Source organism: Dromiciops gliroides, chromosome 4, assembly GCF_019393635.1.
Source record: "Dromiciops gliroides isolate mDroGli1 chromosome 4, mDroGli1.pri, whole genome shotgun sequence".
Taxonomy (NCBI): domain Eukaryota; kingdom Metazoa; phylum Chordata; class Mammalia; order Microbiotheria; family Microbiotheriidae; genus Dromiciops; species Dromiciops gliroides.
In genome coordinates this window covers 417,976,094-418,120,272 of record NC_057864.1, presented here as the reverse complement: position 1 = coordinate 418,120,272, position 144,179 = coordinate 417,976,094, and the positions used below count along the sequence as shown (strand labels likewise).

The following is a 144,179-nucleotide window of genomic DNA, read 5'->3' as shown; positions in this document are numbered from 1 at the left end:
TTAACATCTGTCTGACTCAGTTATCTCCTCTATAAAATGGGGATAATAATAGCACGGATCTTCCAGGGTTACTGTGAGGATCCAATGAGATAATAATTCTAAAGAGCTTAGTACGTTGCCTGGCACATAGTAGGTGCTTTATAAGTGTTAGTTATGATTATTATTTTTTTAAAGGTAAAACAGGAAAACGGTGAAGGGTTTCCTATCTCAGATTCATGGACTAAAAGGGAAATCAGGTCCTTCAGCCTACTAGCCCATTGATATTCCCAAGAGCCAGCACTTTTTTTGTTTGTTTGTTTTGTTTTTAGTGAGGCAATTGGGATAAAGTGACTTGCCCAGGGTCACACAGCTAGTAAGTGTTAAGTGTTTGAGGCGGGATTTGAACTCAGGTACTCCTGACACCAGGGCCAGTGCTCTATCCACTGTGCCACCTAGCTGCCCCTCTGTTCTCCTTTTTAAGGTCTTGGCCCCTCTCTCTATTCTTGAACTAGCTTTCCAGCAGGATTGTGTTGGTAAATGTTTAACAGTCGGCCCCAGAGGTGGGTGGGGGGACTTATATTCACAACATACTTCTAAATTTAATCTGAACTATTAACATTTGCTCCATCACTTTCTTAAGTCTAGACAATCAACAAGACAATCAATCTAGTCCTGATTCATAGAGTGGGTCAATTTCCAAGGTGTCCATGCTCACACTATAAATTTCATAATCCAATTTCTCAGGCATCTTGCTCATGGCTGTGCTGTGGCAATCATGTGTAGCAGAAGCACTGGATCAGGAATTGGGAGAGCCAGGTTTTAATGCCAATTATATGACTAATTCCCTGTATAACTTTGGGGTTAAAAAGACAGGATGGCATAGTGAATTGGGTGCTGGCCTCACAGTCAGGAAGACCCAAGGTTCAAAACCTACTTGCTAAAGTCTTACCTTCTATAAGATCCCTTCCCTGGTCCTCCTTAGTTTCAATGCCTCTGCACTAAGATTTTCCCAATTTATCTTGTCAATAGCTTGTTTGTACCTAGCTGTTTGAATGTTGTCTCCCTGAGAGCTCTGAGAGCAGGGACTGTTTTTTGCCTTCCTTTGTATCCTTACCTCTTAATACCATGACCAGCACATAGTAGGAGCTTAATAAATGACCTCACTGACAAATACTAGAGGTGTGACCTTATCACAGATGACTTAATCTCTCAGTGACCCAGTAACTCTCTAAAACTATACATCACAGACCTCCATTGCTGGAGGGTATTTTCATAAGAGGATTTCTGCACACTGATGAAATCACAGATTCAGAATAAGTCACAACCTTCTCTGGACTTTAGTTTTTTCATCCATAAAATGATGGAATTTGATTAATAATAATAATAACTATATAGTACTTTATGGTTTACAAAGCACTTTACATTTAGTGTCTTGTGTGTGTGTGATGCAGTTGGGGTTAAGTGACTTGCCCAAGGTCAGACAGCTAGTAAGTGTCAAGTGCCTGAGGCTGGATTTGAACTCAGGTCCTCTTGAATCCAGGGCCAGTGCTTTATCCACTGTGCCACCTAGCTGCCCCTAGTGTCTTATTTTGATACTTACAACAATCCTGTGAGGTAGGTGCTATTAGTATCCTCCTTTTACATATCAGGAAACTGAGGCCAAGAAAGATTAAAAAGCTTGCCCAGGTTCACAGTTAGTGACTGATGCAGGATTTGAATTCAGAGCTTACCTGGATCTACCTTGACCTCTAAGGTTCTACCTAGATCTTCCTAGGTACCTAGATCTCTAAGGTTCCATCCAGCTCTATGAATCTCAGGTCAAGCCTTTCTCATAGTATGCACTTAATAAATATTTATTGAATTAAAGTTGAGTACTGTCATCTGCCTCCAAGAAAAAAAATGTTAGGCATCCTTCTTCCAACCACTCTAGTACATTTCTACTCCACTTCCTTATCCCAGCCCCCCAAGAAAAAACAAAAAGAGAATTTAGAACCAAAGCAGAAAAGGGCCGAGAACATTAAATTTATAATTTTTAGCCACTTTTTGAGAAAGGACTGCTTTCAGATCTTGTTAAAGAGGAATCCCTGACAAATATTATGATAAGTGGGCATTGTGGGATAAAAATTACCCTGAAGTTATTAAAATCTCAGCAGAGAAAAAATTGAAATGTTTCCTACTCTGTACAATTACTTTGGCTTCCCATGGAACCATCTGCAAAACACATTTTGGATGGGTCTGGTGTGTGTGTGGGGGGAGAGGGTGTGTGGGTGTGATTTTAGATTTCTATAACAGAGAAAATGGAATTTGACAATGAGCCCAATCCTTCTACTAAAAGGAAAATTCAGGAACAGACTGAAAACTGATGAACTAATGAGATTTAGCAGATACTCAAAGACCCACCTGGAGATTAATCTAGACTGATTGAATCAAGCGAGAGTGATTAACTGCTGATTAGCCTACTTCAAGTTAACTGGATTGTAATCACACCTTGAGAACACCTTCAGAACCAATGGATTTGGATGTTGCCAACCAATCAGCTTGAAGTAGTGTGTAAGGACCCCCCCCCCCCCCCACCTTCCAGACCTATAAAAAGCTTCCACAATCAGTTTGCTGGAGAGAGTTCATGATTGAAGCAGAGGACTTGAGGAAGAACCAGACCAGGCTAGAACTCTAGGCTAAATAGACTTTTTTCTTAACTTTCTGAACTCCATGGGAATATCTGCATTCTCTAATAAATGTTTAATGCCCAAGGACTGGTGCTAAAGCTTCTAATTTAAGGTGACCACAATTTAGATTTAAGCTGTCAACACGCATTTCTTAAGCACCTGTTACATTGCAGGCACTGTGCTAAGCACTGGGGATACACAGAAAGGCAAAAATAATCCTTGCCCTCAAGGAATTCACAATCAAATTGGGGAGAGGACACACAAATAACTATGGATAAGCAAATTATCTAAAGAATAAATTGGAGATATTCTCAAAGGATCAAGGAGACCCAAGAAAGTTCAAATCTGGCCTTAGACACTTACTAGCTGTGTGACCCTGGGCAAGTCACTTCACCCTGTTTGCCTGTTTCCTCATCTCTAAAATGAGTTGGAGGAAAAAAATGGCAAACCCCTCCAGTATCTCTGCCAAGAAAACACTAAACAGGGTCATGAGGACTCGGACTTGACTGAAACTACTGAACAGCAACAACAAACAACAAGGAAAAGCAGCTTGCAGGAGGGAGGCTCTGGGCTGAGACTTGAAGAATGCCAGGAGGAAGAGGTGAAGAAGGAAAGCATTTCAGTCATGGAGGACAGCCAGTGAAAATGCCTGGAGCTGGGAGAATGAATATCCAGTACGAGGACTTGCAAGGAAGCTAATGTCATTGGATCACAGAATACTTGGAGGGGAATAAGTTGGGACAAGTCAGGAAAGGCAGGAAGGGGCCAGTTGTGATGAAGGGCTTTCAGAGTCAAACAGTATAGATTTTATCTTGAAGGGAACAGGGAACTCCTGGAGATTCTTGAGTTGGAGGTTTGGGGGTTGGGGGGATTCCATGGTCAGACCTGGACTTCAAGATCAGTTAGTATCAAGGAGAAAAGGGTGATCAGAAGTGTCAAAGCTCACAGAGAGGTAAAGAAGGATGAGGACTGAGAAAAAGCCATTAGATTTGGCAATTTAGGAAATTGTTGGTAACTTTGGAGAGCAATGTCTTTTTTTTTTTTTAGTGAGGCAATTGGGGTTAAGTGACTTGCCCAGGGTCACACAGCTAGTAAGTGTTAAGTGTCTGAGGCCGGATTTGAACTCAGGTACTCCTGACTCCAGGGCTGGTGCTTTATCCACTGCTACCCCAGAGCAATTTCAGTAGAATGATGAGGTAGGAAGCCAAACTGCAGAGAGTTAAGAGAATGAGAAGTGTGAGATTATTACCAGCCCCCGCCCCCTCCTGCTGAGAGAGCATGGGTTGACCTTTCTAAGGTCAATCCAGCATCTGGAAGTTACCTCACAATTCATCGACCACCTTCAAGTCATGTCAATCAATGGACTTGAATGCTACCCACCAATTAGCTTGGAGCTGTGTGTGGGGACCACCTCTCTTCCTGTCCTGCAGGGAGCTTCCCCTCCAAGAGACACTGGATCTCTCTCTTGGTATCTTCGGTCTGCTAGGTGGAGGCAGCACTTTCTCTCTCTCTCCCGTGTAGATCTTACCTAGGCTTTGACGCGTGTTCTCTCTTTGCGAACCTCTAATATACTTTGATAAATGCTTAAGGTTGGGGGCAGCTAGGTGGCGCAGTGGATAGAGCACTGGCCCTGGATTCAGGAAGACCTGAGTTCAAATCCGAGATCAGACACTTGACACTTACTAGCTGTGTGACCCTGGGCAAGTCACAACCCTCATTGCCCTGCAAAAAAACCAAAAAACCAAAACCAAAAAATAAATACTTAATGCCTAAACTGTTGCTGAAGCTTCTAATTTATAAGTAAATCCTAGGCTGTTTGGGTTAAGGCAAAATGAATGTGTCATAAAAACAAAAGTCAACAATAAAACTTTGAAACACACACACACACACACACACACACACACACACACACAAATAAGTAAATCCTAGCTAGCTTTCCCCACATTGGGGACAGATAAGGTGACCACACATATTTAGTTTTACCCGTCACAAAAGGAAGCAGAGACACCTACCGTAAATGAATTTCTCACAAAAGAAGGGGAGACATGGGATGATATTTAATGTAAGATGGATGGATCAAATAAGGGTTTGGGGTTTGGGTTTTTTTTTGAGGAGGGGAGAAGATATGGATGTGTTTGTAGGCAGCAAAGAAGTAGCTTAAAGTAGAGATTGAAGACCAGTTTTGAAAGAAGAGGGTCTTACAGGGAGAAATTTATTGGATAAGATGGGAGGGAACTGAAACCCCAAATGATCACCCTTTGCTAATGCAGAGTATAAAGTCAGAACTAACTCAGTATCAGCAGACAAAGCAAAGCATGTTTAACAATAAGTATCCTTCCCCAAAAGATAAGTGCTCGAAGGTTAGGGATAAATGTTTTTGAATGATTAACAGTTTTCCGAAGACAAAACACTTTCAACAGTCATATGAAAGACTGTGTCAAATCTCCAATAATAGAGAAATTCATATTAAGACATTTGTACATTATGCCTATCAAAGTGGCAAAGACAGAAGCAGTTGATTTTAAAGGGTCTGTGGGAAGGCAGGCATATTATCACTATCAGAAAAACTAGGAATTGAACCAACTGCTGCAAAACAATTTGGAATTAGGTGGAAAAAAAATCACCAAATTGTTCATGTCCTTGAACTCAATGATCTCACTACTGGATATACACTCCAAAGTCAAATACAGAAAGAAAGGTACCACATATGTCTGAATATTCAAAATGGTATTTTTGTGGTAGCAAAAAACAAATTTTTTTAAAAGTAGGTGAATGAATGAATCTTTTTTTTTTTTTTTGGTGAGGCAATTGGGGTTAAGTGACTTGCCCAAGGTCACACAGCTAGTATGTGTCAAGTGTCTGAGGCTGGATTTGAACTCAGGCCCTTCTGACTCCAGAGCCGGTTCTCTATCCACTGTGCCACCTAGCTGCCCCACGAATATCTATTAAGCATTTATCATGTGCCTAGCACTATGCTAAGGGCTAGGAATAAAAATGCAAAAGCAAAGACAGTCCTTGCCCCCAGGAGCTTCCATTGTAATAGGGGAGACATCTCATAAAGAGGAGTTGTGACCAGGGAGGGGTATTTTTGCAGTTATTAGTTTGGTGAATAGAGCCTTAGAGCAATAGATGATTTGAATATTTTCAAAACTAAAAGCAGAGAGTATTCAAGCATTAGCAAGGCAATGGCCAGAAAGTAAACTGAAGCATAGCTGGAGTCAGCTTGGCCTCATAGAGCGTGAGCCGCGTGAGGTGCTCACCAACCAGGACAGCAAAGCCCAGGTCCAGAATTTCAGTGATAAAAAAGCCTAATTCTCTAGAGCATGATCTCTGGTCTAAGCATCTAAATGGCTGGAGAGGGGATGGTCTGGGAATAAAGTGAAGGAGGCCATTGATTAGAAAATGGATGAACTAATTATGATGTATTAAATCATAACACTATATATTTAGAGGCCTTCGAATGCAAACCCTTTATGTATGGGATTATTATTCTACCACCAGAACAACAAATACAAAGAATCCATAGAACCATGGGAAAGTATACACCTTGATGCAGAATGAAATGGCAGGGGGCAGCTAGGTGGCAGCTAGGTGGCAGCTAGGTGGCAGCTAGGTGGCAGCTAGGTGGCGCAGTGGATAAAGCACCGGCCTTGAATTCAGGAGGGCCTGAGTTCAAATTTGACCTCAGACACTTAACACTTACTAGCTGTGTGACCCTGGGCAAGTCACTTAATCCTCCTTGCTCTGCAAAAACAAAACAAAACAACCAACCAACAACAACAACAAAAATAGAAAAAAAAAAACCCACCTGAATGAAATGGCTAACATTTATGTATTGAGCTAGGGGTTACAAAGTGCTTTGCAAATATCTCATTTGACCCTAACAACAACCCTAAGAGGTAAGTGCTAATATCATCCCTAGTTTACAGATGAGGAAACTGTGGCTGACACTGTAACTTACCAGGTTAACAGTGAATATCTGAGACCAGATTTTAACTCAGGTCTTCCTGACTCCAAGTCCAACATTCTATCCATTCTATCACCTAGCTGCCTAAGTCTTTCACCCAATTCACTTCTTCATCCCCAAATGTATGTAATGACTACAATGATTTAAATAAAACAATACTAGGAAACTAAACAATAAAAGGATCAAATTCAATACAATGACTAATCTGGGGAACAGATGATGAAGCAAACTTCCCTCTCCTTGCTAGACAGGTGGGGGCACTAAGAGAGCAGAATGTTGCATAGATTATCACAGTCACAAAATTGTTTGATTTTGTTTAAATTTGTCTTTGTTACAGGGGAAGATTCAATAGGGGTATGGTATATTGGGGAAAACTGTTGTTTTTTAAAAAGGCATCATAAATAGCAAGCTGGGTTGATTGAAAATAGTAATAAAGAGAGACTGCCCGATGAATTGCAAAGTCAATGTCCATGGGGCAAACATCTGGAAACTCCCAAGTGGATCCAGAACCAGATTACAAACAAAACAAATATTAACAAAATAAATGACAATACAACATCACATAGATAATGCTAACTTGTGGTTTTCTAAGTCAGGAGGTGGCCCACAGGGATTGGTTTCTAAGTTTGACAACACTAGGTGGGCAGTAGGGCTTTCAGGAAAAGAAACAGGTCTGCTGAACTCTGTTTACCTTCGTGGTAAAATCTGCTGACCACCTTTTCAAAGACAAACTAATATAATCCTGTGAGGTTACATTGGGATACTGTAATACAGGTTCGATTCGGTCTTGAATAAGTATTAAACGTTTACCAAAGCATTTTAATATGTTTTTTGAGAGATAGAAAGAAAAATGAATAATATTTACATTAATGACTCTTCCTTATGTCTTCATAGGAACAAAAGCTAGAAAGAATTATTTAGCTCATCTACTCCAAGTGCCTCATTTGATAGATGAGAAAAACTGGGCTTTGAGAGTATACACGCCAGTAACCAAGCAGTACTAGCCAGTAAGTGGCAGAGCTGAATTTGAACTCAGGTCCTCTGAATCTAGATACAATGTTCTTTGCACTGGCATCATACTGCTTCTCAAATGTAGCCTTGGCTTACTAGTATGATTATTTTACTAAAAGCATGCAGACATGTTAAGGAAAAAAAAAAACATCTTCTACCTAGCAAATAAAATCTACTAGGCAACTAACCTTTCACCAGCTTTCCCCACATTATCATAGTGTTCTCTAATGAGGCAATTAACTAGCATAGAGATGTGAGTAGGATCATAAATGTATATCTAAAAGGGTCCTTAGAATTCAATCAGTCCAACCAAACCCAGGACACAGGTGAGGAAACTGAGATTCAAGTTAAGTGACTTGCCCAAGGTAAAGCAGGTAATGGGTAGCAGGACTACCAGGTCCTTTGATTCCGCATTCAGCATGCTTCCATTAAGAAAGGTAGCTAGGAGGGGCAGCTAGGTGGCGCAGTGGATAGAGCACCTGCCCTGGAGTCAGGAGTATCTGAGTTCAAATCCGACCTCAGACACTTAACACTTACTAGCTGTGTGACCCTGGGCAAGTCACTTAACCCCAATTGCCTCACTAAAATAAAAAAAAGAAAAAAAAAAGAAAGGTAGCTAGGTATTGCAGTGGCTAAGACACTTGGCCTGAGTTCATATGTGGCCTCAGAGACTGAATACTTAGGCAAGTCACTTTCCCTCAATTTGCCTCAATTTCCTCTACTATAAAATGGGAATAATAATAGCATCTACCACTGAAGGTTGTTGTAAGGATCAAATGAAATAATATTTGTAAAGTACTTAGCACAATGTCTGGAACACAACTGTTGTTCCTCCTTTCTTTTTTTCTTTTTTTTTTTTTTTAGTGAGGCAATTGGGGTTAAGTGACTTGCCCAGGGTCACACAGCTAGTAAGTGTTAGGTGTCTGAGGCTGGATTTGAACTCGAGTCCTTCTGAATCCAGGGCCAGTGCTCTATCCACTGCACCACCTAGCTGCCCCCCTCCTCCTTCTTTCTTGAAGAGGACCAATGACATCAGGAGGGTGATGTCTTGACTTGTGAGTGAATTGGATTTAAGTGAGGCAGAGCTATGCCTAGTCTCAGCCTCACTCACACTTCCAGAGTCGGTGACAAGACATAGGTCAAGACGACTGGCAATGGGCCCCCCCGGCACACAATAGGGGCTTAATAAATGCTTGTTTCCTTCCTTCATATACCATTTACAATCCTAAGGTCATAGGCCATTTTCATATTTATTAAAATTTCTACTTGTTGGGCTTTGTGTTGTAGAAAGAGCAGGTAACCAGAGTTCTAATCTCAGTTCTGACACTAACTAGGTATTAGACTTTGGACAAACCATTGGACCCCTCTATTTTTCAGATACCTCCTTTTTTAAATGAGGGGATTAGAAAAGATGACCTCTGAGCTTCCTTTGATTTCAACATTCTGTAATACTAAGTAGTGTGGTAGTGTGATACTAGTCACCCCCTTTATGAAAGAGGATTCGACCCCATTTAACAAAAACAAAAACAGAGAAACGGGGCAAGTGATTTGCCTTAAACATTAGCTGCTGAGAGGAGCTGTTGGAGAACAAGCAGCTGTCGCTGTTATCTCCAGGGACCTCTCTCCCTGCCGGTTCCTCATTCTCCTTATCTTTCCATTTCTGTGCCGGGGATTGGGTCACTTGTTCTCAGGGCTCCTCTCCTGCAAGGCTTACTGCAAACCAGGAAGAAGATTCTTTCCTTCTTGTCCCTGAGCATTCTTTTCTTGAATGAATGAGCAAGAACACAGCACTCCTTTATAATTTTTCTAGGGGAAGTAGGTGGGAGGTACAAATAACTAACAGCCAGGAAGTTACTAAGTAATGAAAGAATTTTTAAAACTTATGCTACCTTACTGGTCTTTTGGAATCTAACTTGTGTGCCTTGGATCTTTGGATTCCAACTACCGGCAATAATAATAAAAATATTAATATCAACACAAGAACAATAATAACTAGCATGTATACACCACATGCTATGTGCCAGACACTTTACAGATATTATCTCATTTGATCCTCACAACAACCTGGGGAGGTAGGTGCTATTATTACTCCCATTTTACATATGAAATTGAGCTAGTAAATGTCTAAAGTGAGATTTGAACCCAAGTCTTCCTGACTTCAGGCCTAGCCTTTTATCTATTTCACCACCTAACTACCTAGGGGTGTATAAGGGGGCATTTTGCGGAAAAGCCTTCTCTCTAGCTTAGGCTTATACCCCTGAATAGTCTAAAATCCTGTGTTATTTCCAGTTTTATTGATTTTTGCCTTTAATTTTTAATTTTTCCCCTCCTGGGCTTATTTTGGGATTATTAATTTATAGTTTTGCTCATTTTTAAATAGGATGCTTAGTTCTTTAGTCCTCTGTTTTTCTCTTTTATTAATAAAGATACTTAGTGATTTAAATTTGTCTCTAAAACTAGTTTAGCAATATCCTATAAATTTTGATATATGATATCACTGTTATGATTTTATTTTTTTATGACTTCTCTGATTTGTTCTTTGACCCATTCATGATTTAGTGTAATGTTTTTCATTTCCGTTTAGGTCAGTCATTGGACATTGATTAAGTCCTTCCTATGTATCGGACACTAGGGTGGGTACTGACAGTACAGAGAAAGGAAAAACAGCCCTTGCCTCCAAGGAGCTACACAATTGAATCTGATGAGATGACATGCAAACACTCTGTACAAACAAATTGCATAGAGGATAAATTGGAGATAACCTCAGAGGGAAGGAAGTAACTAGCATGGAGGGGGATTGGAAAAATCTCCTTGAAGAAGGTGGGATTTTAGCTAAGACTTAATGGAGGCCAGGGTAACTAGGAGTTGGAGAGTAAGAGGAGGAACATTCTAGGGCCTTCAATACAGTCAGTAGACCTGCACAGGAATTGGGAGATGGAGTATCTTTTACCAGGAATAGCAAGGAGGCCATTCTCACAGAGAATGTGGAGTAAAGTATAATGAGACAAAAAGGTAGGAAGGGGCCAAATTGTGAAGGGCTTTAAAAGCCAAACAGAATTTTATATTTGATCCTGGACATAATAGGGAGCCACTGGAGTTTACTCAATGTGTGTGTCTGGGGGAAGGGTTGGAGAATGGAGAGTGGGGGCTGTGCTTTAGGAAGATCACTTTGGGAGCTAACTCACCTTAGCAGCTGAGCAGAGGATGGACGGGACAGCAAGGAGACTAACCATCGGGTTACTGCAATCATCCAGGAACGAGATGCACCAGGCTCTGCACTGGGGTGGTGGCAGTGTCAGAGGAGAGACAGTCGAGAAGAGATGAGAGAAGAGTAGAGAGATGTTGAGAAGAGAGAATCAACAGGACTTGGAAACAGATTGATTATGGGTGCTGAGAGGTAGACGGAGTCACAGATGACACTGCGATTATGACCACGGATGCCCCGAAAGATGGTGGTGCCTTGGACAGTAATAGGGAAGTTTGGGAAAAGGGAGGCTTTGAGGAAAAGATAATGAATTCTGTTTGGGGGCATGCCCAGTGTCTATGGGACATCCAGTTCTAGACACCCAATAGGCAGTTGGATATGCAAGACTGGGAAGAGTTCAGGAGACAAGTTAGAACCAGATGAACAGATCTGAGAATCATTTGCATCATTTCTTAACATTTCTTTTTTTTAAAAAATTACAATCTTTATTGTATTGCAGTCTGCTAAAGAAGTGTTTAGGGTTTTGCATTTCTGCCTATTCTCTAAGATAAGGTTCTTAACCTTTTTTATGTCTGGTGACCTCTTGGAGGAAAGAACCACCAGCAAGAAGCAGAGTGCAAACCATCACCTTTGAATGGTAACTCCTTTCCAGAATGATGCTTTTAAATACATAAAATAAAATGTTTACCATTGGAAACCTATTATATTGAAATACATTCTTTTTTGGGTGGGGCAATGAGGGTTAAGTGACTTGCCCAGGGTCACACAGCTAGTAAGTGTCAGGGGTCTGAGGCCGGATTTAAACTCAGGTCCTCCTGAATCCAGGGCCAGTGTTCTATCCACTGTGCCAACTAGCTGCCCCACTGAAATACATTTATTAATTTTGTTGATTCCCAAATCTCTGGTTAAGAAGCCTTTAATGTGACCAATTTTTATAACAGTCCTGTGTTCGACACCCAAATAAGTAAGCTCTCTGAGATTTACTTCTGTTCCAATAGCTAACAAATCCAGCTTTACTTTGCCTTGCTGTGAAAATTTAGTTGCTGTGGCACTAGGTACATATATTTTCCTCTTTTTTCAGATTCTTTAGCATTTTATTTTCCCCCAATTACATAGTACATATATTTTTCATACTGTTATTGTTTCATTAATTTTGGTGCCTTAAGTTCCCTGTTTGTCTCTCTTGGTATATGTATTTTAACTTCTGCCTCACCCCAAATCATGACCAAAACTTTTGCATTTTTGGATTCAACTGAAAGACAATAAATTGTATTTTAGATTCTCACTTTTAAAATGTAAGTGTGTTTCCTATGGTAACATTTTTGGGTAGTGTTTTCTAATCCATTCTGTACCCTTAAAAAGCCTATTTGTCTCCCTTATTTAAGGTGATCATTTAAAAGCAAGCAGTTTACCAGGGAGCCATTTGCCAAGTTCTCTTGTATATTTTTAAAATCCAAAACACAAACATTTACTGTGTGATATAACATCCTGGTTGACAGTAAGATTAGTTTCCCTCTTAAAGTAGCCTTCTTATAGGTTATTAGTTTGTAGAGATTCCTATAAAATTATCTAAGCACAACTAATAAAAATGAATATTAGTGGTACTGGAGTTCAGATTTAGTTTTGCCCCAGACATTACTAAAGTTTATTTCAACCGAGCCATGATAGTGAACTAGAGAAGTAAGGCAATTCATTATAATCAGGGCCAATCCCCCAGAAACAGCAGCTTTTTTGGAGGGGAGGGGAGAGAAGAATAAAGGGAGGTCTACACAACAGTTTTTAATCTTCTACTACATTTTGCAATCATAGATCTAGCCTCAGTTTAAAAAAATAAGTTTTGTTTTTGTTTCATGTAGGGCAGTTTTCCTAATGACCACCATGTATTGTTAAACACTTTTGCTTTCAGTCTCATGAGGAAAAGGAAAAGTTAGTAGTTACCAGTATAATGGGAGATGAACAGCAGGCCCACCTGCTCTGCTCTGGCTAGAGTACGTCATGGAATCTTGAGCCTATTTGCTGATCACTTCCAGGGAAATGTGCTCAGCTTTGAAAAACTTGGCACTTTAAAATGATGAAGCAAACTCTGAGTGATCTTGCAGTCCTCTCCCCATGGCAGGGGTGGGGAGGGGAAAGAGGGGAATGGCTGCACCAATGCGCATATGAAAGGTGTGAAAAATCATCCGTTTGGTAGAATTTAAAAGGAGTAACTCTAGCTCTCTTTCCTCTCTCTCTTTCTCTTTCTTTTCCATAAGATGTGAAGAAGGGTTCCCAACCCTAGCAGAAAGAGTCACTGCTCTCACAGGGCAATTAGAGCAGAGGACAGGATGAAGTAAGCTTGAGTCTGGGCCTCTGGTCGAATGTTTTGCTTTTGGGTTTTACTCCCAAAGATAGGACACCAAATGCCAATCTTGATATATATATATATATATATATATATTTCTCGCCTTGGAGGCAACCTTGTGGGTTTAAGAGGTAAAGAGGTCCTGGGTCTCTTAGTTCATGACACTTCTCAGCCACTACCACATTTTTTGGAGAAGAGAATCACTAGCAGGAGATAGAATGCAACCCTGGGGCCTCATGTATTAGAACACATGAACCTAGAGGAAATTGTTTTGGACAGTGCAAAGCCCAGGTAAAGAAAAAATGTCAATCAGCAAAATCACAAAATATCTCATATTTTAATGTTTTAATTACTAACCTCTCAGGAAAGTACAATGGTATTTCTATTACTACTTCCAGAAGTGATCTGCCTGGGCTCAAGTACAGACATCTAACAACTCCCCTTGTTATAGACATTCAACCTCTCAAGGCATATGAAGACAGGATTAGCTTTTTTGGCTGCTGTGTCATACCTATGACTCATTCTGAGCTTGAAATTCACTGATCACCACATCTACCCCTCACTCCATTTTTTCACATGAATTTTACATTTATCCTATCAAATTTTTGTCTTATTAGATTTGATCCATTGGCCTTTCCCATTGAGAACTACTTGTGAATAGACTCTCAGTGGTCCAGTGGAAAGAACACTAGATTTCAAGAGTGCCACATTTGGAGTCATGGGACTTGTGTCCAAATCCTGCCTCAGATACTTGCTACCTCTATGACCTGAGGCAAGAAACTCAGCCTCTATGGGCCTCAGTGTACCAATCTGCAAAATGGAGGGGAGCTAGACCAGATGGGTTAAGGTGTCTTACACTTATAAATATATTATCCTATGGAATACCACGGAATGTATTCCCACCTTGACTTCCTTTTGACTGGAAATTTGATAAGCTAACTATATATGCCTTCATTCACGTCTTTGAGAAAAATTATAAACAGCTCAAGACTAAGCACAAGCTCTGGGAATATCCCACTAGAGATCTTCTGAAGGTTAACATCAGTCTATTAATTACTACTGTCTGGGTCCATTTCCAAGGAGATTTTCATAGAATCTTGAAGGCTAGGCTATGGAGTAATGTATTAATCTGAGTTTCCCAGGTTTCTGCAGCTTTTTACCTTGAGGGGAACTTCTCCCCAAGTTTGTTGTGCCATAGGGCAGACATTAAGAAGGAGAAAGAAGGAAGTGATTATTTCTGTTTTATACTTTTCCTTCTGTGCCCTGTTGTGACTAAAAGCAGGGTATCATAAATGTGAGCTGAGACCTTATTGCAGATTATCCTTGGAAACAGGTAAAGAAGAATGGTATGTAAGTGGACATATGTGACCCAGCTGGAGGAAGAGGAGAGTAAGAAAAAACAATAGTTGGCAGGATTGGACTAGAGACAAGAGTGGGTCAGAGTTGTGGTGGCAGGTGAGAATGAAGTCTAATGCATATCTCCTTTCTCCCTCAATATATATGAAGAGCATTATGCTGGAGAAAATTCCAATCCAGTGTTCACATATAAATCCTTTTCTTCATTCTCTCCTCTTACTGGATGGGAAAAGAGGGAAAAGCAGAAAAAGAGCCAATCCCAACTGAGTCCCTATTTCAGTCTTCTATGTCTTTTAAAAATACCTTTCTTTATTCTCTATCGCTATACTATTTTATACTCCTAATAAAGCAAGACAATTAACAGTTGTTTTTTAATAATCTCATAAGTTTGAGATTCAAGATTGAGGCAGAAGAAGTAATCCATAGGAGAAAAAAAATGGGAGCCCAGGGACAATTAGAGAGGAAATTGAGTACCTTGAGGTGATTTTTAAAATCTATTCTGTAGCATATCCTTGCTCACTGGATTGCCTTTGAACCCAGAGAGAAAGTTAATAAGGAAACAATCCTATGAGAATTATGGAAGAATTCAAGTGGTCCCTGAGTACATCTTTTGGCACTCTGTCTTGACAGTCATTTGGCAATCCCCTTCATCTTTGACCACACCCTTGTTTAACTTGTTTGAAAAAACACTCATCCTTTTCAGTTTTATAGCTCCTCTCCTCTTCTCCATGATCTTTCAAAAGAGCACTGGCAAAGGCTCAGAAATCACAACTGCCCATTCTTTTAGTATAATAAAGATGTAGTTTGGTCGGCTCTGTTGCTCTGAACTCATTGAGATCAGGTAGTTGCCCTTTTATTATTTCCTCACTTGATTGAAATTCAACATCAGGACAGACTTTTTTATTCTTCCCTCTCAATCCAAAAATAACTTTCCTTGGAAAAAAGAAATAAAAATGAAAAAAAAAATTAGTAGTTATTTCCACCTTCTCTCTGTTGTCCTATGTACATGAGCAACAGTTTTATCACTTCTTTGATTTCCTTTTGATCCCAGCAAAACAAACAAACCAACAAACAAACCAATGGCAACAAAAAAAGTCCAAGCCCTTTGTTTTAATCTCAGAATCCATCCCCAGCTCAGATCATAAGAATAGCCTGACATTCTTCTTTGAGGTTCATGCTGTTCATCATTTCACCCTCTGTTCTCTACTCTTTCTTCCTTCTACAAATACAGTCAAGAAATAAGTTGGCCAATTAGTTTCCTGTACAGCCGCCTCAGTTCTTAGAGTCAATCAACAATCATCTATTAAGCACCTATTATGTGCCAATCACTGTGCTGAGTGCTGGGGTTGCAAAGAAAAGCAGAGGGCAGCCCTTACTCTCAAAGAGCTTACAGTCTAATGGAGGAGACACTAACAAGAAATAGACAGGATCAGTTGGGGATAATCAGCAGAGGGAAGGCACTAGCAACAAAGAGATAGAGGAAAGGACTTCTTGAAAAAAATAGGGTTTTAGCTGAGACTCGATGAACCCGGGGAGGTGGAGATAATGAAGGAGACCTGTCCAGGCATGGGGGACAGCCAGTGAAAGTGCCCAGAGTCAGGAGATGGCGTATCACAGTGAAGCAACAGCCAGGATAACAGAGTACTTGAGTTAGGTGGGTTGGGAGTTGAGGAGTAAAATTGTAAGAAGAGTAGAAAGGTAGGAGGGGTCATGTTATGACAGTTCACCTTTTACCTCCTTAACAGAACCATCCCAATCTTCAGATTTTCATTCTTTTTTGGGGGGGGCGGGGGTGAGGCAATTGGGGTTAAGTGACTTGCCCAGGGTCACACAGCTAGTGTTAAGTGTCTGAGGTCGGATTTGAACTCAGGTCCTCCCGACTCCAGGGCCGGTGCTCTATCCACTGCGCCACCTAGCTGCCCCTAGATTTTCATTCTTAAGGGCTTCGTGGGCCCTTTCTTGGCTTCTCATCATTTCATCATTTCACTCATTCAGGAGGCAATTCCTTCTTGCCGATAAGCATCAGGTCCAGAGGAGGAGTTCCCTTCAATGCTTCCTCCACTTTTTGAAGAATTGTGAGAGCCTCCCACCTGACACATTTGGGAAATTCTCACTAAGTGGATAAGAGTGCCTGCCTGAAGTCCATCTTTCTGAGTTGATATCTGGTCTCAGACATTTACCATGTGACCCTGGGACAAGTCACTTAACTGTTTGCCTCAGTTTCCTCATCTGTAAAATGATCTGGAGAAAGAAGTGGCACAGTACTGTATTATCTTTGCCAAGAAAACCCCATTGAGGTCACAAAGAGTCAGACATGACTGAAAAATGACTGAACACACATTAATTTGGCTCACTGCCCCTACCCAAGTGAAACCTGGGAATTCTAAAATCTAGTAGCTCCTCACCTCACTTCCCACAGTGGTGATCAATTCCCCTTACCAACACTCAGAACTACAAGACTTCAAAAGCTAGAACAGTTGTATTTATATAGTTTTTAAAAATCGCAGAAAGCCCTATGATGTCCAAAATGTCCCTCTTTCCCCTCTTAGACCTACAGAGTCCTAGTGACTTTAAGGCATACCCTGAGGAGGTGGGGGGTGAGGCTATCCAACTCCTCTACCTGCCCCTCTGATCCTTTTCATCCATTCCTTCAATGGGGCCTCCTCTATCCTGGTGCTTAATCGATGTTCCGTTTGGTTCTTGATTGCCCAGTTGGTACAATTCTAATCTCTGAAGCCAAAGACCTGTGGAGTGCTGCCCCTGACTTCTCCTGGACTATTTATACCTTCTGTGGCTCAACATTGGGATCTATCCTGACTCTCTTCCCCATAAAGGACCTCCTCTGGGGATCAGGGGGAATACATCTTTCTTGTATTGTTCATTTCATCTCTATTTTCTACCCAAGTCAATTCATGCCTCCTCTTTTTGTCTTGCAGGGTCTTGTCTACCTCTTCCCTTAAGAATTTTCTAGGTTTCCCCTCACCCCAGTGGAGTCATGTGTCCTCAAATGAATCACCAAGAATATTCATCTGGCTTGGCACACCTTGGAAGATGCTTCATCACAGCCTGGATACATGCCCCGGGCAGACAGCAGGTCAATGAATACTACTCAGCCAGGAGTCACCAACCACCAGGCCTCCTCTCTTCTTCCGAAGCCATTACTGGGTGACCTCTCTCCTGATGGTTGGTGTTTGCACATTCACATCCACCTTCCTTGGAGGAAAAGCAGCTGCTTCCTCCTCAGAGTGTCCAGCTCTCCCCTGGACAGGAAGAGCGTCATTCCCCTGTCTTAGTTCCAAACATCTTTGTTCCTTCTTCCCTTCTTTCTGGGAACCACTTTCTTCTACCAGCTTGGGGCTGCCTCCCTCTGCATCTTCAGATCCATTCTTTTCCGTTTACTTCCATTTTTTTAAAGGAACCTTTTCTTGCCCCCCCCCCCCTTAACTGAGGAAGGAGGGAAGTATTCCTTTAGCCCTTTCTCTTTCTTCTCTAGGAGGGAGACTCATATGTACATGTTGTTGTTGAGTCACTTCAGCTGTCTGACTCTTCACGACCCCATTTCAAAATGGACTTTTTAAAGTTGATCTATATACAGCTGTGAAAGGGGTGGGGGTGGGCAGAGGGAAGGAACTAGGACCAGAGTTTCCAGGAGTATCTTTATTCACAGACTCTCTCTGGTCATAGCTTGGTGCACACCTGGCCGGTTCTGCTCTCGACTACTGCTTGCTCTGTCTCCTATCACTCACAAAATCCTCTCAGGCTGAATTCTTGCTCATGCTGTTATTCTCTTTTCATCACAGACTTCTAAAGGCTCAATACAAATGATCACTCAGAACGTTTAAGCTTGTTCTTCCAGAGTGCTCCATCCTTAGTCCTTTTGTCTCCTTTAGAGGCAACTAGGTGACAAAGCAGATGGAATGCCAGGCCTGGAATGAGAAGACTGGAGTTTAAATCCTTGCTCAGATGTTTACTAGCTGTGTGACCCTGGGCAAGTCACTTAACCCCAGTTTGCCTCAGTTTCTTTCTTTCTTTTTTTTTTTCAGGGCAATGAGGGTTAAGTGACTTGCCCAGGGTCACACAGCTAGTAAGTGTCAAGTGTCTGAGGCTGGATTTGAACTCAGGTCCTCCTGAATCCACAGCCAGTGCTTTATCCACTGCGCCACCTAGCTGCCCCCATTGCCTCAGTTTCAATAGTACTTCCCTCCCAGGGTTGTTGTGAGGATCAAATAAGTTAATATTTGTGAAGTATTGATCACAGTACCTGACACTTAGGCACTTAATAAATGCTTATTTCTTTTCTTGCTTCCTTCCTCTCATCTCCCACTCGTTAGGAAAGCTGGAACTTCTCTGACCTCCCAGTAACCAACCTATGGGTCTCTTTTTCCCCTTTAGCCATGTGACTATACCTTATTTCCAGATGCAAAATTTTAGTTTTGTAATTATAATTATTACATTTCTGTCTCCATGCACCTTTCTGTACTACAAACTAGCTCTCCATCCACTCCGTGACCACCAACCAACGCCAGTTCTGAGGTTATTTTTCTAAGCTGGAGCCAGCTCAGCCCAGCATCTCTCAGAACCAATTGTTAAACCTGAAAAATCAACAAACACATATATTAAGGTTTAATTAATTGTTTTGTTGATTGCCTAGACTGAAGAAAGCAATGGAGCAAATGGTAATAAAGCAGATTAAATTTTTTTGTTTTGGTTTGGTTTTTGGTTTTTTGGTGAGACAATTGGGGCCAAGTGACTTGCCCAGGCTCACACAGCTAGCAAGTGTTAAGTGTCTGAGGTCAGACCTGAACTCAGGTCCTCCTGAATTCAGGGCCAGCGCTCCATCCACTGCACCACCCAACTGTCCCAATGCAGATTCAATTTAAAAGCATCATCTGTATGCCCTCCCAGCCTTCAGTGCACAGCCACACCTTCCTTCCTACCATTCTCAACACCTGAGTATGTTACCACCTCTCTGAATTTCTTCATCTGTAAATGAAAGAATTGAAATCAATTACCTCTAAGGTGGGCAGCTAGGTGGCACAACAGAGAGAACACTGGACTTAGAATCAAGAAGACCCATCTTCCTGGGTTCAAATCTGGCCTCAGATACTTACTAGCTGTGTGACCCTGGGCAAGTCACTTAATCCTGTTTGCCTCCATTTCCTCATCTGTAAAATGACCTAGAGCAGGAAATGGCAAGCTACTGCCAAAAACAAACAAACAAAACAAAAAACCAAATGGGATCATGAAGAGTCAGACAAGACCAAATAAAAAAAAAAAGTGTATGTCTTAATGATCCTGCCTTCCTTAAGATCAGGGGCTCCAATTTTAGGTTTGTATCTCCCCAGATCAATGAATGAATCAATCAGCATTTATTATGTACCTACTGTGTTCCAGATATGATGGGGATACAAAAACAAACATGAAACAGTCTCGAATGTATACTGTTACAGAGTGTGTGACTAACCTTCCAAGTAGTGAGCTATTAGTAAACATTTCCAAGCAAATGACACTATTTGTCAACTTACTATAATTTAAGAAAGTTGGCGGTGTCTATTATGCCATGTTTCCCCCAAAAAATAATTTTAAGGCCAATTCTCCTAAATTAAATCACATATTTCCCCTTTATTTAAAAACTAACTAAACATACAATACAAAGGTTCATGGGCATTATGGACCAATAGAAACATCCAAGAGTCAATGTGGTATGGTGGAAAAGGAACTAGATTGGAAATTGAGAAATTGAGAAAGATTTGCATTTAAAACCCACCTCTCACGATTTCTGTGTGGCAAGTCATTTAACCCCTCTAAGCCTCAGTTTCTTCAGATATAAAAAGGGGGCCATCTACCCCACAGTGTTGGGATCATCAAATGAGCTATTGTCTGAAAAGTATTGTGCATATTAAAAAGAACTAAGTCAATGTCAGCTATTATTAGTGCCAATTCTGCTAAAGACTTAGATTTTTGAAAGGCAAAATGAAAAAGAGTCCTGGGTTTGGAGTCAAAAGGTGTAGGTTTGAATCTTGGCTTAGTGACTCACTAGCTATTTGATCTTGGACAAGTCACTTACCTCTCAAGGTTTTCATTTCCTCACCTATAAAAAATGAGGGCTTGAATATATAATTATAACAGACAAATCACATGAGTTCTCTATGCTTTAGTTTTCTCATTTATAGAAAAAGAATATGGTTCACTTTATACCTCCCATGAATTTTGGAGCTGGAAGGAACCTTAGAGATCATCTAATATAACTTCAGTTCATTTTACAGTTAAGGAAACTGAGGACCACAAAAGTTAAGTGCCTTCCTGTAGTAACCAACAGGTAACAGTGATAACATTAGTAACAAGCCATATTGGCATGGTATTTTAAGACTATGAAGTACTTTCCTTATAAGAGCCTTCTTTGATAGATAGTACAAGTGTAATCATCCCCATTTTACAGATGAGGAAACTGAGGGCCAGAGATATTGATGGAGAGACTTACCTTTTGCCACACAGCCATCTCATAGGAGGTAGGATGGAAGTTTAGTTCACTCCTGACTCTAGGTAGGTTCTACCATTCTCCTCTGTCAGCCCTCAAATTCAGAAAATGTGAGAACAAATGCGATACCTTAAGTAAGAACTGATTTTACTTATTTTTAAAGTCACTGTGTTTGTTGAAGGTTTTGTCATAGGAATAGGGGCTGGCCTTGTGATTTCATCAGTAGCAGGAACTCTAAGGTAAAGAAATTCTCTGGGCCAATGCATGTCTACATCTTGTAATAAAAGAGAGTCAACTAGAGCCAAGAGAGGGGTTAGGCAATTTACATAGGGGCACCCCATCCAGGCCACCCCAGGACTTGAGTCCAGCTCTTCCTGCCTTCCAGCCTAGCTCTCCATCTACTACATCATCCTTCCTCTCATGGGTGAAAAAAATAGAAACTATTATCCAGGAGCAGCTAGGTGGTGCAGTGGATAAAGTACTGGCCCTGGATTCAGGAGTACCTGAGTTCAAATCCGGCCTCAGACACTTGACCCTTACTAGCCATGTGACCCTGGGCAAGTCACTTAACCCCCATTGCCCCACCAAAAAAAAAAAAAAGGACTCTGAGATGAGTCCAAATAAGAAACCATTATCCTTTATGAATGTAGCCTTTATTTACATTGCAGTAATTACTCTGGTTGTGTCCAAGAAGGCCATAATTATAATATTTGTATTATAAGTCTCTGTTTTCTAATGTTTATGATTTTTAGCCCAAAGTTTTTTGTTTGTTTGTTTGTTTGTTTTCTGTTTGGGTCTTAACAGTCTCATGAATGTTCTCTGGGGATTTTGGAAATGTTGGTACGTATCCATTTGGCTATTTAGTGATTTGTTAAAGTGTGGGAAAAATGTGTGGTTATTTCAGGTTATGACTTTGTTATTTTCTTTCCATGTTCGGCAACACACACAGTAGTGATTTTAAAATATAGGCCAAATCCTGGGACGTGGGTCCATTGATTTAGGGATGGAAGGCGCCTCAGAAATCATCTAGTGCAACCCCTTACAGATAAGGAATCTGAGGACCCAAGAAATTAGACTTGTCCCAAGTCCCCAAAACAAGTTCATAGCATTATAGATTTAGATCTGGAAGAGATTGTAGAGACCAATTAATCTAAACCCATAATTTTCTAGATGAGGAAATTAGGACTAGAGAGGTCAAGTCTTTTGATCAAGGGGACAAAGGCGGTACAAGGTAAAAACCCAGGACCCACTCCAAATATGAAGCCTTCCTCCACCACACAATACTATGTTTGTTATCTTAGAAGTGTGGTAAAATATGAAAGTTTTTAACAGTCGGTTAGGATAACTGAAAGACGCCAGTTTTTCAAGGACCACCCTTTTGGGGAGGAGATGAACAGTCCGCCTGCTGCGCATGTCAGACTGCCTGCCGGGTTTTTGACTTCCGGGGTGGAGAGAACGAGAGTAGGCCTTTTTGCCTGCTTGGCGGGACTCCTGAGGGCGTGGCACAGACGGTCTCTCTCTCTCTCCAAAGGTGGCCTTTTCGGTTTGGTGAGTTTTTATAAGGAATATAGACTAAGCCTAGACTTAAGACAATTTGTATTGTATTTCTATTTTCCTATCCTTCTAATCAACATCACCTTGTGACTATATACAATAAAGGCTCTATCTAGAAAACCAGAAGCTTCTTCCATTTACTAGTCTGGGAGATAAATTAAGGGAAAAGTTAAGTAGGGGAGATTTATGATCTAATATCCAATTTTAAATCTCACAGAAGGAATGTAATTGAAAACAAAATCATAATGGTTTAAAAATAGGAATAGGAACAGAAGTTGTGATTTCACTGATATAAATCCTTCATGATAAATAAACTTACTCTAAGAATGCAAAAGGCTAAACGATGGCGATGGAATATTATTGTGATATAAGAAATGACAAGCAGGATGATTTCAGAAAGACCTGGAAAGACTTGTATGAACTCTTATCGTGTTATAGTGAAGTGAGTAGAACCAAGAGAACGTTGTACACAATGACAGCAATATTGTTTGATGAAGAACTGTGAATGACTTAACTATTCTCAGCAATACAAAGATCTAAGAAAATCCCAAAGGACTAATGATGAAGTATACTATCCACATCCAAAGAAAGAACTGATATTGATAGAACACAGACTGAATCATGCTATTTTTCACTTTCATTCATTTTAAAAATTTCATTCAAGTTTTCTTGTACAAAATGATAATGTTTTATATAATTGCACATGTATAACCCATATCTGATTGCTTACCACCTCAGGGAGGGGGGAAGGGGAGAAGGAAGGAGGGATACAATTTGAAATTCAAAACTATAAATAAAAATGTTTATTATTTTTAAAAAACAAAAATTGCCTAGAAAACACAGAGATTAAGTGACTTGCCCAGGGCCATTCTAGAGGTTAAAAATCTTTTAAACCAACAAAGAAATCTTCTGAGGATTCTCTTAAAATACATCTTAGTTACTTCTTACAGAGTGGTTATATTTCATTACAATCACATAAAAAAAATGTGTTTAGCTATTCCTCAATTAGTAGATGCCCTTTGGGATTTTAATCCCTCCTTCAGGATCTACCCTCCAAAGCTGAAGTTTGTTTTGCTTTCAACTATTTCCTCTCTGCTATTATCCTCCCTCTAAACAACCCCCTCCCCATCTTCATCTCTTTTCCTGTTGAGTTTGATGTATCTCTTCAGCAAACTCTCCCTCACCCTTGAATTTAGACTAACTTGGGCATCCTTTAATTCTCCATAACAGAATAGCCCTCTCCCAGTGAGGTTATGTAGCCATGGTGAATGCTCTTTATTCCCACCACTGACAGGCTACATTGGACCATTCTATTGTTCTCCATTCTCTGTTTTCTTTCTTTTTTTTTTTAATCTGAGCTGTAGAATATTCTGGCTGCCTGGTGCATGGACAGAGGCCCAGAGAAACTCGAATGATCCCAATAAGAGATGAGCAGAGCTTAATTGTTGAAAAATAAGGATTGTCATTAAAATATGGGCAGTGGTCTATCCCCCCCCAAAACCTAGCTTCTGTGCTTCCTTTTTCATAATAAGTCTTGGTAATATCATAGATTTAGAGCTAGGTCATCTAACAAGGACATCAGAAATCAGACATGACAGCTCCTCCCTTCTTTGCAGAGGTGGAAGGCTTTGGCTATGGAATGCTGCATAGACTACCAGACTCAGTTATTGAGTTAGTTAATTTTGCTGAATTGCCTGTTCTCACTTTTGTATTTTTTGTTACGGAAAATAGCTCAATGAGAAAGGAAGAGGAGGAGGATATATTTTGAAATTAAGATAAAAAATAAAATATATCAATAAAACTTTAAAAAAAAAAAGAAGTACATTGGGGCAGTAAGTCATTCTGAAAAGAATTGAGAGATATTCAGATGTTTAAAAAAGGAAAATCAGAAAGCATATTTCTTATTACATAAACTAAGATTTATTTCTATCCTTTAATCTAAAAGTGATACTTACTAAAGATGATTAAAATCTTTGTATGGGGGAGGCATAGCTTTAAAAGAAAATCTGCAAACAACCATTCCTTCTAAATTGCAGACTTCTGTTTGTACATGTAGCTGTTCTTTGGACGAAGCCTCTTAGACTCACTAGAAGTTTGTCCTGAGTTAGTAAAGTGTATTGAGACATGCTCTTGCATCTATCCTCAGGATAAAATGCAGCAGAAGAATCCATTGTATTGAGCTTCCCCTTTATCTTCCTCTTCTAGATCCTTCCTCAGAGAAACCCTTGATTATAATAGAAGCTCACATGTCCATAGCACCTTCAAGTTTACAAAGTACTTGTTATCATCTTAATTTTGCAGGTGAAGAAACTGAGGGTCACAGACACTGAACTGTAACTAGCAATCCTGGTGCCTTGGGCAATTAAATTGAGGGTAGAGGAGAATCCTGTGCATTGCCCTCTGGTGGGAGTGGAGAGTCAGAGACCACTAGGCCTGGAGTCTGCTGCAGGGGAAGTCTGGTGTGGGGAGCAGGGTAGGGTGGAGCTCACTTAGAGTGCTGTCACTAGGAAGGAAATGCTCCATTTGGCGATTTCTTATTTTAACTAATTGTTCTTGCTAACTAGGCACTGAGCCTGATTATTTCTACAACTGTTCGAGTTGTCAGCACCTTCTCCATTTTGCTAACCTTAGGCAAAGTCTGGGTCACTCCACCTTAGTTATATCTCTGTAAAAAGGCTAAGTCACTTGTCCAAGGTCACATAACCTCTAAGTGTTGGCAAGATTCAAATCTAGGTGGCTGCTGACTGCGTGCTCTTTCCACTACGCCCTACTGCCTCAATATAGTAGTTTTGTGGTTTTTGTTTTTGTTTTTTAAGCAGCTAATTTAAAAAAAATTAAAGCAGCTGATTTAAAATGGAAGTTTTAGAAATGTAATGGTTCCTGGTACTACAATCACTACCGGGATTGAAACTGAGCCCCTCCGGGAGAGTTGATGACCCTTGCAGTGAACAAATAACACGCAACATAGCAGCTAACTCCAAGCTCTGTTCTGCTACTGATTTAACAACAACACGTTTGATATTCACTTAAACGTAAGCAAAGGTCAGGCAAACACAGGAAGACAACCAGCCCCATCCCTTTTCCATTTCCCCCCTCCCCTTCCTCTCTTAGTTCCCCTATCCCCAGAGGGTGGACCCAGCCTTTCCCAAAGGTTTATTCTCAGAACTTTGGTCTCCCACAGTGGAGCGTGCCACAGATATAGGAATAAAGCTTTCTGGTCAATAGGGAAAACCAAAAATACAGGCTCAGATCTTTAATAAATTCCTATTCTCTCTTCCTGACCCAGTTCTTTCTGTCTTTCTGCCAGGCTAAAGTCTGCTGTTACTGCAATTACTGTTCCAAATAAAAGTCAATCCTTCCTGGGAGGAGCCTGAAGGAAGCGAATTAGATTTGTCAGCAGACTCTGCACCCAAAATCTCTGAACATTTTTCGAAATTCTCTACATTTTCTGCCATCAATTTGCTCCTGAATGAGCCTTCCCAACCCCACCCCCCAAATTGTGGAAAACAGCTTCACATATATTTCAAAAGCCCCAACACGGGGAAAATCCCAAACACTGATAATGGGATTGGCTAATAGGTCAATTGAAACATATAGACATGAATTGGCAAGAAAGAAATATAAATGTCAAATCCCTGCTAAGAAAGTTATTGGTATTTCATTTCATTCCAGGAAGCCCCCAGAGCCTATAAATAGAAAGGAAATACTCATACCCTCCACCATCATTCTTACCATAATAGTGGTAAGAGCCCAAGTAAGCTTTCTGCTCTCCATTGTGGGGGAGGGGGAAAGTGGAAGGGGATGAATGTTTTTGCAACGCAGTTATTGGCTAACCTGAATGACTGGTTCTGAACCAAGGATCACAAAAGAAAGGTTCAAAACTCATTTCAAAACAGGCAATGTGTTTGGGAGAAAAGCATAATAATGACCTTTCTCATTAGCTATAGCTCCAACAGAGATGTGTTCCAGCAGTATCCGATGCTTCCTTCCTGTCAGGGCCTCCACCCAAGGCAATTTTAAACACTCAGACTGTATTATATCCAAACCATTGCTAAGGATATGGCTGAGTTAAACTCTGAGGACATTGTATTTACTGTTTATTAATATCCTTTAAGTTTAATCTTTGTGTGGGTGAGAATGTCAGTGTGTGCAATAATAGCATTCATTTTTACCAAGTCGGGTATATGGAAATCAATAAATAGATAATGTGCCTTATGACATCAGAGTAGCTTAGTGACTACCAAGGTGCTTAACTAACCATCCATTTCAAAAACAATATTCATGATAATTTCATACCTTATTAACACTTTAGAAAGGTAAACTAGAGAACACCAGCATCTACCAATCTCTAAGATTCTTTCCATGTCTATAAAAAATTTTTGAGAGTAATTTAGACACCATTAAGGACATGATTGATGATAAGCATATCACAGGGATCAGAAAGGCAAGTGGTATTTCACAGTGGGTGACATCTTTATCATCACACAACTGAAAGATCTGGGGAACACAGGATCTCATCATTGCCAGTTGATTATAAAAAGCATTGGATTTGGTAAAATAGAATGTCGTATTAAAATGCATACATTAGGGGCAGCTAGGTGGCCCAGTGGATAAAGCACCAGCCCTGGATTCAGAAGTACCTGAGTTCAAATCCGGTCTCAGACACTAGACACTTACTAGCTGTGTGACCCTGGGCAAGTCACTTAACCCCCATTGCCCCACAAAACAAAAACAAAAAAACAAAAACAAAAAAATGCATACATTAAAATTGTGTAAGATTCCATGAAAAACAGAACAATAGTGATAACTTTATTATATGACACTGATCTCTTATATGCTTACCAATTTTCCTTGCCACAGTCATGGAGGTGATCCAGAATAGACTACAAATGCAAGAAGGATTCTCTGTAGATGGTGAGGTCCTCCATATGTTGCTGCTTTGAGATGCCGTTGTGAAGGTCATATCAAGTCCTAGGACATTTCAGTCTCCTAGACAAGATCCATATTAGTTCAAAAGAATTTGTCGGGGCAGCTAGGTGGCGCAGTGGATAGAGCACTGGCCCTGGAGTCAGGAGGACCTGAGTTCAAATCCGGCCTCAGACACTTAACACTTACTAGCTGTGTGACCCTGGGCAAGTCACTTAACCCCAATTGCCTCACTAAAAAAAAAAAAATCCTCAAAAGAATTTGCCATAATCATCCACAAAGAAAAAACAAAGTGGATAAAGAATGTCCATTGTCAAGATTATGACATGAAGATACTAGATGGACAACCTATAGAGTTCATACATATGTGTCTATATATGAATGTGTCTATATATATATACATACATACATATGCATATACATATATGGGTCTAAGTATACATATATGTATATGTATAATCTCTCAAACAGACATTGGAGTTGGAAAATAAATTGGGTCCATCATTAAACAGGAAGAAAAAGGTTGGGATTGACTTCAAGAAATTATAAAATTCTTTAATGACCTCAAACTTTTTCCATAAACAAAAGACCCATATATTTTTAATATACATATATTAAATTTTTCCCCAATTACATGTTAAAACAATTTTTAATATTTTTAAGTTTTGCATTTCACATTCTATTCCTCTTTTCCTCTCTCTTCTCCCCCTCCCTCTGATGGTAAGCAATTAGATATAGATTATACATGTGCAATCATGTAAATTATTTCCTTATTAGTCATTTTGTACAAGAAGACAAGAATGAAAGAAAATGAAAAATAGCATGCTTCAGTCTGTATTCAAATAATATCAGTTTTTTTCTCTGGAGGTCGATAGTTTGTTTCATCATTAGTCCTTTGGGATTGTATTGGATCATTTATTGCTGAGAATAGCTTAGTCATTCACAGTTGATCATCATAGAATATTGCTGTTACTGTGTGCAATATTGTTCTGTTCTCCTAGTTCTGTTCTCCTCACTTTGTGTCAGTTCATATAAGTCTGTCCATGTTTTTCTGAAATCATCCTGCTTATCATTTCTTATAACACAATAGTATTTCATCACAATCATATACCATGGGTTCTTTAGCCATTTCCTAACTGATGGGCATCCTTTTGATTTCCAATTCTTAGCCACTACAAAAAGAGCTGCTATATATTTTTTGTACAAATAGGTCCTTTTCTCCTTTTTTGAATGTTTGGGGATATAGACCTACCAGTGGTATTGATGGATTAAAGGATATGCACATTTTTATAGCCCTTTGGACAAAGTTCCAAATTGCTCTCCAGAATGGTTAGATCAGTTCACAACTCTACCAATAATGCATCAGTGTCCCAGTTTTCCCACATCCCTCCCAACATCCATCATTTTCCTTTTTTTTTGTCATATAACCTAATCCTACATGTGAGATGGCACCTCAGAATTGTTTTAATTTGCATTTCTCTACTCAATAGTGATTTAGAACATTTTTTCATATGACTATAGATAGTTTTGATTTCTTTGTCTGAAAACTGCCTGTTAATATCCTTTGACAATTTATCAATTGGGGAATGACTTGTAATCTTATAAATTTGATTCAGTTCTCTATATATTTGAGAAATTAGGATTTTATGAGAGAACTCCCCATTTTAATGCTTTCCTTATCATTTTAATTGTATTGGTTTTGTTTATGCAAAAACCTTTTAATTTTATATAGTCAGAATACTCTATTTTACATTTTATAAGGCTTTCTATATTTTATTTGGTCCTAAATTCTTTCCTTACCCATAAATCTGACAGATAAACTATTCTGTACTCTCCTAATTTGTGTATGGTATACCCTTTATGTGTAAATCATGTACCCATTTTGACCATATCTTGGTATACAGTGGGAGATGTTGGTCTATGCCTAGTATCTGCCATACTGTTTTCCAGTTTTCCCAGTAGTTTTTGTTGAATAATTTTTTTTTTATCTTTGGGTTTATCATATACTAGACACTATGATCATTTACTATAATGTAATTTGTTTGTAATCTATCCCACTGATCCACCACTCTATTTCTTTGCTAGTCCCAAATTATTTTGATAATTACTGCTTTACAGTACAATTTAATATCTGGTACAGCTAGATCACTTTCCTTCACAGTTTATACTTTCTCCATTTTTGCTTTTCAGAATCTTCTTCCTTCAAGGCCCGGCTCAGGAGCTACTTTTCTACCAAGTCTTCCCAGGTCATTCCTCATCTACCCACCAACCCAGCTAAAAACATGTTCTCCCTCCTCAACTTTCCTAAGTGCTTTGTCTGGATCTCACCTTTACCCCTACCACAATCAACCTGGCATTAACTTACTTATGTCTATGTCACCATCCCCTAGTAGAAATATAAGCTCCTTGAGGGCAGGAACCATTTCCATTTTTTCCCATCTCTCTACCTCATCCTAATACCTAATATGATGCCTTATGCAAAAGAGGCACTTTATTTATTTTTTTACAGGGCAATGAGGGTTAAGTGACTTGCCCAGGGTCACACAGCTAGTAAGTGTCAAGTGTCTGAGGCCGAATTTGAACTCAGGTCCTCCTGAATCCAGGGCCAGTGCTTTACCACTGCGCCATCTAGCTGCCCCCAAAAGAGGCACTTTAGAAATGCTTATTGGATTGAATTGACTTCAAGCTGGGAGGTGTGCCCATCACTTGGGAGATTAAGTTCAGAATTCAAAGTGATCTTGGTAAATATGAGAGTAAGACCAAGACAAATCTATCATGCCAAGGAAGCAAAATCAGAGAAGGAATGCCCAGCCATGTGTGAGTATGCCAGAGAAAAAGAATTAGAGCCCATGGATGAGTAAGGAAACATGCATGAAATAAGGTTTAGGCATGTCTAGGATCGCATACATAATCCACGGGCATATAAAAGCGCACATTCTTTGTGGGCCTCAGTTTCTTCATCTGCAAAACTGGAGGGTTAGGTGTCTTCTAAGATCTCTTCCAGCACTGTCATTTAGGATCCTATGCCTCCCTCTGTGAATTGTCATTCTGATGCATTGGAATGACCAATGGATTTAGAAGCTGATGACCAAGATTTGGATCGTACAGCTGCCGCTTATTACCCCTATGACTTGGGCAAGTCACTTAAACTCGCTTCCTTATCTGTAAAATGAAGGGTTAGATTAAGGTATCTTTCAGATCTAAATCAGTGATTTTACCCCAGAAACCTCTCGAGTTTTCATGTTCCCCCTCTTTGCCTTTAGAAGAATGGACTGAATCTTCAAACTTCAAAATCGATTTTGTTTTTAAAAGGATGCATAAGACAAGTTTTCAGAGAAAAGTTTATTACTGGACTCAGTTCACCAAAGAGATAGTAAGCACCTACTACATACAGAGTGCTGGACCAGGCCTTGGGAGATCTATTTTTAAGTATTCCTCACTCTCTTTCCTTTCATTCTGTTCCCATCAATCCATCCCATTCCCAAGTTGTAAAAGCAATTTAAGTGCAGATCTTATTCATGGGAACCAGAAAGAAAAAAAACAGATTCTTTGACATACAAACTAAACTAAAATTTAAACAACCATAACAGCAAAACAAAACAAAACAAAAATAAAAACTATATTGAGAGCATTAATGCTCTAAAATAAAATTTTGAAAAACTCTGCATGGATGCAAGGGTTAATGTTTGCCAAGTTCAGAAGAGTCCTACTTTCTTTGTAAATGAAGCAACATCTCTAGCATCTGACTTTGCTGGTGCCCCTTGATCTGCCTGACCTATAGTTTCTAACAAGGGTCTGATTTTCTCTTTATCTTTTAGCAGGACAGGAAGATTTGCAATCAGTTTGAAGAAATGTACTGGCTCAAATCTTGGGATTAAAGGATTGCAGAATTAGAACTAGAAGAGACCTCAGAGGTCATCTTGTCCAATCCCTTCATTTCTACGGAGAAGGAAACTGAGGCCAACAGAGCTGTAAAGCGATTTGCCCAACGTTCCTCAGAAAATGAGGAGCAGAGATGGGATTTGAACCCAAGTCCAATTCCAGGACTAACTGGAACAAACGCTGTGTGATACAAAGGAGTGCATGGTACAAATGAGACAGCATGGTGGGCAGGTTGGAATGGAACTCAGGAAGGGCTGGGTTCATTCAACACAGATTTATTATATGCCATGCACTGTGCTCAGTATTGGAGATAAACAAGGAACAGTTAAAAACAAAACCAAAAAACCCCATGGTTCCTGCCACAGAGGAATGTCCATCTGAATGGAGGAGATAATATGTTTATATCTAGGTCCACACAAGCTATATATAGTGTAGGAAAGTAATCTGAAGGGGCAGGCATTAAGAACTCTGGGCACCAGGAAAAGCCTCCCGCAGAAAGTGGAATTTAAACTGAGGCCTGAGGGAAGCCAGACTAACTAAGAGGCCAGGGGTAGGGGCCTGCCCACTCCAGTCCTGGTGGTGGCCATGGGGGTGGGGAGAGAGATTAAGAAAGGACGCTAGGAGGTAGGAATGTGTATTGAAGGACAAAAGTTTAAATCTCACCTTGAACACTTGCTTGTTCTTGTGACCAAGAACAAGTCACTTGACCTGTCTAGGCCTCAGTTTTGATCTTCCTAAAACACAAGTATGATCATGTCACCCTCCCTTCAGTCAACCTTAGTGACCTCCTATCACCTCCAGGATCAAATATAATATCCTCTGTTTGGAGTTCAAAAGTCCTAAATAACCCCTCCTGCCTTTTCAGTCTTTGTAAACTTTAAACTTTGTAAACAGGGCAGCCGTATCTGGCTGGACTCAGGAAGACTTTGAGTTCAGATGTGGCCTCAGACACTAGCTGTGTGACCCTAGGCAAGTCACTTTACCCTGTTTGCCTCAGTTTCCTCATCTGTAAAATGAGCTGGAGAAGGAAATGGCAAACCACTCCAGTATCTCTGCCAAGAAAACCCCCAATGGGTTCATGAAGAATCGGACATGACTGAACAACAAAAACTTTACTGCCCTCTACAAACTCTACTAATCAGGGGTACTGGCCTTTTTACTATTTCTCACACAGAACACTCCATGCCTTTTCACCGGCTGCCCCCCCTGCCTGGAATGCTCTTCCCCCTCACTTTGACCTCCTAGATTCGGTCAAATTCCAGCAAAATCCCATTTTCTACAAAAAAGCCTTTCCCAATCTCCCCTTAATGATAGTTCCCTCCCTCTGAGATTCCCTCCAATTCATCCTGTATATGTTTTGTTTGTATAGAGTTGTTCGAATGCTATCTCTTCCATTAAATTATGGATTCATTAAGAGTAGGGACTGTCTTTTGTCTTTATTTGTAACCCCAGTGCTTAGCACAGTGCCAGGCATATAGTGGCCTAATAAATGCTTATTGACTGATCAAAAAAAAAAATCTGTTTATTAACCTCTAATTGAAATTTAACTTCCCCTTCAATTATAAAACTTTAAAAATCCTACATTATTATAGATAATAGGCTTCACCGATTGCCAAAGGGGTCCATTGTACAGGAAAAGGTTAAGAATCTCTGGGAATACTAGTACAAAGTCTGGGATATCTTTGTTAGCCTTCATTTCTTCCTCATGACCCATCCACTTTCTTTCCCAGAAATTCACAGGATCATAAAATAATAGAATCACAGAATTTAAGTCTTGAAGTGATTTTAAAGGTCCTCTAGTGATGTTACTGATAGATTTAATACCATTTCTCATGCACAACAGGTCATCATTACTACTGAATGGGAGAGTCAAAGGAACTGACTTCCTATCTGGGTGTTGCTACTTACTCAAAATGAGACCTTTGAGCAAATCCCTTCATTTCTCCTAACCTCAGTTTTCTCATCAGTAAAATGAGATTTGGACTAGATAACCTCTAGTCTCCCTTCTAGCTCCATCTATGATTCTCTGTGAGACTCATCATATGTCTTTCCATTGTCTTCTTGCAATTTTTATTTTTCTGAGATAGTGGTGTTGAATGATTTGCAGTTGTATAGAATTGCTGGGAAAATATTGATGCCAAAAACATGAGCTTTCATGAGGGAGGGAAAGGGAGAAGAGTTTAGGATGACTGAAAGAACCACTGTCAAACTGACCAGATTTGATCTAGCTCGATCTCCTGTTCCCATTTTTGTGAGTCTAATTCGAGCATCTGACCAAGGTACAGATTTCAATTAATACTGGTCAACTAACTCAATGGACTATCTATCCAAATGCATGTCAGAATCAAAACAGTGTTGTTCATCCAGTTTGATTTTTCTAGTGTGGATAGTAAGACAGTTCTACACACATCTTATTCATTCTGCATTTTTAGGGCATCCAATTCCTACATCAAAAGTTAAGTAGAATGATAACATACTATATTTTTGTATAATTAAATCATTTCTCTTTTGGGGGAGAGTTGGATATTCACCTTATGTGGCTATAGATTCATTCTTATAAATATTTGGTATCCAAGTAAGTCATCCAAAGTTTGAGGATTTAAAAAAATTAACTTTACTGTCAAGACCATGCAGTAACAAGGCTTTAAAATATACTGTGTATCATCCCATTTTAAGGTCTTTACTCAAGAAACCTCCTTTGAAGTGAGAGGCAGGAGGAGTTGCAGGAAGTCACGTGGTCTGCACCTCAATCTTAGAGATTTCTTTGAACTCCTCAACCTTGTTAACTATGTCCTCAGTGCATCTCCTTTATCACTCAGCAATGTAATCTTGTCCAGAGACCCTGGACCGATTGGAAAATGCTTTGAAGATAGGAAGAAATGATACCCAGGTCTCCTGATAGGGTCCCTGGGCTGCTCCTGAAATGAGAATGAAATTCTCCTTCTGATGAATGCGATGAGGCTGACATGCTTGCAATCTCCCTAAAATATGGTCAGCAATAAGAAAAAAACAAACAAACAAATCTCAGATTTCACGTCCAGTGCCCAGGATCTAACATCTCTACTTTTTCTTCTGAAACATTTTTTAAAAAAGAAGGTTGCTGCAAAAAAAAAAACTTAAAAAAAGGCTGCCAACCTCTGTTCTATATCTTTGATAAAGTGTATGGACTAGGGCTTGGGGAAATAAAGTATGAGAGGTAAAATCCAAGACCTGGTAAGGTGAAGGGAACACCCTTGCTATCCATGGAGAGGGAGAAATGTTTATCCTGGATACATGACTTAGGATATTCAGTAAACATCAATTTACTCTGATGTTTCATCCTAATTGTGGCCTTAGGTTCAACTACCCACAGAAGGAATGAGGGCCCTAAGTCCTCCTCTCCAGCATGAAATTTCTCTTTTCTTACAGTACTATTTGGATTCTATACCTCAGAGTGGAAAGAGCTGGATGAGAAGGCAGATGGAGAGGATCTGGGTCTGATTATACTTTTATTTATTTTTTTGTGGGGAAATTGGGGTTAAGTGACTTGCCCAGGGTCACACAGCTAGTAAGTATTAAGTGTCTGAGGCCGGATTTGAACTCAGGTCCTCCTGAATCCAGGGCCGGTGCTCTATCCACTGCACCACCTAGCTGCCCCGGGTCTGATTATTAACTGTCCTCTTTCCTACCTGTGTGATATGATACTTTTGGGACTCAGTTTCCTCAATGATAAAATGAAGGTGGTTGTCTTAGATCAGATGTTAAAGAGCCCTTCTAGCTATAAATCAATGATCTGTCTGCCACATGTAGTTAACCTGACTACCCCAAGACTCCCAGGCTATAAAGAAATGGAAGTCATACCTGTCTCTGTAGTGGTGATGGGCTCTCACAGCTACCTTTTCTTTCTTTATATCTTCCCCAATTATGGGCTAGCTGCTTAGATAAATGTTAGTTTAGGGGCAGCTAGGTGGTGCCGTGGATAAAGCAAGGGCCCTGGAGTCAGGAGGACCTGAGTTCAAATCTGACCTCAGACACTTGACCCTTACTAGGTGTGTGATCCTGGGCAAGTCACAACCCTCATTGCCCTCCCCCCCCCCTCCCAAAAGATAAATGTTAGTTTAAAGTCTTCCTTTCTTTTCAAATATGATTAGGGCACAATTCTAGAGGTTTGGGTATTTTTGCAGGCCAGATGGATTTTGGACCTGAACAGAGCAGGAAATCAATGAGTAGGAGATACTCCAAGGCAGCTGAGGCGATGCTGGTAAATGTTTAATAACCAGATTTGCAAATCTGGTTTTTGCTAAAAATCTGGTTTTTTAGTATTTACTAATTTCCAAGGTATAAACGTTCACATTGAAAAATTAACAATAAGCTCTTGGGAGGCAGGTTCAGGGGGCTCCAATAGACAGGTAGCAGGGATCTACTGACTGGTTATGCTGCCCAGTAACCTCCATGGGCCATCACACCCTTAGTCATGAAGGAATGCTCCTCTGAGCTGCAAATCTAAGCACTCATTCTCAGATATTCTCACCCCATCATAGTGTTTATTCCATGTTACATTAGACAGATGGTGTGGAAAATGGCTGGTTCCCGGTTGATTTTATCCAGAAACCTCTTTCTTTTGACTAGTCATCAGCAGTACCTGCCGGGGAGTCCATTTTCATTGACCAGATCTTTTGCACATCATTTTAATCCTGCAGTTCCTCTGATAACATTATTATGTGTTAGTATAATTCTCCAAATTCTTTCATGCATTTCCTGCCATCTCAGTGACTCATGCCTGGATATTTCCCTGAATTTCTGTGATGTGCTCCCAGGTCCTGTAAGTTGTCACATTGATGGTGTTGATCCCAGGGCTGGCTTGAAGCATCACAATGTATCCAGAAAGGAAGACCTTTTGTACATGTGTTGGCCTTGGGCTCACCCAGTGTGATACAATAATAAAGGAGTGCTATCATGAATTATCATACTGTTGGAGTGGACAAACAATACAGTGTTAGGTTTAAAGAAAAACACTCTGAAGATTAGTCTTTGGGAAGTGAATTTGAACAGACACAAACTTACACATGCATGTAGATTTTCTGTTTTCTGAATATATGTACATGTAATATATACCTATAGAAATATTATTAAGGGAAATTTATATGCATTTATATGTGCTTAAAATGGTATTGCTTGTTCTGATAATATACACAAATAATGGGGCAGTCGGGTGGCATAGTGGATAGCTCAAGCACTGGCCCTGAAGCTGGAAGGACGTGTGTTCAAACCTCACTTCAGACACTTACTAGCTGTGTGACCCTGGGCCAGTCACTTAACCTCAACAGCCTTAAATATCCAGGGCCATCTCTAGTCATCTTGATATATAGCATGCTACTGGACCCAGATGGATCTGGAGGAGAAAGTGAGGCTGGTGACTTTGCACAGCCCTACTTTACTTAAATCCAATTCAGTGCAAGTCATGACATCTGTCATGATCCTCTTTGAGAACAAAGGACAAACAGCAACAACAACAGACATGTAATAGGAAAGAAACAAGCATGTATTAAGCACCTACTATGTGCCAGGCACTGGATTAAATGCTTTATAAATATTATTTCATTTCATCTTCATTACAACCCTGGGAAGTAGGTGCTATTATTGCCCCCATTTTATAGATGACAAAACTGAGACTGAAAGAGATTCAGTGATTAGCCCATAATCACCCAGCTGTTAAGTGTCTGAGACTGACTTTGAATTCAGGCTTTCCTGACACCCGGCTCAGTAGTATCTACTGAACCTCAGAGCTGGCTCCAGGGAATGGTCTGGCATAATAGGAAGAACACTGGGGTGGGAGCCTTCATCTTGAATTTATTTATTTATTTAGAATTTTCCTTCACCTTACGTGTAAAAACAAATTGTAACCTTGATTTTTAAAACTTCATTTTCCAAATTCTCATCCTTCCTCCCTATCCCCCCCTAAGAACTCAAGTAATTCTATATAAGTTACATATGTGCAGTCGTGCAAAACATAGCAGACAAAAAAACTTTAGAAAAAGGAACTAACAACAACAGCATCAAAATATACTTCAATCTGTATTCCAGCTGTATAATACCATCAATTCTTTCTCTGTAGATGGATTGCATTTTTCATAGGTCCTTCAGAGTTGTCCTTGAATCCTTGAAAATAACTAAATCCACTAAAAAAGGGGGGGGGCAGTGAGGTGGCACAGTGGATAGAGCACCGGCCCTGGAGTCAGGAGGACCTGAGTTCAAATCCAGCCTCAGACACTTAACACTTACTAGCTATGTGACCCTGGGCAAGTCACTTAACCCCAATTGCCTCACTTAAAACAAAAAAAGAAAGAAAGAAAGAAAATAACTAAGTCATTCACAGCAGATCATCTTACAATATTGCTAATCTTGAATTTTATTTTTGATTCTATCACTTATTAGCCGTGTGACCTTGGACAAATCCCTGTCCCTCTCTGGGGCTCAGTTTCCTCATTCATAAAATGAAGATGTTGAACTAGAACAGGAGTTCTTAACCTTTCATGTGTCGTGGACCCCTTGGGCAGTCTAGGAAAGCCTATGGATTCCTTTAGAGGCAGCTGGTGCCACAGTGGATGTAACGCTGGACCTGGAGTTAGGAAAACCCGAGTTCAAATCCAGATTATTAGCTGTGTGACCCACAGTAAGTCATTTAACCTCTGTCTGCCTCAGTTTCCACAGCCATAAAATGGGGATAATAATACCACCCACTCACCCTCACCCCCAGTTGTTGTGAAGATCAGAGGAGATCATATTTGAAAGAGTATAGCAGAGTGGTTAGCACATTGTAGGTGTTTAATAAATGCATATTTCCTCCTCAAGGGAAACATCTTTATTTTCACTAATTTTTCATTTCCTTTGTAATCCTATGATTGGATTGTATTCATTTAAAACCATTTCCCATGAAGAGCTCAAAGATCCCCTGTTATCTATCCATGGACCCCGTTAGAACCCTAGGTTAAGAAGTGGACTGGAGTTATATGGGATCATTGCCCCAATATAACCCTGAAAGACTTATGAAGATTGCAGCTCATCTGCAGAGATGAGAACTGATAGTATCTGATGGAAACACATTTTAAAATCTTTTTTTCATTTCCTCTCTGACAGTTCCTTAATCTGAAGTTTTGGGGGGTTTTGACTGTTTTCTCTCACAACTAGCTAATATGGGAATTTTTCCATGACTACTCATGTATATTTTGAATTTCTTGAGTTCTTGTGGGTGGGGAGTGGGAATGGAGGGGGGCAGAGAAGTTGGAACACAAAGTTTTTTTTAAATTGATGTTAAAATTTTGTTTTTATAAATATTTTGGGAAATAAAATTCTATTTAAAAAAAGTAGACGAGATCTTTTATGTCTCTTCTAGCTCTAATAGTTCATGATATCCTCCTGCCTCCTTGTGCCCCTCCTAAAATTACTCCTCATAGAATGGTAGGGACTGTTCTGATTTTGTCTCTGCATCCTCAATCCCTAGCACAATCCTTAGCATAATTTTGTTGTTGTTTTGTTGTTTCAGTCATGCCACTCTTCATGACCTCATTTGGGATTTTTTTGGCAAAGATACTAGAGTGGTTTGTCATTTCCTTCTCCAGATCATTTCACTGATGAGGAAACTGAGTCAAACATGGTGAAATGACTTGCCTGGTCTCACACATCTAGGAAATGACTGAGGTTGGATTTGAATTCAAAAGGACGAGTCTTTCTGACTCCAGGCCTGGCATTCTATCCACTGCACCACCTAGCTGCCCCTATATGGCTAGTGTCTAATAGGTTCTTAATAAATGCTTATTGATTGACTGATTGATTCTTTTCGTCCCTTTGAGACACTGTAGTTCAGAGGAAAGAGTCTTGGATTTGGAGTTAGAGGGTCTAGGTTCAAAACCCAGATCTGTCACTTAATAGCTATGTGACCTTGGGCAAATTATTTAACCTCTCTGTGGCCTCAGGTTTTTCGTCTATAAAATGAAAAGATTAAATTAGATGGCTTCTAAAGTCCTCCTTTCCACTTCTAAGAGTGTGTGTGTGTGTGTGTGTGTGTGAGACAGACAGAGAGAGAGAGAGAGAAAGAGAGAGAGAGAGAAATATTTAGAAAGAAGGTACTACCTTACCTCCAAAGGTCTTTTGCAGTTTGGCCAGGTGACTTCTGGGAATCAGAGGCTCCTAGGAGGTAGGAGGGCTGGGCAGCTTGTCAAAATGGGAAAGAGGACATCAGGGTCTGCTTATCCTACTACCTTTCTTTCTGTGAGGTAGTCTAACAAATCACTCCCTTTTGCCCTCCCAGTTGAGGGAAAGGGGAATGTATCAAGAAGCAGACAGAAAATTGGATTATAGATGGCAAGAAAGTATGGGGGTGGGGGTAGGGGCTCTAAGCAGTCCTTCTCAGGAGTCTGTTCTGCTCTGCTTGGTTCTTAGTCTTTCTTTTGCTGTTAATTCCCTAATAGTTTCAGATCAGAATATTTCTGATGTACTATAAAGTGCTTTGAAAACCATAAAGCTATATAAATGTTAATTCTCTCCTTCCTCTTCCTTCTTCATATGATTATTATCATCATTTAATGCAGAGGTCTTAATGTCTGGCCAGATCATTGTGGCTGGAACTACTGGGATCTTCTGAAGAAGGTAGAGAGACAGATAAATTTCCTAAGAAAAACTCCTTCAAAGTTCTTTAACTTGGATCATTTCGACTGAATAAGTAATTATAATAATGATGGCATCTAACCTTTTTAGATTGCTTTAAAGTTGACAAAGTACTTTATGGACATTATCTCATTTGGCCCTCATGACAACCCTACAGGGAGAAATTGTCAAGTAACTTTTTTTTTAGTGAGGCAATTGGGGTTAAGTGACTTGCCCAGGGTCACACAGCTAATAAGTGTTAAGTATCTGAGGCCGGATTTGAACTCAGGCACTCCTGATTCCTGACTCCAGGGCCAGTGTTCTATCCACTGTGCCACCTAGCTGCCCCTCAAGTGACTTTTATTAGGCACCTATTTCATGCCAGGCACTGCACTAAGGACTAGGAGGGCAATGGTGCCTGCCCTCAAGGAGCTCACAGTCTCACGGGGGAGACAACAGGCAAACAACTATATACAAACAAGATGTGGATAGGATAAACTGGAGATAATTAACAGAAGGAAAGCACTGGCATTGAGACTGGGAGCAGCTTCTTGTAGAAGATGGGATTTTAATGAAAGCCAGGATATAGAGGTAAGGAAAGAGAATTCTAGGCATGGGGTGATGGCCAGTGAAATGCTGGGAGTGAGGAGATGGGATGCATTGTGTATGGTACAACAAGAATTCCAGCGTCAGTGAACTGCAGAATTGGTGGTAGGAAGGAACCAGGTTGTAAAGGGCTTTAAAAGTCTAATGGATAATCTTTTATTTGATCTTGTGGATAGTCTTCGAACTGCAGAGTGACTGGAATTCATTGAATGAGGGAAAGTGTGGTTGACCTGTGCTACTGTAGGAAGATCACTTTGGTAGGTTGAATAAAGGGTGGACTAAAGTGGTGAGAGATTCAAGGCTGGGAGACTAACCAGAAGCCTACTACAATAGCCTAATCGAGGTGATAAGGACCTGAACTGGATGATGGAAGTATCAGAGGAGAGAAGAGGACATCTAGGAGAACTGGGATGGTAGAAGTGACAGAATTTGTCAAGTGACAGGATATGAAAAGTGAGAGAGGTTGAAACTTAGTTTGTGAACTTGGGTGACTGGGTATGTGGCGGTACCCTCAAGGTGACACCCTTTTCTAATAACCAGAAAGTTAGGAAGAGGGGCAGATTTGGGGTACAGGGAAAATAATGAGTTCAGATGGGGAAACATTGAGTTTAAGATGTCAATGACTCATCTGGTTTGAAATACCCAATACACAATTGGAGAGGTGAGACTGGAAGCCAGAAGAGACATTAGGACTGGACAAGTAGATCCAAGAGTCATCTGCATAGAGATGATCATTGAAGCCATAGGGACTGATGAGCTTATCAAGCAAAATCATACATAGAAGAGAAGAGAGCCCACAACAGAGCCTTAGGTGACACCCCCAGTTATTGGGAAAGGCTTCAAATGAAGATCCAGCAGAGGAGAGTGAGAAGATGCAGTTAGGCAGATAGGAAAAGAACCAGGAGAGAGTACTGGCATGAAACCCTATAGAAAAGAGAATGTTAAGGAGAAGAGGGTGATGGACAATGTCAGAGCCTTCAGAGAGGTCAGGAGGAATGAGGACCCAAGAAAAGGCCATTAGATTTGGCAGTCAGTAGATCAGTGGTATCTCTAGAAGCAACAGTTTCATTTGAATGATAAGGTTGGAAGCCAAGCTGTAAAAAAGTTCAGGAGTTTGAGGAAAGGAAGTAGACGTGTCAACATGAAAATGTTTGTAGGTAGGAGGGAAGAAGCCAATAGACAGGGAGAGACTGAAGACTAGTGAGAGAGTAAGGGATCCCTCAGATACTTACTGTGTGACTCTGAACTAGTCACTTCATTCTGTTTGCCTGTTTCCTCCTCTGTCAAATGAGAGGAAGAAGGGAATGGCCAACCACTCCAGTATCCCTGCTAAGAAAATACCAAATGGGGTCACGAAGGGTTGGACATGACTGAACAACAATAGGGATGATAGAGGGGGTAATCTGCTGGAGAAGAAAAGATGGAATGTCCGGCCTCAGACACTTAACACTTACTAGCTGTGTGACCCTGGGCAAGTCACTTAACCCCAATTGCCTCACTAAAATAAATAAATAAATAAATAAATACAATGATGGAATGGGATCATTTGTACATGTAGCCATTGCAATAAGATGAGATAAAGATTAAGAAATTGAGGGGATTTAAATAAAGGAACAACCTAGTGCAGAACCTGAAAAAAAAAAAGAAATTGAGGGGATAAGAATGGCCAAAGAAGGGGAAAAAATGCTTGTTGAACCCGTCTTCCTTACACTGACGCCAGCCTTCTCTATCCTTTACCTCACCCTTTTTTTGCAAACCTTAACAAATGATGATGATGATAGCATTTAAAATGTAAGGTTTACAAAGTGCCATACTTGTTATCTCAGTGATCCTCATGACAACCCTTCGAGGTAGATGCCATTATCATCCTCATTTTACATATGAGGAAACTGAGGCCTTGAAAGGTAAGGTGACTTGCTCAGGGTCAGACAGGTAAGTAAGTGTCTGAGGCAGGAGCTGAATTCATATTTGACAGACTCCAGTTGAAGACCAACCCAGTATCCACTAAGAGGGGAGACCTCAGTCCGTCACCAAAATAGAGCTTTCTATTAGCCATGCTGGATAGAGGTGGGTTTGGAGGAGGGGAGGGGTTTTTGTGTGTGTTTTTTTAAACACTCACTCTTTGATTGCAAATGGAAAATGAATTCAACATTCAGAGCCATTTCTGTTTCTCTGAACAGAAAATCCAAGGACGCATCATGAACAACAGCAGCCACACACAGTCCAAGGCAGATGTCTTGGGCTCTTTATATTGACTTTACTCTGAACCAACTCCAGTTTTCTGACCGTAGGAACTGGTGGAAAAACCACCTCATGTGCTAATGAAGGTGTGGCTGTTTATAGGGTTCAAAAGACTTTTAATTTGAGTGTTCCCTGAGGCTCTCCTAAGGGGATCATTTCATAAATTCAGTAAGTCATTAAGACACCTTTAATATTATCCTTCATTAAATTAATTTCTAATTGGTTTTTTTAATAGCTTGAGAAATGTTTCTTCCACAGAGGTGACTCTGAAACATCCACTGGCCACATGCACACGTTGGGAAAACTCTGAAGTAGGATTCAGAAGACCTGGATTAAATTGTAGGCTCTGGCACTAATTGCTTGCACTAACACTTATGCTAACCAGCTGTTCCCCAAACAGGCTACCACTTAAGCTCTTTGCCTTTGGTTTCCTGGTCTGTAAAATGAGGGGGTTGCTCTCTTGAGGTCCCTTTCAGACTTTACATTCCACATACATTCCATGAGTTTTTGAGGACAGGCTCAGAACAGCTAATACACCTTTCAGAACTCATCCATCCAAATAGGGATGTCATTGGCCCTTCTGAACATTACAAGATTTATTGTGTGACTGTTATTTATCTGGAAGAATTTGGTGAGTACGTGCAAGTAAGTGGTGGAAACTTTCCTCATTGTCTCTAATGGAGTTAGAATTGGAGGTGGGGGAGGGGAACCAAGAGTCAGGTATTTGGGCAAAGAATGTTTTCCCTTGATCCATATGTATAAATTACCCAGAACCACAAGGCCTGAGGGGATAAGTGTTTCCTTCTTGTAGAAGTTATCTCTCATAGACACTCGGTCAGCCATTTAGCCATAACCAATTAGTTTTACCATTATTCTGTCACTCCTTTGAATCAGTAAAGATAGGGAATCAGGAAGAAGGAAAGCATCTAGCAGAGTGTCATCTAGGGCTCAACCCATGGCCATATTCTGTTCAACACTTTTTAAAGCATGAAATTGGATGAAATCTGTTTATAAAATCTTACAGAAAAGGATGATGGACTATTATGGGCAGTATTATCTGCTAAAGCACAGAGAGGCATTGGAAGGCAAAACCAGTTTAAAAAAAACTTGGCAAGAGATCAGAATAATGAAAGCCAACCCAAGGGCATTGAGGAGGAAAATGGAAAGAAAACAACAAATAAATAGAAGAAAATAGAAAAGACCTGCAAATATTATTAAGGCAAACTCTTTTCACCATCATGAACAGTGGAGCTACCTAACATCACAATCCAGGATGTGTTTGTAGAAGCAGCAAATATATCACTTTAGAGACCAAAGATGAGAAAAATGGCTGGATTGGACTAAGGGCCAAAAAGGATGGGAGAGGGAGAAGATTATGCATGTTTATCCTCCTAGTTACATACCATAGAGTAGCTACAATGAAGAAAGAATAGCAGTTGAGACACTCAGTTCATAAGAGACAAAATTTAAGAAAAAAACTAGCAGTAAACAGGCTCAAATTTCTATAAACAGATATCCAAAGTTTAGGGGACAGAGAAGAGGAGGTCCTAATGAAGTTAGAGGTCAGAATGCAAAGAGGCTGATCTGAACTCTTAGGTATCACTGAGATTTGGTTGGATAAAAGCCATGAATGGACTGTGACTGTGGATGAATATGCTTCATTTATTTATTTATTTGTTTCTTAATTAATTAATCTATTTATTTGTTCATTTGTTTCTTCCTTCCTTCATTTATTTACTTATTCATTCATTCATTCGTTTGTTTGTTTTGTGGGGCAATGAGGGTTAAGTGACTTGCCCAGGGTCACACAGCTAGTACATGTCAAGAATCTGAGGCCAGATTTGAACTCAGGTCCTCCTGAATACAGGGCTGGTGCTTTATCCACTGTGCCATTTAGCTGCCCCCAAAAATCTCTTTTAATTACTCCAAGGTCCCCAATAAGACAAAAGCTCATCTTTTAAATAAATGACATTCTACCACTATTTCATGTTGGCACTGAGACATGTAATACAACTATCTTCAAAGAATTAAAAAGAATATTATTACCCTGAGGGCAATGGAGAGGTGCACGATGGGCTTCAGGAAGCTGCAACATGTCATCAATGAGGAATTTCAGATAAAGTAAAAGATGTCAAGGAAATGCCTGATTGGAGGAGAAGATGGCTATGAAGATATTATGAGCATGACAGGAAACAGGTGAACAGCCAAAGTGCTCCATTGGTACACCCTCAAGATGTCATGGGGACAGCTAGGTGGCTCAGCAGTTAGAATGCTGGGCCTGGATTCAGAAAGACATGAGGTGACAGTTGAAACCATAGAGAGAGAAGAACCCCTAGGAAGAGACATGAAAACAGAGCCAAGCCTAGGGGTGGTAGGAGGAAATCAATCTGTTAGTCAGTCAACAAGTGTTTAAGTTCTTACTATGAATAGGTATAGTGCTAAGTTTTAGAGAGGTAAAAACATGCAACCTACCCTCAAGGAGCTCACATTCTAATGTGAGTAATTATGTATATAGAAGACATATTTAGTATAAATGAAAGGGTTTTGTTATTTGTCCTTGGTTCCCCAAGAGGACCATGACAGCGGAAGGTGATATCATCATGGCTTGCAGTAAATTAGACTGAAGTGAGGGAGGGCTGTGCAGGGTCACCAGCCTCACTCTCTACTCCAGAGTCATCTGGATCCAATGGCAAGATACAGATCAGGACAATTAGAGATGAACCCAGATGCTGTGGGAGACCTTGGCTTTTTGAAGCTTAGGTCTTTCCCAGATCTCAATTTGTCAGACGCAATGCCCTTGCAGAGATTAAGGCCAGGTAAGAAAGGAGACAGAAAAGCCTCTTTTACCTACTCAAAAAAAAAAAAATCAATCTGGGAGGAAAAGACCTTCCTGGTTTCTGACCAGAATAGAAACAATTGTTATTTATACTCACTCTAAGCCAACAAAACCCAAACAATGACCAAGGAAGGCTTGGGTCGGGACACCTTATTGGCCAATCTGTGAGAGTGAAGGTAACCTCAGAAGGCACTAGCGGGGGAACCAACGAAGGCTTCCTTTACTAGGTGGCTTTGATCTGAGTCTAGAAGGAAACCAAGAAAGCCAAGAGGCTGATGAACAATTGAAGAAGCGTGAAGAGGGACAGTCGGACTGGTAGAAGGAGAACCATGAAACAAGCTGAGGGAGGAGAAAGCAACAAGGAGGAGATCATTATAAGAGTCAAGTACATGAGAAATTTCAAGAAGAATGAGCCCTGAGAAAAGATGGCATACCAAATTAAAACAACTCTGAGGCACCACCTCACACCTATCAGATTGGCTAATATGATAAAAAAAGGAAAATGGTGGATGTTGGAATGGGTGTGGGAAAACTGGAGTTGTGAACTGGTCCAACCATTCTGGAGAACAACTTGGAACTTTGCCCAAAGGACTATAACATTTTATTATTATTATTATTATTATTATTTTGGTGAAGCAATTGGGGTTAAGTGACTTGCCCAGGGTCACACAGCTAGTAAGTGTCAAGTGTCTGAGGCTGGATTTGAACTCAAGTACTCCTGAATCCAGGGCTGGTACTCTATCCACTGCGTCACCTAGCTGCCCCAGGACTATAACATTTTGCATACCTTTGACCCACCAATACCACTGCTAGTTTTATATCCCAAAGACATCCAAAAAAAGAGAGAAGAGCTAATTGTACAAAAATATTTATAGGAGCTTTTTTTTGTGGTGGCTAAGAATTGGGAATCAAAGGGATGCCCATCAGTTGGAAATGGCTAAACAAGCTGTGGTATATTACTGTAATGGAATGTTATTGTGCTATAAGAAATGACAAGCAGGGGGCAGCTAGGTGGTGCAGTGGATAAAGCACCAGCCCTGGATTCAGGAGGACCTGAGTTCAAATCCAGCCTCAGACACTTGACACTTACTAGCTGTGTGACCCTGGGCAAGTCACTTAACCCCTATTGCCCCACGAAAGAAAGAAAGAAAGAGATAGAGAAAGAAAAGAAATGACAAGCAGGATGATTTCAGAAAGGCCTAAAAAGACTTTTATGAACTGACTGATGTATAGTGAAGTGAACAGAACCAAGAGAACATTGTATACAGTAACAGCAATATTGTTCAAGGAAGAATTGTGAATGACTTAGCTATTCTCAGCAATGATCCAATGATATATAATCCAATGATCCAAGATGATGTCATGACTGATGAAGCATGCTACCCACCTTCAGAACTGATATTGATTGAACACAGACTGAAGCATGCTATTTTTCACTTTCTTTTATTTCTTTCAAGTTTTCTTATACAAAATGACTAATATGGTAATTTTTACATAATTGTAAGCTACAAGCTATATATAATTGTAATTGTATAAGCTATATCTGATTGCTTACTGCCTCAGGGAGAGGGGAGGGAGGGAGAGGAGGGATTGAATTTGGAACTCAAACTTTCAATAAAAATGTTTACTTAAAAAGAAAAAGATGGCATACTCTTCAAAAGTCTGAATGACACATAATGGAGACAGATAATTAAAATATTAGAAACTTATGGGAATTAAAATCCAAAAGTATATCAAACATCTGAAATAATGGGTCAAATCCACCAATGAAAATTTAACAGATAAGGGGAAATTTAACAGGAGCAAATTTAGAAACCTTGTCTGGGTTCAAATATAAACTACACAAAATACAGGATGTGTGAGACTTGGTGAGAAAGTCATTCATATGAAAAAAAAATCTGGTGACTTTGTGCATAGTAAAGTCAATATGAATGGATAGTGCCTGAGAATCCTGAGGTGGGAAGATGTAACAGGTCCAGGCCAGAGTCAACTGTGTGAGATAAAGATACTCTTTCTTCATTAAATTATTTGATTAACTGGAAAAAATATCATTTTCTGATCATGTTGTGTAAAATGAAGTTTTTACTAACTGTATGTACATACATACATCACCTAATTACCTTCTAATAATGCAGATAAGGACCTGCTTTACCTGTGCCATTAACAAATTAAGTGACCTGCCCAGAATCATAGTCAAGTTAGTATTTGTGGGCTATGAGAGAGGTTGCTTGCTCTCTACTGTCTTGTTTGAAAAGTGATGGTGCTGGGGCAGCTAGGTGGTGTAGTGGATAAAGCACTGGCCCTGGATTCAGGAGGACCTGAGTTCAAATCCAACCTCAGACATTTGACACTTACTAGCTGTGTGACCCTGGGCAAGTTACTTAACCCTCATTGCCCTGCAAAAAAAAAAAAAAAAGGAAAGGAAAGGAAAAAAAGGAAAAGTGATGGTGCTGGGTTCTGTAGTGCTCTTCCAACTACTGATGCTGATTTCAACAACCAAGTTCTCAAAATCTCTGGGCCAAACTTTTGAGCTGTAGATAGAAATAAAAATGTCTCTTCCACTCTGTGAGCAAAATAACTAAATTGTACCAGCTTCCTCCCACTTAAAAGACACTGTGGCCATAGAAACCTCTTCCCTTGTGATTTGCATCTCAACAGCTATTTGACATCACAATGGCTATGATGTCACTGCCTAGTTACATCCAGAGTGGGAGCTTCGGTTGACTCACTGTGGACTTGACAGTCAAGGGAGAAGTCAAAGCTCTACTTTTCCTTTAAAGTAGAATCGTTGTCGTTAGACTCTTGGAGTGTGATGCCTTCTCCTCTAAGGGAGTGGACATCAGTGATTTGTGGCAGAGGGCTCTTGCCACAAGGCAATTTCCCCAGGATGATGATTAGGGAAGAATTAGGATTTCCTTCTCCCAGTTCCTCTCCTGCACTTCACCATATACAAGATCCTGACTTTATAGTTTTTAGCAAGCTACGTTTCCTTGATTTTTTTTCCCCACTGCCCAAATGGTGTCCTCCTATGGGTCACTCCCATAGTTCAGCCCTCATCCCCCCCTAATAATAGGTCTCTTCTTGTTCCAATCCATCTTCTATGCAGCTATACTAAAGTGATTTTCCGAAAGTGTAGGTCTCAGTCCCCAATAGAACCTCCTTGATCGCTAGGAGTATTATTATTATTGTTGTTGTTGTTGTTATTTTGACCTCATTTTCAGTGTCATGACATATAATTAGGCTAAGTTTAATAAATGCTCATTGGTTGTTGATCTATTCATTGATCAGCAAGTGTGGCATTTTGTGAATACTCTCAGAGTCAGTTATTGTATTGTTTACAATTCCATGTTACCAAGGGGACAGCCCAGTTGGCATTACTTAGAATTCTGTTACCAAGGAATGGCTCTGTGGAGGATAGTTTTGAAAATGAAGGCAATAACAATAATAATAATAATATAATAAAATAATAAAAATGAAATAAACTTTAGGTTCCCATGGACAATTTTGCAAAGGGGCTCTTCTCTTAGCCTGTCTCCAGAAGTGGTTTTACTGCATACCATACCATACACTCTTCTGATCTCCCATGCAGCATAGCGACTCCATCAAAGACTCTTTTCTCCCAATTTCACTAGACCCTGGTTCCTTACTAGACTTTCTCCTACAGAGGAACTTAAAACTTAGCTGGAAGGATCATAGTGTCATCAACTTGGAATTAAGAGGGAGTTTTCAATGACTTGAAGGTCATCTAGTCCATCTCCCTTATTTTAAAGAGGAAGAGCTGAGGCCCACAGGGGTTAAGGGTCTTGTCCACACAGAGCCTAGATACAAACTCTGGTTTTAACACTAAAAATAGTGCTCTGGCCTTAGTTTTGTTGGTGATGTCTCTTTAGATTGAGAATTGGAACAGACCCTTAGTTAAATTCCTTCACTTTATAGTGGAGTACAGTACAGTGAGACTCAGGGGTGAAATACCTTGCCTAAGGTGCTAAGTAGCAGAACTACTCAGAATTTAAACTTGGGTCTCCTGGTACTTCATACAGGGTTTTTTTCCAATCTAGTTCACTGAATCTTCTAGGTTACACTTTGTGCACTCAATGTTGGTATTAAATCAAATGCTAGAACAAGCAAGCATTTTTATCATGAGAAGAGACCTAAGATACAGTCCTGGGGAAAATTGAATAATACAGTGGCCTCATTAGAATGTAAGCTCCTTGAAGGCAGGCATTGTATTTTTTTTGTTTTGTTTTGTTTTGCTTTTTTGTGGGGGGTTTTGTGTTTTGTTTTGTTTTGGGGGTTTTTTTTCGGGGCAACAGGGGTTAAGTGACTTGCCCCAGGGTCACACTGTTAGTGTCAAGTGTCTGAGGCCAGATTTGAACTCAGGTCTTCCTGCATCCAGGGCTGGTGTTTTATCCACTGCACTACCTAGCTGCCCCCCAAGGCATTGTATTTTACTTTTTTTTTTTAAATTTCTATCACTTAGTACAGTGCCTGGTCCATCGTGAATACTTAATAAATGTTTGATGATTGTTTGATTAAGAGGAAGAAATACTATCCCCGGATTCTGAGAACCTAGGTTCAAGTTCCAGGTCTGCTATCTGCTTACCTGTGTAACTGGGAAAATCCCTTGACTTCTCTGGCCTCTAGTTTCCTTATCTATAAAATAAGAAAGTTTGACAAGAATGGCCTCTGGGGTGTCTTCTGGCTCTAGATATACTCCTATGATTCTTTCCAAGTATTTTGGTAGCTTTAGACTGGCTCTTCATTTGTTTCTGTCTTCCTTTGGGGTTACATATTCTTTCTGTCTTCATCTATTTCATCCATGCTGAGTACTCTCATTGGTAGCTAAGATGTATTTCTTCTTCTTTTTTGGTGAGGCAATTGGGGTTAAGTGACTTGCCCAGGATCACATAGCTAGTAAGTGTTAAGTGTCTGAGGTCGGATTTGAACTCAGGTCCTCCTGACTCCAGGGCCGGTGCTTTATCCACTATGCCACCTAGCGGCCCCAGATGTATTTCTTCTTTTTGGTCTTGCCCTGTAGGTTCATCCATATAGAGACCTTTCAGTATGGAAAAACTCCTCCATCAATTTGGATTGCAACTTTTCTGTATTCTTACAATCTTAGAGAATTACCCATAGGTTAAATGATTTAACAAAGCTTATGTGATGTTAGAAGTGAAACTTGATCCCACCTTTTCCAGACACTAGGTCAGCCAATACAGCATACTAAATACCTTACAGTACAATTTGTCTTCAAGGTCCAGTGAAACTGGGTAGATGATAGGGTATTTTTAATACCTTCCTCACCATTCTTGCTTATGTTACATTACATACATTGGGCAAGTGGTTTCAATGACTTTCATAATAAATATTCTCATCCTGACTTGAATGATAAAGGGTGATGACAGTATGGTCATATGTTTTAGCAGAGTACCTTGCTCCCAAATTATATTTGAACACATTCTGAACTGAATTTGTCATGGAGCCCAGTTACTTCAAGATTTTCAAGACTTTGACCCCAGCCTGTATCATAATCAAAGAATCTGAGTTAACAGGGACCTCCAAGGCCATCTAGTTCAACATGTAGCTGAACAAGAATCCCTTTTATGGATTTATTCTTTTTAAAGGCATTTATTAAATACTACATGTGAGAAGGGGTTATCTAACCTCAAGGGAAGGTGAGAACCTACTTCCTTCTGAAACAGCCCATTCCATTTAGTTCCATGGAACTAATTGTTTGTTTATTTTTCCTGATATTATCCCTAATTTTTCCTCTTTCCAGCATCTATCCCACTGCTCCTGGTTCTGCCTGCCAAGGCCAAGCAGAACAAGAGGGGAGAGATACTAGGATAGTGAATCAGGGTCTTGAAACTAGGGGGATCAGTTGTTGGAACTGGACGTTTTCAGTCTGCAGAAGACTCATGGGAGACCTGGGGTAGCCATCTTCAAATATCTGGAGGCTTGGCATGTGGAGGCAGGATTTGTGTTTTTCTGTTTGGCCCCAGAGGGCAGAAGGGCAGTGACCAAGAGGGCATCTATGTAGACTCGATATGAGGTCAGAGCTCCTCGCCATAAGCGGAAGGGGCTGCCAGGCCCCTCTCATGGGAGGTCTTCACAGAGAGATGACAACATGTTCATAGTGGAGATTCCTTTCCTGTATTCGTTGGATGAGAGGGCTGCTGAGCTTCATTACAACTCTTCAATCCTGTGAAGTCGAATGACTTCCATAGTTCTGTTCTTCAAACACTTGATGACCGTTATCATGTCTCTAGGGGTCTTCTCTCCTTCAAGCTAAATAAGTAATATTCTTTTTTTTTTTAATTTTTAATCTTTTCCTTATCATTTTGGGAGAAGCAGTTGTGGGAATTTATAAACAGCCCATACGAATTTTTGTTTGTTTGTTTATTTATTTATTTTTGCAGGGCAATGGGGGTCAAGTGACTTGCCCAAGGTCACACAGCTAGTAAGTATCAAGTGTCTGAGGCCTACTCCTGAATCCAGGGCCGGTGCTTTATCCACTGCGCCACCTAGCTGCCCCTCTTTTGTACTTTCTTAATTTAGGTTGCATACTATTGACCACTGAGACAAAACTTTCCACGCGGAAGTTCTGAACTTTCCAGCCTAATCTCTACTTTCAAACTCAGAATAATAAGAACAAAACCAGTGTCACTCTTCTGGGCTCTTTTTATTCCTTCAAGGGCCTCAAAGGACTAATTTTCCTTCACCAACCCATTGTGAGTTAGGAAGGAAAAAAAAGTTATTCTTCCCTTCCCTGTTAAGAGCAGAGAAAATGAGGGGCAGCTAGGTGGTGCAGTGGATAGAGCACCGGCCCTGGATTCAGGAGGACCTGAGTTCAAATCCAACCTCAGACACTTAACACTTACTAGCTATGTGACCCTGGGCAAGTCACTTAACCCCAATTGCCTCACCAAAAAAAAAAAAAAAAAAGAGTAGAGAAAATGAGCCTTACCTCTTTGACATAGGATAACCTGGGTTTTGAATCCTGGCTTTTCTGTTTACTTCCTGTGTGATCTTGCATATGTCACTTACATCACTGAATCTCACCTCAATTAGTTCTTTTCAGCTCTAAAGAGTTTTGGGATGAGGTAGCTATAGAGGGGTTGGGACTGGACTGCTTACAAATGTGTTCACATATTTTCCATTAAAAAAAATTGCTGGGGGGCAGCTAGGGGGCACAGTGGATAGAGCACCAGCCCTGGATTCAGGAGGACCTGAGTTCAAATCTGACCTCAGACACTTGACACTTACTAGCTGTGTGACCCTGGGCAAGTCACTTAACCCCAACTGCCTCACTAAAAAAACAAAAAAACCCAAAAAACTAGCCTCAGACACTTGACACAACTAGCTGTGTGACCCTAGGTAAGTCACTTAACCCCAATTGCCTTACCCCCTCCCCCCCAAAAAAAAATTACTGGACAATCCCCTTCACGCTATTTTACTATATATCTCTTGTCCCTTGTATATCCAAACTCCTGGGGTGTGGGTGGGAGTGGAAAATGCATGCTCATTTAATTAGACATTCCCTCTAAAGGAACTAAAGATCATCAGTTCTTTTTCTTTCTTTCTTGAATAGCTGATAATGGGATTAAGGAGTATTTATTATAGCAGGTTTATAAATGGATTTTTTTTCTCAGCTCTGGCAAACAGTTACATGTCTGCCCTCACAGGCAGGCAGTGAAGTCTTTCCAGGTACTGTAACATAGGCAGCCAGCCTTATACCAATATAGAGTCAGGAAGAAAAACACTCATTAAAGTCCCTAGGAGAATGGTACTGTTCTCAAAAAGTTCAGCAATATTTGTTCTAGGAAGTGGATGAAGAGAGAGATTAACAATGCTGTCATTAGGCTCCCTATGCTTCCTACAGCTGTCACCCTTCCCAGGAAAGATCTTAGAGAGAGGCAGCACTCACTGTCCATCTGGGGGCTACAGAATGCTTCCAGGCAGTCATGACTTGCCAAATTCCTGACTAGTCCTATCCTATGCTGACCATTTTCTTGAGTCAACTTGATGGTTACCTAATAAATCACACACAGGCCTACAAATGAAGTAAATGGGAGAAATTTACTGACCTAAACAGACATCTCAAAATATTAGTTAGGGATCCGATCATATAAGAGCCTCATTAAAACAATATTGGTTCCTGTTGGTCTAACCAGCAAATAAACTTTTTTAAGAAAGAAAATCTAAAGACTGACATCGAAATCCTGTGCTATCAATGTGATGTCATAGAAGGAGAATTTGGAATCTAAATCCCAACTGTGCCACTGACTACTTGTATGACCTTGGGCAAATCATTTAACCTTTAATAATAATAGCCACCGGGGCAGCTAGGTGGCACAGTAGATAGAGGACTGGCCCTGGATTCAGGAGGACCTGAGTTCAAATCCTGTCTCAGATACTTAACACTTACTAGCTGTGTGACCCTGGGCAAGTCACTTAACCCCACTTGCCCCCCCCCAAAATATATAGCCACCATTTATATTAGCAGTTTAAGGTTTGCCAAGCATTTTACTGATGTAATCTCATTTGATTCTCATAACAACCATGTAGGATAGTTGCTATTATTATCCCCATATTACTGATGAACAAATTTTGGTACAGAGATGTTAGATGACTTGCACAGGGTCACATAGCTTAAGGTCTGAGTCAGAATTTGAACTCAGGCCTTGCTGACTCCAACTCCAGCACTCTTATGTACTGTGCCACCTGTGCCTGAGTCTGAAGTTTCTTCATCTATCAAATGAAGGGGTGTGTGTGTGTGTGTGGCTGAGTTCCCATCTAGCGCTCTCTTTCTTTCTTATTAAGTATTTTTGTGGAAGGAGATGGAAGAAAATCACTGGTGGAAAGTTTACCCTACCACCTTCAGGAGGGAGGTAAACAATTTGAAATTCCTTAGTGATTCCCTGTTCTTTTAGGTAAAGTTTGGATGAAGCAATTAAACTTGGCCTGATCAGCTAGATGGATACAGGAATGATTAATGAATGAGAGACCCTTTGTGTCATCCAGCCTGATTTGGCTCCTGAGCTTGCCTTTCAAATCTTCTTCTACAACTAAGTCTAGGGTTCACATGCACTAGATTTCTTTTTCTTTTTTTGTGGTGCAATGAAGGTTAAGTGACTTGCCCAGGATCACACAGCTCGTAAGAGTCAAGTGTCTGAGGTCAAATTTGAACTTAGGTCCTTCTGAATCCAGGGCCCATGCTTTATCCACTGTGCCACCTACCTGCCCCATACACTAGATTTCTTAGCAGCGCTTTAGCTCTAGTGCTTTTCTTAGGACAAATATTCTCAAATTTATTTTAATATTCAAGTTTCATAGATTGCAGAGTAAGACTCAATGACTGAAACTCTTGGATTCTTTCTCCTGACGTTTGCATTAGTACCCAAGTGGCTGAACTGAGATAATCTTTCTTTACAGCCTGATGCTATTTTTTTGCATAAATCTTTCAACAACATGTCATAGGATTGGCTTTCCCTGCTCTGAGGTGGTATCATCATGAACTGTGGCTTAGGCAGATAGGTTGGCAATTATGTTTCAGGCAAACTTAATAGAAAAACCAAAAATAACTCCGACACCTTTGGATTTAGAAATGGATACCTTGGGGGCAGCTAGGTGGCACAGTGGATAAAGCACTGGCCCTGGAGCCAGGAGTACCTGAGTTCAAATCTGGCCTCAGTCACTTACTAGCTGTGTGACCCTGGGTAAGTTACTTAACCCCCATTGCCCCACAAAAAAAAAAAAAGAAAAAGAAAAAAGAAATGGATACCTTGAAGCAAGCCCAGTTTATTAGTGGTATGAGTAATAGACTTTTATATAGCATCTTGTTTTATTTTTTTTTTAATGTATAAGGTATTCTATTTTTTCCGTTACATGTAAAGATAGTTCTCAACTTTTGTTTATACAAGCTTTACAATTTCAGATTTTTCTCCCTCCCTCCCCCCTCTCCTAGACAGCAGGTAATCTGATATAGGTTATGTCTATATATCTCTATACATATACATATAGTATATAGCATCTTAAAGTTTGCAAACAACCCTTCAAAGGAGAGAGCATAGGTATTATAATCCCCATTGGACACATACGGAAACTGAGCTAAAATGAAGTTAAGTGATTTTGCTCAGTTAATAAGTGACAAGGTAAGATTTTTTAAAAAATAATTTTAAAATAATTTTTGCTATTCTGTACTTGGAAAACACCAGCAAGCCTGAATATTTCCCTTTATAAAGAACCATTTATCTCTATTATGCACAGGGTTTGTATATTTGGTTTTTTAAACTATATGACATTCAGCATGTTAGTTCCAAAGCTGTTCCACTTATCTGTGTTTCCTTCTGAAGTCCCTTCCATTCTGTGCACTTTTAAAAAATGGCTCACTGATGCTCTTATTATTTTTGTACTACTATCATTTACCCTTATCTCCCTTCCTACTCACAAATTTAAAAACCAAAACCAAAACAACCCTCCCTTTCAACCAAGCAAAATAAATCTCTACATTGGCATTGTCTGAAAATGTCTTATTTTTCACTAAAGGCAAGATTTGAATCCAGGTCTTTATGATGCCAGGTTCAACAATCTATCCACTACTTCAAAATGCCTCCAATTATAAATATAGCAACATTAATTCCTGGTAACAATTTAGGATGCTTTTGCTTCTGTTGTACATGCAATGTCTTTCATATTCAGTTCCAGCATTTGGTCTGAATTGATTCCTTGTTTCTCAATTGCATCCATCTTGGAATCAAGATTAATAACCTGCTTGGTCAGTTTTGTCCACCCTGGAAGCTGGAGTTTTTGTTTTGACTGTGCCCTGTCATTCTTTCATCAGTTTTCTCTAAATGCTCCAGGGGTGAGGTCAGGGATGGTTCTAGTGACAGTATGGGGTGGAAATCTGGCTTTGGACTGCTTTTTTATTTTTATTTTTATTTCCCCCCCTTCTTTTTCAGGGATTTCCCTTCTTAAGAAAGAGGCCCTTGATTCCGGGATAAGTTGGACGAAGTTGTCAGAGGCAAGATAGAGTATTTTATAGCAAAGTCAGGAAGGCCACAATTTCCAGCTGTGATACCTGTCAGTGGCCTGAGGACACCATCCTTGGCCTTTGGAAAGTCAACCTACATCTTCTGCTGCTACATTCCATATAACTGGGCTGTTAGTAAGCTGCTTAACTGGGTATACCCAGGGCTCTGTCCCTGTGGTGACCTTGAATCAAGGAGCTAATACAGCAGTCTTCTAAATCTATGGGCTCTCCCACAGTTATTCAAGTCATTCCATAAGAAATTAAGTGGATAAAGCACTGGCCCTGTATTCAGGAGGACCTGAGTTCAAATTTGAACTCAGACACTTGACATAGCTTACTAGCTGTGATCCAAGCTTGGCAAGTCACTTAACCCTCATTGCCCTGCAAAACAAAAACAGAAATTAAGTGTTAAGTGTGTGTAAGACCCTGTGCTAAGGGCTGGGGACATAAAGGCAAAAAACATGGTTCTCTCTTCCTTGGAAGTCAGTCTAAGAGGCAAAACAATATACAAACAACTAGGATATGACTGGTCATTTTTCTTGGCCTCAGCTTCTCATTTGTAAAGTGAGGGGGTTGGGCTAGATGGCCTCCTTGATCTCTTTGAATTCTAAATTGATGACCTTATGATCTCTGTGTGACCTTAGGCAAATCATTTAGCCTCCCTGGGCCTCAAGTTTCCTTATTTTAAAATGAAGAAATTGAGAGGCATCTCCCAGCTCCCTATTTCAGTTGCTATGATCTTTCCTACCTTAGAGGAGCTTATCAGTTGATCAACAAGTATTTATTCAATCAATCAGTAATCAAAGTCTTTATGAAACTCCTACTCTGTGCCAGGCAAACAAGTGCAAAGATTGAAGCCTTCTCTACTTATGATGAGCTTTCATTCTAATAGGGGAAACCAGTGCATATAAAACTCGTACAGCATAAATGTGAAGTTAATACTGTGTGCCACTGGGTGCATATCTATATCTGTATCAGGAGTTCTTTAACCTTCCTGTGTCTTGGACCCTATTGGCCATCTGGTGAAGCCAACAGACTACTTCTTCAAATGATGTTTTTACAAAAGAAAACCAATTATATTGAAATTCACGGCCTCATTTGGGGTTTTCTTGGCAAAGATACTGAAATGGTTTGCCATTTCTTTCTCCGGCTCATTTTACAGATGAGGAAACTGAGGCAAACAGGATTGAGGGACTTGTACAAGATCACACTGCTAGATGTGTCTGACGTCTCATTTGAAGTCAGGAAGAAGAGAATCTGGCACTCTATGCACTTCACCACCTGGTTGCTCCATATATTGAATAGTTACCAAAATATCTGACAACGACAACAATATCAAGGACCTGAAGTTAAGAACCCCCGATTGATATCTATTTCTACTATATAGAAAGTAGTTAAATGCAAAGGAGTTTGAGGGGGAGTCACCAGGAGCTGGGGCTGGAGGCTCAGATTCCTGTAGTAGATGCACCTGAATTGTCTTTTAAAAGAAGAGAGGGACTCTCCCAAGCTAGGCAAGGAAGGGAGTGCATTCTAGTCATGGGGAACTGTCAGTGCAAAGGTACGATGAGAGGAAACGGAGTCTTTCCAGTGACCCAGCGGGTTCTCCTCAACATTCTGACCAATCGACACCCTCTCGGAAAAACTTAATTTTCACCAGAAAGTACTCGGCCCCGAGACCAGGGCCGCAGCGGGCCAGTTGGGGAGTCTGGTCTGCAGTCTGGCTGCCCGCTAATTGCTTCGCGTGTCTGCTACAAACCGCACGCTCCGCTAGCATGCTTCGGGTCGGTCGCCCGAGCGCACCGAGCACTTCCCGGCCGACTTCATTCCGGCCAGTCCTAAGCTTGCTCACAACAGCTTCCAGTCTAGACTCCCCTGCTCGCAGAGAGAACGCAGCACAAGCCGGAGGTCCCGCACAACCAAGCAGCCCCTCCCTCCACCTGTTTCACCAGGCAGCCCAGGCCCCGCCCCTTTGGGACTCGATGGGGGTGGGGCGGCCGCGGCCGAAGGACAGAGGGCGGGGAGCTGGGGCAGCAGCCTGAGTGAGTTGTGGCTCGCAGCGGCTCAGCTAGAGCCGGCCCAAGGAGGGCGGACTCCCCTCCGTGGACGGTGGGCTACAGGACTCGGCCACGTCCCCCGAGGACCTCGATGTTCGCCCGCCGTACCCTTCGCGGCGCGATGTTGCTGCACGGGTGAGTGTCGCCGAGCCCTCCAGTCCCCCAGGGTGACTGTGGGGGAGGAGGAGGCGCGCCCGGAACCCTCTCCTCCCACCCACCCCCGCCCCTCGGGGACTCGGGGTCCGGGGCTGAGCGGGGGTCGCGACCCCGGAGCGGGTTGTGCGGGCCTCTTCGGAGCCCTCGGGGACCTCGTCCCGGGGGCGCCCTCCTGGGCTCGGCCCCGTGTGGAGCTTCCCGGGACCGGACGGGACCAGATGGGACGGGACGGGGCAGCAGGTGTGGGACCGGGGCTGGCCGCTGAGGCGACATCGGCCGCCGCCCCGGGCACAGCCGCCCGTCCTCTTCTCCCCCCAGTTTCAACCTTCTGGGGCCGAGGCTGGGCGATTCCCGCCCCGGGCGTCCCCGGGACCCTCGGGCGGGAGTGTCTTCTAGCCGCGCTTCTCCTGTCCTCTCTGGTCCGGAACGAGAAGTTCGGGGCCCTGCGCCCGCTGAGGAGCTTTGGGGGGCGGGGGGAGAAGGCAGAGCTCCATCGGGTGACCATGGCGCCTCTTGGGCCCCTATTTACCTTTCCTCGCCCGTTTCCTGAGCGTGGAAGTGACCCAGCCCGTTTAGGTCACCCTGTTACCTGTCCAGGCTGGAATGAAGGCGGTATCGGCATCACCCCCCACCCCCTCGCCCTTCCTCCCTCCCTCCCTCCTTTTCTTTCTTTCTTCCCATTTCCCATTCCTTCCTCATTCCCTCTTCTTTCATCCCGTTCTTCCTTCTTCCTTCTTTTCTCTTCCTTTCTTCCTTTCCCCCTTTCTTCCCTTTCCACCTTCCTACCATCTCCCGTTCCTCCTCTTTCCGTCCTTCCCCATTTTTTCCTTTTCTCTTTACCCCCTCTTCCCTCCTTAATTCACCCTCTCTCCTCTCCCCCATTTCTATTTCTTAAGCCCCCTTGTTGCCCTCCAAAATGCATTTCCAGCCTGGTCTGAGGAACGATCTCTAGGACAGCTTGGCCAGGGCTGGGGTGGGGTGGGGGTGGGGGGGTGGAGCAGAGGACGGTGTTCGCCTACCCACCCAACCCGCCTGCCTGTTTGGAATTGGAGAGATTCCTAGCGGGAGTCCTGGGTGGGAGGCCGGGAGCTTCCTCCAGGCAAAAAGGTGCGCTGCTCCCACCGCCCTCCCATGAGTGGTGACTGGCTGGGCACAGGAGAGCCCAATTCTGCTTTGGAAATCGTTATCGAAGAGCGGATTTGGTCGTGGTGAACTGAAAAGTCATTTTGCATACCCCCTACCCTGGACCTAAACGGTTTGGTACAGTGCACTTTGTATTATTTTATATTGGGGGGAAGTAGAGAAAGACAGCAAGCGACAAGCCTCCCAAATTTTCTCTGGCAGATCTCATGCAGTAAAAACCTACCTCATTGGAAAAATGTGCTGAAAGAGCAGATTTCTGAAATAACAGGCATTTTTTTTCCTGAGGAAGAAATGGTGAGATGAACGTGCACAGATGTTGATATAAGATTAGGGCATTTTTCAACTTTGGTTGAATAGTTCGTTTCTTAACTAGGAAATATTTCCGTCATAGAATACCTTTTTTTTTTTGAGCAGTACTGGTGACCCGTCATACCCAGAAATCGGTAGGAAACTTCACCCATAAGATCAGAGCTGAAAGGGTCTTGAGACTTGTCTATTCCTTCTTATTTGGGGGGGTGGGGCAGGGAGGGGACTGAGGCGGTCCAGTGATTTGGCCAAGGTCTTGTCATACTCTTAGTATCAGAGTTGGCATGTGGACCTTTGGCCCTAGAGCCTTTGTTCTTTCCATAGTACCACGCTGCCTCAGGTCAAGTTAGGATTCCCCTACTGTAGTGGCAAGAACACTGGATTTGGAATCTGAGGGCCTGGGTTCAAACCTTGGCTTTTCCTGACTACTGTCTGTCTGTGTGACCTAGGTTCAGTCTGTCTCCTCTGGTCCCACCTTAGTTCTCCAGGCTCTTCTAGTTGAAAATCCTGCAGTGCCCATTCTGTAACAAGGCATTTTTGCACCTGTGATATATTTTTGATATCTGCATTCAGTGAAATGAATCAACAGACATTTAGGAAACACTTGACTCTTTGCCAGGTCCTTTGCTAAACTCCGGGGCTACCAAGAAAGGCACAACCAATCTCTGTTCTCCAGCAGTGTGCACTCTAATGAGGCAGTCAGCATGTAAACAGAGAAGTAACAGACATGTGATTTAGAAGGCAAACCATGCCAGAAAAGGTACTAGTAGTATTTTGGTGAGCTGTAGTGGCTGGGGGTGAAAAGGGCTCCCTGCACATTTGGGGAGAGTTGTCCAAATGTCTTTTGCTCAGGTGTCTGTTGACACAGTTCAGGCTTTGCCTGGGGGCCCTTTGGCAGGTCTTTGAAAGTGCTGGTTCTTGTTTCTGTATTTTTCCTTCAAAATCTACAACAAATACTGTGGTTTTGAAGTGACATGATAAGAGAGTGAGCATAAAATTATGTATCAATTTAATGTGGAAATATTTTTAAAACTAATTTCCTGAGGAAGCTAAATTTCCAGTTAAGAAACTGAATTGGAGAATATTCCTGTAGAATATCCCTATTTTGTCCCAGCTTCTTCAGTCTCTGTCTTAGGTGGCTCTTCAGGCCAGGTGCCAGGAGAGAGCCCGGTTGAATCCCATATCTGACATTACTAACTGGATGTGTGACCCTGGGCAGTCACTCCTGCTATGTGCCAGGCACAGATCAAAGCCCAGGGGATACAAAGAGACAAGTGAAATGGGCCTTGCCCTCAGGGAGCTTCTGTTCTGTCTTGGGGGAGACAAGCTTTAAGCTAAAAGACAAACATTTTACTGTGGATAAACTTACAGAACTTTCTGTCCCAAGAAGTTGTGTAGACTAAAGATAAAAATGTTAAGGGGCAATTTAAACAGATGATTAGTTACTCACAGGTGTTCTTGAAAAGAAAAATAAGATTACTTTGAAGGTCATCATTGAGGCTTGAGGTGACCTGAAGGGCAACCATGCTTTCTCCTAAAATATTTTCTTATTTTCAGAAATAAAGTAAGGAGAACTTAAATTATATTTCCATGTATTTATACCTAATAATTGTCTTCTTTTCGCTTTAAGGATTTCCGTTTTCTGTTACCAGATGGACCACAACTGAAGGGATTTCAGAAGCACTGCTGTGATTGGGATGTTGCGACAGAACATTGGAAGCAACAAGCATGGTTTATCAATTGCTGGATTCTCACTGTGTAATCTTTTCACTCTTCTTAATTTTGGAAACTGGAGAATGGGGCACTGCACCAAGAGCAACTCTTTGAGCAGCATAAATTCCAATCCAAGTTGCTGTAACAGCCCCATTATTGATCCGGAGTACATGAAGCAGTTGGTCAATGATGTCAGAAGTTTTGCAGAGTTGTTGCTCTCTTTGAAAAAAGCTATCCTCTCTGAAGGTGTGTACCAGCTATTTTGTTTTAGAAGCATCTCAGGAATAGAAAACCTAATCTGTGCAACTAGTTATGTTTTATGTGTATCCAACACTATTACTAACAGAATTTTATTCCAGTTATTGACAGTCTGGTTTATTGCTTATTTTTAACATTGATATTTATGATTTATGATATTATTAATTGATATTTATCTCTTTCCCAATTGAAGCTAATACAACACATAGCTGATAGCTGATAAATCTAAGGAGACTGGAAGAGAATAGCACTTAGCCTTCAGATTGGCCAGTTTGGGAGAGAGAAAATTTGAGGGTTTTGTAGTTTAACCTTTTCAACTCAATTTATTGGTCTTTAATAAATAACTGTTTTTATAATTCAGAAGCATAATGTTGACATTTTAGCCTAAAATTCCTTTTCTCATCTTCTTAACAATTCTCCAGATCATTAGATTTGAATTACTTTCTCCTCAAATTAGGTTTATTTCAGTCTAACTTTTAACTCATCCATTATTCTACCTAAGTACAATCATAAGTTTCAGTCTTTTGCACAGAAGGATGGAAAGGACTCCTAAGATTTAGGCTAGGGAATTTGTCTTGGGGAAAATGAATATTTTACCCTGTTAATGATTTTACAGGGAAAATATATTCTATAAACAATCATCAGGCATTTGTCAGTTTGCTAGAATGTTCTAGGCACTGCTGTTCAGTAGAAATACAAAGATAAAATGGAAACCATTGCAGTTCTCAAAGGACTTGCTCTTTATTGGCAAAGGCCCATAATATAAAAACTTTACAAATATAGATAACATCATTTTGAAGAAAAGGCACTTGCCAGCTGGGGAATCAGGAAAAGCTTCAAGTAGAAGGTGTTGTTTAGCAGAGCTTTCAAAGAACCAAGAGGCTTTAAGAGCCAAAGGTGAGGAGGGTGAGCATTCCAGGCAAGGGGAGAGCCAGTTGAAAGGCATGGGGATGGAATGTTGTATGTGAGGAACAGCATGAAGGCTGGACTGTGTAGAGTGTAGTGGTGGGGAGGCAGGAAGGGAAAGCTGGAGCCAGGTTGTGCAGAGGACTTTCAAAGACAAGTGGGTATTTCCATCTCACCCTACAGGCAACAGGGAGCCACTGAAGTCAGAGAGTAGAGTAGGGGAGTGACATGGTCAGGTGTGTGCTTTGAGAAGATCACCTTAGCAGCTGTGTAGATGATGGACTGGAACACAAAAAGACTTGAGGAAGGAGCCCACTTAGAAGGCCATTAGGACAAACCAGGTGAGAGATGTTGAGGACTTGAATTAGGGAGATAGGCATGAGAGGAGAGAGGAGAAGATGGCTGTGAGAGAGAGTAAGGAGTCAAGGACAGTGCCCATGGTGTGACTGAGAATAATGTTAGTAGCCCCAGCAGAAAGAGAGATGTTTTTATGAGTAAAGATAATGTGATTTAGTGGATAGCATGGTAGCCTTGAAATCAGGAGGACTTGAGTTTGATTCTAGCATTATTCTCTTTCAATCCTGAGCATGCCACTTACCTTCCATAGAGCAAGGTTTCTTCATCTGTGACAAAATGAGGTTAAAATAATTTACTTCTAAGGTTCCTTTCAGCTTTTGGGAGTAACATGTTGATTTTTTTCATTTTAATAAAGTTTTATTTAAAGTTTTGAGTTCCAAATTCTATCCTTCCCTCCTCCCCTCTTCCCTCCTTGGTCATTTCAGTTCTGAATCTATGATCCTGTGTTCCTATGCCTTCTATTTTGTACCTTTTGAGTTTGAGCTGTCAGTAGGACACCTGGTATAAAATGTTCAGGAGAGACTAGAACAGAATATAGAGATTTGGGAGTTGCCTACATTTGTTTCTGTTGTTCATTTATTTCAGTTTTGTACAACTTTTTTTTGGACGTGAAAATCCATTTGGGGTTTTCTTGGCCAAGATACTGGAGTTGCTTGACATTTCCTTCTCCAGCTCATTTTATAGATGAGGAAAGTGAGGCAGACAAGGTTGTGACTTACCCAGGGTCACACAACTAGGAAGTGGCTTAGGCTGGATTTGAACACAGGTCTTTCTGATTCCAGGCCTGGGGCATTATCCCGTATACCACCTAACTGCCCAGTTATCTCCACAGAGATGATAATTAAACCCTTTTGAAGTAATGGAATCACCAAGTGAGAGACTGTAAAGAGAGAAGAATAGATGGCTCAGGACAGAGCTATGGGGTCACAGCCACACTGAGGGGTCATGAGGTGGACACTGAGGTGGTGAATGTGAAGGTACACTCAAAGAGGTAGGAGTATAACATGGGCATAGCAACATGACTAAAATCAGGAGGAAAGGGTGGTCAGTAGCCTCAGATGCTTCTGAAGAGTCAGCAAGGATGAAGATAGAGGACAAGTGGTGGGATGTGCCAGTTAAGGCTGGATCTGTAGCTGATAAATTATTATCTTCTTGATGGGTGATAAATCTGGGGAAGATGAACCTCAGAGGATGAAACCTTGCTGAGTGATGGTGACAAAGGGAAAGCCTTGAAGGGCACAAGAAGCCATCCAGAGCCCCCTCCAGAAGCAGTGTGCCATGGAATTAGGACAAGGGTGGCCAGGGATGCTGAGTTTTATGCGGGTATCAAGATCTCTGAGAGTGCTGGAAAGAGGGAGGGAGGGAGGAAAGAAGAGGGTCTTATTTCTATTGCCTGGTTTTATGTGTAGATAGTAAATTCTCCTGAAATGAAGGACTGTAAATCCTAATTGTATAATTAGCTTATGATGGCTATCTTGTCATTTAACTCACTCTTGCACTCTAATTCTTTTGTTCCTAGTTTAATGATGGTGTAAATGTTTGATAATGAGGGATAAAAGCAGAGGACTTAGCTTTTAAGTAGTTAATTTCTACACTTTGGATGGTATGGGAGTAGAGAATGAAGATCTCCTAGGACCATAGTTTTAAAGCTGGAAGGGATTTTCAAAGGACATGTCAACCAACTCTCATTTTATATTTCATATTAATAAACTGAATCTAAGAGAGTCTGAGTGACTTGTCCTGAGTCACACAGTAAAACACCAGAGATGGAATTGCCCTGGGTCCAGATCTAGTACCTCTTCTACTCAACCACACTTGTAGAATGTTTAGCCAAAAGTGATAAAAACCAAACCACCTGAGATGGTAAAATGTTAAAAGGTTCTTTATGGATGTGAGTTCTTGATACAGACATTTATTCTTTGGAATAAGCCATCTGCAGAGAAGTTTATCTTGTGCTGTTGCTTTTGGGAAAGGAGCACAAGTATTAACTTTCCCATTGTTTTTAATAGTTTAACTTGGAAATATCATTGTGATAGACCAAATGGCAACATTGTTTATCATTTAATGTGCCTTGGAGTGTGCTTGTCCCAGATGTCAGGAAATGCATTGATAGACAGAATCTTAGAAACTTGAGTTGAAAAAGGGACTTTGAAAAAGCTTCTTGGCTCTTTTTTGAAAACCAAGAGACATGAGGTACAAAGTGGTTTCTACTAAGGGGCACTCATATGACTCCCAAGCTCAGGGCTTTGTCCTATACCAAGAGGACACTTTGTCAGATTATTGTCCTTCCTTCTGTAGGAAATAGCAGGTCAGCACAAGAATTATTCTTAGCTGAATTCAGGGTGTTGAGGTTTTTAATACTTTTTGGGCAGTAAGCATTTATTATTAACATCATATATACCAGTAAAGAATTGACCATGTGGCAGTTATAACAAGCAGAAGAAAAGTCCAAGACCCATGTTGTCTTTCAGAGTGGTCTTTTTTTCCAATTTATTTATTTAGCATTTTCCCTGAGTTATATGTTTTTAAAAAAACACCAAATTTTTTCACATTGATTTTTCAAAACTTTGTGTTCCAAATTTCCTTCCTCCCTCCTTCCCTCCTCACCCCTCCCTAAGAAATCAAGCAATTCAGTATAAATCATACATGTGCAGTCATGTAAAACATCTTCACATTAGTCAGGTTGTGAAAGAAAACAGACAAAATAACTTTAGAAAGAGGAACTAACAAAAAATTATACTTAAATATGTATTCAGATACTATCAGTTCTTTCTCTGTTGATGGTTTGCATTTTTCATGTGTCCTTTTGATAGTATCCTGTTCATCATTTCTTTCACAACTACTATTGCTAACTGTATTACTCTCTATCCTATTCCCTTCCCTTGATATTTACTCTATTTTCTGTCTTCTTTCACCTTATCCCTCCTCAAAAGTGTTTTGTTTTTTACTGTCCCCTCTCCCAGTCTGCCCTCCCTTCCTTCGCCTTTCCCCCCCTTATCCCCTTCCCCTCCCACTTTCCCTCAGGGCAAGATATATTACTATACCCACTTGAGTGTATAAGTAATTCCCTCTTTGAGCCAATTTTGATGAGAGTAAGGCTCACTCACTCCCTTGCTCCTTCCCCATCTTCCCTTCCACTCCATAAGCTTTTTCTTGTTTCTTTTATGTGAGCTACTTTACCAAATTCTACCTCTCCCTTTCCCTTTCTTCCAGTACATTGCTCTTACCCTTTAACTTTATTTTAAAGATGTCATCATGGGTCAGCTAGGTGACACAGTGGACAAAGCACCAGCCCTGGATCCAGGAGGCCCCAAGCCCAAATCTGGCCCCAGACATAAGCCAACCTGCCCTGCCTGCCCCACAAAAAAAAAGAATAAACAAAAAATAAATGCTTTACAGATAGCATCCCTTCATATTGAATCCATACCTGTGCCCTCTAAGTATATTCCCTTCAGCTGCCCTAATACTGAGAAAGTTCTTATGAGTTAGAAGTATTGAGGGTATGTGTAAGTTGGTTAATTTTATATTTAGGACATATTTCATCCTTTCTTCCCTGCCTACATCCTTTTTATCACTTTTATCACTCAAAGTTATTTTTATAATGGTTTTAATTCTTTGACAGTTCAGAAAATAAGATGGGAGAAGATAGGTGACTCTAATGGAAACGGAGATAAAATGTAATAAATAGAAGCTAGCAAGAGGAGACCATCTCAGGAGATAAAAATATTAGATTATAGAAATATGTTGAGTCATTGAAATTTAATTAAAAATTCCTTAATGGTAATATACAATGTACAAGTAGGCCTTTTCTCTAAATCTTAATACTTGATTGCATCTCCAAGAAGTAGGATTCCCTGATAGGTGCCTGTAAGTACCAATTTATGACAGGAAAATTTAGAAGAAATGAACCAGTTGGTAATCAGTTATCAGTGAAGACTCTGATTGGAGTTTATTAACATAAAAACTATTAGCTATTCCTACTACTTTTTACTATTAAAGGTTGATTAATTTTATTTTTCAATACCTTTCCAAGGAAAACATAAGATGTGTGCTTCAGAGAATAATTCTCTTAGTAAAACCTGTGATTTAGTTCCAGGGCCATGGAGCTCAGGACATATTGTGATGAGATCCTATGGGCTTTTATTTGATAGGGCATTCCTTTTAATACTGTATGTATTTTATATTCAGAGTATACAACATTGCCTTCTGAATGATGAGAAAAAATTTTTAATTGTGGGTTTGGGTTTAGCCTTGATAATGGTTTTCAGTTTATAATGTCCTTCTGAACCCTTCGCTACCTCACAGTATTATTGTGAACATCAAATGAGATGAAGACAGAAGTGCTTTGAAAATTAAAAGTAATATATAAAATATCAAGTGGCATATTTTATTTCTAGCCCCATCAACCTAGCATGTAAACCTTTTGATTTTGGGGATATCATGTAATAATCTGAGGTTTCAGCTTTTATCCAATAGTGAAGTGGCTGTCTCTGAATTGAGGCCAAAAAATAATTGTGAAAGGGCACTTTAATTTTTCATTCTCCCATCAGGGAGTAGAGAGCAGTTGAGTGTCCATCTCCCTATGTTTTCTCTTTTTCTCCATCCTTTACAGAAAAAGATTCCCTTATTTTCATGGTGTTAATTACTTTTCCATTTTGTTTGAAATATTTTAATTATTTAGTCTGGAGATGAGCAGATAACAGTCAATTTATGATGTAATCAAAATAGTCCCTTGAATACATGCTTTAAAGTATTTGCCTTTATTACTCATTAGCAGAATTGTAGTTAATTGATATTAATGTTGAATCACGTTAGTAAGGGTCTCCATTAGCAGAGACTTGATTTGCATTCAGATTTTCCTTGTAGTGAACCAGGCTCCCAGAAATAACAGGGGCTCTTGTATTCTGTTTATTTCATTGCTTGTAGATTCTATTTCTCCATAAAATGACTTCACATTTGTCGGAAATCATCTTTTGCCCTTTAGAAAAATACATTGCTTTCATTGAGAGGCCTGAGAGGGGAATCAGGCTTAATAACTACTTGTATAACATTAAAAGAAAAAGTTGGAAGGAGAGGTAGTATGAAAGCAAATTCAAGAGAATTGAACTATAGAAATATGAATTCATTTGAAGTTTAGTTAGAAAGTCTTTCCTTTACATATGTATGTATGCACATAACAAATATATGGTTTAAAGTGGCTTCTTGGGTCTGAGTAGATGAAATTTCAGTCATGTAATTGATGTGTAGTGGAAAGAGTACTAGTAGATTGGAATGAGGCCTGGGTTCCAGCACTGGCTTTTCCTTAGTAAACCATGTGACCCTGGGCAACCCACACAACTGCTATTTGGATCCTCAGTTTTCTCATCTGTGAAACAAGGGACTTGGACTATGTGTGACTTATATTCTGTGAATAGGCAATTCATATTTTTTGTTCAGATTTTGAAATTAGATATTTTAGTGAATATTTCCCATTCAGCAGGTAAAATTGCTATAGGAGTAAAGATTTGTTTGCCAAATAGAGTCAATATTGAATTTTGGATACAGTTTAGGAAATTATTCTATTTTTACCTAAGACTTTTCAAAATGTGTATTTTTATTGTGGTAGTTTTTTATCAACAGTGTTGCTTAGAACCTTGACATCCAGAATAGGATTCTTGGGATAAAAAGTCTTTTTATACCTGTAGCAAGTGTGGAGTCTGCAGTTTTAGATCTCTATCCAGTACTATTTTTTTGTTGTTGTTGGGTTTTTTTGTTTGTTTGTTTTTAAGTGAGGCAATTGGGGTTAAGTGACTTGCCCAGGGTCACACAGCTAGTAAGTGTCTGAGGCTGGATTTGAACTCAGGTATTCCTGACTCCAGGTTCTATCCATTGCGCCACCTAGCTGCCCCTTATCCAGTACTATTAAAGTGCATTATAAATAATTATAAGGGTAACTTTTGCATCTAATATTAACATGCTGAAGCTCTCAATTATGTATGTGCTTAAAGTTTAATTACAACACAGTATGTGAATAAACTTGCAGTATAACTAACTACTAATTCAAGTTTGAGGTTAGTGACTACCTTAGATGTATATCATTACATATTTCAGTAGGTCATTCTAGTTAATTTTTAATTAATAAAAAGTTTTTAGGTAGTATCTGTTTTCCTAAATAAGAAGTATTATATAATTGATAATGCTTTAGATATTTATGACTTGTTTCAAAATGTAGCTGAACTTCTTTCCTAATAAAGCTCAGATTTTTCAGTGTTCCTGAAAGCACTAAATTGCTTAAGCACTAATATGGAAACTCTTGAATTATATATAGTAGGAGTGTTGATTTCTACCAAACATTGAAATTGACATCTCAAAACATTCCCCAATAACTTCTCTCGAAATCTGTTCGTTCTGACTTTTCTTTCAGTCGGTAAACCGACTTCATTATTTCAGACAATGAAATTTTATTAAAAACCGTAATTTATTTTTTATTTCATTTTTCCCTTTATCTCTCTGATCTTTTCAGCTATTATCTCCCTCCTAAATCCTTTTCCTTCTCTCAGTACCATCAACCCTAAAGGTCCTCACTTTTCTCTTCTTGTTACACTGCAGACTATTAGAGTAATTCTGACTGGTCTTTTCAGGGTCAGGCACTCCTTTCCTTTATCCTTCACATTGTTGTCAGGCTTATTTCCCTGCTGAGTGGGTAAAGTGGTTTTGTAAATATCCAAATGCATTGTGAATGTGAGCTCTTCCTTCTTGCCTTCATCTACTTCTCCCCTCTTCATTATGGGATCAGCACTTAAACAATTAGGAAACCAAATCAAGTGGGGTTGACTTACATATTTGTCCTTCTTGAGTACTAGTCGATGAGGAGGAGTCATATAAGCAAAAGATTTTCTGACACGTTATGAATTCTTTGATCATGGCATGTGTGAAGCAAAAGGAAAAATTATTCCTTCTAGGTTACTTCTGCCAGAAATCCTTTAATGTTAGCCTGACATTCAAGGCCTATAGGTGACAGTCTACTTTTATATTGGGCTATTTCTTTATACTCTAATAATCTCTGTCTCCAGAACAAGCCCTGTTCTTTCCCAGTGTTTCCTGTGGTAGATTGGACTCCCTTGAATTCCTCCTTTTCCTTTAAAAACCAACACACAAGTGGCAGAAGGTTTCCTGAATCTTCCCCAATCATTAATGACCTCTCTCCCTTTCCAAGTTTTCATGTTTTACTTTATATAATTTCTAATGCATATCTTTCACACTTGCATTATTGTTTTTTATGTCATAAGTCTGTGTATTTGCTATATCTACTTACCAGAATGTGTACTCTATAGTAGAATGAGATTTTTTCTAAACTCAGGATGAGGAAACTGAGGCCCCAAGAAGGTTAGTGACTTGGCCAATGTCAGGCATCCACAGCAAGGGGCACAAGCAAGATGGGAACTCAGGTCCTTACACTACAGATCCAGGTTTCTTGTCATTGTATCCTGTCTGCATTATCCACAGTGGCCAAAGGCCCTCTCACATGGTGTCCTGCACACAGGATCTATTTAATAATTGTTGCTGGAACTGACTTCAGGGCAGTTAGGATTTGGAGAAAATGGAGCTCTTTCACATGGAAAGAGATATACATAATGGGAATATAAACACTGGCAGTCTTAAACTTGGGATAGTTTACTGACCAATAGTCCAGAGATATCTGTACCCACTGCTTTTCTGTCTCAGGAGCTTTCATTTACCATGGATACCATCCTGGGCCAAAATTCCCCTGTTCTCTCCTTCCCTGTGTTCCCCTGCAACACCATGTGTTAATAGGGCAAGGACATTTTAGTTTTGTCCTTGAATGCCTAGGGCTAAGCCCAGAGCCTGGCTGTTAATAAATGTATGTTTAATGAGTAAAATGAACGAATGAAAAGAATGAATGAATCAATGTTGTTGATGTTGCATAACATCTTTCCCTCTTCTGCTATTGCTGTGTGTATTGGAACCCTCCTCAGGCAGGCTCCTTTTACTTTCCTGCTATAGCAGCTGCTAGAGCTTCCATCAAAACTCATCTCAATACTTACTCTTCTTCCCTCTCACCCTCATCAAAAGCCAAGGGCTATGGGCTGAGGTCTGAGCAGAGGCTCAGAGGTGAGCAGTCCTAGCAGGCTTTTCTCAAGGCAACTATTAGTACTGTTTCAGCTTTGTTAGGGTTCCATAGGTTTTTGGGTGCTGTTGTGAGAACATACCCACTATTTATAACATTGGGGGTTTTTGTTTATTTTTTAAATCAAAAAAGTATTTTATTATTTTCCAGTTAACATGTAGAGTTTTCAACATTAGTTTTTTATAAGATTTCTAGTTCCAAATTTTTCTCCCTCTCTTCCCTCTCCCCTCCCCAAGACAGAAAGTAATCTGATATAGGTTATGTATGTATAATCACATTAAGCATATTTCTGCATTAGTCATGTTGTGAAAGAAGAATAAGAACAAAAGGGAAAAACCTCAAAAAAAAGTAGAAACAGTATGGTTCAATCTGCATCCTGATTCCACAGTTCTTTTTTCTGGATGTGAAAAGCATTTTCCATCATGAGTCCTTTAGAATTTCTTGGATCGTTGTATTGCTGAGAAGAACCAAGTTTATTATAGTTGATCATCACATAATGTTGTTGATACTGTGTACAATATTCTCCTGGTTTTGTTCATTTCACTCAGCATCAGTTCATGTAAGTCTTTCCAGGTTTTTCTGAAATCTGCCTGCTTATCTATTCTTTTTTTAAATTTTATTTTTATTTCCCCCAAGTTACATGTAAAAGAAAATTTTTACATTGATTTTTAAAATTTTGTGTTCCAAATTCTCTTCCTCCCTACACCACCTTAAGAACTCAAGCAATTCGATATAAGTTATACATGTTCAGTCTTCAAAACATGACAAAAAACATTAGAAAAAGGAACTAAGAAAAACAAAATTATACTTCAATCTGTATTCATATAGCGTCAGCTCTTTCTCTGTAGATGGATTGCATTTTTCATAAGTTCTTCTGATAGCATCCTGCTCCTCATTTCTTACAGCACAATTGTGTTCCATTCTAATCTCTGCTTCAACTTTTTTTCAGTTACTATTGCTAACTGTATTTCCATCTATCCTATTCCCTCCCCTTGATATTTACTGTATTTTCTATCTTCTTTCACCCTATCCCCCATAAAAGTATTTTGCTTCTGACTGCCCCCTCCCCCAATCCACCCTCCCTTCCTTGACTCCCCCTCATCCCCTTCCCCTCCCACTTTAGATATATTATAATATCCAATTGAGTGTGTATCTGCTTATCATTTCTTCCAGCACAATAATATTCCATTACATTCATATGCCACAACTTGTTTGGACATTCTTCAATTGATGGGCATCCCTTCTATTTCCAATTCTTTGTCACCACAAAAAGAGCAGCTATAAATATTTTTGTACATGTGGGTTTTTTTCCCTTTTTTGTGATCTACTTGGGATACAGCCCTAATAATGGTATTGCTGGGCCAAAGGGTATGCACAGTTTTATAGCCCTTTGGTCAGTTCCAAATTGCTCTCCAGAATGGTTGGATAAGTTCACAACTTCAGCAATAATGTATTAGTGTTCCAATTTTTCCACAGCTTCTCCAACATTTATTATTTTCCTTTTTTTTGTCATATTAGCCAACATGATAGGTGTGAGGTGGTACCTCAGAGTTGTTTTAATTTGCATTTCTTTAATCAATAGTGATTTAAAGCATGTTTAGAGCATTTTTTCATATGGCAATAGATAGCTTTGATTTCTTCATCTGAAAACTGCCTGTTCATATCCTTTGACGATTTCACAATTGGGGAATGACTTGCATTCTTACAAATTTGATTTTGTTCCCTATATATTTTAGAAATGAGGCCTTTTATCAGAAACACTGGCTGTAAAAATTGTTTCCCAGCTTTCTGCTTTCCTTCTAATTTTGGCTGCATTGCTTCTGTTTGTACAAAACCTTTTTAATTTAATGGGATCAAAATCATCCATTTTGCATTTTGTAGTATTCTTTATCTCTTGGTTAGTCATAAATTCTTCTCCTCTCGATAGCTCTCAGAGGCAAACTATTCCTTCCTCTCCTAATTTACCTATGGTATTACCCTTTATGTCTAATTCATGTACCCATTTTGACCTTATTTTGGTATATGGTGTAAGATGTTGATCTATGCCCAGTTTCTGCCATACTATCTTCTAGGTTTCCCACCAGTTTTTGTCAAATAGTGAGTTTTTAATCCCAGAAGCTGAAGTCTTTGGGTTTATCAAACAGTAGATTACTATAGTCATTTACTACTATGTCTTCTGTGCCTAACCTATTCCACTGATTCATCACTCTATTTCTAAGTACCAAATAGTTTTGATGAGTGCTGCTTTATAGTATAGCTTCAGATTTGGTATAGTTAGCCCATTTTCCTGTGCATTTTTTTATTAGTTCCCTTGATATTCTTGACCTCCCAGATAAATTTTATTGTTATTTTTTCTAGCTCTAAAAATAATTTTTAGGTAGTCTCATTGGTATGGCACTGTGTAATTTAAGATTCTAAATGTGGGTTCTAATCTGTTCCCCCAGTTTTGGGGGAAACTGACTAAAATCACTGATAAAAACGAGTTTAGGTTTTTAAGGGTTTATTGAAAGGTAGAAAGAGAAAGATTGAGAACAGAATTCCAACATCATGGCAATCCTATCTTTCCTCAATTTTCCTGTGACTTCCTCTGCCGCTGCCACCACTACCACCACCATAAAGTCAGGAACCAAAAAAAGAGAGACCTATCCATGCAGGCCCTCCTTCCTCCTTCCTGTCTTCTCCCAGAAAATGGGAGGCTCCTCAAGTTGATTGGCTGGTAGCCTTGGTGGACAGTACCCATGCGCAAACGTTACTTCCTGACGCCAAGGAAAAGCCGCATGGCCTTGCCCTCTGAGGCATTCTACTCATGGTGGAGCTTTCCTATAGTAAGTCTCCAGTAGGTGGCGTCATTCCAATCATTACAACACTGAATAAGTAAGTTAATTTAGGTAGAATTGTCATTTTTATCACATTAGTTCAGCCTATCCATGAGCAACTGATATTTTTCCAATTATTTAGATCTAATTTTATTTGTGTGAAAAGTGTTTTGTAATTGAATTCATATTGTTCCTGGGTTTGTCTTGGCAGGTAGACTCCCAAATATTTTATATTGTCTACAGTTACTTTAAATGGAATTTCTCTTTCTATCTCTTGCTGCTGAGCTTTGTTGGTCATGTATAAAAATGCTGATGATTTATGTGGATTTATTTTATATCCTGCAACTTTGCTAAAATTGTTTCAAATAGTTTTTTAGTTGATTCTCTAAGTGTACCATCATATCATCTGCAAAGAGTGATAATGTTGTTTCTTCCTTGCCTATTCTAATTCGTTTAATTCCCTTTCCTTCTCTTATTGCTAAAGCTAACATTTCTAGGACAATATTAAATAATAGAGGTGATAATGGACATCCCTGTTTCACCCCTGATCTTATTGGGAATGCCTCTGTCCCCATTACATATAATGTTTGCTGATGGTTTTAGGTAGATACTGCTTATCCTTTTAAGGAAAGCTCCATTTATTCCTATGCTCTCTAGTGTTTTTAATAGGAATGAGGGCTGTATTTTGTCAAAAGCCTCTTCTGCATCTACTGAGATAATCATATGATTTTGGTTAGTTTTCTTATTGATGTGCTTGATTATGTTGATAGTTTTCGTAATGTTGAACCAGTTCTACATGCCTGGTATAAATCCCACCTGGTCATAGTGTATTATCCTGGTGATAAATCGCTGTAATCTCCTTGCTAATATTTTGTTTACAATTTTTGCATCAATATTCATTAGAGAAATTGGTCTGTAATTTTCTTTCTTTGTTTTGGCTTTGCCTGGTTTAGGTATTAACACCATATTTGTGTCATAAAAGGAGTCTAGTAGAACTCCCTCTTCACCTGTTTTCCCAAATAATTTGTATAGTATTGGAATTCATTGTTCTTTAAATGTTTGGTAGAATTCACTTGTAAACCCAACTGGCCCTGAAGATTTTTTCTTAGGGAGTTCATTGATGGCTTGTTCAATTTCCTTTTCTAAAATGTAGCCATTCAGGTCTTTTATTTCCTCCTTTGTTAATCTGGGCAATTTATATATTTGTTTGTTTGTTTTTGGTGAGGCAATTGGGGTTAAGTGACTTGCCCAAGGTCACACAGCTAGTAAGTGTCAAGTGTCTGAGGTCTGATTTGAACTCAGGTCCTCCTGACTCCAGGGCCAGTGCTCTATTCACTGTGCCACCTAGCTGCCCCGCAATTTATATTTTTAAAAATATATATTTCCTTTAGATTGTCAAATTTATTGGCATACAGTTGGGCAAAATAGCTCCTGATCATTGCTTTAATTTCCACTTCATTGGTCAGGAATTCACCCCTTTTATTTTTTTTTAATTTTTTTTTTTTAGTGAGGCAATTGGGGTTAAGTGACTTGCCCAGGGTCACACAGCTAGTAAGTGTTAAGTGTCTGAGGCTGGATTTGAACTCAGGTACTCCTGACTCCAGGGCCGGTGCTCTATCCACTGTGCCACCTAGATGCCCCTCCCCTTTTATTTTTGATACTGATAATTTGGTTTTCTTCTTTTTTAAATCAAATTAAGCAAAGGTTTATCTATTTTATTGACTCCATCCTATTTTCCCCTTTGTTTATACTTTTGTTTCTTCATTCACCCTATTCCTTCTCACCAGCATTTTGCTTCTGACCACTGCCTTCCTCAATCTGCCTTCCTTTTATCATCTCCCCTCCCTTTTCTTTCCCCTTTCCTCCCCTGCTTCTGCCCTTCCTTCTATCTGTACCCCCTTTTCCCCCTTACCTTTCCTTAAAGGGTTAGCTAAGTTTCTTTATCCAAATGGGTATATATTTTATTCTGTCTTTGAACCAAATCTGATGAGAGTTAAGGTTGAAACAATGCTCACCCCTCCATTCTTTCCCTCTATTGTAATAGTTTTTTTGCACCTCTTCATATGATGCAATTAATCCCATTCCACCTCCCCTTCCCTTTCCTCCCCATATTCTCCTTTTTTATGCCCCTTTAAGTTTCTTTATATCATCACATCAAAGTCAACTTAATAACTATACCCTCTATGTATACTCCTTCTATCTGCCCAAATAAAGATAGAGATCTCAAGAATTTAAACTATTATCTTGACCCATGTAGGGTAGGGATGTAAACAGTTTAACCATACTGAATAACTTTTTTCCTCCTGTTTACCCTTTTATACTTTTCTGGAGTCTTGTATTTAAAGATCACCTTTTCTGTTCCATTCTAGTCTTTTCTTCAGGAAAACCTTGGAAGTCCCCTATTTCATGAATGTCCATCATTTCCCCTGAAAGATAATGGCTCAGTTTTGCTGGGTACTTGATTCTTGGTTGCAATCCAAGCTCCTTTGCCTTCCGGAATATCATGTTCCAAGCCTTACAATCTTTTAATGTTGATACTGCCCGGTCCTATATAATCCTGACTGTGGCTCCATGATATTTAAATTGTTTCTTTCTGGCTGCTTGCAGTTTTCTCCTTCACTTGATAATTCTGGAATATTCCTTGGAGTTTTCCTTTTGGAGTCTCTTTAAGGAGGTGATCAGTGGATTCTTTCAATGACAATTTTATCCTCTGATTCTACAATATCAGGGAAGCTCTTGATAATTTCTTGGAATATTGTGTCTACAACTCTTTTTTTTTGATCGTGGCTTTCAGGTAGCCCAATAATTCTTAGATTATCTCTCCTGGATCAATTTTCCAAGTCAGTTGTCTTTCTGATGAGGTATTTCACATTTTCTTCTACTTTTTTCATTCTTTTGATTCTGTTTGACAAACTCTTGGTGTCTCATGGAGTCATTATTTTCCATCTGTCCAATTCTAAGTTTTAAATAAAAGCATTATTTTCCTCAGTAAGCTTTTGCACCTCCTTTTCCATTTGGCCAATTGTATTTTTTAAGGAATTGTTTTCTTCAGTTAATTTTTGTGCTTCATTTTCCAAGTTGTTGATTTTTTTTTCAAAATTTTCTTGCATAACTCATTTCTCATTTCTTTTCCCATTTTTTCTTTTGCCTCTCTCATTGGATTTTTTTTATTTTTTTGGTGAGGCAATTGGAGTTAAATGACTTGCCCAGGGTCACACAACTAGTAAGTGTTGTGTCTGAGGCCAGATTTGAACTCAGGTCCTCCTGACTCCAAGGCTGGTGCTCTATCCACTGCACCACCTAGCTGCCCCTCTTATTTGATTTTTTAAATCCTTTCTGGGCTCTTCCAAGAATGCTTTTTGGTTAATTTTCCCCCTTGAGGCTTCACATGTAGGCATTTTTACAGTATTGTCCTCATCTGAGTTTGTGTTTTGGTCTTCCCAGTCTCCATAGAAACCGTCAATTGTTTTCTGTTTCTTACTCATATTGTGGCCTATTTTTAAACTTATAAAGTTGAGGTCTGCTCCTGGGGTACAGGGGCCACTGTTGCAAGTTTCCTGTGCTGGAGGATAGGGGCCTGGTCAGTGGCTTTCTACTTTGAGGCCTCTCTGGCTTTCAGATTCCTCACCACCCAGGGCTTGCTCCCTGTGCTGGGATGGCTTGGCCTAGTCATGCCTGTCCTGTGGGTGGTTCTCTAGCTGGCAGTTTGCCCTCTCAGCCAGGGATGGCAGGTCTCACAACTGGCCTGCTATGCCACCAGCTTTCTGAGCCAGGACCAAGGGGCCTCAGTTGCTGATTTGTGCTGTGGCCAGGAGCCTCCCTGCTGACTTGCCCAGACCCCCTCTGCACCATGCTCCCCTTTTGCTCAAGTGAGACAGACATTTCCTGAAGTCTTCTAAATTATTTCAAGTTGAAACATTGTGTCTCTCTGTTTTTTTGTAGGTTCTACAGTACCTGTTTAGAGGCTTGATTTAATGTTGTTTCTGAGGGAAACCCAGGAGCGCTCAGGCAACTTCCTGGCTTCTCTCTGCCATCTTGGTATAATATTGTTTTAATGGGAACATTCATTCTGGCTTTCAAGCAAATGATTTGTACAAATGAACTTTTAGAATAGAAACCATTTCTAAGTTAAGAACTGCTTGCTCAGTGCTTCTAGGTAGAGCATATTTGATATTCCCAAGAAGGGGAGTATAACTTATTTCTGGCTCTAGGCTCACCTAAGAACAAAATCCATTCCAGAAAGATTTGCTTGTAACTCTAAGGGAGTTTTGAATGAGCTAATTCTTAAGAAATAGTTTAAATTCTTTAAACATGAATTCAAAAGTGTATGTTTCTTCACAGTGGTCTAAAAGAAAGTTACCATTACAAAGTTAATCTAATTTCTACACAGGAATTGATCAACCTTTTTGTACATAAAATTAAATTTTGTATTTGATATTTAGAGGTATTCACTGACTCTATGAAGATAATTTTAAGGAAAACTAGCTGTTATTCTATTCTTATTGTTGCAACCTTTCAGTAACTAAAAATGATAAATAATGAATCTTAAAATAATTTTTGACCACAGTTTTGCTTTGCCTTCTCTTTCTTATCTAATTGTCTAATCAAAATCTAAATGAGACTTTGGTTTTGTTGACTTCAAATACACTTAAATAGTACTATATGGGTTAATAACACTTGAAGACTTCTGAATAAAAAATATTTAAAAGAACATTCTTTTTCTTTGTAAGTTCATAATTCTTGTCATATATATAAATATTCTCTGCTGAATTACTCCCAAGTCCCATTTTAGTTAGTATCCTGGGGAAAAGGCAGAACATTTGTAGAACTGTATGTTAACTTTATAGCAAATCATTAAACAATCATGGAACCAGGAATTAGCTATTTGATATAATTAATTAAATCATACTAAATCCTTTCACAAATGGAAAAAATCTGCTTTAATTTTGCAGCATTTTTACTAGAATTTGACATCAATTAGTTTCTGGTGTTTTGAAACATCTGTTTGTGTAGGAAATAGGTTTAATTCTACAAATCTATTTTATTTTAAGAACAGAAAATGAGTATCATATATGAAACTGCAAATCTATTAGGTACATTAATTTAAGTACATAATAAATTCAACCAAGCCATTGCTTTCAAAGCTGTTCTGTTTGTCTGTTTCCTTCTGATCTTCCTTCTCAGTTCTCTTGTGTGTTAAAAAAAATGATTCTAAATACGCTTTCCATTGATACTATTACTAATTTTATTCCCTTCCTCACTCCCTCTCTGGTTAAATAAACAAAAAATAGTCCGTGTCAAAATAAATATTCAAGCAAAACAAAATCATATATTGCCATGTTCAAAGTAAAATGAATGTTTCATTTTGCATTTCGAGTCCTTCACCTCTTCATCAGGAAATGAGAACCATGCTTTATCATCAGTCCTCTGGTGCCGTGGTTGATCAGTGCATTTATAAGAATTCTTAAATCTTTTAGTAGCATGTTTCTTTACAAAAGTTTTACTGTATATATGTTACCTGGTTCTGTCTTTCAGTTCATACAAGTCTTTCCAGGTTTGTATGTAACCTTCACTTGGATCATTTCTTATAGCACAATGATATTCCTTCCATTCATATGCCATACTTTGTTCAACCATCCCCCAAATAGTGGGCATATCCTTTGCTTCCTGCTTTCAGTTCTTTGTTACAACAAAAAGCTTTTATAAATAATTTTGTATATTTGAGTTCTTTTACTCTTTCTTTGACCACTTATTTCTAGATAACCAGAAGTTTAGTTACTTAGGAGGGTCAGAGTTCCAAATGGCTTTCCAGAATGGCTGGACTGATTCACATTTTAGCCATATCTAATGTTAATATAACTTTTGATGACTTTTCCCTTTTTTTCTTAAAGAGCCATTGAAGACCCACAATATGTAAAATATTAAGAAAACAATATTTCAGTGTATGTTTTTGATAGTTCAACAGATGGACTAACCTGGGACCTTTATTCTTCTAAGCTAAATCTAAGTTTGGCTGGGATACAAAGGGATGCTTTCTAGGATTAAGAGTTTTAAAACCTTCTAATTCACTTATTTATTCAGCTAAGCCATACAGTTTAGCTAGTTAGATAAAGAAAGTTCTGGATAATAAATAAAAGCTGAGGAATCAGAAGATGTTAGCTCAAGAGAGAATGTTAAAATTTTAATGTTATAGAACCCCTAGGCCATTCAGCTAATTTATTATTGAGCCTGGTTTAGAACTGGGTTTGTCCATACCTAGTTTAGTTTAATTATTTTACCACCTGTGTAATTAATATAGTTAGATTGCTCCCTTGTATATCTTTAGTAATTTAAAAGTTATTTCTTACTTCATTCTGCTACATCTTTGTGAAGATTCTTAGCATTTTTGTGCATTCTGAAAATTACTAGGATCTTTTCATTTCAGAGTATTCAAGCTAAACTAAGAGTCAGTGTAATTGTCATTTTCAAGTATTGTTATTTTCAAATGTCAAGGAAAATAACATGGCTTTCTTATTTATTTAAACATTTCCATGAAGTATTTGTAATCTAAACATTGCAGCATTGTGTTTTAACTCTTGAGAACCAGAAAGTGGAACTGACTAATCTGTTTTCAGTTGATAAGCTGAATGAAACAAAATTAATGGCTTCTTACAAGGAAATTAGATACACAAACAAGGCAGTTTGAAAAATGACAGAGATTTTCATTTTTTCTTGATTGAAGACAAATTGGGTTGTAATTCAGATGGTGAAGGACTTTTTAATAAAACTCAATCTTTCAATATTCTATTCTGCATATTTTTGTAGTATCAAGATTTGTGTGTAGGTTGATACGGCCAAGATGGCGGAGGAGAGGCTGTGACTCCCACAAGCTCCAGATAAACCCGTCCATTCACGCCCAAATAATGCGGTAAAAATCAAAACCCAGAACAGCCTAATGCACATAAGAACAGAGTGAGACTGTTTCTCCGCAAAAGAGGGCGATTCTGATCACCTACTGATCAGGCTGAACAGCTCAGGCGCGGTCCGGACCCAGCCAGGGACACTGCTTCCAGCACATGTCAGAGTCTTCAGCACCAGCAGCTTCTGAGGCTCCGATCACGGACTGGTGAGGGGGTTCGGCGGTGGGCCGGGGTGAAGTGGAGGCAGTGTCTACTGGAGTTGGGGCAAAGCGCCCTGGGTCTGAACCAGTGGGCTGAATCACTTGAGTGGTGGTGGCCCAGTGGGGGAGGGGTAAAAGCACGCCAAGCTTCCGACCATAGAGAATCAGAGTTCAATCAGACTTCTGTTTCCGGGTCAAAGAGAAAGCGGCTGTGATTACTCACAAGCCAGGCAGGCTGAGAAGAAGCCCAATCACCCCCTGGGCCACGCTGTAGCACGAACGGTGTGTCCGGGAAGCAGCGCTACACTTTAAGGAGTAAAAAGCCAAGAAACAGTAAGCCAGGATGAGTAGGCAGAGAAAGCAGAAGACCATCGAAAACTTCTTTGGGGGAAAGGTAGACCACAATACATCCTCAGAAGAAGAAGATAATAATAGGGTCAAAGCTCCAACATCCAAAGCTTCCAAGAAAAATATGAACTGGTCTCAGGCCATGGAAGCTCTCAAAAGGGACTTTGAAGAGAAAGTAGGAGAGATAGAACGAAGATGTAGAGAAAGAGAGGAAGGAATGGAAAGAGAAATGAGAGCAATGCAGGAGAGTCATGAGAAAAAAGTCAACAGTTTGAAAAGCCAAATGGAAAAGGAGATTAAAAAACTGTCTGCTGAAAATAATTGCCTAAGAATTAGGATTGAACAAATGGAAGCTAGTGAGCTTATGAGAAACCAAGACACAGTAAAGCAAATCCAATTGAATGAAAAAATAGAAGGCAATGTGAAATATCTCCTTGGAAAAACAGCTGACCTAGAAAATAAATCTAGGAGAGATAATTTGAAAATCATTGGTCTACCTGAAAACCATGACCAAAACAAGAGTTTAGACACCATCCTCCAAGAGATTGTGAGGGAAAATTGCCCTGATATTCTTGAAGCAGAAGCTAAAATAGAAATTGAAAAAATCCACCGATCACCTCCTGAAAGAGATCCCAAAAGGAAAACCTCCAGGAATATTATAGCCAAATTCCAGAACTCCCAGGTCAAGGAGAAAATATTGCAAGCAGCTAGAAAAAAGGAATTTAAATACTGTGGAGCTCCAATAAGGATAAAGCAAGATCTAGCAGCTTCTACATTAAAGGACCGGAGGGCATGGAATATGATATTCCAGAGGGCAAAGGAACTGGGACTACAGCCAAAAATCACGTACCCAGCAAAACTAAGCATCCTCTTTCAGAGGCAAACATGGAACTTCAAGGAGAAAGAAGACTTTCAGGCATTTGTTATGAAAAGACCTGAACTGAATAGAAAATTTGACTTTCAAATACAACACCCTGGAGAAGCATAAAAAGATAAACAGGAAAAAGACTTCATGAGGGATATTAAAAGATCAAACTGTTAACATTCCTATATGGGAAGATAATACAAAGGACACAGGTCTGAACTGAATACGAAGGGAAGTTATGTTTTGTTCTTTGTGGGGTGTCTTATGTATGGGGCCGGATTTGGGCTTGGGGCCTCCTGGGTCCAGGGCTGGTGCATTGTCCACTGTGCCACCTAACTAACCCATAATGACATCCTTAAAATAGGGTTGAGGTGTAGGAGAAATAGACTGGGGGAGGGGGAAGGGGAGAGATGGTCTGGGGAGAGGTTATTCATATGAAGGAAACAAGAAAAAAGCTTATGGAGGGGAGGGGAAGAGGGGGAAGGAATTGGGGAGTGATTCAACCTTAATATCATCAGAATTGACTCAAAGAAGGACTAACATACATACTCAAGTGGGTATAGTAATATATTTTGCCCTGATGGAGGGGAGGGAGATGGGGGGGGGAGGGGAAGGAGGGAAGGGCAGATTCTAGGAGAGAGTAGTAAAAAGCAAAATACTTTCAAGGAAGGTGAAGACGTTCTGCATAACGGCACAAGTATGAAATATTGAATTGCTTGATTTCATAGGGAGGGTTGAGGAGAGAGGGAGGAAGAAAATTTGGAACATAGAATTAGCTCAAAGACCTTAAACTCATCAGAGTTGGCTCATGGAGGGAATAACATTCACACCCAGTTGGGAGGAGTAATCTATTTAACCTTACAGGAAAGTATGAGGGGAAGAGGATAAGGAAGGAAGGGTGGAAAAAAAGGAAGTGTAGAGTAGGGGAGGGGACAGTCAGAAGTAAAATACTTTTGAGGAGGAATAGTTTAAAAGAAGATGGAAAATAGAGTAAATATCATGGGAAGGGAATAGGATGGAGGGAAATAGTTATGATGACTTTGCTGGGCTAATACGAAGAAAATTCTTTGTCAAGTTTAAGGTACATTATTTAGGGTATGATGAACAGGATACTATTAGAAAAACCTGGAAAGACCTACATGAACTGAAGCAGAGTGAAATGCACTGTATACAAAATAACAGCAATAGTGTAAAATGATCTGCTGGGAAGCATGTGGTTATTTTCAGCAAGGCAATGGTCCAATATAACCCTGAAGGACTATGAAAATGGCAACCCATCTACAGAGAAAGAAGTGATAGTATCTGAAATAGTTGGAAACACATTTTTTTTTCTTTTCTCTTTTTTTTTTCTTTTTTTGGTGAGGCAATTGGGGTTGGGTGGCTTGCCCGGGGTCATGTGGCTGGTGGGTGTTGGGTGTGTGGGGCCGGATTTGGGCTCGGGTGCTCCTGGTTCCAGGGCCGGTGCTCTGTCCGCTGCGCCACCTAGCTGCCCCTGGAAACACATTTTTTAAAAAAATGTTTTTTCTCTTTGACAATTCCTCAGTCTGAAGTTTTGGGAGTTTTTTGACTGTTTTTTCCTCACAACCTAGCTAATGTGGGAATGTTTTCCATGACTACTCATGTATAATTTATTTTGAAATGCTTGAGTTCTAGTGGGTGGGGGTGGGAATAGAGGAGGAAGAGAAGTTAGAACAATTTTTTTTTTAAAAATTGATGTTAAAATTTGTTTTTACATATATTTTGGAAAATAAAATTCTATTATTAAAAAAAAATAAATTAAAAAAAAAAGATTTGTGTGTAGAACCGAAATTGAAATCCAAGTTAATTTTAATGCTTCAGTGAATCTTTTTTTTTTTTTTAAGTGAGGCAATTGGGGTTAAGTGACTTGCCCAGGGTCACACAGCTAGTAAGTGTTAAGTGTCTGAGGCCGGATTTGAACTCAGGTACTCCTGACTCCAGGGCCGATGCTCTATCCACTGCACCACCTAGCTGCCCCTCAGTGAATCTTTATTTTAAAAATAAACATTTTTATTTATAGTTTTGAGTTCCAAATTTTATCCCTCCTCCCCCCCCCACTCCCTCCAAGTGGTAAGCAATCAAATGTGGGTTATACATGTGCAATTATGTAAAACATCATATTAGTCATTTTATATAAGAAAATTTGAATTAAAGAAAAAATGAAAGAAAGTGAAAAGTAGCATGCTTCAGTCTGTGTTCAATCAGTATCAGTTCTTTCTTTGGAGATAGATAGTATGCTTCATCATTAGTCCTTTGGGATTGTCTTGGACCATTGTATTGCTAAGAATAGTCAAGTCATGAGTGAATCTTTTCACAGTGGGATTTGTCATAAGCAAGTCTAACTTGAGGATTCTAATGTATCATGCACATATTTTTTAAAAATATATATGTATGTATGTATGTATATAGTCCCTTATTTGAAGCTCAAAATAATCCTGTGAAGTTTGTAGTACAAATTTTAATCCCCATTTTATAGATGAAGAAATAGTCTGAGAGAATCTCATTCTAGTTCTATTACTTGTAAGGGAGTCCTATGACATAGAACCTGAGGATAATTTTTATAGGCTCTTAATTCAGTAGATGCTTGATAAATATTTAAGTGAATTGAGAATATGTGTGAGTTTTGGCTATTAAGAGATATTTTACTCATTAGTATTTTCTGAGTGACTAATGCTGATAAATTATATGTCGTAAAAATTATTATGAAAAGTAGCTTTTGCTAATAATGTTGTAAATTTATAAATTTCTGCAGTTTATTAGTAGCTTAATATTATTGTCCCGTTTGATAAACTCTTTGTTCATGGTTTGGGGGTTTTTTTTGTTTTTGTTTTTTTTTGGCAGGATAATGAGGGTTAAGTGACTTGTCCAGGGTCACACAACTAGTAAGTATCAGATTTGAACTCAGGTCCTCCTGAATCCAGGGCCAGTGCTTTATTCACCTAGCTTCTTCCTTGTTCGTGTTTTCTAATATTAAAATATTTTGGAAAAGGTTACATTTTTAGATCTATTTACAAATCTGTAAAGTCTTAAATTTTCTATTTAATGAATAGCACCAAAGCTTAGAGGTAGGATTTAATATTTTTAAGAGTATACGTGCAGCAAGCATTTATGAAATACCTAATGCATGCCAGGCACTGTGCTTGGTGGTGGTGGTTGTTTGTCCTTGGTTCTCTAAGACCATTGATAACAGGAAGAGTGATGTCTTGACTTGCAAGGAACTCACTATTTGACAAAAGTTGATGGGAAAAACTGGAAAACAGTGTGGCAGAAACTAGAAATAGACCAACATCTCATATCATATACCAAAATAAGGTCAAAATGGGTAGATGATTTAGACATAGAGGGTTATGCCATAGGCAAATTAGGAGAGGAAGAGATAATTTACCTATCAGATCGATCTAAAAATGGAAGAATTTAGGATCAAACAAATAGAGAACATTGTGAAAAGCAAAATAGATACTTTTGATTATATTAAATCTAAAAAGTTTTGCACAAACAAAATCAATGCAACAAAGATTAGAAGGAAAGCAGAAAGCTGGGAAAAAATTTTTACGGTTAGTGTTTCTGACAAAGGCTTCATTTCTGAAATATAGAAAAAATTTAATCAAATTTGCAAGAATACAATTAACCAATTGAAAAAATGGTCAAAAGATATGAACAGGCAGTTTTCAGATGAAGAAATTAAAGCTATCTATAGTCATATGAAAAAATGTTCTTAATCACTATTGATTAGAGAAATGCAAATTAAAACAACTTTGAGGTACTATCTCACACCTATCAGACTGTCTAATATGACAAAAAAGGAAAATGTTGGATGTTGGAAGGGATGTGGGAAAGCTGGGACACTAATGCACTGTTAAGTGTCAGGAGAACTTGAGCAAGGCCCCCAGCATACTGGATGGGCTTCAGTCTGTATCACTGGGCAGAGCTTTCCTATTGAGATTACCCAGGAGAATATTAAACTGACACCATCATGTAAGGAACTTTAAATGTGCTATTATAAAATCAAAGGGGGGCAGCTAGATGGCACAGTGGATAGAGCACCAGCCCTGGAGTCAGGAGTACCTGAGTTCAAATCCGGCCTCAGACACTTAACACTTACTAGCTGTGTGAAACCTGGGCAAGTCACTTAACCCCAACTGCCTCACTTAAAAAAAAAAAAATCAAAGGCAGTGACTTGCCAGTTTTATACTAAAAATGTTCTGTGTTCAATTATATTGAAATATAGTAGTTAATATGTAAATAGTAAGTTAATGCACCCCTGGTTAAGAACTTTTTCCTTAAATGATTCTCTTAAGTTGCTGTGACTAACTTTCTGGCCATGAATCAGCCTCATTGAACTTTGTAAAAATTTTGAAAGATCTTGACAGTCTAGAACATTGTACCAAATAGAAGATGGATTAATAGGGATGAATTTGAAGTCTTATACTTGGATTAAGGAAAATTGCCTTTTCAAGTATAAGCCAGGGAAATTGTGGCTGTACACCAGTTTGTCTGAAAAATAATTGAGGATTTAAGTAGGCTTGAAGCTTGGTCAGAATCATCCCTGTGATATGACAGCAAAGAAAGCTAATGTAGCTTTAGGCTATATTCAGAGGCATAGCCTCCAGGAATAAGGAGGTGGTTCTCCAGCTGACCTACCCTAGTCAGACCATATCTATAATACTGAGTTCACATTTCGGAACAACATTTTAGGAAAAACATTAATGAATTAGAGAACATCCAGAAGAGTGGGACCAACATGAAGAAAGATTTTCAAATCATAAGATTCTAGATTAGAGCTGGAAAACCCAGAGGACAGTTGGTGTAACCTCTCATTTTATAAACTTAGGCTCAGGGAGGTTAAGTGTTCAAGACAGGGTTTTTGTCCAAAACCAGAGTGCTCTCACCCTTAGAAACCTGCTTTTCGCCAATGATGCCGCACTTGCCTGTCACTCAGAGCGTGAATTGCAGACCTTGATGGATCGCTTCTCTCAAGCTTGCACAGACTTTGGCCTAATCATAAATCTTAAAAAGACAAAAGTCATGTTTAAGAGTGCTATGTCGCCTCCATTGATACACATCGGTACCATGTACTTTTCCATGTTAGAGAGGAATTTGAAGACTAGGATAAGTGAAAAGATAGCTTCAAGTGCCTGTCAGAGCTCTGATCTATTTGTGGCTCCTTTTGAACTTTTATGTTCATCTTTGGATTGCATTGTGTGCATGCACATGTGTAACTCTGTGAGGTCAAAGATCAATTTATTTGTAGATTACCTTCAGGGCCTAGAATAGTTCCTTGTATACAATAAACTCCCTAATTGTCTGTTGAATTTTACTTGGAGATTACTATTATATATGGACTCAGGACTCCAAGCTCAGGCAAATTATATGACAAGGTATTTTAAAATATGTGTGTGTGTCCGTCAAGCCACTTCTACAAATATTTAAAGAATCATGGACACTGGGAGAGATGCCAGAAGATTAGAATTAAGCAAATGTCCTAATTGTCAAAGGGGAAGGAAAAAGATAGACTTCAGAAATTTTTCACTAAACAAATTTGAGATGGATCTCATGCAAAATTCTAAAATCCATCATTGAGCAAGTGGTTTCTGATCACTTAGAAATTGAAGTGGTGAGCCAGCCTGTATTCATTAAGAATATGTCATGTCAAAATAGCATTTTGTAGTAAGGTTACTATACTGTTAGGTCTGGGTTAGGTTAGGTTATCTCTTGTATATTGATTTTTAGCAAAGTTGTAATAATATTCTTTTGGAGAGAATGAAAAATTTCAAGCTAGCTAAACTTAGCTAGTTGAACTGATGGTGTCTAAAATGTATGAAATGATGTCAAGTCAAACTGATATATGTACACCAGTGCATTGTTGGTGGAGGTGTGAATTAGTACAACCATTTTGGAAAGCAGTTTGGAATTATGCAAATAAAGTGACTAAAATGTCAATATTCTATACATATACGTTGGTATATTTGGCTAGGTTATAGCCAAAATATCTAGAGCAGCGTACATTTTATAGCATCAAAGAACTAGAAACAAAGCCCATAGATTGGAGAATGGTCAAATAGTGTAGTATCTGAGTGAAGTGGAATATTACTGTACTATAAGAAAGAACAAATATGATAAATCTAAAGAACCAAGGAAAGATGTGAGCTGATGGAAATGAAGCAAAGAGCCAAGAAAAGCATGTGTGTGTGTGTGTGTGTGTGTGTGTATAATAACTAAAGCAATGTAAATGGAAGGGACATATATATCCCTAAAACAACTAAAGTTATTGTTTCAAAATGACAAAGAATAAACATGGCCCCAAAGAAGATATATGAAGAGCCACCCTGAGGTCTTAGGTTTTTTTTTTTAGATCTGGTCCTGTTGCATTTAACATTTCTGTCCAACAATCAGTCAGCATCTGTTAAGTGCCCAAGGTGTGCTACGCACTGGGCAAGTACTTAGATGACTACAAAGATGGCATGTTTAGATCCGCAGATGATACAGAACAGAGGAATAGTTAATGTGCTGAAGTTTAAAAACAAGATTCAGATAGACTAGACAGCTTAGAACGATCAGCCAAAAGATATGGGATGTGAGATCTGGGAAAACATAGGTCAGGGAAAGCATATACTAACTGCTTTCACATATTTGAGGGGCTGTCATTTGGAAGTATTGTTTCTTGACCTGATCAGAACTAAGAGCAAGAAGTGGAAGTTAAAAGAGCAAAACTGAGTTTTTGTTATATTTAAATAATGAAAAACTGCCTAACAATGAACTTTCTCTTGGTGGAAAGGAACTCTTTAGATGTAATGGATTTCCTTTCATTAGAGGACTTTCAAAAAACCCCAAGGAATAGATTACTGCTTAGTGTGATCTAGAAGTTTTTATTTACATGAGTAGGACTAGATAGATGTCCAGAAGATCTCTTTAGTGATTCTGTGGGCTTTTCTCTTGGCCCCTACTTTTTTTTTTTAAGATTTTTCCCCCCTTTTTTTGGTTGAGGCAGGGTCACACAGCTAGTAAGTGTCAAGTGTCAGAGGCTGGATTTGAACTCAGGTCCTCCTGACTCCAGGGCCGGTGCTCTATCTACCATGTCACCTAGCGGCCCCTTGGCCCCTACTTTTTGAAGCCTTTCCACCTCCTAGGAAATCTGCTGGAGCTTATACTCCATTTTACTGGATGCTCCTATTAAAACTGCACTAAAGGGGCAGCTATATGGCACAGTGGTTAAAGCACCAGCCCTGGTGCTTTAACCTGAGTTCAAATCCGGCCTCAGACACTTGACACTAGCTGTGTGACCCTGGGCAAGTCACTTAACCCCCATTGCCTTAAAAAAAATTTTTTTTAATTAAAATAAAAAAACTGCACTAAGATTTTGGACACTCTATGTAGTGCACCTCCATGACAAATTAGGGTGTTGGAGTTGTATTTTAGTAGAGAATAGAGTATTTTTAATTGAATTAAAATTAGAAATGATTTTTCAATAGACCAAAATTTCATCTTTAATATGCATCCAAATAGCTTTCCTTATTTAATGTATATAATTTAAATTTCAGAAAAAATACCATGTTTTTATTCACTTCTTTTTTCTTCATATCAGAAAATATATTTCTTTTTCAGAAAGTCAAGATTGTCTGCATAACGTGGTTCATGAACGTCTTGGAGAGCTGCTGAGAATTCTTCAGGCCATAATAAACAAACACCAAATTCTCAACTCAGCTGATATTCTTAGAGCTACAGGAGTAGTTATTGCAAAAGTGAAAGGTAAGAGACTCTTTATGATCTGGGAAATAGGAAAACACATGCATTTTTGGCTTGATGATAAGACTAACAGTATTCTTCTCCAAAGACGACCATATGTCTTATAAGAAAACTGCCAGTAATACTAAATGTCTCATGTAATCCCTAATGTTTGTTACTAAAAGAATCTGCCTGGAATTAAGTAAAATGGAGGACTTTGCTCTTATAATTTAAGCTTTGTGGCATAAAAAGAAATAAGACAAATGCTCACAGAGCATATTTGTTAAGCCTCCTACTGTGTGCAAGTGGGGAGATGAATAAATAAATAAAACAGTAAAATAAAATTACCATCTTGCAAGGAGCTAACATTCTAATAGGAGATATATATCCTAAAGGACATATGCAGCCTAAATAGAAAATGAATGAAGATGAATGTACACAAAGTGCTTTGGAAGGGAGAGCACTGAAAGTTGGGTAGAGTCAGGAAAAGCTTCTTGCAGGAGAGGCAGAAGTAAGGAAAGAGCTCATTCCAGCCATGGGGGATGGCCAGTGAGGAGGTGTGGAGCCTGCAGGTGGACATCATGTGTGCACCTTCGAGTGCAGGGAGAAGAATTGATATTTGATCCTAGAGGTAATAGGAAGCCCCCGAGGGATCTGGACCATTACTTAAGAAAAATTACTTTGTCTTTAGTATTTAGTATGGATTGGAGTGGTGAAAAACTTGAGGCAGGGATACAGTAAGCATTTTAAAATTGGAAATAGATTTTTTTTGCTATATAATATTTTTCATTGAAAAAGATGATCTTCTGATGAAAATGTATTAAACCCTTTAGAATTTTAAAATTATATATCATACACCATGTTATTAATGAAGCTGGAAGCCTCTCTTGTGCCTCTCTCTCTCTCTCTCTCTCTCTCTCTCTGTGTATATATGTGTGTGTGTGAGTATGTGTGTGTGTGTGTGTATATATATATATATATATATATATATATATATATATATACATAGAGAGAGAGAGAGAGAGTATATGTCACCTAGGGAATTGGCTGTGTATACTTAAGACAGATTGGGGGGGGGTATAGAATCTTAAACACTTGTTTAATGCTCAAGCAACATTCAACATTTATTGAGATTACCTTATGTGGTTTGAAAGAGCATTATTAGGGCACTGATGATATCAGCTTTGTGCTACCCTACTTTGTATTATAGGATTTGCCTATAAATAGAATGAGCAGTTTAACATCGTTGGCTAATATTGTTAGTGACTTTCTGGTTTATCAAAAATATAGACAGTTAATTTTAGGAGCTGCCATACACATATGTGAAGCTAATATCTCAAGTTAAGAAGAAAAATGAGTACACTTTTCACTATTTGGAATTCTGTTTTATTTCTAATATTTTAGAAATGCTTGCTCGATTGTGAAGCATGCATTGGTTTGAATTCAGGTCTCAATAAACAAAAGTATTAACAGGGTCTGTACTTTTTCCTAGACACTAGGGGTACAAAGTCAAAAGTGAAATCATCCCTGCCCTTAAGGAACTTATTAAGCCCTTAAGCAGACAAGACAATGTGTAGATATAGGTAGATGTCTGGAAAATCAGTACAAGGTATTGTTTGGGGGAGGGGGTTAGGTGTTGATCACTATAATAAAAGGCTATTATTTTAGTACTATCCTAATGAATAGAAATATAAATAGGAAACTAATGAATTTGCTTTTTTTATCTTTACAAACATTAGACATGTATTTATATAGTTATCTTATATCTTGGCCTGGAATATGGAAAAACCATTGGTAGGAAAAAATAATAGCTACTGTATCACTGGTGTAGATTTAAAAATTTTACCTAATCACCATATGTGTGTGTGTATATATATTTTCAGTAGGTTGTTTACAAGTGCCATTAAATATCATTTTCATAGGGCAATTTCTGTCTATAGATAGCAAAATTTCCATGCTTGAAAATAGCAACTGTTCATTGTTGTTAGTGGCTATTGTGTGTTGTCAGGATGTCCTGGGGAAAGACAGTGTACATTTAGAGTTGATGCCCACATTCCAGAAGTAAGATGTGAAGAAAGCCATTTCTTCCAGGCTGCTTTGTAGATAGAGCCTTTGTATCTTTGGGCATAACAGCCTTTTACATTTCCTATTTCATCCTATGCTGTCTTCCTTCTTAGGGTCACTATTGCTGTTCTTTTGCCTCACTGGATGGATTTGAAAAGAGAAGATTTTTCAAGCTTTTTAAAATAGTTAAAGGCCTCACACAAAGGAACAGTCAGTCACTTTGGAATTAGAAAGCATTTTCAGAGCAGAATATCTCTGGGGAGAGGCTCTATGTTTTTAACCATGAGCCCCTTGCCATTAGTTCAGAATTTTACATTTTGTTGCATTTCCAAAAATGTTTGACTAGTAGAGATGTGATAAATGTTATGGTGAGTTATACTTGAGCAGTACATCAGATTTCTATCGCTTTGCCTCTGATTTAACCCTCTTAATAGCTAGTAAACTAAGAAGGTTAAAATGTTAGAGAAATGTATTGACAAACTTTGACATATTTCTGAATTTATGCTTAGGAGTTCATACCTAGATACATATGTGTATGTCAGTAGTAAGTAAATGTGTTTATAACACTTATGGATTTTTGTAGCTGATGCTTAACTATGTTTAAAAGTTTAATTGAATAATTTAATTATATAGAGTAAAACTAAGTGATGAGTGAAAGGGGAAAGTTCTGTTAAAATTATAGCCACCAGTGCTGCGTTTCCTTATTTGAAAATGATAGTAATGATAGATTTCATATACACACATAAAAAACATGTGTATATGTATATATGTATATACATTCACACATGTACATATATATATATGTGTAATACTAAATGGACTATAGTTTCAAATTCAGTTTTAAAATTCTGTTTGATTTTGTTCTCCCGAATTTAAAAAGAAATATCTGGAGGAAAGTACTTGATTAACCAAACTGCATAATATTCAGTGAGACATATTGTTAACAAGGGTAACTGTATACATTAACATGAGCCTAAAGACCCAGGCCTGAAGGAAATCATTTGACTTTGAATAACTATGTATTATAAATAGTTATAAAGATATGTAAACACATATACATGTATGCATACATATATGTGTGTATATGTATATCCATATAGAATTAGCATATGGTATTGGATATATTACATATGTGACCATATCTTACATCATTGTTGTAATGTCGGGATAAAAAAATTTTAAAGACTATATTTATGCATATATGCATATATATGAGTATGTGTTTAGTATCTGTGCACAGATGTGCATATACATTTCTTTAATAGAGAAATAATTTAGTCATTTGAAAAAACTGAATGTCTACATGCATATGTATTCATAGGTGTATACATACATACACATGTGTAGGAATTTCAGCATGCTTTATATGATGTATATTTTCACTAATAAGAACCCGATAGAAACCCCTTTTTCCCATGGCATATCACACTCCACATTATAGTCTGGCTGTTTGAAGAATGACTTGAAGAGAACAATGAATAAGAAGAAATAGCACAAAACAGGTCTTGTGTTGGTGGCAGAATTCTAATGTGACCTCTGCTCTGTGTTTCCAGGATTGAATTGTTCTCACATGGCAGAATTATCCATGAGATTTGTCTGTTGATGGTTTAATATATCCCACAAATTTGCAGTGCCTCCCACTTTTGTATGGACTGAGATTACTTAGCATAATTATTTCCTTAATGAAGAAGTGATAATCATCCGCATGCCAAGTTCTTCTTTTATCTGTATCTCACAACATTTTGTGAAGTCATTTGGTGACTAGTTAAAAAATAAATAAGCTACTTCTGTATACGAGACTCATAAGAATTGTCCCTTTATTTAATGTATCCTCCATAGCTGTGGATTTCAACAACATTAATGAAGAAAATAAGAGACATCTTTTCAGTGAAATATTTTCTTCTATTGAAACATTGGCATTCACCTTTGGTAACGTGTAAGTAAAAATTTGTCACTTAAGGGAATTTAGGCCCAAGGCAGAGTGAGAGTATTGTTTCTTTCAATGCACAAAAACTAAACTATAGGACTAAACTAAAGATTAAATAACAATACAGATTTTGTACCACTATATCCTGGACTACTTCATTATCAGGCTAAGAACTTCTAGGAATTAGTTCCTTACAGACAAATGTGTTCTCCCAAGTTCTGGTATGTATACACCAGGGCTTTATATGGTGTTGGACTATTTTATGGGATTCAGAACTTGGAAGGTACTTTGGAAGTCATTTAATGTAGTCCCCTTGTTTTAGAGATGAGGGACCTGAATCTCAAAGAGGCAGAATAACTTGACTCAAGTCCACAAAGATACTAAGGAACAGACCTCAGGTTTGAAGCCAGGCGGTCCAGTGTTGTTTCCACCATGTTGTGCTACTTCCCCTCTTTCAGAGGGCGTAGGGGTAGGGAGTAACTAATACCATTTTATTAATTTGTTTTTAAAATAAACTTTTTTGAGTAATTTGTTATACAAACTAACCTCTGTCATAACTTTTGCCTTTTTCTTCCCATGACAGTGTTTCAGATTTCCTTATGGGAGATGTAGGCAGTGACTCGTCTTTGGAACTTCCTGTGTCCCTGAAAAATCAGGTAAGCTGAGTTAAATTGTGGACAGAGTTTTATGTGTGACAAGTATTTCAGTAAAATTATTTCTGGACCTTTTAATCTGGCCCATCTTATCATAATTAAACTTTTTATGCTCCTTATTTACTGAAGTCACTAAAATGTTAATGCCAGTTAAAGCAAGTATACATAGGATTAGGTTCAGTGATTATGTTTTATAGTCAGTTTCAGGAACTATAAGTTTAATTAGAATGATGACACATAATGAATCCTTTTCATAAGCTCTCATATACATATTATTGTATTATCAGAAATTTCAAACTCTTTTTACACTTTGAGAGTAGTAATTCTCACGTGTTCATACAAAACTCAATCACCCTTCCATCAAAAGTAATTTTTGGCATTACAGAAGATTCTAGAATCTTAGAGACTCATAAGATGTAGAATGCAGCTTCCTCTTGAATATTTTTCAACTGTGTTTCCTCAGTGTCTAATTCTGCCTTAAATATAATAGATGTTTGACCTTTTCAGTTCAATTCAAAAGACATAGCTAAGAATGTCTCAGCCTATTCAGATGCCATACAGGCTGTCTCTGCCTTCACCAAACAATTCTTAAGAGCCCTTCAGCTGCCATCAATGGAATTGTCCCCTAAAACTCTACTTTAACCATGCCCTGGGATCAGTGGTGGCAGGGAGGGAGGGAAGGGTCCTACTTCTCCTTTTGTAAAAAATTGCATTGGGTTAATAATTATCTCCCAACTGACACTTGTGCAAAAAGAGGAATTTGTAAAATATTTCCTGTGTAGAATTTTAAAAGGAAATTAATAAGTATATTCTAAAATTGGAAACTTAAGGTCTGAAATAGATTCTAAAGTATAACATGAATTTAATTTAAATGTAATAGTTAAAAGCATTTTTATAGTTTCTCCTTTGGTAAATTTTATTTTTTCATGTGATCCCTAACTATATACAAAATTTGAAATAAGTTAGTACGACTTATTTATAGTGAGACATCTGTAGAATTCTGTATATTTCAGAGCATATTTGAATATTGTTCTTGTTGCTGTTCACTTGTTTCAGTTATGTCTAATGTTTCAAGACCCCATTTGGGGTTTTCTTGGCAAAGGTACTGAAGGGGGTTTGCCATTTTCTTCTTCAGCTCATTTTATAGGTAAGGAAGCTGAGGTAAACAAGGTTAAGTGACTTGTCCAGGGTCACATGCTAGTAAATGTCTGAGGCTGGATTTGAACTTCCTAACTCCAAGCCCGGCACTCTATCCACTGTGCCACCTAGCTACCCTATGTTTGAATATAGCAATGATCTAAAATGAACTGAAGACTTTACCTTACCAATTTTAAGCCAGAGTTGTTCCAAGTTTGTGAGCCATGTCCCCAGAAAAGTGTGTATTTATCATATTTTATGGCCCATGGGACCAATTGGGCTTGCTACCTTTTTTTTGTAGAGCTGCCAAGTTAAGAATGGTCTTTATGTTTTAAAATAATGCTGTATTTGTTTTTGTAAGATTTCTAGTTCCAAATTTTTCTCCCTTCCCCCTCCCCAAGACAGAAAGCAATCTGATATAGGTTATATATGTACAATCACATTAAACATATTTCTGCATTAGTCATGTTGTGAAAGAAGAATCAGAACAAAAGGGAAAAACCTCAAAAAAGAAAAAAACTAAAAAAAAAATAGAAACATTATGGTTCAATCTGTATTCAGAATCCACAGTTCTTTTTCTGAATGTGGAGAATATTTTCCATCATTAGTTTTTTGGAATTGTCTTGGATCATTGCACTGCTGAGAAGAGCCAAGTCTATCACAAATAATGCTGTATTTGAAAGTGTAAAAACCATTCTTAGCTCACAGACCATACAGAAACAGGTGGGAGGGTAGCTCTCAGGCCTTGCCAAGCCCTGATCTCAGCTATTGAATGTGAAGAGTTAATTTCCCCAGTCATCTTGGATTGTATGATTGTGATCACTGAGTCACAGTGGTGAACAAGAGTTTGATCAATGATAAATTAAGAGGCTCGTGTTCTGACATTCTTTAGCAGTACACTCATTGTAATAAATCATCTCCATGAGATCTTCTACTTAGGGATGTGCTGTTAGTGGACAGGGCTAACTTTAATGCTTTGTGTAACTTTTGTCTTTTTGAAGCATTCTTCTTAGGCTTCCTCTCATTTTTGGAAAGAGTGAAGAGTTTCTTCTTCATCCTTTTACTTTTTTTTTTTTTTAGTGAGGCAATTGGGGTTAAGTGACTTGCCCAGGGTCACACAGCTAGTAAGTATTAAGTGTCTGAGGCCGGATTTGAACTCAGGTACTCCTGACTCCAGGGCCGGTGCTCTATCCACTGCGCCACCTACCTGCCCCCATCCTTTTACTTTTTGTATGAAAAAAACTAGGCCTCTTTACTGTTTCTTTTTTCTTTTTTTTTTCTTTGGTATTTATTTAATTGTGATTATAGGCATGAGAGCAGTCTTCATATTTGGTGCCTCAGGTGAGAATAAAATGTAGTCAACTTCTGATTGAAAGGACTCTAAACTAGAAATGTGAGAGAAGAGCAGTGGCAGGACCTCCTACAGTCCTTTTGTTTTCAGAGTTGCTTGTTGTACACTTTACATTTCTTCTCTGCCATTTGTTTGGTAGTCAGGGCCACATGCGATCCCCATCTTTTACTAGGGAAATAATAGCCAGGGAATTTAAACTGACAGGTGACAGAGTTAGTGGAAATTGAAGTTTCTCCATTGGGTTAAGTTCTCTGTCTATTGTATCTCCTTAGCAACATAATCATAATGCAGATAGCACAAGGATAAGATAAATTATAGGAAATAGCCAAGATCTAAAAAGATCTTTTAAAAAACTGGGGCGGCTAGGTGGCACAGTGGATAAAGCACCGGCCCTGGATTCAGGAGTACCTGAGTTCAAATCCGGACTCAGACACTTGACACTTACTAGCTATGTGACCCTGGGCAAGTCACTTAACCCCCATTGCCCTGCAAAAAAAAACAAAAACCAAAAAAAACTGACTAAAAGTATCACCTGGGCCATAACCTGCTTTAGTATCTCTACATTTATATTTTATAAGACACAGGGTGGTGCAGTGGATAGGGAGCTGATTTCAGAGTCTGGAAGATGTGGGTTCAGGTGCTTCCTCTGACATAGACTGGCTTTGTGACCCTCAGCAAATCACTGACTCTCTGTGCTCCAGCAAACTAACACTCCTAATTAAGACTGAGTTGCTGAACTGTTGCAAGATCTTCATTGGTAGAGTAGTTTCTTCACCTGGAGTTCTTTACGTAAATAAAATCATAAGTCCAGACCAAAATGTTTGTAAATTCTAATACTAGAAAAACCATGGTGATTAACAGAGCTTCTGTGTCCCAAAATAGGAATTGATTGAGTTTTCAGGTGCTGGTGTTAAATTAAGGATATATTGATGGGCGCTTTTCTTTCCTTGTTCTCAAGTCAGGCCATTGCCTTGGGCCTAGTTGAGGCTTAGTTTAAGGGAGATGTTATCTCCTAGTTATGCCTTTCATCTTTCTGTTTCTGATTTCTGTCTGAGAGATGAAGGAAAATCTCTGCTGGCAGATGTTGAAAATAGTCACCAATTCACACACATATGTAGGAGGAAAGCTAGCTCATTGGCCACTTACTTTTACACAGTACTTTAAGGTTTCAGGTTTCTTCCAACCCTGCAATAGTTTCTGGTTCTGTGAAACATAGAGGGTGAATAGTGTCTCCTCCTTGAATTATGTGTGAGTGGCATGTTGTTTTCTTAGGTTGGGCAGCTCAAGGATGTATTTTAGGCAAGTAGGTAAATTTGAAGTGACACATTCACTCTCAATTAACGATAACCATGGCATCGTTTTATGCAGAAGAATCAGCATGATGAAAACAATTTAAAATGCCCTTTTAGAAGACATCATTCAGTCATCCATAGATCAAGATTTGGGATTTTGACTTTGTTTTGTTAATGATGGGGATGAGTTGAGAATAAAGAAAAAAATTGAAAAGATTATCGCTTTGGGGTCTGGGATATATTATTAAAGATATCATTGCTTTAGTTGTACATGTGATATTCATTCTTGATCATATGGAGAATTACTTTCCATATATATTGAATTTTGAGAAAATGTTATTGTATAATAAGTACTATTATTCAACCAGATTAAGAAATATGACTTATTCAGTGAGAATTAGTGTGAAATTAAATGGACCAGTGGATTTCTTATGTCCTCAGTGGATCCCATAGAAAAAGATGAATTATTTAAAAAGTTGAAAACACTAGCTGCTTCTCTTCCTCTCTTGGGACTCACTCCTTAGTCTTTTGGAATCTGTCCTTTGACCTTGTCCCTCAACTGAACCTGTTCTCTCCAGATTCACCATTTGCCAAATCAAATGATCTTTTCTAGCTGTTTCATGTGGCACTGCTGAACACTTGCCCTCTCTTTTGGGGGTTTTTATTACCCTGTTCTCTTGGATTTTTCTCCCCTCTGTCTGGCGGCTCCTTCTCAGTCTCCTTTAATCATCTGTATTACATAGTGTCACTCTGAGTGTTCCCCAAGGTTCTCTTCTCTTCTTTCTCCTCCTTCTTCACCCTCCCGGTGTTCTCACTCCCTTTCCCTCTCAACCTCCCTCTTTCCACCACCCCCAATAACCGTATCAGCTTCGTTGTGTCCATGAAGATGATTCCCACATGTATACATCCAGTGCCTGGCTTTCCCCCAAGCTTCATTCTCACTTCATCAGGTGCCAATTGGTATTTCAAACTGGATGTCACCAGGATATCTCATACTTAATGTTACCGGAATGGAACTGATCATCTTTTCCCAGCCCTTTCTTCTTCCAAACTTTACTATTTCTATTAAAGGTACTACCATCCTTCCAGGGTCCCAATTTACCTTCACAACATTTCTCCCATGGAGTGCCTTTTTTCTAAGCATTCTTTTTTTTTTTTTTTTTTAGTGAGGCAAGTGGGGTTGAGTGACTTGCCCAGGGTCACCCAGCTAGTAAGTGTTAAGTGTCTGAGGCCGGATTTGAACTCAGGTACTCCTGACTCCAGGGCTGGTGCTCTATCCACTGTGCCACCTAGCTGCCCCATGGAGTGCCTTTTTATTCACAACTGGCACCTTAGTTCAGGCCCTTATCACCTGTTGCCTAGCTTCCTGAAATGACCTCCTGACTGACTGGTCTTCCAACCTCAAGTATCTTCCCACTAAAGTCCATCCTACACACAGCTATCAAAGTAATTTTCCTTAAGTATAAATCTGACCATGTGCCTCCCCTGCTCAACCAACTCTTGGAGCTCCCTATTGCCTCTAAGATCAAATATTAACTCCTTTGTTTAAATTATAGCCCTTTCATCTCTTTTCAGCCTCACTGGATGTTACACACCCTCCTGAGCTCTATGACCCAGCCAAACTGCTTTCTCTGTGCTTTTTCCCATCCCTGAACATACCCCTCCCTGCCTTAGACTTTCCACTGCTGCATGAATCAAGAGAATCCAATCCCTCTGTTCCTCTAAAGCTCACCTTTGTACTACCTTCTACCTGAAACTTTCCTGATCACCCAAACAGCTCATTTCTTCTTTCCTAGACAACTTTCAATTTAACTACTTTGTATTTATTTTCTTTCTATTCCACGTATACTTATCTATGTCCTTGTTGAACCTCCCCCCTTTTCCAAATTGGATGGGAACCCCTTGTGAGTAGGAAGTGTGTGTGTGTGTGTGTGTGTGTGTGTGTGTGTGTGTGTGTGTGTGTGTGTGTGTGTGAGAGAGAGAGAGAGAGAGAGAGAGAGAGAGAGAGAGAGAGAGTGCCCGTGCACGAGAGGAGTAATGAGGATTAAGTGACTTTCCCAAGGTCACACCAGTAGTAAGTGTCAAGTGTCTGAGGCCGGATTTGAACTCAGGTACTCCTGACTCCAGGGCTGGTGCTTTATCCACTGTGCCACCTAGCTGCCCTGTTTGTTTGGGGGTTTTTTTAATCCCCAGTACCTGACATATAGTAAGTACTTAATAAATGCTTGTTCATGGTTTGGTTATTCCTTGAACAATATCCAACCTTTAGTAACATATACTATGCTCTTACTTGGTTACATTATTTGGTGGGGAGAAAGGACTTGATACTTTTTTTTTCTGACATTATTTATTCTACCTACAATATAAATAGATCTATTAAATAATAATTTAAAAAGTAAATCACTAATTAGTTTCCTAACTCTTTCTTGAGATTGTACACAATAGGCTGAAATTTTGGTTCATTAGTTATGCGATTGTTTTAATTGTCATACAAGATTATGTAGCCATTTCTGAAAAGATTGATTGGTAGAAGTAGAAAGGTTAATCAGTTTTAAGATTTTCAAGTAATCTTCAGTTTATTAATCCCATAATATTTTCCGTAGAATTGTTGCTGTTAATTTTAGAAAATGAAAAATTAAATCAGTTTATTATCTTAGGAGTATCCAAATCTCACAGTGATTTGGAAAATAGAAACAAAACAGTCTTAAATTTGGGCAAACTCAATTTTTTGAGCACCCTTTCCCTGAAACTACCCCTGCCTCCCTGCCAACATTTATGTAGTTTTTCAGCTAGTTGTTATATTTCCTAAGATTATTTTTCCTTTTTAAAAGTGTTGTTTTTCAATTTATAATGACATAATTTGTGGCAGGAAGGCCATTAGATGATTAGGAGAGATTTGGGGAAATCCCAGACTGTTAATCTATGGTGCTAATTAATCAAATAAGTTTCAGTTCAAGGAACATGTAAAAATGAGGTACTGTTCTGTATTTAATCCTGGCTGAAGATATTTTCAAGTTTTTTAGGGAAATGCTACTTATTTGCCTATAAAGACAAAAATAAAAGACAGAGGGAAGAAGTTGCTCTTTCTTGATATCTATACATTGTTTCCTGTTTCCTAACATTAGTTTTAGGGTTTGTAAGAAAAGCTTGGGAAAGGTAGGTGTTGCAGTGGATAGAGTGCTTGGCCTGAAGTCAGGAAGACTTCTCTTTCTGAATGCAGATCTGGCCTCAGAAACTTAATAGCATTGTGAGCCTGGGCAGCTCACTTAACCTTATTTGCCTCAGTTTCCTCATCTATAAAAATGAGCTGGAGAAGAAAACAGAAAACCATTCCAGTATCTTTGCCAAGAAAAACCTAACAGAGGTCACAAAGAGTTGGACAGCTATCATCACTAAGCAATAACAATAATGAAGAGCTTAAAATTTTAAATTAATTATATCTTTATATTCACATAATAAGCTCTTTGAGGACAGGAATTGTTGTGCATTTTTTCTCTTATGTATCTCCATCACTTAGCCCAGCCTTGCATATAATAATGGCTTGATAAACTTTTGTTGACTTTAATTGAATGTCTTAGAACTGATAAATGTGAAAGCCTTGTTAAACAACAAAATTATTTATTCTTAGTTCCAGAAGATTGTTATTGTAAATATTCTACAATCACCTAAAGAGATCCTATTATTTTAACATTCCTTTCAGAATCATCAGCTTTAAATCCTTGGACTTATTAGGTAGAACTAGAATTTTTTTTTTTTTTTTTTGGTGAGGCAGTTGGGGTTAAGTGACTTGCCTAGGGTCACACAGCTAGTAATTAAGTGTCTGAGGCCAGTGTGACAATTGGAATGACGCCACCTGCTGGAGAGCTACTGTAGGAAAGCTCCGCCATGAGGAGAAGGCATCTGAGGGCAAGCCATGCGGCTTTTCTTTGGAGTCAGGAAGTGACATTTTCTTGTGGGAGGAAGAAGGGGTGAGGCTGGCTCTCTCGCTCACTTTTGCCAGGACTCTCGTGGAGAGTGGAGCAGGAGAATTGTAGCTCCCAGAGATACACAGCTGAATCTAGGCCTCTTTTTCTCTCTCTTCACCAAATTCTTATTCTCCTTAATAAATGCTTAAAAGTCTAAACTCTTGCTAAAGTTTATAGTTTATTGATGACCACTCATTAGATATTTTAGACAGACTAGCTAGAATTTTAGCGCCTTACACAGGATTTGAACTCAGGTCCTCCTGAATCTAGGGCCGGTGCTCTATCCACTGCACCACCTAGCTGCCCCTAGAACTAGATTTTTAAAAAAAATTTTTTATATTTGGCGGGGCAGTGAGGGTTAAGTGACTTGCCCAGGGTCACACAGCTAGTAAGTGTCAAGTGTCTGAGGCTGGATATTGTGATGTTTAAAATCTAAATTGTGGTTGCCTTAAATCAGAAGCTTCAGCACCAGTCTTTAGGCATTAAACATTTATTAAAGCATAGAGGTATTCACAAGGAGTTAAGAAAAAGAAGTCCTACCTAGCCTAGAGTTCTAGCCTGGTTGGGTTCTTCCTGAAGTCCTCCTCCACAAGCCTGCTTTAATCAGGGACTCACTAGCAAGCTGTTTGTGGAAGCTTTTTATAGATCTGGAACAGAGGCAGTCCTTACACACTGCTTCAAGGTGATTGGTTGGCGTCATCCAGATCCATTGGCTTTGCTGGTGTTCTCAAGTTGAGTTCACAGTCTAGTTTCTGAGAACAGTACCTTCTTAAGGGATAGCCAGGTGTGATTACAATCCAGTTAACTTGAAGTAGGCTTAATCAGCAGTCAATCACTCTCACTTGATTCAATCAGTATAGATTAATCTCCAGGTGGGTCTTTGAGTATCTGCTAAATCCCATTATTTCATCACAATATGCACTCAGGTCTTCCTGAATCCAAGACCAGTGCTTTATCTACTGAGCCACCTAGCTGCCCCCTAGAACTAGATTTTTTTTTGCGGGGCAATGGGGGTTAAGTGACTTGCCCAGGGTCACACAGCTAGTAAGTGTCAAGTGTCTGAGGCCAGATTTGAATTCAGATACTCCTGAATCCAGGGCCAGTGCTTTATCCACTGCGCCACCTAGCCGCCTCCTAGAACTAGATTTTTAATGAAATATATCAGAAGGGGTAGTTAGGAAGAACTTTTTTTAAATTAGGGGACTAAATTATTATGTGTAACTTTTATTTTTCTACTCTAATCTATAGTTTATTTGTTTGTTTTTACATTCCAGTCCTCTGAAAACATTTCTGTGGAATCAGTGGGATTGCTGAATGAAAATGATAATCTTCAAGGTACTTATGAGTATTTGTTATATATTATATTTTTGACATTTATCCTTTTCAGTTAGTGAAATTGCTAGAAATTAGGTCTGCTTGCAGACACTGAAGTGTGTCTTACTGTAGAGCTTCCATGTTATTCACATTCAGAAATTGAAAAGTCAAAGCTGGTTCTGGTCTGGACTGATGTAGCTTTTGTGATTTGAAGACTAATTTTTAGAGGGAAGAAAAAACATACAGAAGGGCAGAAATAGAATTCAAACTCAAACTGTGGCATTTAAGTTATCCTAAAAGCCTGTTAGCTGTATTAGCATCAGCTTTCATTAGAGATCTGCCCTTCTTGCTTAAAGAGCTGATACCAGCTTTCCTCATGTAGTATTTAAATATGTTCTACACAATATTTTCTTTTTCAGGACCTCTGTGGCCCAGAGAATTGGATAGCATATTTCTGAGAAATGATGTTGGAGTTGAATTGGCTTTGTCATATGCTAAAATGTGGTCAAAATATGCCAAAGATATAATTACATGGGTAGAGAAAAAAATTAGCCTGGGTAAGTGACTCTTTGAGGCATTTAATCAGCTTTGTTGTTGTAGAATTAAACTACTTATTAAGTTGTCTGACAGAATCATCATTAATGTGATTTCTATATTAGTAGTAGTTTCATTAAAGTGAATAAAAATAATTGTATTTTTATTGTTGAAATAAATAGATGATCTTTATATATAGTTTATTGATTGATTTGCTCTGTCTGGTAGCACGATTGCAACTCCTGCTTTTTTTGGGATTCACCTGATACAGAGTAAAGTTTTTTCTAGCCTTATTTTGTGTGTGTCTTTCTTTTTAGCAAGGAATTACAATGTTTTCTTTTCTTAATCATTCTGTAATTCTTTTTCATTTTATTATGTTAGTCCATTTACACTTAAAGTTATGAGAATTTAGGAAAATTATATTTTCCTCCATTTGTTTCAAATACTGCTATTGTTCCCAAATTAGGATTTTTACATCTCTTTCTCTGTAAACACAGTACTATGTCTCATTTATTTTAGTCTTAATAAGTTTTTTGAGGGGAGTTAAGTTTTTGGGGTCATGGGGTTGGGGTTTTTTTTGGTTTGGTTTTGCAGGGCAGTGAGGGTTAAGTGACTTGCACAGGGTCACACAGCTAGTAAGTGTCAAGTGTGTGAGGCCGGATTTGAACTCAGGTCCTCCTGAATCCAGGGCTAGTGCTTTATTCACTGCACCACCTAGCCGCCCCTTAGTCTTAATAAGTTTTAAGGCAACCCTGTTCCTACTGGCTCTTCTAGTTACCCTTAAGTCTTTCTCCACTCTATCATTTGTTAACCTTTTTTCTACTGTTGGAGTTTTGCGTATTAGTTCCATTTTCTTTTATCTAGTTATTCCTCTTTTTCCTCTCAGTTAAGTACTCAAGTAAAATCTCTTCTCTTACCCTTCGATATGTTTTGCTCATTTTACAAGTTTCATTTTTTGTACTTTTTTCTAAAAAAGGAATTTTCCCCTTGTTCACTTTATTATTTATCTTCCCTTTCTGTCAGTTTTAGTCTTTTATTCTTTGATTCATGGATCATATACTTATTTATTCCTTTGTTAGTCTCTGTCTTCCTAATGGAATTAAAACATTTTAAGATCTCTATTTTGAGTTCCTTATTCTAAACATTTTTTGTTATTGTCTTGTAGATCTTGTTTCCTGGCCCTCTTTTATTGTTGTGACTCATTTTTAGAAATAGCAATTTCAGTGGATGATAAGAATATTTTCCTATTGTAGGAATTTTCCTGTCCCTGATTTAGCAGTTTGTCATTAACCATTGCTTCTTTCCATGGTCATTTTCCTTCCATTTGCCTTGAACTCTCTTCACTGGGTCCATCCCCTCCCCTTTTTGTAGATGTCAGTTGCCTTTAAGAGCTCTCTGATTCCCCTTCTCCTGAAGTAGAATGAGTGATCTAAGTGCTAAATCTCTGCAGGTTATAACTATGTAAGTTCCTTATTCTCCTTTATAGAATCTCTTTTCCCATGGAGCATGCATTAGTTGTACCCTCTCCCACTACTGATAGAAGATTTCCTACTTCCTCCTTTTTCAATTCTTTCTTTCCTCATCCATTCTCCTATAGTCTCTTGTTTTCCTGAGAGTCTATAGGAGTTATTTTTCCTGTCATTATTAAACCATTGATTCAGTTAAGATACATTACTTATTCCCCTGTTTATTCTTCCTTTTCTTTCCCCTTTTGTACATCCTTCCACTCTTTAACTTAGCCCCCCCCCCAAAAAAAAACAACCTGTAGATTTACAGGTGTCTCTTTGTTGTTGTCTTATTTTGGTGGTTGTCTTTGGTTGTGTTATTTGTTTACCTTTTATATGTTTGTTTGACATTTTGAAAAGCAAATAATTTCTTCAGGTTTAATTTTCTTTCTAGGAAAGTTTTAAAGTCTCTTTCACTGAGTATGCATCTTTTTGATTAATGTCAGGCTCAGGTTTGTGGTATAGGACCTTTTGTTGCATCTTGAGCTCCTTCTTTCTTTAGAACACTATTCCATTCACTCCTGTGGTTTCTGGTAGATGCAGAATAGTCTTGCATTATTCAAATTTCCTTTCTTTTATATTTGAAGGTCATTCATCTAGTCATTTACAGGATTTGTTATCAGGAGAGTTGTTAAATTTAGTTACCATGCTTTTTTTTTTGAAGTTTTTATAGCATAAGTATTCTTTTTTTTTTCTGGAGGCAATCTGTGGATTCTTTTAATTGGCACTTTGTTTTCTGTGTTCAGATTTTCTGAGCACTTTTCTTATGTTATTTCTTGCATTATAATGTTCTGGTTTTTTGGCTTGTTATATTCTTCTGAGAGATCCAGAATCCTTAAATTGTCTCTCTGCATTATGTCTTTGAGATCAATATTTTATTTAAATACCACATTTTCTTTTAATGTTATTCCTTTTTTGCTTCTTTTCCTTCACTCCTGTGTATTTGCATTTGCGCTTATTGTTGCTTTTCTTTCTTTGGTCATACTTTCCACTGTACATTTAAGTTTTTCTAGTCTGTCAATTATTTCTGTAGTACAGGCCATATGTTCTGCTTCTATAATTCTTATTTCTTTTAAAAAAAATTCAAGAACATCTGTCTGCAGTTTTATTTTCTCTTGAGAATCCATAGGTCCTCTGCCTCATCAAATGTTGATTCCTTTTTCTTTATCTTATGATATTTATTCATAAATGCCTGTACTGTTTTAGGTGATTTGGAATCCATATTCCCTTTTATTATTAATATCTTCCCATGCTCAAGATCATGAATTAAGTTCACTTTCTAACTCTCTCCCCTTTTGAGTATGGTTTCCTAGGAGTTAGACCTCAAAGCTGTTTCAGTCTCTTGCCATGCTAAGGAATTCATGGCTTATATTATCTTCAGTTTCTTCCTCAAGTAACTTCAGAGGGAACAGAACTGGTTCAGCTGTATGCTGGGCTTTTTGCTCAGGCTTAGTAGAATGCTTCACAGCCATATACAGGTATCTGTATCCTACCCCAGTTCCTCAGTTCTCTCATTGTGCTTTTTTGTGGCATTGATGGGAGTGAGTATAGTTGAGTTCTTTTGCTGGCCCTTGGATTAGCTACTGTGGCCCTACTCTCAAGAGTTGTGTGGATGGTGAGGGGGAAGGAGTGCTGAGTAAGCATGTTAAGAGCTAGAGATTAGCCTTCTTTCCTGTTAGTTCACTGAATTGTTACCTTGTTCGGATCCTTGGTGTCCTAGACTGTAGATGGTTGAAATTACTTTATCTCTTATCTATAATTCCTATTTTGGAGATATTCGAAAGGGTATAAAAATTTTTTAAATGTATAGTCTTTCATCATTAGTCATATGACCCATATAATTTTTTTATTGTAATATAGAAACATCTGTAGTTTTTGCTTTAAAGATCACAATTAATTAGAACTTTTCCTTTCCAGAATTGGAGTGTGCTAGAAACATTGCAAAGATGGCAGAGACAACTAAAGCCATTATTGGCCTTCAGGTAAATACATTGTGAACTTCTGGGATTTGACAAGTTGGTAGCTTAAGAGTTTTGTCAGTCACCTATCCTTGATTGAATGAAGTATTTGATTGTGAAGCATAATATCTAATTAGGGGCTAACTTTATTGGTCTAAGACAGTAGCGTTTTGGTGTAGATTCATTTTAAAGTGGGATATACTCTTTTCTCTGCCAAAACAGGTTTTGATCCTTAGTTTTACAATTAATTTTTCTTAAGGATCATTGTCATAATCATTGTCAACTCTGATTTCAGTTATCAGAAAAAATACTCTGAATGAAGCCTAGATAAGTTGTCTTTATAATATGGAATTCAGTCTGTTTCTGGTTAGAGGTATGGGCCCATTGATTCTCATGGCACTCTCCATCTCACAGAGCACCTTCCTCACAATGACCCTGGTGGAGGCAGGAACTTTTCTACATTTCTGCTTTGGAACTGACTTTACTTTTTTAAACCTTAGGAGTTTATGCCATTCCAGGCTTTATTCTTAAATGCTTTTGATAATGATATTGAGAGCAGTCAGCTTTCACAACAAACAGCAGCAGCTCTTCAAGCCAACAAATTTGTTCAGGTAAAAACTTAAAAGTATTTGTGATTTCTATTGCTTTTAAATTCAAAATTACTTTTTTGGACATGTTAACTTGTGAAAAAAAAAACCTATCAATTTTTATCTTTGATAGCCTCTCCTTGGGAGAAAAAGTGAATTGGATAAACAGAGGAAAGCAATTAAAGAGATTTGGCAACGAGAACAGAAGAAAATGGTTTGTATTAAAACGGAATATGACAATAACCAATCTTCTCTTTCTTACCACTTTTCATGCCCTGCTTCACATCTATGAATACCTGCCAAGTATTTAAGCATCTCTTCTTATGTAATACTTTTCAGAGCTTTCTTGTAGCTAAGTTACCTAATGTGCAGAAAGTATAATGTTTCAATGTCTTTTTTCCCCACATAGCAAGAGACAGAGGCATCTCTCAAAAAGGCAAAACTCTACTGTATACAACAACAGAATGAATATGAAAAAGCCAAATCTTCCACAATGCATGCTGAAGAGGAGCATCTGAGTTCAAGTGGAGGGCTTGGGAGAGAGGCCAGCAAGCAGTTAGAGAAAAAGCGAAGGCTGGAAGAAGAGGCTCTGCAAAAAGTAAGGTTTTACAAAACATTTTTGAGACTGGACAGGGTGAAAGAAGAGAGAAAAAGAAAGAGTGGGGTAAATGGTGGGAAAATAGGATTTAGGGAAATACGTAGTAAGGATAATTGTGGAAAAAGTTTTACACGAGTTTCTCTGATAAAGGCCTCATTTCTCATATATAGAAGTGAGTCAAATCTGTAGAAACAAGAGCCATTTCTCATTTGATAAATGGTCAAAGGATATGAATAGTTAGTTTTCAGATCATATAATCAGAACTATCTATAATCACGTGAAAAATGTTCTCAATAACTATTGATTAGATAAAATTAAAATAATTCTAAGCTACCACCTCATACCTATTAGAATGGCTAACATGACAAAAGGAAAATTACAAATGTTGGGGAGGGGTATATGGGAAAACTGAGATATTAATGCATTGTTGGTGGCTGTTTGTCCTTCATTCTTGAAGAGGACCATGACAGATGTCATGACTTGCATTGAATTGGATTTAAGTGAGAAAGGGCTGTTCAAAGTCACCAGCCTTACTCTGTTCCTCCAGAGCCATCTGGGTCTAGTGGCAAGATATACATCAGGACAACTGGAGATGGCCCTGGATCTTTGAGGCAATTGGATTTAAATGACTTGCCCAGGGTCTTGTAGCTAGTAAGTGTCAAGTGTCCAAGGCTGGATTTGAACTCAGGTCCTCCTGACTCCAGGGCCAAAGCTCTATCCACTGTGCCACCTAGCTCTTGGTGAAGTTGTATACTACTCAAACCATTTTATAGAGCAATTTGGAACTATGCTAAAAGGGCTATAAAACCATGCATATACTTTGACCAAGCAATACCACTATTGGGTCTGTATCCTAAAGGGATAGAACAAAAAAAGAAGGTAATATATGTATAAAAATATTTATAGCAGCTCTTTTAGTGGTGGCAAAAATTGGAAATTGAGGAAATGTCATGAATAGAGGAATGACTGAACAAATAGTTTTAAATTATTGTGATGGCATACTATTGTGCTATAAGAAATGACAAGCATGATGCTCTCAGAAAAACCTGGGAAGACTTACCTGAACGGATGCAAAGAGAAATGAGCAGACCCAGGAGGTCATACAATAATAGCAATGTTGCGTAATAATCAACTATGAATGACTTAGCTATGCTCAGTAATACAATAATCCAAAGATAATTCTGAAGGAAAAAAAAAAACTAAGACTTCCTTTTGGTCTCTGGAAGTTGGGCCAACAGCAGCAATGTAGCAAAAACTTCCAAATTCTTCTTGGTTTCATTTCATTTCATTTTATTTTGCCAGAGGTAGAATAGCTAGAGAGGGTGGAGTATGTATGTGAGGCAAAAATATAGTCAGTTCATGAAATTTGCCTATTGGACAGTTTACATATACTGCTGCTTGACTCTTAAGATGATGACAGTTGAGATCAAGAATGGTTACTCTACATTTAAAAAAAAAAATATTCAGGGGCAGCTAGGTGGCGAAGTGGATAAAGCACCGGCCCTGGATTCAGGAGTTCCTGAGTTCGAATCTGGCCTCAGACACTTGACACTTACTAGCTGTGTGATCCTGGGCAAGTCACTTAACCCCCATTGCCCCGCAAAAAAATAAAAAAATAAATTAAAATAAATAAATATTCAGTAGAACTATTGAGACCATATTAAAGCATTTTGTATTTTGGGGGGGGGTTTGGTGAAGCAACTGGGGTTAAGTGACTTGCCCAGGGTCACACAGCTAGTTAAGTGTCAAGTGTCTGAGGCCTGATTTGAACTCAGGTCCTCCTGAATCTAGGGCTGTTGCTCTATCCACTGCACCACCTAGCTGCCCCATATTAAAGCATTTTGAGTGGCTATTACTCATTATTAACTTCAATATTCTTTAATGTTCTGATTTCCTGCAGGTTGAAGAAGCAAATGAACACTATAGAGTTGTTATGACAAATATGGAAGAAAGGCAAAATGATTTAGACCATACTAGAAGTGAAATTTTAATACAACTTCATAATCTTGTCCTGCAGTGTGATCTGACTCTTAAAGCTGTAAGTAATTTAAGGGAACAAAAGACTTGAATATTGCCTCTTTTTTGGAATCTGTATGGAGGGAGGGGAGAAAAAACTGTCAAATGTTTGTAACTAAAGGAATCTTACGAAGACTAACAGGAAAATTTGATCTCTCTTGTTCAATATGTTTGGGTTTTTAACCTACAGATTTTCTGTAGAATTGTGAAGTGTACTTGCCGTCTTTATATAGTTGGTGATGAATGTTGTTTCCTCTTCCTTTTATGAAATATAAAATACACTATGCAAATGTAAATTATTATAATTTATGTCTCAACTAGATTGTGACGTTTTTCCATTGAACATTATTATTCCTCTGGTTTTACTAGAAATACTAGGTTGCTTGTGTGTCTTAGAATTCAGTCTAAGACTGGGATAGAGAATTAATCTGGCTATCTAACCATTCCTTTACCAACACTACAAACCTATTAGTTGCTGTTCTTGAACACTTGTTACACTTGATATTTACAAAATGGAGCAGAAGATAATTTGTGAATAGAGAATGATGATCCTAATTGTTTTCCTTTTTTCCACTGTTTCTGGCCAACCAATACATTTTTAATTTGATTTATTTACCTCAGATTGAGAATTACATTTTAGGGGAATCATTTGGAGTCTAACACTTATGATTTCTTTTTTAAAATTTGGTTGCTTTGAAATAGTTTGACATAAAAAGACAAGCTTTATGTTGTTTGTTTTGGTGTACAGAAAAGTATAGGGCTACATCCTTGTCTTCAAAAAACTTATAATATATTTAGTAATCCAGTACCAACAAACATGAAATGTTTGGCAAATAGTAAACACAGCATGAAATAAAATACTGAATGGTATGGTACAGATATTGACAGAGGAGGTTAGAAATGAGAAAGATTATTTGTGACCAAGGGAAAACAATTTTGGAATGCAACATTGAGTTGGTAGTACAAGCATTTTGGGCAAGTTAATATGACAAGAGTTTACAGAGTGGACATCTGAGCAGTATCTATTTTGTCTTTTTTTAAATCTTAATAGTATTTAATTTTTTTCCAGTTACATGTAAAGATAGTTTTCAACATTTTTATAAGATTTTGAGTTCCAAATTTTTCTCCCTTCCTCTCTTCCCTCTCTCCTCCCCAAAGACAGAAAGCAGTCTGATATAGGTTATATATGTAGCAATCACATTAAACATATTTCTTCATTAGTCACACTGTGAAAGAAGAATCAGAACAAAAGGGAAAAATCTCAGAAAAGAAAAATAAATAAAGAGTAGAAATAGTGTGGTTCAATCTGCATTCAGATTCCAGAGTTCTTTTCTCTGGATGTGGAGGTATCCATTTTATTTTAACCATATTGGTTTATTTGAAAGAAGTTGAGAATGCCCTTCTTGGCATCACCATTGATTGGAGTTCTATGCCACATGAGGCATAAAAGGCCCAGTTTGGGTAGAGTTGGCATCTAAGATTTTAGTGGAATTCCCACTGCTCCCTGCCCACTGACCATCTTTGTGACCTATTGTGGCCAGATATAGTGTATATTGAGGTGCAGTAGAGTTGTTGTTTGTGCTTTGTTCTCATAGAGGACCATGACATCAGAATTGGATTTAAGTGAGGGAAGGCTATAAAAAGGCACCAACCTCATTCTCTCCTCCAGAGCCATCTGGGTCCAGTGGCAAGACATACATCAGGATAATTGGAGATAGCCTCAGATGTTTAAGGTCATTGAGATTAAGTGACTTGCCCAAGATCACAGAGTTAGTAAGTGTCTGAGGTGAAATTTGAACTCAGGTCCTCTTGACTCAAGAGCTAGTGCTCTATCCACTGTGCCACCTAGCTGCCCTTGTGGAGTAAAGCAGTGCTTATCTGAGTAGGTAGCTTTTTTAATTTAAAGATTTCTATTCTTTTAAAATCATTCTAATTCAAGTTGTCCTGAGTCCTTGGACTATGATCAGTAAACTCCAGTGGGCTCCCTATAACCTTCGGGAACCAATAGAAATCATCTATTGAGTCTTCCAAACTCTTATTAACACCTCTTTGCCCTGCCCTTCTTTCCATCTCCCCTCTCCCCTTCCCTTCAAAACACACACACACACACACACACACACACACACACACACACGTTCCAGTCATCCTCTCTCCCTCTCCTCCCCCGTCTCTCTCCCTTCCTCCTTCCCCCCCCATTCCCATTATTCTTTGATCTATTGACATCTGCCTCCTACCTGTTCCACAAACAAGACACTCTATCTCTTACTTTTTTTGTTTGTTTGTTTTGTTTGTTTTGGTTTTTGCAGGCAGTGGGGGTTAAGTGACTTGCCCAGGGTCACACAGCTAGTAAGTGTCAAGTGTCTGAGGCCGGATTTGAACTCAGGTCCTCCTGAATTCAGGGCCGGTGCTTTAACCACTGCGCCATCTAGCTGCCCCGCCTATCTCTTACTTCTAAGCATTTTTTCTGTTGTCTCTGCTCCCTGGCTTCCATCAAATCCTAACTAAAATCCCACCTTCTCCGGGAAGCTTTTACCAGTCCTCCTTAACTCTAGCTCCAGCTTTGTTTTAATTATTTCCCATATCTCCTATGTATATCATTTGTACCCATTTATTTACTTACTGTCTCTCCCATTAGACTGTGAGCTCCTTTAGGCTGGAGACTGGTTTTTTGAGCTTAGCACAGTCTGTTGACTGGCTAAACTGTAGTTAGGCCTGGCCCAGAATTGGCAGCTTTAGTTAAAAGGAAGTTGGCTGAGGAAAGGACAGTCATTATGCTAAATTCTTGACTTTGGAGGAAATTAATTTAATTACTGCCGAATCATGAAGGGACGGTAAGTATATACATATGGGAAATTGTTTTAAGTATTTAAGTATTTATTGTGGGAAAATTTTCACTTACCTACATGCCATTGTAGATGAAGGCTCCTGAAAACTTATGAGTCATCATTTAGGGTGATTAGTAATAATACATGTCTATAAAGAATTCCCAGAGCTGTGATGACCTAAAAACAAGACAATATTTTAAAGGTGAATTTCTTTCCTCTTTGTCATTCTCTCTACTTCCTTGGATACCAGTTGGTTTTGATCTTCACTTTATCATAGTAAGCCCCTTGTGAATAGGAACAATGTTGCTATTGTTTTTGTGTCCCCAGAATCAGCCTCTGATGAGTCTTGTGGATAAATAAACTGATATTGATTGAAGCAGGGTTACATTTTCTGTAGCTATGTTTCTATATTTGGAGAAATATTAGATTTACAATGACTCCATTTTCCTTGTCAGGAAAACAGTCTAGACCAGGGCTTCTTAAACTTTTTACACTGTAACGATTGGAATGACGCCACCTGCTGGATACTTACTGTAGAAGAGTTCTTGGCGGGAGGAAGTGACGCAGACTAGTGGGAGGAGGAAGGAAGAGACTGGCGCTGACTCTGGGGCTCTTTCCTGAGGACGCTGGCGGAGAAGGGAGCTAAAAATGTGCTCTCCCTTTAATAGATAGAAATCTAGGCCTTTCTCTCTCTCTTTACCAAATTCTTATTCTCCTTAATAAATGCTTAAAAGTCTAACTCTTGCTGAAGCTTATAATTTATTGGCGACCACTCATTAGATATTTTAGACAGACTAGCTAGAATTTTAGCCCTTAACAACACTCACGACCCCTTTTTGCCTGAGAAATTTTTATGCAACTCCAGATATATAGATATATAAAATGGGTATACAAAACCCTTTTACTGTTGCCAAATTTTTTGTGACCCCCCACATTCAGTTATGCAGCCCCACTTGGGGTTACAACCCACAGTTTAAGAAGCTTTCATCTAGAAAACACTGTTGCCCCTATTTTCCAGGCTTACTAGCCAACAAAGGTCATTAGCACTCTAATTCACAAGAGAAAGAGAAGGCTGAGTAATTTATAATGACATTTTCTTAATGTTAAGAGATGAGATACTACAATTCCTTGCCAATATCTACCAATAATGAAGATTAGTAGAGCATACTGGAATCTTGACTTTGATTCCTAATCTAATGGGGTTTTTTTGTTTTTGTTTTTGTTTTAGTGAGGCAATTGGGGTTAAGTGACTTGCCCAGGGTCACAGAGCTAGTAAGTGTTAAGTGTCCGAGGCCAGATTTGAACTCAGGTACTCCTGACTCCAGGGCCAGTGCTCTATCCACTGCACCACCTAGCCACCCCCCTAATCTAATGTTTTTAAAAAATATTTTTAATGGTTACATTGTATACTTATGTAATAATATTAAAATATGTAGTCACCCTATGGAACAAGTATAAACAGAAGCAAAATTTATAATTTTACAGGTAACAAAAATTATTTTGCTATATTGACATGTATAAAAGTGGCACCACAGTCATGGATTTTTAATCATAACACTAGTTCAAATTTCCATTGTTCCTTGGACACACATGCACACATGCATACACACACAGAGACACATTCATATATATATATATATATATATATATATATATATATATATATATATATATATATATATATATAGGTATATTATATATCTTGCTATGCCATTTTGGAAGTTTTTCAAGTACTGTTCTTTTCTTGGGAGATTGCACTCTTTTTCATCTAGCTAACAAGGAAAAGTGGTGAGAAGTGTCAATAAGACATTTGTTATAGGGCATAGAAGATGGAGTCTGCACTGGGATTTTTATTGATATAGGGAGCTTCCAGTGTGGAACTCCCAAGGTCAGGACCTTCTCTACACCATCAGAGTTCTAGGGGATAGCCTGGAACAATGCAGGATCTAGTGACTCACCCCCAGGGTCAAATAGCCAGTCTGTGTTAGAGGTAGAAATAGAATCTATGTCTTCCTGGCTGTGAGGCCAGACTTCTTTCCACTGTAGTGTGCTGCTTGAAGATTTCCTAAAAATAAAGGGCATTTCTGCTTCATTTTATTTTATTTGTTCATTCATTTGGTCATTTGGACTTCTGGTTTCATGGGTTTGAAAAACTGGTATGAAAACCCCTTATACTAATGTAGAAACTTTGTGTTTGTTTGTGATGCTTTTAATGTATGCATAGAAGCTCTGTGGTGGTGAGGTGGAGGCTATTTTACTAATGTTTTTAGAATTCTGAATTTAACAAGCACCAAAAGACTTTTCCATATACAAAGTAGAACAGAAAGAAAGAATTGATGTGAAAACAGGAATTTTGCCATCTCTCCACACACCCCCATTCAACTGGTCACTGTCCTTTGTATGATATTGACTTTTAATTCTTCAGACACTTCTGGAGTCTATGTCCCACTGCCACATGGCAGAATGTTGGTCTCAAAAAGATGGGCCTTTGCTTTCCTTAGGGTTGGGGTAATTAAAAGAGCTTTGCAATTTCTCCAAGACAGTCCAATAAGTGACTGCATAAGTGAATGAATGAAACAGTGAGGGAAAGACGTTCTAGATTGGCTGTATGGCACTACAAAGAGATGTCCACGTTCTAAACGCTTGAGGGATTTTCAGAATTTCTTTGCACAAGTCATTCTTTTAAAAAATGTAGTGGTGCAGATGAGTAGAAATGTTAACTCTGAATTTTCCTTTGTTGGGCAAATCTGCACACTAAGAGTATGTCCTGTACCTTCTCCTTTGCTAAAAATTCTTCCCCTGCTCCTTCCATCTTTTAAAATCTGAAATCCAAATCAGAAAGGCTAGTAGTTGTTAGCTTTTGAAATACAAACAAACATAACCTAAATGAAGGAAATGCGTACTGTGCTGGCCTATCCTGCTAGGAGTAGGGTGTGAAATGTCCAATTTATGTCATTAATTCCAAGTTAAGACTTTAGGGCAGGAGGTGTCTGTCTGGGTGAATAGAGTGCTAGGGGACACTCCTCCAATGTTAAGTTGAGTCAGTTGGGGAGAAGAGGGTTTCTTCTGACAGGTTCTTTTTAAAGTAGGAAAAAGCCTCTCCTCCCCCAGTCCCCACCCCTGAAAAGTTTCTTTTAAAGTAAATTTTGCAGAAAGTCATCAAGTCTATATATCAGAGATAGCTCTATGAATAAATCCTGTCACACTTTAGTGAGCCCTTAGAGGTGAGAATTTAGATGTTATAAATAATGTTTGATATTACTTTTAACTAAGTGCATTTAGAGATCTGTTTTTTAAAGGTTTCTGATCATTCTTATGCTTTATCTTTATTTGACAAACAGGTCATAATAAACCTCTTTCAGATACAACATGAGCAGCTTCTGTCGCTTCCAATTAACTACCAGTCTCTCTGTGACACTGCCAAGGCATATGACCCTGGGAGAAACTTTGCGGATTTTATAAAGGCAAAAACTTCCCCTAAAGAGGATGTTCACCGTAAATCTATTTTTTGTGACAATTTAAAAATTGATGGGTAAGAATTAATGTGTTATTGAAATTAAGTAAAAGGGGCGTATTTACTGCCAAATTCAAGTCCAGTTGGAGTAGATTTATTCTCTTTGACAAGAGCTTCATACTCCGATCACTTTTCTCTCTCCTTACTGGAAGTAATACATGTGTTAGAAGGGATAAATTATAGATTGAAGGGATTTATTTTTCCTCAATTCAGGTAAAAACAAAGGCTTCCATTAATTATGGATTTTTTTCTAAATTTCAAAAACATTTCTAAGGGGGAAACTAAGAACCTTAGACGTAATGACTTTAGAGTTTCTGGAAAATGAATAGAAAAATTTGGATATAGTTTAGCTCATTGGACTTGCTAACTATTAAATTAGTCCTTATATGTTTAAACAATCATAATTGTATAGCTTAAAAAATTTTATATGGTACTTCTGTTGGTTCAATAAACACTTGTTGAGCACATTCTGCTTTCTTTATGCAGAGTACTACCTAAGTACTTTTCGATGTTCACAGTTGAGATAACTCATGCTTCCTGCCCTCAAAGCATGAATAAGATAGTACAACATTATGACTGTAGTGTACACTATTCCATAGAAAGTATATTAGAGGGGGCAGCTACGTGGCGCAGTGGATAAAGCACCAGCCTTGGATTCAGGAGGACCTGAGTTCAAATCTGGCCTCAGAGACTTGATACTTACAAGCTGTGTGACCCTGGGCAAGTTACTTAACCCTCATTGCCCAGCAAAAATCAACCAAACAAACAAATCAAAGTGTATTCGAGAATGGCAAAGCAACCTCTGTGTCAGGTCTAAGAAGGGAATAGAGAATTTTCATCAGGAAGGTAGCATGGAAGGCGAGCTCTTAAGAATGGCTAGTACTGTTCATCAGGGAGGAGGAGGAGGAAGGACATACCAGGAGAGGTCAGAGTATTGTTTAGGGGCAGAGGAAAGAGGTCAGAGAGTGATTTTGATTGACTGGATCATAGCACTTGGAGAGAGGAGAAACATGAGATAAAAGATGGGGTATCAGATTGTGATGGTGATGGAGTATTTTTGGATTTCTGTAGCACTTAAGCCATATTATACTCTTAAAGTGAGTTCACATTTGAAGTCATTCTTTGAAACTCAACAATATAAATACAGCATTATGATATTAATGTGCTTTTGAAATGTTGAATATAAAATAAATAATAGGATTTTTCCTCTATTGACATACTGTATTGTTTGTTGTTTTTCCAGAGGGCCACCCTTTTGCAGATCATGGTCAGTTGTTAACCAGTGTGGTGGAATGTGCAGCGATACAGAGAGTGCTGGAGGAAGCAGTGAAACAGCATCCATGGATTCTCCTTCTGCCAGTCCAGGTACATACATACATACATACATGCATGCATACATACATGCATACATGCATGCATATATACATACACAGAAACTGGTACTGTTGTTGGAGAGTTACACATACTGATAAGATTTTTAAATGAATTTTACTGATTTTCATTGATATTTTTGATCCCAAACTTCAGTTTTTGTCTAGTGCACTTATTCCTCTGCCTGAAATGTTTCTAAGATGTCCTTTCCACCTTTTCTCTGATGTCACAGTTTGTATATATGGGACTTTCCTAAGGAACTCCCAGATAGAAATCTGTACCCATGAGACTGAGGTGACATGCGATCCACATTGATGTTCTTCTACCTTTCCCCTCCCCTCCCCTTCCTTCCTGAGCCATCCCTGTCCTTTTAGGTTGGTTTTTGTGTTGCCTCTGTCAGTATCACTGGGGCCTTTCCCTTCTCTTTTTAGTCACTCTAAAACTCTGGGGGAATGCCAGTACTGTGTCCTCCTCTGGTCAGAAATGATGAAAAGTGCAGTGAGAAGAAGTAAAAGATCATTGTGCATAATAATAACAATGTTGTAATGATGATCAGGTATGAAAGACTTGGCTGCTCTGAGCAGTACAATGATCTGAGGCAGTGCAGAGCACTTATCATGAAAAACTGCTATCTACCTCCTGAGAGACAACTGATAACTGAGTGCAAAGTGAAGTATTATTTACTCACTTTATTTTTCTTGCTTTTATTTTATATATATATATAAAACTAATATGGAAATATTTTGCATGATTTCTCATGTGTAATTGATATCATATTGCTTCTATTCTCAATGGATGGGGAAGGGGATGGAAAGGAGAGAATTTGAATGTCACTTTTTTTAAAAAATGCTTAAAATAAATAAAAAATTTTAAAATATTTTTAAAAACAAAATCGCTGCACTGGGGAAGGATTATTTATTCTGGTATACAAAGCCTTTTAACTGATGGTGAGAAAAAAATTTCTGTCGATATTACAAATTTATACGTGTCTGAAAATTGAGTAGTGGGAAAAACAGATTAGATAACAATAATAAGTAGTTGTTTTCTCCTTTCCTAGAGATTAGTCTAGTCCTAGGGATACCTTAGAGAGGTGAACCCAGGGGAGTATTAACTGCACCTTTGCTATCAACAGACCTCAAGGAAGCTAAATCAATTCCAGCTTAGTCCCAGAACTTGGCTCCATTCTCGACCACATTGTTGAAGCCTTAATAAAGCTGGACTTTTTGGGGCTAGGTCCAAATCTCCAGTTTTGTCAAGCAAGGAGACCAGATCTCATGAATTGGATGATGGGAGGGTCGCAGTGAATCTAGGGACTAAGCATTTCATTATCTTAGTTACAGATTCTTCCTTGTCATTCTGCAGGTTTCCTCTATGAACCACCCCACCCCCAGCTCCTTTTCAGAATCAGTCAGTTTTGTATTTGAGATGGGTTTGTTAAAAAAACAACAACCCTCATCATTCAATTACAATAACTGTTATGTAGATAATACTTTCAGTTTTCCATAGTACTTTATATCTTCTATCCCAGTTGATCCTCACAACCATCTGTGAAGGATGTAGGTAGATGCTATTATTATCCACATTTTATAGATATGGAAACAAAGAAAGTTTAGATGATTTGTTTTAAGATCACACAGCAAGGAAGTAAAGTGGTATTGGAACTCAGGTCTTCCAGCCTCCCTTATAACAAAGAAGCATAGTTAAAGGCAAACAGGCTTATTGAACAGTATATTATTCTTTCTGCACCTGTAGTACACTGCCTCTCATCTTATGATAGGGAGCTATGTATCATCGTTATTCCTTTGGAATAACACATTGACCAGAATTTCTATATTTTAGTATTGTTTTCTTTTATGTTATCTGTGTGTGTGTGCGTGTGTGTGTGTATATTATTCTCTTTGTTCTGCTTACTTTGCCCTACTTCAGTTTATACAGATCTTGCTAAGTTTCTCTGGGGTTTTCATAGTACTCTATTCTTCTGATATAATAATAATTCATTATATTCATATATCATAGTTTTTTAAGCTATTTTCTGATTGATGGACATTCACCTTGTTTCTAATTTAATTATAGCACTTTTTAAAACAACATAACCTAAAAAAATCCAAAAAACAAAAGCATAACCTACTGTTAGTTTGAGAATTGTCTGTATTAAAGTCTGGGAGTAGAAGCAAATCTTTTATGTTGAAACTAGTAGAATATTGTAGCCTGTGAGAAGTTTGTGCGTGTCTTGCTCATGTGTGTTTATGCATACTTCAAGAACTTGTTTGATCAGTGTAACTTTTCTAGCTTAGTATGGTTTTTCTAGAGGTTCTTTGGCTAAAAAAATTCATCACTGTGCAACCAACCTAGTGATACACCCCCTGGTCTCTGGGCAGTTGACATGAGTCTATCCCCAGGCCTGCCTGTTTTGAAACACTGGTTTGACCTGCAAGAACCTCAATATGATGAAACACCAGAGTAGGCCTACCTTAGTAGAATGCTCATGTGTGTATACAACACTATTCCTCAATTATTTGAAAATAGTCATTGTTTCCTATCCCTCCCTTCACCTTCCCTGTTCCCTTATCTTCTCTCCTCCAGGCTAAACTCATCTGTCTATATTGTTCTCTCTCTCTTCTTCTCTTTCTCTCTATATACATATATTAATTACTGACATTTTAAATAGCCCATTTTACAGTCTGCAAACTGCCTTAGGTACATATAATGTCATTTGATCTTCACAATGTCTCTTTGATGTAGATGCTATAGGTAATATCCCAGTTTATAGCTGAGGAAATAGACTCAGAGGGGCTTCCTTGCCCATCACAACTAACTGGCCTTGTCAAAACTCAACTTCCTGGTCCCAAGTCTAGCGTGCTAGCCATTACATATCACACACACATATCTGTCTCTAAAATTCAACAAAAAATGTCTTTTATAAAATGAAATCCTTATTGTTGAAATGAAAAATATTTATAATTATATACACAAATAATTTTATTAGGTCTGTCTTCCTCTAGGGGCATCTAAACGAAGGTTTCCTAGGACACCATCAATGGGGACCATGTCTTCTGCTGAGGAGCTAAATGAAAGAGAACCACCTTCTCCTTCTGAGATTGGTACTGTACATTGTACTTTATTTGGCCCATTTTGTTAGCTAGATGAATTTAAAGCCACAGTGCATAGTGATAAATAAGACTTTTGAAATCTTAATGTGAAAATGGTGGTACTTTGGCTAATTATACCAAATTTCAACAAATATACCAAATATCAACAGCTCACATCTGCAAAGGTATTTTACACTTTACAGAAAGTTTTCTTAAGAGCATCCCTTTGACAAAAAGCCCAACCACTGGACCCCAGGATGCTTGTCTCTGGCTTGTTCAAAGGGTTAGTTCACCTGAAGGAAACAAGAAGAAAGCTTATGGAGGAGGGTAGAAGAGGGGGAAAGAGTTGGGGAGTGAGTGAACCTTAATATCATCAGAATTGGCTCAAAGAAGGACTAACATACATCCTCAAGTAGGTATAGTAATATATTTTTGCCCTGAGGGGTGGGGGGAGGGAGAAAAGGGTTGGGGAGGAAGAAGGGAAGGAAGAAAGGGCAGATTCGGGGAGAGAGCAGTAAAAAGCAAAACACTTTCAAGGAAGATGAAGATGTTCTGCATTACTGCACCAGTATGACATATTGAATTGCTTGATCTCATAGGGAGGGTTGAGGAGGGAGGGAGGAAGAAAAATTTAGAACACAGAATTAGCTCAGGGACCCTGATCTCATTGGACTAGGCACATGGAGGGAATAGCTTTCATACTCAATTGGGAGGAGCAATCTATTTAACCCTGCAGGAAAATAGGAGGGGAAGAGGACAAGGAAGGAAGGGTGAAAAAAGGGAGTGCAGAACCAGGGAGAGGATAGTCAGAAGTAAAACACCTCTGAAGAGGAATAGGTAAAAAGAAGATAGAGTAAATGTCATGGGAAGGGAGTGGGATGGAGGGAAATAGTTATGATGATTGATTATAATGGCAAAATGTATGGTACCTACTTTGCTGGGCTTTTATGAAGAAAATTCTCTGTCAAGCTTAAGGTACTATATAAAGGTTATGATTAACAGGATACTATCAGGAAAACCTGGAAAGACCTACATGAACTGAAGCAGAGTGAAATGTACTGTATACAAAATAACAGCAATAGTGGGGGATGATCTGCTGGGAAGCATGTGGTTATTTTCAGCAAGGCAATGATCCAATATAACCCTGAAAGACTTATGAAGATGGCAGCCCATCTGCAGAGAAAGAACTGATAGTATCTTAAAGCAGATGGAAACACATTAAAAAATTTTTTTTCATTTCCTCTTTGACAATTCTTTAATCTGAAGTTTTGGGTTTTTTGACTTTTCTCTCACAACTAGCTAATATGGGAATTTTTCCATGACTACTCATGTATAACTTATTTTGAATTGATTGATCTCTTGTGGGTGGGGGGGTGGGAATGGAGCGGGGAAGAGAAGTTGGAACACAAAGTTTTTTAAAAATTGATGTTAGGGGCAGCTAGGTGGCACAGTGCATAGAGCACTGGCCCTAGAGTCAGGAGTACCTGAGTTCAAATCCGGCCTCAGACACTTAACGCTTACTAGCTGTGTGACCCTGGGCAAGTCACTTAACCTCAATTGCCTCACTAAAGAAAAAAATTGATGTTAAAATTTTGTTTTTACATATATTTTGGAAAATAAAATTCTATTCAGAATAAAAAAAAAGAAAAAAAAGCATCTTTATTAGGTGTAGGTAGTGTTTGCATTGTCCAGTTTTAGAGGTGAGGAAACTTAAGGCTCAGTGAAATTGTGATTCACCCAGATGGTAAGTGATAGAGCTAGGTTTACTTATTCCAAGTCTTGGGGGCTTTTCATGACCATTATACACTGCCCTTCACCAGAAATGATGATTAAAAATAATGCAATGATTAGACCTCAAATGTGACTTGACAAATATATTAACCAAATAAACCCTAAGGATATTTCTTCATAAGTTGCATGATGTATGTGATAGAGACATAATGATAGACAGAAACTCTGTTTTCATCAAACTAATAATGCATAGACTTATGAGTTAAAGCAGTCGAATAGAGTGGAAATGGTTCAGAACTCTGTAACAATTTAGTGTGATTCCTGGTAGAGAAACTGCTACAGATATGAAAATTAGAGAACATTGAAGGAAAGCAGCCATCTTGGTGACTGAGTTTATTTCATATCTGTTCATTTGATTGAACACATTACATTACACTCCTGAGGACCAAATCTGCTTTGACATCAATATAAGAAAATTATTTTAGATGTTTCTAGAACATTAGGGGTTACTAGACATGGAAAGAACCTTAGAAATCATCTACTCAAATAATACGGAAACTAAGGCTTATAAAGGGGAAAGGGTCTTACAAAAAAGGACACAGTGGTAGGATTTAATCCTAGGTACTTTTGACTCCAAAATAACTTTATTTCTAGTGTCAAAAATTCATATCAGTAGGAAATGTCCTGCCCCCAAAATAAGTTAATGAGCCTTCCTAATTAGGCCTTTATTAGATCTTAGTTTTAATGATGATGATGACACCATGACCTTTGCTTGAAGGAGGTCAGCTTGCCTTTCCTAAGGATAAGAATAAACACATGCCTTGAATTGTGAAACAGAGAAGGAAAAGATGTACCACCATATTATAATTAAACTGAGAAGTAATGATTGGTATCCTCTTGGAAGGCCCAAGAGAATTAGGTGACAAAAGGACTACGCTCCTGATTCAAGATTTTAGTTTAGTTGATCTTATCTTAAAATCCTTAGGTAAGTGTGGTGATTAAAAAAGTTTTTGGAGGTTCAAATGCATCAGATGCTATTATAAACAAACTTATGATAGTGTAACTTTGTCTAAAGTATTGAAATTGGCAAGAGATTAAGATCATCAAAAAGTTCCTTAAGACCTATCATATGCTTTTTGACGAGTATTTGTTTTGGTTTTTTTTGTGGGGCAATGAGGGTTAAGTGACTTGCCCAGGGTAATGCAGCTAGTAAGTGTCAGGTGTATGAGGTCGGATTTGAACTCAGGTCCTCCTGAATCCAGGGCTGGTGCTTTATCTACTGCGCCACCTAGGTGCCCCCTTTTTGATGAGTATTTGAATAAATACTGCTTTAAAATCAACATAACTGTAGTTTAATGAATTATTTTAAAAAGCCTATGTAACTGGCCTCACATTGTAAAAATTAGAACTACCTTTGTAAATGTACTTATGGAGTTTAATTTTGTTGCTTGCTTTAATGTCTTCTATTGCCCGTCTAAATTAACCATGTTTTAATATTACCATCATTTTTAAAGATTAATTTTGGCCAATGAGCATATTTTAAAGTCAAATAAATAATATCTCCTTAAAATAATTGATTAATCATTTACTTTTTCTTTTCCTTCAAGCCTTAAGTGAACATCTAGCTGAAATTATTTCCCCTGGACCATTTAGAAATGTCATTAAATCAAAAGCTGCTGTAAGCCATAATTTTCGGAAACTAAGGACTCCCTCTAAATGCAAAGAATGCGACACCTTAGTTATATTCCAAGGGGCAGAGTGTATAGAGGTAAGAAAATAATACAATTTGTCGTTGCTTTTTAAAATAATTACTATTTTCCATATTCAGTACGCCATTAATAACTGAAGGACTAAATAGCTAAACTAAATAATCATCCAGAAACACTTTGATATTTAAGTGGGTCGGGTCCATTATGATCATTTCCCCCTTATCATTCTATGTGATTATTGTCTCTTATTTGTATTCCTCCCTCCTGAACTCTGGATACACAGCACAGGGGCTTTCGGGCTCTTCTCTCTGCTCTTGTTAACTTCCCTCCTTCTCAGGTAATGCCTGCCCTTGATGAGATCCTTTACTCACTAAATGCACATAATTCATTGAATTAGCATTTGCACCCCTTGATGCCTGATGTACATCTCTCCATTGCCCTTTTCATGATCCCTCAGAGAGTGGGTTGTTAATTCTTTATGTTATGGCTCTGCGGTAATATTGGGAAAACTCTGCTGTTAGGAAGATGAGCCTTTGTTTTAAGAAGGTGTTTGGAATCTTTTGTAATGCATTATTTCCCAAATCATTCCAAAATGCTAATTTCCTCATATTTATTTTTGTTGTTGTTCAGTCATCTCAGACATGTCTGACTCTTTGTGACCCTAATTTGAAGTTTTCTTGGCAAAGATACTGGAATAGTTTGCCATTTCCTTCTCCAGCTCATTTTACAGGTGATGAAAATGAGGCAGACAGAGTTAAGTGACTTTCCCAGGCTCACACAGCTAGGAAGTGTCTGAGGCCAGGTTTGAACTCAGGAAGGTGAGTCTTCCAGACTCCAGGCCTGGCACTCTATCCACTGTGCCACAGAAGTCAGGAGACTTCAACAGAGGGAAGAGGAGGCAAATTCAGGTTTCCAACATTTTTCCCATTTGACTTCCTGTTTAGTCAGTCAACAAGCATTTATGAAGCTCCTACTCTGTGCCAGGCATTGTGCTCAATATTGGCAATACAAAGAAAGGCAAAAGACAGCCCCTATGTGCAAGGAGCTCATAGTCCAATGGGGGTAGGGAGCAGTGAGTCAGCATGCAAGCAGTACAAGATCTCTACAGGACAAATCAGGGTGGTCTCAGAGGGAAGGCACAGAGATTGAGGAGGACTGGAAAAAATGTCCTGCAGAAGGTGGATCTTTAGCTGAGATCTGAAGGAAGCCAGAGGACCAGGAGGCAGAGATGAGGAGGGAGAGAGGTGGTTGATGGAGTGTCATGTGTGAGGAGCACAAAGGAGGCCAATGTCATAAGGTGGCAGAGTCAGGAAAGTGACTAAGGTGTAAGGGAAGAGGGGAGCACACTATGTAGTCCTTTAGGACTGAGGATTTTAGATTTGATTCTGGAGGAAATAGGGAGATGACATGGGCTTTAAGGTCACCTTGGTAGCTGATTGGAGCATAGGCTGGAAGGAGGGGAAACGAGTCAGGAAAACCAACCAGAAAGCTGTTGTAATACTCCAAGCATTAGGGGATGAAAACCTGCACCAAGGTGACAAAAGTGTCAGCATAGAGAAGGAGAGATGTTATGGAGGTTCTAATTGGATCTAGAGGTTTGAGAGTGAATACATGAGGTGAACACCTACCTTGTGGCCTGGGTGACTAGGAAGACAATAATAGGGAAGTTAGGAAAGTTGGTGAAGATTGAGGAAAATAACTAAATTCAGTTTTTACCATGTTTATAGTTGGTTTGGTTTTTTTGTTTGTTTTTTTTTAGTGAGGCAATTGGGGTTAAGTGACTTGACCAGGGTCACACAGCTAGTAAGTGTCAAGTGTCTGAGCTCAGATTTGAACTCAGGTCTTCCTGAATCCAGGGCTGGTGCTCTATCCACTGCGCCACCTAACTGCCCCCCATCTTTAAAGTTTTTACAGGCCATTCAGTTTGAGATTGTGTCTCCCACACATCCAGTTTAAAATGTCCAACCAGCATTTGGTGGTGTGAGATGAAAGTTGAGGAGAGACCCTGAGGCTAGATATATAGATTTAGAAGAAATCTTCACGGATAGTTAAATCCTTGGTGGATAATAAGGTTACCACAAAAGTATGGGAGGAAGAGAAGAGGATCCAGATCCAGGATGGAGCCTTGGGAGCACTCACAATTATGGGATGCAAGATGAACAATGATCCAGCAAAGGAGGTTGAGAAGGAATAGTTAGGTGATGGGCAAGCTACGAGAGAATAATGTCACAGAGAAGAGAAAATACCCAGGAATGAGACGATGGTTAATAGAGAGTGTCAAGTGTAGCAGAGAGGTCAAGGGAGAATATAACTGAGAGGACTACCAGGCTTGACAGTTAAGAGATGAGTGCTAACTTTGGAGAGAACACTTTTTAGACAAATCATGAGTTCAGAAGCTAGATTGCAAAGTACTGAGTAAATGAGAGAAAGGGGGAAAAAGCAGTGAGTGGTAGATAACTTTTTTAGGCAGCAGTACAAATAGTTCTTTTTCTCTTTTTGGGGATGTCTTTGAAATATAAACCTAGCAATGGTATTGCTGGATCAAAGGATATGCACAGTCAATTCAGCTTTTCAAGGCATTCTTTTTCTCAATGGCTTTTTGTATCTCTTTTACCATTTGGCCTAGTCTATTTTTAAGGTCTTATTCTCTCAGTGTGTGTGTGTGTGTGTGTGTGTGTGTGTGTGTGTGTGTGTGTGTCCTTTACCAAGCTATTGACTTTTTTTTCATGATTTTCTCGCATCACTCTCATTTCTCTTTCCATTTTTCCCTTTACCTCTCTTACTTTATTTTCAAAGTCCTTTTGAGCCATTCCATGGCCTGAGACCAATTCATATTTTTCTTGGGCTTTGGATGTAGGAACTTTGACTTTGTTATCTTCTTCTGAGTGTGTGTTTTGATCTTCCTTGTCATCATAGTAATTTTCTATGGTCAGAATTTTTCTGTTGTTTGTTCATTTTCCCAACCTATTTTTTGACTTTTAACTCTTTGTTAAAGTAGAGCTCTGCTTCCAGGGTGGAGGGCACAGTGTCCCAATCTTCAGGGGGTTTGTGCAGCTGTTTTCAGAAATACTTCTAGGAATCTATAAGTTTTCAGTTCTTCCAAGGTGATATGATCTAAGGAGAGGTGTATTTACTACTGTCCTGGCCAGTGCTTTGGTCTGCAAGAGACCACAAGCCTGCTTTTCTGCCCTGGAACTGTGATGAGGATCCTGCTCCACTATGGCTGCAGGCTCTGTTGTGCTAGTGCTCCTCCCTGCCCTAGGACTGCCCCCCAGGACCTGGATCAGAAAACTGGCAAAGCAACAGAGTCCTGCCTCAGTGCTAGGAAAGAGACCCCTGTAATCTACTTCTGGCCAGTTGTTCCAACCCCCTCCCATCTGTGGGCTAAGAGTTCCGGGAGCAGGCACTGCTGCTGCTGATTTGATAGCTCCCAAGGCCTGTTCCTGGTTTGTGGGGCTGCATCTGTGCTAGTATGCCCTACGTTCCACTTTCTGGAGGGGTCTTGGGGAGAGCTCAGTCAAGTCACTGCCTTTCCTCTGCCATCTTGGCCCTGTTTTGGGTTCCTGTCTTGCCTGCCCAAATGGCTTCACCTTGCCTTGGGACAGCCCGTATCTCCATTTTCATCTTCATCACTGACTCTGGCTTTGTGACCTTGAGTATATTACTTAGCCTCTCAGTAAATACTTGGAAAAAGCTCTTTCTGAGAAGGGGCTGTCCTGCTTCTCCAGGTAGGGTTTCCTCATTCCTTGGTCCACTTGTAAGAGTGGCAAATTTAAATGATTAAGTAACTTCACCATGTCTGCTCTTTGGATATTGATCTCACAGTTAATTTAATGTTTGTAAACCATTTAGCTTTTATTTCTCCACTTCTTAATATTTTGTATGACTCTTAATAAATCACCCTACAAAATTTCCTTTCCTATAGTGCTCCCTTGCTTGTCACAAAATGTGTTTGGAAACCTTAACCATTCAATGTGGACACCAGAGACTTCATGGCAAATTACATCTATTTGGTGGAGAATTTGCTCTGGCAGCTAAAAATGCCCCTGATGGCATCCCCTTCATCATTAAAAAATGTACTTCAGAAATTGAAAAACGAGCCTTGAATGTGAAGGTACATTCTAACTTTTTTTATTTAAAATTTTTTGTAAGCATTTAAAAGATTTTGTTTAGAGAAAACTGTCTACAAATATTATGTAACCAATACTCAGTTTTCTAAAATATAGTATCTTATATAGGTTTAAATCACTTAATATTTTCTGAAACGTCAATTTGAAACATTTATTTCCTGGTGAAATCATCATTGAAGTTATTGTACCAAAGGAGAAAAGGGGTTTTTTTGCTTACTCTTTTCCTCTCTTTTAAGGGCATCTACCGGATAAGTGGTGGTAAATCAAGAGTGGAGAAACTCTGCCAGTCCTTTGAAAATGGAAAAGATTTAGTAGAATTATCAGAACTCTGTGTTCATGATATCAGCAACGTTCTTAATTTATATCTTCGTAAGGTAAAGACTCTTGCCTTGAAATCTGCTTTAAATTGAAAACTGTCTTTGTTATGAAGGAAACTATTCTTTAATCATTCCTCACAATACCTATTTAGCCCTGCAATCACTTTCTGGTTCAGTGTATCGTCCACAGTATACAAAGTATCTTTGAGCACTTGAATTCATCAGCTCTGTTTATCAACTACAGGTAAGTGAAGAATAGGGAATTATAAGAGCCTCCACCAATTAGGAGTAAACGATTCCAGATTTCCTTGAAAACTTGGGGGGAAAATCCAGACCCGGAAGACCTGAAATCAGATTGTCACTGAATTATAATCAGAGGACCTGCAATCAGATTCTGCCTCTACTTCTTTCTCTGGCTGGGACCACAGCCAAATCATTTTACCTTTTTAGGCTTCAGTTTCTTCCTTAGCAAACTGAGGAGCTTGGACTAAATAATTTATAAGGTTCCTGATGCTTAGATGCAGCTGGCAGTGCAGTGGTTAGAGTGCCCAGGCTTGCCGACAGGAAGACCTCATTTGAATCCAGCCTCAGACACCTAGTTGTGAGACACTGGGCAAACCACTTCTGCACTTCCTGCCTCGGTTTCCTCAGCTGTAAGATGGGAAAAATAATTATACCACCTGCTGCCCAGAGTTGTTGTGAGGATCAAATGGGATCATATTTGTCAAAAGACTTTAGCACAGTGCCTGACACATAGTAGGTGCTCTATAAATGCTTATTCCCTCATTCCCCTTCCCAGATTCTTTGATCTCTGTGAAAAGCCAGGGCAAATCCCCAGAAGTTCAGTGAGGGAAGCTATACTGAATATTTGAAAGAGGAAGAACTGATACATTATCTCCAATACTTGGAGCATCAGAGAACCAGAATTCCACTGTCATTATTATCAAGGCAGAGTATCCACAGTACTCAAAATGCCTGTCAGGAGGTGTAGAAGAAAGTTTCATGGACAAGATAAATAGTGATGTTTTGAGGGGAGCTTTCTCTTTTGACTGGCTCCTGTGGAATTTGAGTTTGGTTTCTCAGTTGGCTAAGGAAGATGTGCCCCAGAGCTAGTTAGTTGCAGAGCCAGGACGTGTACCTGGATGCCCTAGCTCCCAGTGTATTCCATTCGTATTGCCATTGGAAAGGCGGTTCTCTCACCCTCATTCTTCAGCTTATATGTGGTAAGACACTCTCCTCTCCTCTTCCACTCCTTATACACCAGTAAGATAGAGTCATAAGCCAAAATGAGTAGATGAAGCTGCAGTGGATTTGTCCAGATCTTCTGGTCCTTCTTCTAGCTGCATATACCTCCAGTCTCCCATTGCTAGCCCAACTCTCATAGCCCTTTGCCCTTTTCAGAAAGCACTTAGCACATTCTCCCATATGTTATACTTCTTTGTGAAGCCATATTAGTTATTGCCTTGTCCCTTCCCAAGTCCTTTGAGTAGAGGAGAAGCTTGGAGAGATCAGAGCCTTATTTTTTCTCCCCTCAGCATCTAGCCCAGTGCTTTGCTAGTTACTTAGGTGTTTATAAAACACTCGTTGGATGAATTAGGGTTAAAGCAGAAGCTGGTCTAGTATTCTAAGGCTTTAATCTCTTTAAAGAAAAAAATGCTAGACTAAACAGGATATGACAAACAGGAAAACAATAGATAGTGTAATATGAAGGCTGGCATTCTTAATTCTTAATATAGGTTTTTTTTCCTTTTAGTTACCAGAACCCTTATTTTTGTTTCACCTTTATGATGAGTTTATTGGCCTTGCCAAAGAGAGCCAGAACGTAAATGAAGATTCAAAACAGACAAGCCCTGAAGTTGTGGGTGCTGAACTAAATAAAATCCTAAAGAAAATAAAATCTCTTCTTAAAAAACTTCCAGGACCAAACTATAATACTATTAAGTACCTCATAGGCCATCTTAACAGGTAAGAACTTTACCTTAAAGAATATCTCCTTTCTTGTGAATAGTAATGGGCAAATGTGGAGGTGGGTGTGGTGGTTTGTTTTGTCTTGTTTTAAGGTGGAATTGCCTTCAGTTCCTCCAGAGAAGTAGCCTGGAGCAGTAGAAATTGTCAAGGTAGATATGGATTTAGGGTCACCTTTTTTACATCTGATAACTTAAAAAACCTATTGCTTCCCCTCCTTCACTACAATCCCTACTGTTAATGTCTTGTGCTGGTGTATAGTTGGCACTGTGGAATCCTGATACCTGGGGAGGTGATAAAGAAGGATATTTGAATTCAGCTTCATCATGGCAAATCTTTCCCAACTTCCTAAGCCCAAAAGAAAGCCTAGCAGATTTAACAGCTTCCCTGCCCTGTTTTCCTCTCTAGGGTGGTTCAGAAGGCTGAAGAAAACAAGATGCCAGCCAGTAATCTGGGGATAATATTTGGACCCACGCTGATCAGGCCTCGGCAGACGAATGCTAAGGTTTCCCTTTCCTCTCTAGTGGACTGCATTCATCAGGCTCGATTTGTGGAGCTGCTTATAGCTTATTATGAGAAGATTTTTGATGTGTCCCTGCAACCACTCTCAGCTTCTCCTACCAATGAAATCCCCACCATGGAGCCCCAGAAGCCTGGGTCATGCCTTGCTTCAAAGGAAGTGAGTAGTGCCAGCCAGTGAATGTGCCTGAGCCTTGTGGAATTTGCATGAATGAATGTCAACTGTTGGACCCATTTCATCTGCAGTGTGCATTTACATTTTTCACCTATTTTAAAAAATTCTATTCCATTGACAGGGCATCCCACTTTCTCATAATGGGAGTATGATTTCAGAAACAGCTACATCCTCTGAAGGATTACATGACCATAAAAATGCACTAGAAGGAGCTGATTCATCTGCCATTGGTGAGTAGCTATTTACAAAACTCACTATGGCTGGATGGTAAGGTTCATGGTGGAGAGCAGCATATAAGAAGACGAAAAAGGTGGAAAGGAGGCAGGTGATTAACAGGAGCTCTTGTGGCCAGAAAAGGGATTCTGGAGTTCTTCCTAGAAGAAAGAGGGAGACTTTCATGTTTTTCGAGTAGGGGGCAGACATGGCCTTTTGAAGTTGTTGGTAGTCTTTGTCATTGTTAGTAGTAGTGATGATTGGTTATTGTTGGTACTAGTAGTAGTAACAATAGTAGGTAGTGGTGGTGGTGGTGGTGGTAGTAGTAGTAGGTAGTTAGGAGGAGTAGGGAAGTCTTGAATCTACTTGAGATCAGTGGATTAAATTCCATTTTTGTTAGGAATAAATGGGGAATAATATTTTTGGAGAGATTTCATTGTTCTTAGTGTAGTCATTGTCAATTATCTCTGTTGCCCTTTATTTCTTCCATATTCCAGTACCTGTTATAGGGATTTTGATAGTTCTCTAACCTTATTCTTCCTATCCTGTCTTCTCTTCCCTTTTTCCTAAAAGCTGTGACCCCTACTTGTAGATATTCTTTTCTTGGTGGTTTAAACAGCCAAGCACTGAAAGAATTAGGCTGATTCCTTAATAAGTAGTGTCTCAGCATCTTCACAGTTCTCTTCTCTTATTACTTCTGAAAAAGTCCCACATCGTTGCTAGGTACTGAAGCCCTTGAGCATTTTTACTGTTGCTATGCCTGGTTATTTTCTCTAATTAATACATATTTGTGATTAGAAATCTCCACTTCTGATCAGAAACTAGTCATCTAATCATTTCTATTTTAAGCAAAAAGAAGGGGAAAGAGCTAAATTCTATTAGAATTCAGTACAGCTAACCAGTGGGTTAAGTGAGTCAGTCTGGTTTCACTAAAGTATATTCTGCATCAAGTTTTTCATTAGAACAGAATGGTAATAAGAAAGCCTACAAGATTTTTTTCCAAGGAAATGAAACCTTAAAATATTTTTTTCCAGAAAAGGTAAATTTTGTCAGTAGTAGAGAGAGTAACAAATTCATTCTTTATACATATCTTCTGTGCTGGAATAATTTTATGAGATCTTTGTGAATCTGGCTTCTCCCTATAAGCATGATTAGATGTCTCTATAATTTAACATGTTCATATTTAGGGTGTGAAAATGGAAAATTAATGGCCAATTATTATTTCTTTCAGAAAATGCAATGTCTTCAGTTTTTTATGAGACTGAAACCTACCCCTTCAAGAATGAAGATCAATTTAAAGCTGACAGTCGTTCAGATGTAAAATGTCATCAAATAACCTTGAGATCACCAAGGATGAAGACCTCACTTAGACCTATGAGTCTGCCTATAGATCAGTTCCTTCCTGTAAACTTTTTAAATGAGAACAATTGCAAAAATATGGGCACTTTGAATTCAGACAAATTTGACAGGAATTCAACCACTGAAGAAATGTCTGAAATCAAATCTTTTCCTAACTCATCCTCTCCATTTTGCTGTTATGACCCCAAAACTTGGGACAAACAAGTTAGACAATATGATACAAATGCAAACACTGCCCTCATGACAGCATGTCCATTCAAGGAAAACAGAGAAGCAGAGAGTGGTGCTAGACGTGTTTTATCTCTCGCCTCTGATAACGCTTCCTCCAGTGCCATGCAGCTCAGCCAGCCAGACATGGTACCAGTGAAAGCGGTAAGAGTAATAACAGAAGGATGCTCTTTGGATTCTAATCCTCTTGCTGCTTTTAGGGCACGGAGAACTTTGCAGCCCCCACCAGGGACATTTTACATGCCACATCCCAACAATAAGGTAAAGGGAAATGAGGAAAGTTTTCCAGAAACTTGTACAGCAGCACCTGTTAGTGTCAATCAAGAAAAAACTGTGAATTTTGTTGTGAACTTGGATTCACCTGGACAGCGAGTAAATCAATCCAAAGCTAAATCTGAGGAACTTCATCCATCTGATGTGAAACCAGTGTGCCAGAGACTAAGACCAAAACGGATTCAGGACTTAGAGAAAAGAGAAGCACACTTTGTATAGGACAGCCAAATCTTGTGTTTTATTTTTATTTTTGGTTAAGAGAGAGGATAATGGGAATGTTGTAGGAGGAGTCTGTCCATAGTCGGGTAATAAGGAAAGATTGAGTATTTTCACTGGGACCAGTTTTGTGCCATATTTGAATAATTTTTATAGGCATCATTTTTTATGTTAGGCTACAAGGGTATTATGAACTAAAATGGAATTGACTTATTTTTTAGTTTATTAATTTTGTTTTTAAGAGCAAAAAGAAGCACAGTTTGTATAGGTCTGCCAAATCTTGTGTTTTAGTTTTATTTTTGGTTGAGAGGATAATAGGAATGTTGTAAGAGTCTATCCATAGTCAGGTAATAAAGAAACTTCATTGGGACCACTTTGTGTCATATTTGAATAATTTTAAAGGCATCATTTTAAAAGTTAGGCTGGAAGGGTATTATGAACTAAAATGAAGTGTTTTTTTTTAATATGAGAGTTTATTTAAATGTATCTTCAATAAAATGCAGTTATTGAGCTAATAGGTGCAATTGCAAAAGCTTCAGTTTCTGAAGTGGATCTTAAGTGCTTATTCATATGGAAAAAATAGTATTTCCTTATGCAAAGCTTAAAACTTCTTAGTATAAATTTTATAGTTTTAAAACAATTTGACAATTTAAATCCTTGTGCTTTTTTATATAAAAGCTTTGTTTTTTCAATCTGTGCAATTCCATGTTTTTCTCCCTAATAGATTATCTAATTAATGGCCAAATTGGCTTATCACTATATTGTATTTTTAAGCTTATGTTTCATTTGCTGCCAGTGTTTGTGTTGTCACTTTAATTGTACCAAGAAGATGCACTTAGCAAGCTGAAGAGGTGGAAAGGGTCGTGGAAGGTAGAAAATGACCAAGGTGAGGAAGCATAGACCCACATAACATACTAGCTTTTCCCAGGCATGGTTTCAGGAGGATCTTTTGGCAGGTAGGCTGGTAGAGGGGTAAAAGGGCCACCAAGATGAAGATGTGTTGTCTCTAGCTATTGAAGCTAAGTTCACTACTTTCTCCATGGCATATTCTCCCTGGTCTCTTCAGATGTTAGAGCACCAGCATTGACCTATTCGGATCGGGAGTGGTACTAGAATTCCCAGATGTTAGGGGTTTTTTTAAGTCAGTGAATCTCCTATTTATGTTTGCTGTGTTTTTCTTAAATTTCTCCAAATCTGATTATACAATATGGGTCAAAATAAACAGAATGTCCTCATATAGTATATGCATCTGATATACACCTTATAGATGTTTTTATGCAATCATGTTACAACTGCTAAACACAATAAACATTAACTTTTTAACCTATTTAAAGGGCTCATGAATTTTTATTAACCTATTTCAAGGACTATCACTTTTAACTGAGAGATTTGGGGGCTCATTGTTTTCACCATGTTTTGTGTTAAATATTTGGATTTCATGCCTTTCTGGAATGGGGAAGGGATGAGGAAGATTTTGTTTATAAAATTTTTTGTTAATTGGGATCTGATAATTCATCTCTGTTGGGAGATTCCAGATAGAAACTCCTGCCAGGGATATAGACTGGCAATTTATTTGTAGCTTATACAAAGAAGCTATATGACCTGTCCCATGATTGTGCTACTCTACTATGTATCAGAGAAGAGCTGAAATCCAAGTCATCATTGCTCTAAGACACTGATCCCTTTATCTCTTAGGCCACACTGACTTCTGATTTCAAATTCAAAGTTATTTTATTATTCTTATTAAATGGCCTGTAAAAACTAGACTAAATGAAGTCTAAGTGTTCTTGTATGCTATGGAATTTAATATTCCCTATGATGTAGAAAAGTAGAAAATAACATATTACATCTAGGCCCAAACAATGAAGAAGTCTGCCCATAGAACTACCTTTATAGTTTAAAAATGTATTTAGTCAGGGGGCAGCTAGGTGGTGCAGTATATAAAGTACTGGCCCTGGATTTAGGAGGACCTGAGTTCAAATCCAGCCTCAGACACTTGACACTTACTAGCTATGTGACCTTGGGCAAATCACTTAACCCTCATTGCCCCACCCCTAAAAGGGGGGGCAACTAGGTGGTGGGGGCAGCTAGGTGGCATAGTGGATAAAGCACTGGGCCTGGATTCAGGAGGACTTGAGTTCAAATCCAGCCACAGACATTTGACATTTACTAGCTTTTTGATCCTGGACAAGTCACTTAACCCTCATTTCCCTGCAAAAATAAATGAATGAATGAATGAATAAAAGAATGAATGTGAATAATAAATGTCAAGTAGATGTTGAGCCTCAACTAAGTGCTATAGTATGGATTTTGACTTTGCTCTGACAATTACTGCCTACCTAAATAACTCACTAGGACCCAGTTGTCATTCTGTAGTCTACCATTGTTTGGCCCACCAGTTTTATCTCTTTTGAAAAAAAAAATGTTGTGAACTACAACGTTAACAACCTTAGTAGAAAATTTAATGTAGGTTCCTTGCTCCTGTTTGTCATTTCCTGTAGCACAAGACCATTCCACTACAATCATATAACACAGCTTTTTCCATCATTCCTCAATTAATGGACATTCCTTTGATTCTCAATTCTTAGCCTCCACCAAGAGTTGCTATAAATATTTTTTGTACGATTTTTCCCCCTTTACTATTGTTAACTGTTTCCCTTCCATCCTATTCACTTCCCCATGATATTTATTCTATTATCCATCTTCTTTCATCCTATCACTCTTCAAAAAGGATTTGCTTCTGTCTGTCCCCTGTCCCACTCTGCCCTTCCTTCTTTTGCCCCTCTCTCTTTATCCCCTTCCCTTTCTATTTTCCTGCAGGGTTAGAGAGATTACTCCACCCAATACAATATCTAATTAAGACCATATTGTTCTTGCCTTGCATAGAAGTATCCATTTTTTAAGGTGCTACTACAGAGGCCAGTGTATAGAAGGCCATCCTGAGTCTCCATTGCATCCTACTTCCTGCTGCCAAGAAATGACAGTAATTAAGTGCTGTCATGAGGGAGCCTATTACTCAAGGCCAAAGGAGTTTTGTATATTGTTCAATTAAATCTCAAAATTACTGCCAGTGATATTGGTGGAATTGAAACAATTGAGGGAAAATCTGGTGTTCAGATTATCACTATTATAATATGTCTATCACATATTTATGTGGCAGTGCTTAATTAGAGAGCCAACACAGTCAAAAGCCTAGCGATTAAAAAGAAATCTATTTAGAATTGAGAGGGATACTTTAACTAGCTGCCCTGGAGAAACTGTTTTCTCAGTACTTCTTCAGAAACTTTCTCAGTCAAAAAGGCTGTAGGATTTGTTTTCTTTTTATCAGAGGGTAATACTGAGGTTTATTTTTACATATATGGAGATGTGCCTATATATGTGAGTAAATGTATGTGTGCATGGCAGGATATAATCTCACTTTTACTAGGTGATATTGCTATTCTTTGTCGGGGTCTACTTTTTTGTACTTCTATTATATAACCAAGAACTAGCTGTCACTGGCCTCAAAGCCTCCCTAAATCAGTGTTCTCCATGGCAAACCTGGAGAGAAAACAGATTTCTGGTACAAGAATTATACCAGAACCCCCCCTTTTTTTTTTCAAGCAACAAACATTTATTTTCCAGTTACATGTAAGGGTAGTTTTCAACATTAATTTTCATAAGATTTAGAATTCCAAATTTTTCTCCTTCCCTCCCTCCTTCCCTCCCCCCCTCCACAAGATCACAATCAGGTTATATATGTACAATCTACAAGTGTTCTTTTTTTCAGTTCTTTCTATAGGGGTGCATAGTAAGCTTCCTCATTAGTTCCTTGGGATTGTCTTGGATCATTGCATTGCTGAGTAGTTAAGTCATTCACAATTGCTTATTGAACAATACTGCTGTCACTACACACAGTGTCCTCCTAGCTCTGCTCATTTCACTATACATCAATGTTCATTAGTCTTTCCAGGTTTTTTGGGGATCATCCTGTTTGTCATTTCCTGTAGCACAAGACCATTCCACTACAATCATATAACACAGCTTTTTCCATCATTCCTCAGTTGATGGACAGTTCCTTGATTCTCAATTCTTAGCCTCCACCAAGAGTTGCTATAAATATTTGTTGTACAATTTTCCCCCTTTACTATTGTTAACTGTTTCCCTTCCATCCTATTCACTTCCCCATGATATTTATTCTATTATCCATCTTCTTTCATCCTATCACTCTTCAAAAGGGATTTGCTTCTGTCTGTCCCCTGCCCCACTCTGCCCTTCCTTCTTTTGCCCCTCTCTCTTTATCCCCCTTCCCCTCCTATTTTCCTGCAGGGTTAGAGAGATTGCTCCACCCAATTGAGTGTGTACCTTATTCCCTCCTGGAGCCAATTCTGATGAGTGTTAGGCTCATTTACTGCCCAGATTAAATAGATTACTCCACCCAGTTGGGTGTGTCTGTTAGTCCCTCCTTGAGGCAGCTCTGATGAGTTTAAGGTCTTTGAGCCTTTTCTGATAAGTGTAAAATTCATTTACTGCCCTGCTCCTCACGCATCTCTTCCCCCACTCCATAAGCCTTTTCCTGTTACTTTCATGTAAGAGTTCACTTCTGCTCTTCCCCCTCCCCCAGTGAATTCCCTTCACCCCTCAATTTAACCCTAAAGATGTCATCACTTAGCTAAGTGACACAGTGGGCAAAGCATCACCCCTGGACCCAGGGGGATCCCAGCCAAAACCCGGCCTCAGACACAAGACAGCCGCCCACTGTACGACCCCAGGTATGTCCCCCAGCTCCAATTTTTTATGGTTCTCTAGGGTCTTGTATTTGAAAGTCAAATTTGCCATTCAGCTCAGGTCTTTTCATGACAAATATCTGAAAGTCTTCTTTTTCATTAAAGTCCCATTTTTTCTGCTGAAAGATAATGCTGAGTTGTGCTGGATAGGTGATTCTTGGTGGTAATTCCATTTCCTTTGCCTTTTGGAATATCATATTCCATGCCCTCTGGTCCTTTAGTGTAGAAGCTGCTAGATCTTGTGCTATCCTGACTGGGGCTCCACAGTACTTGGATTCTTTCTTTTTGGCAGCTTGCAATATTTTCTCCTTGACCTGAGAGCTCTGGAATTTGGCTATAATATTCCTAGGAGTTTTCCTTTTGGGATCTCTTTCTGGAGGTGATCAGTGGATTCTTTCAATTTCTATTTTAGCTGCTTCTTCTAGAATTTCAGGGCAATTTTCCCTGAGAATATCTTGGAAGGTGGTGTCTAAGCTCTTTCCTTGATCATGGTTTTCAGGTAGACCAATAATTTTCAAATTATCTCTCCTCGACCTATTTTCCAGGTCAGCAGTTTTTCCCAGAAGATATTTCACATTGACCTCTATTTTTAAAAATTCATTTGGATTTGCTTTATTGTGTCTTGGTTTCTCATAAAGTCACTGGCTTCCATTTGTTCAATCCTAATTCTTAGGCAATTCTTTTCATCAGAGAGCTTTTGTGCCTCCTTTTCCATTTGGCCAATTTGACTTTTCAAGCTGTTGACTTTTTTCTCATGTCTTTCCTGCATCACCCTCATTTCTCTTTTCCATGTGTTTTCCTCTACCTCTCTAACTTTATCTTCAAAGTCCTTTTTGAGCACCTCTATGGCCTGAGACCAATTCATTTTTTTCTTGGAACCTTTAGCTATAGGGGCCCTGATGTTGACATCTTACTCTGAGGGTGCCCTTTGGTATTCCTTGTTACTGAAGAAACTCTATGGTCCTCACCTTTCTCTGTCATCTTATCTTGCCTTTCTTTTACTAGACTTTTAGCTGCTTAAAGTGGGGCACTATTTCCAGGCTGCAGTATCTCAAGCTTAAGAAGTCCCAGGTGGTATGATTTAAGGAGAATCAGATTCTTCACTCTCCAGGCCTGTTCCCTGGTCCTTAGATGACCCCAGACCAACTTGCTGATCAAGCAGCTTTGTGTGTTGTGGTTGTTAGCTCCGACAAGCCTTTGCCCCTCCCCCACCTGGGCCACTGCTACTCAAGCCTACCTCCTGGTTCTCAGCAGGGGTGTAAAATCCAAGTTCGGCCTTAGCACCAGCATAGACCCCTGTAGTCTCCCCCCTATCCAGGGCTCAGCCTACTCACCAGACTGTGAGCTTAGTTCCAGACAACACTGGTGCTTCAGCTGATTCAGAGGCTCTGGGGGGGGGGGGGGGTTCTGCTTTTCTGGTGAGGCCTTCCTGGGACTGGATCTGTGTCTGGGTGACTGTGGGGTTGGGCCTGACTCCTGTATCAGCACAGCAGCTCCCTCCTTCCGACCTTCCAAGCTGTTCTATACCAGAACCCTTTTAATCTTACCATCTTGAGTTTGAGAGACCCACAGGGTTTTTAATGATAATTTAGGTATTAAAAGTTCAACAACTAGAATGCTCATGTATCCCTTTATCTTGGTGTCCCTACCAAAAAAAAAGTTCTCTAGGAAGAGTTAAGAAGTTCCCATAGAATTGTATAGATAATGTAATCATGTCAAAACCAGGTGGAATCAGGAGAGAATTGAGCTATTTTCTTTGAAAACAAATACCCATTTTTACATGTATGCAGTATTTTGCAGACTCACCTTTACTTTGAAAATTTGAAGGAATCCTTAACATGTGCCCCCAAAATAGTTGATGGAGTATTCCACATCTGGGGGTATCTAGAATATCTACAACTATTTTTCCCAATTTTCACCCCAATTAAATAGTTATCTTTGCACCCTTTAAATCCCTAAATGACATCTACCCTTGTCTCTTAATTGGTCTTACAGATTCATGTCTTGTATTATACTTTTTATTCTGACTTACATCTATGCTACTGTTGTCTTTAATATATTGTAAATTCCCAAGGGTCACTGTGTAAATGTAATTTTCTAGGTGCCACCCAACACACCACACATTACAAGATACTTAATGAAACATCTTATTTGAACATGAGAAAATTTAAATGCAAAAAAAAATTGAAAGTAGGCTATAATAAAATAATAAAATTAAAAGGAGAAACCATGGTCAATTTAAAAACTTTTTGTAAAAAATCTATTTTGTATATTTGATGCTCAGATAATTTTTGTGAAATTCCAATAATTGAGCCAACTTTATAACAGGTAATTTGCTGTTGGAAAAATATTAGAAACCTTAATGACTAAGTTTTAAAAAATGAAGGAAAATATTCATTTGGTATCACGCTTGCATATTATTTGGAAATAACTAGAGATAAATGATTGTGTCCAAGTACAATTTATTGCTAACTTTGGAAAAAGTTGGGTCCCAGTTTTAAAAGGCACTCAAAAGATACAGTGCAATTCATAGATTTGAAGTGTATATTAGTTTCATGGACTAGCAACTCACAGACAGGCTAAGATATTAAAACAAACAAACAAAAACATGAAAGGACATGCCATGCTGGGCAAGGGTGGACAGCTATTTGTGATTATTATTGAATCTGTACACTGAGAAGAGTAAGACAGAATTGTTTGTTAAGTGAATAAAAAAAAAGAAAATCGAGGTCTTCTAAACATGTTGTATTATAGGGAAAGTGGTGAAAACTGACCTGCTCTAGCAGGATCCCAGAAAAAAATGTCTGTTATTTTTGACTCTTGACAATTTATAGAATTAAGTCTTTGAGCTCTTTGTAAGAATCTGACGGTTGACTGTATCAGATTGCTTGCTGTCTTGGGAAGGGTGGAGGGAGCGGAGGGAGGGAGGGAGGAAAATTTGGAACTAGAAATCTTATAAAAACAAATTTTGAAAATTATCTCTACATGTAACTAGAAAATAATAAAATACTTTTATGATTAAAAAAAGAATCTGATGGTTGAAATAGACAACTCATTGGCTATAAATACTTGATCTTTGCACTAGCAGCTGTGGGGAAAGCAAAGAATTACCCTTTCTGGACTATGGGCTCATGGATCTTGGTAAATAGAAAGGAAATCAGAGACCTTGCAGACCAACTCTCTAATTTTACAGTTGAGGAAACTTAAGGTCCAGGGAGGGTAAATGATTTGCCCAGGGTCACAAAGCTAGTATCTGAGGAAGGATTTTAACCCACTGCAAGTCTTTCCTTTAAAAGCAATATTGGTAAGCATTTAAAACCCCTAAACAGCATCCCACTTTGTCTCAGGATTCCATTAGTGATTTCTTTTTCCTAAAGAACCAATTTTTTTTTTTTGAGAGAGAGAGAAACAAGGGAATACATGAGAACCCTAGTCAATCTCTCAAACTCCAGGTGATTAAAAAGATGCTGAACCTGTTTATCCTGAATATGAATTCTCCTTCCCTCTTAAGCCCTGAGTACCTGTATGAGTCTGTTAAATGTGAAAAAAATGTCAAGGAAAAGTCTTCCCTCTTGTTTATGGAGTAAAAATGTAGGTCACTTATTATGCTCCAAGCAACAGTTGAGAAATCTGACAGCTATGGCTTGATGAGATGAAGCTAATGTCTGAGATTGGGAATTGTTTTGTTGATAAGGGTGAGTAGGGAAAAGGATCTGGGAAGTGGTTGGTGGAAGATGGGAGACAGCTGATAACCTTTTCAAAAGTTGCCTGCCCATCTCACTACATGGAAAATTTTGCGTTTTGTAAGTTGTTTTCTGTGATTATCCAGTCGTCCTATCAAATCACATTGAATTCAACAACTTATTGGTAGGTGAACCTATCTCAAATCTCTCCTCGTTCCAATCCATCCTCCATTCAGATGTCAGACTGATCTTTCTAAAGTACAGATCTGACCATGTCACCTCATCTATTCAGTAAACTCCAGTGGCTCCCTATCATTTCCAGGTTTCTGTGATTTTTGTCCAGTCATTTCAGTAATGTCCAACTGTTTGCGACTCCATTTGGGGTTTTCTTGGCAGAGATGCTGGAGTAGTTTGCCATTTGCTTCTCCAGCTTATTATACAGATGAGGAGCTGAGGTAAAGAGGGTTAAGTGATTTGCCCAGGGTCACATAGCTTATAAGTGTCTGAGGCCAGATTTCAGTTCAGCTGCCCATCACTTCCAGGATCACCTCCATGATCAAATAAAAAATCCTCCATTTGGAATTCAAAGCCTGTGCATGTCCTA

At 38.9% G+C, this 144,179-nt stretch overlaps 1 protein-coding gene across 5 annotated transcripts; it reads left to right on the top strand.

Annotated features, from left to right (window-relative positions):
* The first annotated feature begins 58,727 nt into the window (after positions 1–58,727).
* Positions 58,728–136,430, top strand: LOC122725362 (rho GTPase-activating protein 29-like). Of its 5 annotated transcripts, none has more exons than XM_043962440.1 (22): positions 58,728–58,891; positions 62,014–62,320; positions 90,472–90,615; positions 94,495–94,591; positions 95,166–95,238; positions 104,255–104,315; positions 104,714–104,851; positions 108,251–108,315; positions 108,792–108,902; positions 109,012–109,092; positions 109,288–109,476; positions 111,377–111,514; positions 117,659–117,849; positions 119,075–119,196; positions 122,205–122,303; positions 125,630–125,790; positions 129,657–129,845; positions 130,098–130,235; positions 131,932–132,143; positions 132,552–132,822; positions 132,959–133,067; positions 134,282–136,430. In XM_043962440.1, the coding sequence occupies exons 2-22, from the start codon at positions 62,059–62,061 to the stop codon at positions 135,127–135,129; spliced, it is 3,699 nt and encodes a 1,232-aa protein (XP_043818375.1). In that variant the 5' UTR covers positions 58,728–58,891; positions 62,014–62,058; the 3' UTR covers positions 135,130–136,430. The 5 variants fall into 5 exon arrangements, with proteins under 5 accessions (XP_043818375.1, XP_043818374.1, XP_043818377.1 ...); XM_043962439.1 differs by having other exon boundaries at positions 61,992–62,320; XM_043962442.1 differs by lacking the exon at positions 58,728–58,891 and adding an exon at positions 60,144–60,172 and having other exon boundaries at positions 61,992–62,320.
* The last annotated feature ends 7,749 nt before the right edge of the window (positions 136,431–144,179 follow it).

What these genes read in the sequence shown, in the direction of transcription:
- LOC122725362 (XM_043962440.1), top strand. Translation starts at nt 62,059, where the DNA reads ATGTTGCGACAGAACATTGGAAGCAACAAGCATGGTTTATCAATTGCT. An exon ending in AAGGGGCAGAGTGTATAGAG is followed by an intron (nt 125,791 to 129,656) that starts GTAAGAAAATAA and finishes CCTTTCCTATAG; the next exon opens with TGCTCCCTTGCTTGTCACAA. An exon ending in AGCTGATTCATCTGCCATTG is followed by an intron (nt 133,068 to 134,281) that starts GTGAGTAGCTAT and finishes TATTTCTTTCAG; the next exon opens with AAAATGCAATGTCTTCAGTT.